At 41.8% G+C, this 144,179-nt stretch overlaps 3 protein-coding genes and 1 pseudogene across 4 annotated transcripts; 1 reads left to right on the top strand and 3 right to left on the bottom strand.

Moving 5' to 3' along the window:
• Positions 1 to 14,269: 14,269 nt before the first annotated feature.
• LOC129148548 (peptidyl-prolyl cis-trans isomerase A-like) lies at positions 14,270 to 17,241 on the bottom strand (annotated as a pseudogene).
• An 18,346-nt stretch (positions 17,242 to 35,587) lies between these two features.
• Positions 35,588 to 55,505, top strand: BTG3 (BTG anti-proliferation factor 3). The gene is made up of 5 exons (XM_008145605.3): positions 35,588 to 35,812; positions 40,379 to 40,556; positions 45,264 to 45,401; positions 50,717 to 50,924; positions 54,831 to 55,505. Exons 2-5 carry the CDS (start codon positions 40,384 to 40,386, stop codon positions 55,071 to 55,073), a joined length of 762 nt encoding a protein of 253 aa, XP_008143827.1. The 5' UTR covers positions 35,588 to 35,812; positions 40,379 to 40,383; the 3' UTR covers positions 55,074 to 55,505.
• LOC129148249 (basic salivary proline-rich protein 2-like) lies at positions 35,621 to 36,829 on the bottom strand. Its single transcript, XM_054712875.1, has one exon. It carries the CDS (start codon positions 36,827 to 36,829, stop codon positions 35,621 to 35,623), a length of 1,209 nt encoding a protein of 402 aa, XP_054568850.1.
• Positions 55,506 to 55,550: 45 nt separating the features above from the next.
• CXADR (CXADR Ig-like cell adhesion molecule) lies at positions 55,551 to 112,560 on the bottom strand. Of its 2 annotated transcripts, XM_028151689.2 has the most exons (8): positions 112,363 to 112,555; positions 87,551 to 87,717; positions 82,401 to 82,605; positions 76,104 to 76,259; positions 74,897 to 75,019; positions 73,599 to 73,737; positions 71,634 to 71,817; positions 55,551 to 56,228 (listed from the first exon to the last, which is right to left on the bottom strand). In XM_028151689.2, the coding sequence occupies exons 1-8, from the start codon at positions 112,403 to 112,405 to the stop codon at positions 56,187 to 56,189; spliced, it is 1,059 nt and encodes a 352-aa protein (XP_028007490.1). In that variant the 5' UTR covers positions 112,406 to 112,555; the 3' UTR covers positions 55,551 to 56,186. The 2 variants fall into 2 exon arrangements, with proteins under 2 accessions (XP_028007490.1, XP_008143823.1); XM_008145601.3 differs by lacking the exon at positions 55,551 to 56,228 and having other exon boundaries at positions 67,527 to 71,817; positions 112,363 to 112,560.
• Between the last annotated feature and the right edge of the window lie 31,619 nt (positions 112,561 to 144,179).

Raw genomic sequence — 144,179 nt, forward strand, 5'->3', positions numbered from 1 at the left:
AAGGGAAACAGCTCTTCTAGTAACTAGTCCAGACCCACAAGGAATCCAGAGGCTGTCCAGAGGTGAAATATTCATTTTCCAATGAGTTGCCAGGAATCCCTTTTCTCTGCAGGCTCCTTTCACTCCTTCCTTCCCCAATGATGCCTAATCCCCTTCCCGGGGTGCTGGCTCTATCTTGGATGTGGAGAAGGCAGTAAGATTCCTTGAACTCATGATGACCATTTCTCCTACACAACTCAAACTTGGTTATACTTACATTCTCCCTCATAAGAAGAGCCTTGGTGCTTCAGAATCTTCTGATTGGAGCATTTAAAACAAAAACAAACCCTTTTCTTATAATATTGGCTATTGCTCATAGCATCATGTTCAATGTGCTTACAACTTCTTTCACTTATATAATAAGTCTATATTACAAACCCCCCTCCTCCATCAGAGGTAAAGAAAGAAGAAAAGATTTAAAATATATATATATATATACACACACACACACACACAAAATATATATATATATATATATATATATATATATATATATATATATATCCACTCAAGAAGTTTAAGCATGAATCAATGCCTTCTTTGAACCAGGAATTGTAGTAGGGGCTGGAAGTACGGGATGAATAATTCATAGGCATAATCTCAGTATCCAAAAATTAACAGGGGGTGGGGTAGGAGTGGTAAACAGACATATAAAAAATTAATGGCGGTGCAGTCCTGTAACAACTTGCATCTAGGTATGAACTAAGTGTTGTGTTAGCTCGGAGGAAGACGCTCGTCTCTGGGAAAGCCTGGATGTGTGGGAGGCAGGCACAAGAGCACAAAGGAAAGCGCGTACCTTGATTCATTTTCCTGGACTTAGCCTCCCCAGAGCCTTTTCCAAGGTGGACACATGTGGGTTCACATTCCACACTGCTGCTGAACTCCAGGGAAACAGCCACAGCCACAGACTGCCGAGTGGAGATGCCAGGAGGGAATGGTGACAGGGGTTTGAATACACTTTCGAGGCTCAGACCACTGTAAGGTATATTTGTTTGCTAGAGCTGCCATAACAAAGTACCACTGACTCGAGGGCTTAAACAACAGGAATTTATTTCCTCCCAGTTCTCAAGACTAGAGGTTTAAGATTGAGGTGTTGTCAGGGGTGGTACCTTCTAAAGGCCTCTCTCCTTGGCTTGTAGATGACTGTCTTCCTCTGGTGTCTTGACATGGTCATCCCTCTGTGTCTTAACCTCCTTTCTTATAAGGAAGGACACCCGTCATAATGAATTAGAGTCCAACCACAGGACCTCATTTTACCTTAATCACCTCTTTAAAGGCCCTATCTCCAATACAATCACATTTTTAGGCATTGGGAGCTTAGACTTGACAAAGATTCTTTCTTTGGTCCAGCTCTTCTGAGCTCTCTTTTGACTAGGCCTGACCTTGGGCTCTCATGCTCTTCCTAGTAAAGCCCGTTTCTAGCAAGAATCCTGTTAGGTCAGTTTAACCAGAATCACCCGTCATCATCCAGGTGAAACGATCAACCGGGCCTGCCTTTAGCAAGAGTCCTGTTGGCTCCATTTGGGCAGAATCCTCCCTTACCCATGATGTTTCCTCTTACTAGTTTTCCATCCATTGACTCCCCCCTCCTACTTCTTGGCTACAAATTCCCATATTTCCTTGTATTTGGGGTTGAGGCAATCTCTCTCCCCTAATACAAAATCCCATCATAGTGGTCCTTATACCTATTGTGATAGTCCCCCCTGAATAAAGTCTACCTTACTGTTGTTTAACAAGTGTCATGAATAATTTCTCTTCAATAGACTTCAACATAGGTATTTGGGGGAGGGGACAGAATTCAGACCATAATGTAAGATCTTAAAACTTAAGGGAAGGTATGGTAAGGAAGCTCCAGCCATAAGCTTCTCCTTCAGAAAACAGAGAGAGAGAGAGCGAGAGAAAGATTCCTGATTTTCTTAGAGCTCTGTAGGAGAACATCGATTGGTTGGACAACCTGGAGCTCTGCATTGAGGAGTAAGGAGGGAAGAAGAAAACCAAAGTATTTGTTTGTCATCCTATAGGATGACATTTTTGTTTAGATTAGGAAAAATAAACCTAAAGTAAAAACAAAATCAACAAATGTTATGGCATTATGCCATATGTATTTCATAGCAATTGAAACTCCTACTACCATTTCACTACCAAAGAATCATTTTTGTAATTATTATTAGTTATTGATTGCCTACTCGTTCAGCCCAGCAGAGAAGTTAAGGGCAAGGACCCTAGAGTCAGAGATCACTTACCATGTGACCTTAAACAATTCAATTTCTCTGCACCTTAATTTCTCATCTGAAAATTTTGAATGACTGTGTCTTCCTTAGAGGGCTGTAGTGAGGGGTATATGAGATCGTAAAGATTATTGTTATTAATCTTTTTCAGGGACTTGATATAGTAGGTGTTTTATATGTTTTATCTGTTTTAATATCCTAAAAAAGTCCTATGGGGAGACAATAGGACTATCACCAGCCCCATAGCCTCCCTGCATCCCACCTACTCCTACTATCAGTGACGACAATTTCCATGAGGAGATTCATGAGAGCTTTGCTCCCCCAAACTAATGAAAAGAGTAGCTTCACGATGATTGCCTTCCTTTCTTCTTTGGATGGTGCGTTCTATCCTGTGCGTAGCTGCTCTCCTGGCACAGTTTCTATGACAACCTGTCTCTGGGATATTTTTCTGCTCATCCATAGTACTCATGGCTCTTCTTGTTACAAAAATAAATAAATAAATCCATCAAATAAAGCCTTATATCGAGGTTTTGCTCCTGGGGAATCTCAGAAAGGATCCATGATGCTACATCAATCAAGGAAGTAATTGCTTTCAATTGTTCTTGTGTAAATGTTATAAAGCCCCATATACTCTCACTCTCTCCAGACAATAACTGGAAACATACAATTAGATCTCATAGTTACTAGTACAACACAAAGCAGAGGTACAGTTTCATTCTGATGTTGGAGCTTTCTTAAAATCTTTTTCTGGATGTTTCTTTTGGTTTTATTGTTTGTTGTAATATATTTTACAATACCACAGAATGTAAACACTGGGAACTCTGTGCCTACAATTTCACTCTAACCTACACCCTAGGAATCAATAAGCATATGAAGTGGCTTAATAGAGTTAACACCCTAAGAATTGGCCAGGTGGCATTCAAAAGTATTCTTGTCAAAATCAATACCAGAAGTTCATTATTAATCATGTTTCAGGACAGTAATTCATACCACAGGGACAGCTCCTAAGACCCTGTACCTCTCCCCATCAGTGGAAATCTTGTGATCTGGTCTGACTAAAAGGCCTGATGCTCCCTCTATCAGCACATGCCTGTCTTCATCTTGGACAGAGCCTTTCATAAAGGGCTGGTCATTGTGTCAAGTTTTGAGACTGAAAATATTCCAAGTATACACAGCAGGATGATTGTTTTGTGCCTGGTTGCTAACAAATATTTGTCTGCTTAGAACATTATGGTCTGAAATGTGCTTTTGCTACAACTGCCTGATAGAAAGATGGTAGGTTGGAAACACAGAGTTGTCACCCCCTCTAAGTGCTGGAGTGTTCTGATGAAGTCCCAAATGATGTCACATTCATGGAATGGCAAACTGGGTTAAGTTGGTTCAAATTCTCATCCTCTGTTCTTTGATATATACCTCATAATAATCCTGTGTACTTGAATTGCCTCCTGCCACACTAGCATTTTCTTCATTAACAGGCTCATTGACCTTTATACAAATACAGTCTACTGGTTAGAATACCATGTTCAGGCAATGCGGAAATGCTCCGGTTTCCATAACCACCACTCAGGTACTGAGTCATAAATCCTCATGCTGGCTCCCAGATTCATCCCCCCCCCCCCAACTTTAAATAGACTTTGTTTTTTAGAGCAGTTTTAGGTTCATAGCAAAATTGAGTGCAAGGTCCTAAGATTTCTCACTACCCTCTGTCCTCGCATATACATGCAACCTCCCCCACTATCAACATCCCCCACCAGAGTGGTTTGTTGCAGTTGGTGAACTTACATTGACACATCATTATCATCCAAAGTACACAGTGACATTAGGGTTCAGCCTTGGGGTCATATAGTCTATGGGTTTTGATAAATGTATAATGACACATCCATCATTACAGTAACGTACAGAATAGATTAGATTCAATGGCCAAAAATCTTCTGTGTTTCACCTATTTATCCTTCAATATATGAATTGGGACAGGGGATGACCTCCCCCTCCCCCTCCCCCCAGCAACCACTAATTTTGTTGTCTCTATAGTTTTCCCTTTTCCAGAATGTCATGTAGTTGGAATCACACAGTGTTTAGCCTTCTCAGATTGACTTTTTCCACTTAGTAATATGCATTTAAGGTCCCTCCATGTCTTTTTATGGCTTGATAGCTCATTTTATTTTAGTGCTGAAAAATATTCCATTGTCTGGATGAACCATAGTTTGTTTTTCCATTCACCTACTGAAGGACATTTTGGTTGCTTCCATTTGTTGGCAATTATGAATAATGCTGCTACAAACATTCATGTGCATAATTTTGTGTGGACAGGGTTTTCAGTTCCTTTAGGTAAATAAATTCTAAGGAATTTGATTGCTGGATCATATAGTAAGATTATTATTTAGTTTTATAAGAGAACTAGAGGCCCAGTGCATGAAATTCGTGCACGGGGGGGGGGGAGGGTCCCCTCAGCTCAGCCAGCACCCTCTCCAATCTGGGATCCCTCTCACAATCCTGGACCACTGGCTTCTAATCGCTCACCTGCCTGCTGGCCTGATCACCCCTAACGGCCCCCTCCGCCCCCGCCAGCCTGGTCGCCCCTCACAACCCCCTGCTGGCCTGGTCGCCCCATGCAGCCTGCTTGTTCACTCGTTTGGTTGTCCCTCACTAACCCCCTTTGCCAGCCTGGTGGTAGGCAGCCAAATTGTGAGGGCGTGAGGGCTAATTTGCATATTACCTCTTTATTATATAGGATGCCAAACTGTCTTCCAAAGTGTCTTACCCTTTTGCATTCTGACCAGTAATGAATGAGAATTCTTGTTGCTCCACATCCTCGCCAGCATTTGATGTTGTCAGTTTTATGGATTTTGGCCATTCTCATAGATAGGTCGTGATATTTCCTTGTTTAAATTTACATTTTCCTAATAACATATAAAATAGAGAATCCTTTCTTATGCTTTTTTGCTATTTGTATATCTTCTTTGGTGAGGTGTCTACAAGGTCTTTTGCAATTTTATTTTTCAATCATGATGTTTGTTTTCTTATTGTTCAGTTTTAAGAGTATATTTTGAATAACAATCCTTTATCAAATGTGTCTTTTGCAAAGATTTTTCTCCCAGCCTGTGGCTTTTGTTGTCACTCTCTTGACAAGACTAATTTTTAATGTAGTGAAAATGCACATATTTGCTTGTGCATGGAACTTACATACATTTATTCGCTCTTTTATTCATTCAGCATGTATTTGTTAAGCACCTGCTAAGAATGAGCACTGTGCCTGGCATGAGGTAACCAACATGGATATGGGGTTGCATGTGCCTCTAAGACATAACAGCTCATATTTAAATCTTCAAACTTGTATTCATGTCCTTTGTAATTTAGCCTCTGAAATACTGTGGAGCCTGTCCTCTCCTCTTTATTCCCAGAGACTATCCTGATTACTCTCCTTATCATGGCAGATGATCACACCTAACTGGTTGCATTTTTCAACCAGGTCTCCCCCTTCCAGTTCCTCCTCTACATAGTCGATAGTTAGCCTTCTAAAATTTAGATACAATGAGATTATATTTCTGGTTAAAAATTGTATATGACCCACAGTTGTAGTGGGTATCAGTTTTATTCTGCAACAATAGAGTGCAGGATATATCACTTCTCGTAACTTCTCTAAAATAGTTAAATTATACTGAGTCCTCTTCTATTTAGTCAATGAAAAGCCCAATTTCAGTCTTTTTATTGGGCTCCTTCCATCCACCAAGGATCTTCTGAAATTTAAAGGAATCTTCTTCAGGATATTAAAGAATGGGCTCTCTGGTCTTAGTTTACAATGCTTACCTCTGATCTTCACCTTGACTGTTATCCAGGTGGTCCTATGAAAGTAGGTAATGCCAAGCCTGCCTCTAGAAATATTTGGTTTCTGGCCACCAAAGCAAAAAAAAAAAAAAAAAAAAAAAAGTCTGAGACAAGGAAAAGCAAAAGTTAGGCACCTTCTATAGTGGTAGAAGTTTAGGTAATATTTCAAATTATCCTGCTTCATGGAGAGAGTCTAATTCCTTAGCATGGCTACAGGACATAGCTACACTTCGCACTTTCACCTTCATCCCATGATGTGCTGCAGCCAATGCACACCAGCTCATAAGAGCCAACTGCTAGATTTTTAGGAATGTCGTGAGCCAGTTGTTAAGCATAGCTCTTACTAAAAATTAAATAATATAAATATCACTTCCCATCTCCCTAGAGAGCCTCGCCATCCCCATTCAAGCTCCCAAAGCACTTTGTAAGTACTTGTATTACAACACATCTGACATTGTTTCGAATTCTTGTTTTTACTAAAATATCCCCAGACTATGAGCTTGTCAGTAAGACATTTCATTAGGAATTCAATAATTGTTTGGTGAATGAATGAGAGAATGACTCTTGGAGGTTAAAACCTAGTTCCTTCCTGATATCTTGGGATTACCCTTCTACCTAGCATCGCTCACAGTTTCCCAACTCAGGCTTTACATACCTAGGACTCAGAGTCCTTCCAGTTTTTGATCACTCATCCCAGGAAAACTTGGTTTCCCTCCACGAGAGATGTGGCTTTCATTCTCCAAGGCTTTTACTCTGGGGGAGGGTCAAAATGTGATAAACTTTATATATATATATAGTAAAGAAACAAAGAATGTTTAACAACTCACTAATGTACAGAAAGCAAATTACAAGTCTCAACATGCACATATTAATGCCCCGTGGTATATGAGTCTAAAATGAAATGTCCACGTGGCTGGTTGGTGAGCCAGCACAGGGCTCTCTGCAGCCCAATTGGTATTTCGGAGGCACAGAGCGGATATGCTGAAAACTGTGGGACTGGCTGACAGGAGGGTGGCTGGGCAGGGGGGTAGATGGACAAAATGGCCAGAAGCGCTGCTGGTCACATAGACATACCAGGAAAACATCCTTTAGAAAAGAATGTCATGAACATTCTGGAAAGTTCAGGTCAGAAAAGTGTCAGAGACTGGACAAAACAAAGGTTGAGAACCATTGCTTTTGATTTCAGGCTACACCACCTCGAGTATGGAACCTCTTAACCTAATTTCTGATTCCACAAACAGCTTTGGGGAAATCGTCGTTGCTTTGCCCTAGTCTTCCCAGAACAAGAACCAAACGTCCCTGAGGACACCAAATGACACCGGCACCCCACCGCCACGCTGGCACCGGCAAAGATGAAGACTATTTGCAGAGAGCACACCGCCTCTGCTGTGAGTGGGCAATAAACTACCAGGGAGATGCGTGCTGCCTGCCTGGAGACAGGGTTGCTAGGTGCCTCTGAAGTAGTGAGACCGAGAGGTGTGCATTATTTCCCCCACACTTCTTATTTTACACAGTGACAGTGGTAGCCTGGAAACAAGAGCGAGCAACAGCATCTGTGGTATTAGAAATAATGGCCAGCCAAGGGCCCTATGGGGCAGAAGGAGCAGGGTTGAGGCTTTTAGCAAGAGCAGGAGAAAAAAAAGTAATGTGATTTGGTTTCACCATAATTGCTTAAGCAGCCTGGGTGAGAACTAATTATGAGTTCATCTGGCTCCGGAGAAACCCCCCTCTTCCCTTCTCCAGGATGGTACTAAAATATCAGCATTGCGTCACCAGAAATCACTCCCATTGGTGGCCTTTCTTAAGGAGAGCGGCGGCTCGGTGTCTCTGAAAGTCACTGGAATCTGAGTAGACCTGGGAATTTATAGCTTCCCAAGGCAAAGAAAATAGTCCTGGCACTCACTTGTCACTTGGAAACTCGGAGTGCTTACCCATTATTATATCATAGAGGAAGTTTTGCTTTAAAAATGTGGGAGCGATGAAATGCAGAGAAGAAAAGGAAGGGACAAGTTCCAGGCCCTACGTCACTACAACAGCCCTGCCAGCATTAGACTAGGGGGGAAGTACTGGGTTTCAGAACCAGGCTGTTCATTGATGATATCTTGACACGCCAGGGCTCTCGCCAGGCTCCAATGGCCCTAAAGAGACAAGTACGTCTGCTCAGAAAGTTGGTCGCCTAATTCTCAAAAGTGCAGAGCTAACCTTGGAAGTCAGCAGGATAGAACTTGAATTCCACCTAGGTTAGTAGTCCAATGAAAACCTAGATGAAAGCTAAGTAATGATGCTCTAATATGTTCATCTGGACTCCATGTGAGTTCTGAGAATAAGGCAGGTTGAATTGGGGTAGCAGGAAGAGCATGGGTTTAAACGCGGGTTTAAGCTGGGTTCAGATGCTTAATAGCTGTATGTAAGTTACTTGCCTTCTCTGAGTGTCAGATTCGACTGAGAAATAAGGTAAAAATATCAGTACTTTTGCAGTATCTATGTAAGGATGAGAAATATTATGTAAAGTGTCTACATGGCACTTGGGACAGAGGCTGTACAAGATAAATGGTAGCATATGTCCCAATTCTCTCTCAATGAGAAAGCTAACCTGAGTGTCTCTACAAGAGTGGCCCTGTGCAGGTTACAAAGACATACCAGCCCTGGTTGGTTTTGCTCAGTGCTTAGAGCATCACTCCCCGTGGACCAAAGGATCTTCGGTTTGATTCCCGGTCAAGGGCACGTACCTCGGTTGCAGGCTCCATTCCCAGCCCCTGAGTAGGGGTGCATGCGGAGGCAACCAATTGATATGTCTTTCTCACATCGATGTTTCTCTCCCTCTCTCCTCCCACCCCCCTCCACTCTCTCTAAAAATCAATGGGAAAAAATATCCTCGGGTGAGGATTAAAAAAAGGAAAAGACATACCAAACATGACTTTTGTCTTCGGAACCATCACAATTTAGTTAGATGAGGAGGGCAGTGGAGGTGGAGGGGAATTAAAAACTGTCTGAAGCAAGCAGCAGCAAAACAACACTATAGAATTAGATTCTAAATCATGCGGTGCAAATTCCACGTGGGGTAGGAGTTCGGGGAAAAGGAAGAACAATGTGGGTGGAGCAATAACTTCAACCAGAACTTGAACAGAAAAATAGACACAAATGGGATTTCCCAGCCGCTAAGATTTACACACAAATCAAACTGTTGATTTAATAAAAACAGAAAACCAATCCACTGAGAAGAGACTCATTTTAGCATCCAAAAGACTGTCTAGGCTCACCTGAGGAGCCGTCTTTATTTTGCAAGAAAAATCAGCTACCTACTGTGAGGAAATGAGGAGCAGAAATAAACCATCCAACTCCATAAAAAGTCCAAACTGTAATACAAGTTTAAAATGTATGGCTTTATAAATAAGTTAAATGGCTTACTCTACCCATGACTGTGTTGATCTCCTTTGTCATAGATTCCTTTAAATACATATTGGGCTTATGCCCAATTCCATCTAAACATGGATGAACAATAAATAGCACCTCATTTTCTGTAATTCATAGTAATTTGAATTTGCACCTCCAGGAAAATCCAACCTTCATAGTTTGAGAAAAGGAGGGAAAATACAATAGCACTGATTATGTATTTAAGTTACACCCATGCTTTATATTTTGTACAGATTTGCCTAAATACCATCTGAACTTGAATATAAATGATATTTTCTCCAAAAGTTATGCCATAGAAATAAAAATAATTGCCCTATATTTGAGTCTTTATAAAGTCTCTCTTATAGGAGGTCTATTCAATTATTTTGAAAGCTAACTGCATATATCTAAATAAAAGGTATAATTGTTCTCCAATTTTTTTCTTAGAGCTAAAAAGGCTCACCTTATATTTGAACCTGTACGTCGTCTCTCCTGTTGAAAGGCCTATTCAATTATCCACATTCAGTCTCAATAAGTGCAAGTTCAAATGCTTGTAGAAGTCAGCTAAAAAAAAAAAAGGCAAAAATATTTTAAATAGATTTGAAATTATTGCTAGAGGTATGAATTCTAAATTATAACAGTTGGGTGACACTGTAAATAATTCTTTTGAAGATCAACTTAAAAAGTAGCATAGTAGCCCTAACCGGTTTGGCTCAGTGGATAGAGCCTCGGCCTGAGGACTGAAGGGTCCCGGTTCGATTCTGGTCAAGGACATGTACCTTGGTTGTGGGTTCGATCCCCAGTAGGGGGCATGCAGAAGGCAGCTGATCAATATTCCTAACTCTCTATTCCTCTCCCTTCCTCTTTGTAAAATGAATGTTTAAAAAAAGCAGTGTAGTAAGTGATTAGATTGGAAAGATTATAAATGTAAACCCATGGTATGGACTGAATGTTTGGGTCTCCCCAAAATTCATATTTTAAAATCCTAACCCCAAACATGATGGTATAAGGAGGTACAGCCTTTGGAAGGTAATTAGGTCATTAGAGTGGAGTCCTCATGAACAGGATTAGTGTCCCATCAAACACCAAATCTGCCAGCACCTTGTTACTGAACTTCCTAGCCTCCAGAACTGTGAGAAATAAATGTTGGTTGTTAAGCCATTCAGTCTAAGATATTTTTGTTATAGTGGCCTGAACAAACTAAGACAACACACATATGAAATAAACTAACTGTGAAGTAAAGGTGACTGAAAAATAGTCATTTGTTTTTATACTTTTCTGAAACCCCATAAAAACATGGTAAAGAATTTTTGCCCCCAGGACACCAAATAATGACAAAGAAAGAGGAAAGACAAGACAGGCTCAACATTTGAAAATTGGGAAGATTAATGAAAGGTAACTGATGTGCCAGATCCCAGAGTGATGTGTCCCAAGGTGGCAGAGAAGCTGAGAAGCATTTGATTACACACAAGTCTTGAGAGCTGGATGCACTAGGCAGCTCAGGAAGTGGACCGTAGAATAGAAACCAAGAAGCAGTTAGAGCCTCAGATCTCCTCTCTACTCCCAGCAAAAGCCTAGAAGTTTATTTTTTGAAAAAGCTAAAACAAAGAGCTCTAGGAGAGCTGAGGGGTGGCAATACAGGACAGAAAATTAAGATTAGGTGGGTGTTGGCATATTGAAAACAAAACTTATCCCTGCCCCCTTCTCCTCTTCCTCTACCTGGTTCTCAGAATGCTAGCAATTTGGCCAGAAAGCAGCTCAAAGCTATTTCTCTAATGAATCCAACCAAATTCTCTCTCTCTCTCTCTCTCTCTCTCTCTCTCTCTCTCTCTCTCTCTCTCACACACACACACACACACACACACACACACACACACTTCAAAAAGAAAGCCTGGACTTGCATTGTTCAATATAATAGTGAAAGGAATTTTAGAGATAGGACAGGCAGTATCAGGAGATAAGGGAGGTCAATGGGAGAGGAATGCATATGTGAAAGTCAAAAATAGCTCTAAGATGCCAGAATATTTTCACAGAGGATAAAGAAAAGTCATAGGATACCGGGAAGAGGGAAACATATTTTCACAGAGGATAGAGGAATGTTGCAAGATAAGGGGGAGAGAAAGAGGAGGGCACCACATGGGCTTTGAGCTTTGAAACTGATGCTATGTAGCAGAGTGACCAATGAGGAAAGCATGGGGATCCTAAATTAAGGAAGGGTCCAATTAGAAAGGGTCATGTTCAGACAAAGAGCTACAGCCTTTATAAACCTGGAGACAAAGAGACAAAGAAAAAATTTTGGATTTAGATTTTTTCCCATTAGAGAGAGAGAGAGAGAGAGTAGGTTTTTCCCATTTGGGGACCCCTCCCTAGAGAGAGTTTGTATACACTTACAATAAACTTCCACATTTTTATTAAAGAAGCCTTTAGTCCACGAATTTATTCTTCAACTTTGTCGGACAAGGACCCACAAGAAGAATCTGCACCCCAAACCCTATGTTTCAGTAGCCACTAGCTACCTGTAGTGATTTACATTAAATTTTGGATTAATTAAATTAACTAAAATTGAAGCATCAGTTCCTCAGTAGCACTAGCCACATTTCAAATTATCAACAGACACATGTGCTAGTGGTTATGGTATTGGACAGTGTCAATATATAACATGCCCATCATTGCATACAGTTATATTAACACTGACCTAGACAGATCTCCCTACGTATAGCCAAGTCAACAATATCCACTCTCACACTCTAAGCATGCCACACTCTTAAATATGTGCAAACACAGAGGATCACCAGATATCTTAGATATTGTTTAATACAAAAAACAAAGAACTGAGTTACAGTTTAAGCAAACTAGAAGAACCAGAGACAATACAGAGAGAAGAAAATATATTATCATTGGTATATTTATGGAGGTATGAGAAGATACTGTTTCTATGAAACAAGTATAGCCTGTTGTAAAAAAAATCAATCAATAGAACTGTTAAAAATGCAATGGCATAAATGAAAATGTCAATAGAAGTGTTAGAAGATAAAACTGGAGAAATTTCTCAGAAAGCAGAGCAAAAAAAGGGGGGGGGATTCAAAAAATGGAAAAGAGGAGAGAAAAATCAGAAAATTAGAGGACAAGTTCACAAGTTCAACATTCAATATAAGAACTCCCCAAGAAACACAACAGAGAAAATGAGAGAAAATTATTTTAAAAACATTTAAAGTAATTTCCCAGAACAAAAATGACCTAATATCCAGTGTGATATCGTGTCCCAGGTAATGTTTGAGAATGAACCACACCAAAGTCACATCATTGTGAAATCTTAAAACACTGGGACAAAGGCAAGGTTGAGAGTAAGGATGCAGAAGCGGGGTGGGGAGATGGTCACCTGAAAAGATAATCTGAATAGCTTTGGATTTTTCAACAGCACACTGGGAATAGAAAAAGCAATACCTTAAAGATTATGAAGAAAGTATTTCTCAACATATATGTCTATATTCAGCCAACCTATCAAATAAGTATGAGGGAAGAATAAGGACATTTTCACACTTTCAAATTTTGTGTAGCAAAATTTTTACATCACCTGCAGCCTCTCAGATAGCCACTTAGAAATTGTGCTTCACAGTGGTTAAACCAAGAAAGAGGAAGACAAGACCTTGGAGACAGGAACTCCACAGGGGAGACAGGTGGAGAGAACCGCAAAACTCTGGTTAAGGGCAAGTCTATGGTCACAGCCGTGTGGGGACCCTGAGGATAGCCTTTCTGGAGTAGGGCAGTTTAGCGTGCTTCAGGAAACGCCAGAATGCCTTATGTGTCTGGACACAGCAATAAGAGATTTATGCAAATGGCAAAATGTTTCAATTAGGAATGTGTAGAAAACTAATCAAAAAAAAATTTTAAGACAATTATTTAATCCAAGAAAAACACATTTGAGAATGAGAGGAATAATCTTATTGTATAAATCACTGCATTCTGCAAGGCATAGCTATGAATAGTATATACTGTATTTTTCCATGTATAAGATGCCCCCATGTATAAGATGCCCCCCACTTTTCCAACCCAAAATTAAGAAATCAATATTTTAAACATTTTGCTAGTTTTCCTCTTAAGGCCTTCTTTTTTGGCATCTTAAAAAGTTTTTTTTTCCTGTTTTCTCCACTGTCTGATCATACACTCAGTGGAAGGAGGTCCAAATTGTCTCTCTGCAGCTCTATTCCCATGCTCTTTTGCATAGCTGATTGCATTCAGTTTGAATTTTGCAGAGTAAGACAATCGCTTACCGGTATTTATCTTTTTATTTTTTGACATCTTTATGGGCTCCGAACGCTCCGGTCTCTGTTGTATCTGTGCACTCTCCACCTCCACTTCCAATTACGGCATCAGCTGACGTCAGTAACAATAAGGCTCATGATTGGAGGAAGCCTGTTTAACAAGGTATGGGCAGCTATGCACCCGCAAGGCTCCCTCTCGGCTGACTTCCGACTTCCATGTATAAGACGCCCCTCGATTTTCAGTCTAAAGATTATAGAAAAAAATTGTGTCTTATACATGGAAAAATAGGGTACGTCATCATAGTAACACAACAATTTTTCTCTAACCTAAATTATAAAATAACTATACTAGAAAGATGGGGAGCAAAAAAGGATGCATGTGATGGGGTGTGGTGTAAGTATGAGGACTAAAGAAAAATCATATTCCAAAATGGAATGACTGAAACCAAAAAATCAAGAATGAAAATTTCACCATATAAGAAAAATCACATTTCTTTATTTTGTTTAAAACAATTGAGCTCTTAGAGCAGAAATTGCCTGGCAGGAAATTCCATTTCAGTCATTTCTGGACTGCCCTCCTCCCCTCTCATTTCCAGGTGATACAAAGGTTGGGGATGGGGATGTCTTCTGCATTCTAAAATATTGAAAGGAAGGCTGTGGTCTCCACCATGCCTACTGCCTTGTTCATTGTCCAGGCCACATGATCTGGTCCCTGTGGGAAACTGTACTCACAGCTAAACTTGAACAAGGGTCTCTGTCATCTCAATTCCTGAGACCATGGCTCCTCAACGTCCTGTAGGAATCTACTCAACTGAAAGGTAACAAGCACTTCCTTCTTTGGAAACCACCCAAACTCCCCACCTTCTGCTCATCTGAAGAAATTGATTGCCAATAGACAGTTTTATTTCCACCTCCACCCTCCAAAAGCCCTCATCTATCTTTTTTTATTTCTTTTTTATTTTAATAGACAACTGTTTAGTTTTTATTTCATAATCATAAACTTAACTCTGCAATCCAGCTAGACTGGGAAGGGGTAAGGAAATTATGGAACCCAGTGAACCATGGCAAGAGCACAAAGATTATAGAACACTAGAGGCCAGGTGCACAAATTTGTGCACAGGTGGGGTCCAGCTAACCCGTCCCAATTGGGACCAAACCAGTCGGGGGGAGCGGCCGAGGGCAGTTGGCCAGCAGGCCCCTCCCCCTGGTTGAACTCCCAGTTGAACTCCTGGTCAAGGGGACAATTTGCATATTAGCCTTTTATTATATAGGATTCCAAGCAAATCGGAGTGAAGGGGTGCTCTCCTGAGCTACAGAAGGAATGGTCTGGTGATCAAGATAAAAACACAAGTCAAATTGATTAGAGTTGTCCACAGTCAGCAATGGTGATCTTCTTGCTGGTCTTGCCATTCCTGGACCCAAAGCGCTCCATGGCTGTCACAATATCCATGCCTTCTTTCACCTGGCTGAAGACCACATGCTTGCCATCCAACCACTCAGTCTTGGCAGCGCAGATGAAAAACTGGGAACCAGTTTGTGTTAGGCCCAGCATTTGCCATGGACAAGATGCCAGGACCTGTATGTTTCAGGATGAAGTTCTCATCCTCAAAGTTCTCCCCATGGATGGACTTGCCGCCTGTGCCATTATGGCGTGTGAAGTCACCGCCCTGGCACATAAATCCTGGAATAATTCTGTGAAAGCGGGAACCTTTACAACCAAATCCTTTCTCCCCAGAGCTCAGAGCACTGAAGTTTTCTGCTGTCATTGGAACTTTGTCTGCAAACAGCTCGAAGGAGACACGGTCCAAGGGCTCGCTGTCCAGGGAGATGTCGAAGAACACGGCGAGGTTCACCGTAGCTGGTCACGGGCGGCTCTGGAACCGTGGGGGCTGCAAAGCCAGCCCTCATCTTTCTTCTCCTCCACTCTGGGTGATGTGGCATAATCCCCACAATGGGCTAGCTCGTGTTCCAAAACAGAACCTACAAAAAGGAATGACGCTGTCCTCTGGTGATATCTGCTTTGCATTCAAGCAACCTAAAGTCCCTGGGACAAAGAAACATAATGGCTTGGCTACTTTCTTGGAATGGAAAAGGGGAAATACCTTTAACAGAGAAAACCAAGTGCTTTTTTTTTTTTTTCATTATAGAGCAATAAAAATTAAAAAGCCTGCCTTCAATATAAATACATATATACATATGTAGTATAAAGAAGCAGGTGTTTATATAATGATATTTATAACATACACAGTTGAATGAATGCCTGTGTGAAAAGAAGACTTTTACTGTAAAAGCAGTAACTTTTATTACAACGACTTATCTCATCTAGTCTTCTACTATTGCCTTTGAACCACATTCCAAACTCAGGAAAAAAACATGTTTATAAAACTGCAAAGGTCAAGGCCAGTAATGGAAATTGATTTTACATGCTCAGTGGAGTGTTTTTAAAACCATGGAACAGTCTAAGGAAAAAGAAATCTATTTAATTACTCGACAGTCTTTTGTAGTCCATTAAAAAGGCTCCACAATTGTCTACCTCTCCTGAACCAACTTAACATAAATCCCTCCCATTAAAGAAGCACTTCTTAGAAATTGCCCAGAATGGGCCCTGCTGAAGAGGTGAAAACTCCAGAGGATGAACTCAAACTGAGAATAATGATTCCTACATGAAGACAAGCTGCTTCTTTTAAATGTTTTTAATGAGCCAGAAATTTTCACTCAAAGCTCCTGTCCAATACCTGAGCAGCTAGTCCCTCTGAACTTGTATTTTCCTCTCTTCACTTTCTGTTTGATGAGATGATGGGGAAGAAATCAATAATAGACTGTACTTCAGGAGCAATTATGGTACATTTTGGGCTTTTTCTCTTTTTGAACTTCAGTCTATCATGGTCAGCACTAAAAATCTTTTCCCCACATTTCAAAGCAAATTCATGATACGTAATATGAAATATGATTTTACTGTTATTAACAATTGATTGCTTTTTAAATTTTTATCTTTTTAGATGAGAACTAAAGAAGAAAAAGGTATATAAATTAGATTTATGGAGCTGCATATCTGAATGACTACTTGGTTACACAAGCAAGTGTGCTTATCTTGATAGGTCAGTGGTCAAATGAGTCTCCTAAGACAACTTTTCTCTGGCTAGGGGAAATCAAACTGCAAGTCTTTCTTAAGATTATTTCCTTCATTAGATCATTAATTCAATTGATTCTATTTAATTAAAGTTCCTGAATAAGGGCATAGTCAAGCACTAGTGTCTGGAATTTTAGTAGTCTTTTAATTAATTAATGAGGCATTAACTATACAGTATCTATTCTAAGATAGTGATTTGAAAACCATGAGAAATGATTTGTGCAATCACTGTTAGTTTAAACAAGTTATGTTTAAGATTGATTTATAGTGCTTACTAACAAGACTTCACTATAATTGCTATGTCAATGTAGGTACTCATCTAACGCCACTTCAACTTTCTTGTCTTACCTGAAATTTAGCTTTTTCCTGATTCCTTCCATTGCAGCCCATTCCATGACAGCTTCTTCCTTCTACTAGTCCTCAGTCTGCAAGAGTTGCCATTTTTATTCTTCTGAACTGGGTTTTCCAGCCTTTAAAAAGTTAAAAACAAAAAACAAATTATTAACTACCTTAATAATTTCCATTGCTGTCCTGGCCAGACTAGTTCAGTTTTCGTTAGAACATTGTCCCAATATGTCAAGATTGTGTGTTCAATCTCCAGTCAGGGCATGTATAAGAATCAACCAATGAATGCATAAGTAAGTGAAATAACAAATTGACCTCAATAATAATAATAATAATAATAATAATAATTTCCATTGTTTGTTTGAAATTCATGTTTTAGCTTATATTAGCTATACTCATCTCAACCAGTTATCCATGACCTTCCATAACATTTTGAATTATGAGGTTAGTTTTCTTCTTCATTTACGCTAAGCTAAGAAATGGGACCCCAAAACACACCCATGCCCTAATCCCTGGGACCTGTAAATGTTACCCTATTTGGAAAAGGATTTGGTGTGATTAAATTAAGGATTTTGAGATGAGGAGATTGCCCTGGATTATCTGTGTGGGCCCTAAATGCTGTGACATATGTCTTTATAAGAAAAAGGTGCTGGGGGGAGGTTTGACATATATATCAAGAAGAAGGCAACATGAAGACTAAACAGATTTGCAGATTCCGAACTTGAAAATTGAAGTGATCCCAAGGTAAGGAATGCCAGTAGCAATCAGAAGCTGAAAGAGAAAGAGAATTTATTCTCCCTTAGAACCTCTGAAGGGAGCACAGCCTTGTGGATACCTTGATTTCAGCCCAGTGCCACTGATTTTAGATTCTGGCCTCTGTAACTGAGAAAGAATAAATAATTCCTATTGTTTTAAACCACCAAGTGTGTGGTATTACAGAGCCATAGGGAACTAACATACTATCCTATTCTTTCCTTTCATTCTCTAAGACTTTACTATCTAATATAAAGCCAAGAAGTCATATAGAAAATCAGTAGTGGATTCATAAAAGCCTATACATCGTCTCAAGTACAAGGTAGTAACCAACATCTTTAAATATTACCAAAAGGTTGAGATAAAGATTTTAAAGTACCTGCTGGATCAGGGAATTTTGAAGTCTTCAGTAATATGGTGTAAGGGATGGCAGTCCGTATCTAGTATGCAGTAGATTGAGTAGTGAATGGGAAGTCAGAAAGATAAAATCAATGACAGACCCAATTTTCAAAAATCATGTTTGTACACAGAGAAATATAAGGCAATTATTTAGAGTGGAATATGAGACAATGATAAATTTCTTATTCTTAAAGGTGAGACTTGAGGATATTCATAAAAAAATAGCCAGTAGAGGAAAAAGACTGAACACATAAGAGGAGAGATGTTTGATAAAATGAGGTATATAAAAGGCTAAGCACAAGCTAGTGATTATGTTAAAAATCAGCTATGAACAGCTAGATACCACTTCCTCAGAGATGGGAATGAAGAAAGTAAAAATGGGTATAAAAGCAACCAATTTTACATATGGCAGATTGTATTTTCCATCCATATGCTCTTCAGTAATGTAACTGTACCACTCCTCCATCAAAAGATGGAGTCTTTCTCTTACCCTTGAATGTAGGTTTTTCTTAGTGATTTTCTTGACCAATAGAATGCAGTAGAATTGACATATTGGGATTTCCATGGCTTATGACCCAGATTGGAATGCTTGCTCTTGGGCCTCTCCCTTTCAGACCCAGCCACCATGGAGGCACATAGAGAGGGTGGCCCCATGTAGGTACTCTGGTTGACAGCCCCACCCCAGCTCCTAGCTTACAGCTAACAGCAATTGCCAGCCATGTGGGAATGACATCTTGAGTATTCAACTCAAATCTTCAATTGTCTATATGTCAAACTGACTGTAGGTTAAGCTGCAATCACACGAGAGACCCAAAATGAGAACTGCCCAACTGTGCCTGTCAATCGACAGAACTTAAGAGAAGAATAATTTTTGTTTTAAGCCACTGAATCTTGGAATGTTTTGTTACCCAGCCAAGGCTAATCAGAATATGGAAGAATGGAGAGTTAAAAGAGTGCATGCTTTATTTTCTCTTAGTTGAATAGAATGCTAAATGATTTGGAATAGCAAACATGAGGAATGAACAGATAAGTGATCAGGAACATGTATAAAAATAGTTAAACATATTGAGGGCCCAGTTCATGTCATGGACCCCTTAAACTGTGATGGCACCAATCTCCTTTATAATTTTTCTCTAGTAGGGCTCAGAAGATTAATATAGGTTTGAGGTTTGGCAGTACAAAGACACAGAAAAACAAGGGGCCAAAGAGCAGAGGATGGTGATGATTTACTGCTTTGACCATTGAGAAAGTGGTCAAAGCAGTAAATCAGTGCCTAGGAGCAGGGCTGAATGATGTTTAAGCTACAGAGCTTTAGAGCACCACAAAAATGTTTTAATTTTCTTTTAGAAACAGAAGAAAAATAAACTTTAAGGCAAAGAAAAGGTTAAATATATAGGTAAATATAGTTATCTTTATATAAGTGCAATTGTAAAATATAACTTAATTTTTTATTGAGCAAGAAGCCAATGGAGGCAAAAATGTTTAGGGCTCATGAATATCATTATGTGGTCGTACCTAGGAGGGGCAGACAATATAAAAAAAAAGGGAGATATTAAGGGCCAGAGATCTTGATAAAACTATTATAAATTTGCAATCAAATTAAGGGAGCAAGGATCCTTGAAGGATAAGAGATCATAATGAGGAAGTGGAATGTGAGAGTTTTAAGTTTTTGGAAAAGGAGAAGGGTCTCATAGGTGATGAGAAGTTCTGAGATATGCTCAAGAGAGGTCTGAAGGGAGGTGACTATCTGAGCAAAGGAGATCAAAGACGGTAGTGGGTAGAAAGTTGAGAAGGTCCTTTACACTGAAGTGATTCCCCCATAGTGGCAAGAGTTAGAAAGACTAGGATTATATATGGACCAAAGATTTGTGTCTATAACTAAACACATAAAAATTGAAGTAATAGATGAAAATTTTTTTCTTAGTTGACATTTACTGACAAAATTCACATTAAGTGGAATTTTGAGAAGCTCCTTAATCAAGTTTTACAAAAATGAAATATATATTTTTAAAATATATTTTATTGATTTTTTTTTTTTTTTTACAGAGAGGAAGAGAGAGGGATAGAGAGTTAGAAACATCGATGAGAGAAACATCGATCAGCTGCCTCTTGCACACCCCCTACTGGGGATGTGCCCGCAGCCAAGGTACATGTCCCTGACCGGAATCAAACCTGGGACCCTTGAGTCCGAAGGCCGACGCTCTATCCACTGAGCCAAACCGGTCTTGGCAAAATATATTTTAAGTATTTCTTTTCTACCAAAATTAATGTGAAGTTCTTTTAATTGAAATATAATTGACATATTGTAAGGACAGGAAAAAGGCCTTTCTTTTTCTTTGCTGTGGCCTTCCACAATTTATGAAAAGGCCACCTGGTAATTAAACCCCAAGATTGAACCTCCCCTGGTTCAATCAGCCTCTCTGTTCAAACTGAGGGACAAGATAGACTATTCTCAAGGCTACATTCTTACATCCACCTCCTCCCTGCTATTTTCAGAACTCAGGGATAATTCACAACAAAGAGTCTATAGTTAGTATAAAGTTCCCTTCCCTACTACCCCTTCAAACAAGCCTGTTTTGAATTCTTCATAACTTTTGCTCTAAGCATGTTTTACAGGCTTGGGAAAATACTGATAAAACACCTCCCTAGGGCATCCTCAAGACTGTCTCCTGAAAAACAAACAACTCAACTTCAGCACCCAATACTCCTCCCTAGAAACAGCAGTCAAGACTCTTTAAAAAGGGAATCCGCTTTTTGTTCCTTGCCCTGTATTGATTAGCAGTACTTAGCCCTTTCCCTTTGTGGAAAGGACAGTAAACTTCCTCTCCGCATCTCTTCTTATAGTTGTGAATTCTTTCACAGTCCCCGTCACCGGTCAAACCCTAACACATATAACATTACTCTAATTTATGGTATAAAACATAATAATTCAATATTTATATATGTTGCAAAATGATCACCACAAGTCCAGTTAATGTCCATCACTATACATAGTTACAAATTCTTTTCTTGTGATTCAAACTTTTAAGATCTACTCTCTTAGTAACTTTCAAATATGCAATACAGTATTATTAACTACTAGAGGCCTGGTGCATGGATTCATGCACTGGTGGGGGGTCCCTTGGCCTGGCCTGTGGGGATTGGGACAAAACTGGCTCTCTGACATCCCCCAAGGGGTCCCGGATTGCGAGAGGGCGCAGGCCAGGCCGAGGGAACCCACTGGTGCACCATTGGGGATGAGGAGGGACCGCGGAAGGGCTCCAGGGCTCTGTCTGGTCCGTCTCACCCAGTCCCGATTGGCCAGACCCCAGGAGCAAGCTAACCTACTGATTGGAGCATTTGCCTCCTGGTGGTCAGTGTGCGTCATAGCGACTGGTCAAACGGTCGAACTAATGGTCGGACACTTAGCATATTAGGCTTTTATTATATAGGATAGTCACCATGGAGTACAGAAGTTGTTTAAATCATCTCAAAATAGGGGAAGTATTGGTATAATATAAAATAGAGATGGCAAAATGGAAAGATTGATCAACGAAACAATATCTAAATAAAATTGTTCTACACAAGAAACACCAAAACCAAACAGTGATTCAACAAACTAGGAAAAAATATATTGCACCTCACATTTCTGTAAAGGTCTAGTTTCCTTATTATATAAAGACCTGCAATAAAATCAGGAAATAGGTTAGGGTTCTGCTGTGAATTCTAACATGTGACACACCACACCACCAAGCAGTTCTCTGACATCTGCTGTGTGTCCCATAGTCCAACTAATTCTGACATTATCTACTCAGATAGAGCATCAAATTCCACAGGTTAAGGGCTCAGTCCCACAAAACAGCCCTCAACTTCAGATGCCAATCACAAGCTTAGCTTTTATTCATGCTTCTGACCAAAAAGCTATAAAATCATGTTCCCACAACCTCCTTCTTGGGTTCAATTAATTTGCTACAGCAGCTCACAGAACTTGGAAAACCTGTTTACTCACTAGATTATGGGTTTATTACAAAGGATATTAAAGGATACAATTAGCATCCAGATGAAGAGATACATAGGGCAAAGGAGCTTTTTCTGTCTTGGTGGAGTTTGTGGCCCAGCACTGTGGCACCGGGAAGAGTTCTGGTTCAGCAACCCAGAAACTCTTCAAACCTTGTCCTTTTGGGTTTTTAATGGAGGCTTCCATAGGCATAATTGATTAAATCACTGGTAAGTGCTGATTGATTCAATCTCCAGTCCTTTTCCTTGGCCCTCCCTGGAGGCCTGGAGGGGGTGAAACGGAAAGTGTTTGGTTCTCCAGGCAACCAGCCTCCAATCTTAAGTGCCAAAAGTCTCCATTAACATAATAAAAACACATATGTTGCTCTTATTGCTTAGGAAATTCCAAAGGTTTTAGGAGCTCAGTGACAAAAACAGGAACCAAGACCAAAGTATATATTTCTTATTATAAATCACATATCACAATAAGCAAAGGAGATGGCTAAGAATTCACAGAAAAGGGAATACAGTGTTAAACATTTGAAAAGATGAGCATCCTCACTCAAAGTAGGAAAATCACAAATTAAAACTTTTATGAAACATTTTTCAATTATCAAATTGGCAAAGGTGAAAGAAATGAATAAAATATGGTGTTGGCAAGGATAATTGGAAACTGACTCAAACATTGCTGATGGGTGTAAATAAGCACACAGCCTACCAAGAGCAATTTTGTCAATATCTACTACAATGTAAAAAATGTAAATATCTTTTGACCCAGCAATCTCACTTCTAAGAACTGATGCCACAAATAACTTGTAAATATAAAGGATGACATAGATAAAATGTTATTTTAGGCAGCCTTATTTACAATGGCAGAGACTTTTTTTAAAAAAGAAAAATTTGAGCCTCGTCAGTGTGGCTCAATTGGTTTAACATCATCCTATGCACCAGGAGGTCACCTGTTTGATTCTCAGTCAGGGCACATGCCCGGGTTGCGGGCTCAATCCCCAGTAGGAGACATGCAGGAGGTAGGTGATCAAAGATTCTCTCTCATCATTGATGTTCCTATTTCTCTGTCCATCTCCCTTCCTCTTTCTGAAATCAATAAAAAACATATTTTAAAAATAGGAAGATTTGTATGTACTGATAAGAAAAATTATTCTAGCCCTGACTGCTTTGGCTCAGTGGATAGAGCGTCGGCCTGTGGACTCAAGGGTCCCGGGTTCGATTCCGGTCAAGGGCATGTACCTTGGTTGCAGGCACATCCCCGGTGGGGGGTGTACAGGAGGCAGCTGATTGGTGTTTCTCTCTCATCGATGTTTCTGACTCTCTATTCCTCTCCCTTCCCCTCTGTAAAAAAAAAAAATCAATAAAATATATATTTTAAAAAAAATTATTCTAAGTATTTTGTTAAGCAAAAAGAAAAAAAGAAAGGATTCAGAATAGTGTATAGAATATTCTACCATTTGTGTATATGAATAAATTATATGCTCATGATTATATTTGCATAAGATATCTCCGGAAGAAATTTTAAAAAATGGTGATTATAGTTGTTTCCAGAAAGAGGTACTGAGAGACTGGAAGACATGGGGGATCATTTTCAACTCACATTCTTCTTGTCATCATACTCAGTGATAGTGAAAGTGACCAGGTTAGTTAAGGCAGAGTTGTGGGTGTTAGAGTTGGGTATCATACAACTCAAAGAAAGAGATTTTTTTATATGATTGAAAAGTCAAGGCTTGGAAGTGACAATGAAGGTCTAAGTGAATATCATCTCTTGGCCAAGAGATACAGATGAAGAAAGAATGGTGGGCATCTTCTAAAAAAAGCTGCCTGAGAAGTAATGATGTCAAGAAAAAGCCAAGTTTACATTGAGACAAGAACATAATGAGTTCTGAAAAGAGGCTGAGAATGCTGTAGAGATTAGAATTAGAGCAGTTTTTTGTGTTTTTGTTTTGTTTTGTTTTATATTTTTTTTATTGATTTTTAGAGAGAGAGGAAGGGAGGTGGATAGAGAAATAGGAACATCGATGAGAGAGGAAGATCATCGACAGGCTGCCTCCTGCACGACCCCTACAGGGATTGAGCCTGCAACCTGGGCAAGTGCCCTGACCAGAAATCAAACCGTGACCTCCTGGTTCATATGTTGATGCTCAACCACTGAGCCACATTGGCAGGGCACCACAAAACTTTTGCTGAGACTTCCAGGACAGAGACACTCTTTTCTGGTGTCCTTTCATGTGAGAAGTCATAAGATCTGGAGCTGCTGGCTATTTTTACCATAACAAGAAGAGATGATGTCTAAGAATGTGCCAGAAGCTATAGGTCAGAGATCCTGGGAGACAGAAACTGGGCCCTGATGGCATCACAAGTCCCTGAGCACAACTTTCAGTTCCATGATCAAATAACCCCCCTTTTTACCTTAGCCAATGTGGTTTCTTTCTGTCCAAAACTAGAAGGGACTCGGGTATTACTGAACATTTTATTAAAAAGATAATACATCAAGACTGAAGAATATAATTGATATAATATTTTAATTATTCAATTTGTGCCGAGCAATTACTTTTGTAGTTTTCATATTACCTCAGAAAATACAACTAGACAGGAACTTCCTCAATCAGATAAAAAGCATGTATGAAAATAATATAGTTAGAAGCTCTGATCAAGATGGTAGCATAGGTAAATATGTTACTTGCATCCTCCCACAACCACATCAAAACTACAATTAAACTACAGAATAACCATCACTCAGAACTTCCTGAAGTCTAGCTGAACAGAAGTCGTATAACTAAGGAGATACAGAAGAAGCTTCATACACCAGGAGGGGCAAAGATGTAGAATGGGCTAGTCCCACACCTACATGTGGTAGATTAATTTCAGGAGGGATATATCAGCTGGGGGGGGGGCCCTGAGGAGTAAGGGGTCCTGGACCCCCCACTAGGCCCTCAGCCCAGGGTTCCAGTGCCAGGAAGAGAAGTCCCCATAATTTCTGTCTATAAAAATCAGCGAGGATTGTGACTGAGTGAGAAGAAGGGCTGGTGGAGTCTCAGAACTTCCTCTTAAAGGGCCCATGCACAGACTTACTTGAACTCACTCGCTCTGAGGTCCAGTGCAGGGGCAGCAGGTCAGAAGGTGCCAGGAATATACGGGAAGGAGCAGAATTGTTTGGTTTTGGGGTGAGACTTGAAGGGCAGCTTTCTCCCAAACAGAGTGATGGCAAAGGCCATTGTTCCTTTGCTGAGCCCTCCCCACACAGAGCCAGCAGGTGTGCCCCATATCTAAGTCTTCCATCAACCTGGCTCACACTGTTTGCCCCATCCTGGTGACAAAAACTATAACAACAACAACAACAAAAAACTCCAACATGTCCCAAATGAAAGGACAGAGCAAAACTCCAGAAAAAGAACTAAATAAAATGGAGTCAAACAATCTACCAGATGCAGAGTTCAAAACACTGGTTATAAGGATGGTCAATGAACTTTGGGGAAGAACAGATGAACTCAGTGAGAACTTCAACAAAGAGACAGGAAACATAAAAATGAAGATAGGAAACAGAATCTTTGCAGGCCAGAAGGGGTTGACACAAAATATTCAAAGTGATGAAAAACAAGGACCTATAACCAAGATTACTCTACCCAGCAGAGCTATCATTTGGAATTGAAGGACAGATAGAAATAAAAATTTCTTTTATTTCCCAGACAAGAAAAAGCTGAAGGAGTTCATCAACAAACCAGTATTATAAGAAATGTTAAAGAGTATTCTTTAAGAAGAAGAACAAAAAAAGATAAAAAAAATATGAATAATAAAATGACAATAAATATATATCCATCAACAGTAAGTTTAAAAAGCAAATGGATTAATGCTCCAATTAAAAGACATATGATGGCTGAGTGGATAACAAAACAAGACCCTCACATATGCTATCTACAGGAGAGTCACTTCAGCTCCAAAGACACATGGAAAAGATATTGCATAAAAATGAAAAAAAAAAAAAAAAGCTGGGGTACCAATACTTATACCAGACAAAACAGACTTTGCATGCATATTAGCATAACCAATGGATATAGACACTGGGGCGGTGTGGGTTTGCTGGGGGTGGGAATGGCTGGGAGGGAGGAGGTCAAGTGGGGGAAAAAGGAGACACATGTAAAACTTTAGTTTAGACAATAAATAATTTTTTTTTAAAAAGGCTATAACAAGAGATCACAAAGGAACCAGCAATTCCACTTCTGGGTATTTATCTGAAGAAATCAAAAACACTAAATCAAAAAAATATATGCATCCAAATGTTCATTGCAGCATTATTTACAATAGCCAAGATATGGAAGCAACCTAAATGTCCATCAATAGGTGAATGGATAAAGAAGTGGTACCTACATATCGTGAAATATGACTTAGTGATTTTAAAAAAAAAGAAATCTTGCCATTTACAACAATATAAAGGACATAGAGGGTATTATGCTGAGTGAAATAAGTCAGAGAGAGAAAGACAAATACCATTATCACAAATTTAGCTATGACAGAATGCGGTACCCCTACCTTATTCTGCCCCAGGCAGGTCCCAAATGGCAGATCCTCCTTATAGGGCTCCACTCTTATGTCCAGTTTAAGAGAGATAAAATCTATTCTCTGAAGATAATACTCTTGGATTCATGAACTTTTGACATTTTCCTCCTCTTCTGTTCACTTTATTGCAGAACATACCATCAGTCCAAAAGACCCACTAATCTTTACTAGTGTGTGTGAGGACATTTTAAAATATAAGCTTCATAGAGTTAAAGAAAATTCCAGGTGTAGTCTCATAGTATACAAATACCTTAGCCTAGGTCTAAAAAATTAGATTTAAAACTTGCAGCCATCTTGACCATTGTTCAAGCCAGAATTTAAGCTCCCTTCTTCAAACCCTTCATACCTATAGACACAGGCTCTGACCCAAATCTGTTCCCTTTAGTTTTAAGTAGACGTTATACTACTAATGACCACCTGAATTGCCAACTTGGTTTGTGTCCCTTAAATGTTGCCCTTGGGAAACCTTGACCAGTTTGTCCTAAGCCCTTTTTAGCTGAGCCTCCAACACCAATATGCAACTCTGTAATTCTGCATTCTTTCCTTATCTGTTGTTTTTTTTTTAAAAAATAGTTCTTTTCATGGTTCTTCCTATTGTTGAACTTTCCTAAGGCTGTTAATTCACATTGTATTCTCTTAAGTTTCCCTCCAAACCCTTAAACTTTATATTTCATAGATTTATTAACTCAGGCCCCAACCTTAACCCACAGACACTTTACTCTTGGAGAGATGTGTGCATTTTATTAACTTCAAATAGCCCACTCTGAATCTGGAAATACGTGAGTTATTTTTACCCAAATTCAGACATTTTTGAAATAGTGTACAATAAATCTCATCTTCCCTTTGTTGTTAGCATAATCAGTGTGTCTAGTCTATTGTACTTGGGGTGGCTGGGCAACACAAACAAATGTCTTTAATTTATTGTGTGTCATAGATGGCAGTAAGGTGGAGAAATATGTACAATGATAATCTGTAGAGAACTGTATAAAATAAAAACAATACCAACCATGAATTTTTTAAAAAAGCTAAAATTGTTAATACTATCATGTTGATCCCCTAAGCTCTTTGAGAATGGATATTTGATATACTTGAACTGCTGCTGGCGTCTGCATTTATTGATGTACACTAACTTTTTCAAGGTAATTCTGGCAATATTTCAGTGTATTTGGAATTCGTAGAAATTATTTCATTAAAAAAGAATACAAGTTGACATCTGTGAAGCTAACTCATACTCAAGTAAAAACAAAGGCAGCTGCCACCTGGCTGCAGCAGTACTTTCATTTGACACTTTCAAATACTTGGCTTAAAATGAAGTAGTGTGCTGGCCAACAAAAAGAAAAGAGCGTGGAAAGCAGTGGGGCAATGAAATTGGGTAAGCGCATGACATTTTCAGTTCAACTCTTTTCTTTTATAACCTAAGATTATAAAAGCAACAAGCTATAAAACTATACTAAACCATTTACCACTGAATTCTGCATGATTCTCCATGTCATAATCTTCCTTTCCTTAAGAAAAAATTGTCAGTTCTATATTTCAGCTCAATAACCTACAATGCCAATGTAAATCTACTTAGTGGATTAATACATTTTACTTTTCATGTTCATATTATGCTCTTAATATAGTATTAGTTTTTCAGCAAATGTCTTAATGTCTACACGTGATGTCTCCCTTTTCTCAAATTCAGTTCACTTCACATTCAGCAGAAGGGAAAATCAGGGATTCCAAGTGTGAGAAGAATACCATGCACTGTTGCTGATTCTGAAATGTAAGGTCCCATAAGCAAATCCCAGGGAGAGGGCTCTGGGGCTAAGGACAGCCCCTTGTTGACAGCCAGCAAGGAAACAGGGACCTCAGTCCTACAAAAATCAGGCACAGGATTTTGCCAAAAACCCGAGAAAACAGCCAAGCCAACCCAAATTCTGACCTTCAGAATTGTGGGATAATAAATTTGTATTGTTTTAAGCTGCTTAATTTGTGACAATTTCCGGTCATTTTTTTTATGTAGCTATAGAAAACTAATGTAGATCATGACACCGGATTGAAATGAGAGGAGAGTGTAATAGGAGACTATGACAGGAGGTGAGGAGGATGGATTGGAAGAAGGAAAATTAGGTGGCAACTACTGCGTGGCCTTGCAGAACATCATATGGCCATTTGAGTGGGCCAAAAACAGTTGAAAATCAAAAGACGAGTCAAAAAGATTTGCTCATCGATGGCCTGTTGGGTGTTGGCAAAGAGAGGAAGGAGCTTGTTGATTCCAAAATCATTGGCCTGAGCCAAGGGTAGAAGAGTTGTACTGAGATGAGATAACAAACAATTAAGGAGGAGTACTAGTACATGTAGTGCAGGTTGGGAGGCGGGGGCAAACAAGGGTTCATCTTGGGACATGTTATGAATGAAATGCCTATCAGACATCTAAGTGAAGTTGTGTATTAAGCTGTTAGATGCACAAGTCTGGAGTTCAGAGAATTATCTGGAGCTGGAACTATTAATTAGGAAGTCCGCTCACATCAAGTGTTCAAAGGCAGAAGATGATTAGTTCAAACCCTGAGGAAATGAGTGTGACAAGAGAAGACCAGTGCTTTGTGGCTTACTCCTTTTTGAAAGTTTCTCTTAGATTGTTTATTTTTCTGATTTGTAAATACAAATATATGAAGGATCTCATTAACCAAATATTTTTAAAATATTTATTTATGACCTTAATGAGTTACCTGTCTTAAAAATAACAAAATTGAATGAAATCCATGCTATCACCGAAATCCAAAATAAAGTTATCACTAATGTAAGGTTTTCCAAATTAAACACAGATCATATAGTTGAAAAAGCCCATTGAAATTTGCATAAGTTATGCACCCATATCAAAAGACTAATGAATTCTATTCTTCCAATAGTAGTTGCTCTGAGATATTTTAACATCCTAGAATTATAAATATATATGTATATATAACATTTATGCTGAACATCTGATGGAGTATTATTCTTCCAATTCACCTTGGTTCCTCGACACTATGAAAATTCACTATTTATGTGTCTGCAATCTAAAACAAAGGCAAAACAAAACAGAAAAATACGAACACAAGAACTTTATTCTACTCTGTTTCCTTCCACACATACTGCCCCATTGTGTTTCATTTGTTGCTACTGATATGAGCCATAGCTAGTTTATTATTCTTACCAACTTTCCGTCTGAAAAGAAAGAAGTACTTGTGACTGACGCTAGTTAAAAAAAAAAAAAAAAACTAAGAAAAAAACTCACCTCTCTGTCATAAATCTCTCTATATATATGCTTTTGTATCACACAAAAAAGTAAGAGTTGTTGAAACCTTCCTACAAGGTGGAGAAAAACTTGACCTGCTGCAATCATCTGCTTAAAGTGAGTACTCCTATAAACACAATGACAAACTATTTTTGCCAACCACATCACAAATAATTATTAATGTGGTAACTTTAGCTCCATGTTTTGAGTTTCTCTTGGGCCAGGTGTGGGGTGGGAACATGCTCTTTATGGCAACACTTCTTTGGATCATCTGCTGACAAAGGAGATTTTTTAAACCTTATCCATAATCACCCTAATTAGGCCATCCAGTGTCAAAACTTGCTGTGTGAATTTGATTAATTCTAGCCATCTCTGTGGTGCAACTGACATTGCCCACATAAAAAGGAGTGACTCTGCCTTGGAAGCAATGTCCTTATGCTTATGTCCTCTCCCCCTCTACCTGCTTGTATTGAAAAAGTTCTAAGGAAGGTTTGCAATGCTGCACTCACAACTTTAGGAAACTTCCTTTCAGCTGAAAGAAAGTTTTTTATATAACTACTAGAGGCCTGGTGCACAAAATTCATGCACGGGTAGGGTCTTTAGGCCTGGCTGGTGATCAGGGCTAATCTGTGGGGCAACTGGTGGGATGATCTGGGGACCCCTGCTGGCACCCGCCTTGGCCAGCCTGGGGCCTGCAGGCTGGGGGCAGCTCCTTTGTGTGAACGTCTGCCCCCTGGTGGTCAGTGCATGTCATAGCAACCGTTCGTTCCACCATTCGTTCTGCTGTTCGGTCGATTTGCAATTTAGGCTTTTATTATATAGGACAACACTATTGCCTTTATATCTTTTTGTGGCACTTAATTTATAATACAACTTACAATATGCAAGTCGTTCACATCTCTACCTTCCAAAGATTGTGAGCAATATTTGATCATTGTTTGATTCTAATAGATGCACTGTTCTCAATGCTGTTGCACAAATATTTGACATGGTTATGCAGAAGAGGGTCCCTGAAAACTGACATATAGTCCTATCTCCCCATCCCCACCCTTCCCACCACCACACACCTGAAGAAAAGTAAAAACAAGGGGACTTGTTTTCTTAATGAAAGCATGCTTTATGTTGTTCACTAGGGGATTTATATATTTAAACCTACTTATTTTGTGCCTCTGAGGAAATACTATAGCATGAAGGTTGTTGTGATGGTTAATTTTATGTGTCAACTTGGGCTAGAGCATGGTGCCCAGTTGTTTGGTCAAACACTAGACTAGATGTTGCAGTAATGGGTATTTTGTAGATGTGATTGACATTTATAATCAACTAGAGGCCCAGTGCATGAAATTCGTGCATGGGGGGCGGGGTTGACATTCAGCCCAGCCTGCACCCTCTCCAATCTGGGACCCTTCAAGGAATGTCCGACTGCCCTCTCACAATCCAGGACTACTGGCTCCCAACCGCTTGCCTGCCTGCCAGCCTGATCACCTCCTAACCACTCCCCTGCCAGCCTGATCGATGCCTAACTGCCCTCCCCTGCTGGCCCAATTGACCCTAACTGCCCTCCCCTGCTGGTCTGGTCACCCCTAACTGCCCTCCCCTTCTGGCCTGGTCGCCCCCAACTGCCCTCCCCTTCAGGCCTGGTCACCCCTAACTGCCCTCTCCTGCTGGCCTGGTCACCCCTAACTGCCCTCCTCTGCCAGCCTGGTTGTCCCAACTGCCCTCCCCTGCAGGCCTGGTCCCCCCCAATTGCCCTCCCCTGCAGGCCTCGTCCTCCCCCCCCAACTGCCCTCCTCTGCCGACCTGATCACCCCCAACTGCCCTCCCTTGCAGGCCTGGTCACCCCTAACTGCCCTCCCTTGCAGGCCTGGTCATCCCTAACTGCCCTCCTCTGCCAGCCTGGTCACCCCCAACTGCCCTCCTCTACCAGCCTGGTCACCCCCAACTTCCCTCCTCTGCAGGCCTGGTCTCCCCTAACTGCCCTCCCCTGCTGGCCATCTTGTGGTGGCCATCTTTGACCACATGGGGGCAGCCATCTTCACATGGGAGCGGCCATCTTGTGTATTGGAGTGATGGTCAATTTGCATATTACTCTTTTATTAGATAGGATAGGCTTTATATAAAGGAGATTACCCTCATTAATGAGGGTAGGCTTCAATCTGTCGAAGGCCTTAAAAGCAAAAACTGAGGTTTTCTGGAGTAGAATGAATATTACTTCATTAAGATAGTAAGCAAAATCCTGCCTATGGATTTTGGACTCAAGACTGCAACTTCAACTCTTGCCTGGGTTTTCAGCCTGCCAGCCTCCCCTACAGATTTCGGACTTGCCAGGTCCCATAATTTCATGAGCCAATTCCTTAAAATAAAGCTCTCTCTCCATATATGCATCCTATTGGTTTTGTTTCTCTGGAGAGCCCTAACAGTTATATTTCAAAACAGTTCTTTCTGTTATAATATTTGTGAAACTTTTGCTAATTGAATACAATTCTATTCCCAATTTTGTTACATGGAATACGGGTAGAAATTAGTACACTACTTGCTAATAGAATTCAGTTTCTCTGCTGGTTTGGAGTACAAGAGAGTAATATCAAAGGAACAACAATGGTACCTCTCCTAATCAGCAGGGACATTTTATACCCGTTTTTAATATGAAGCTCTACTTGAGTGTTCAGCCCATCTATACATTTTCCCAATCTAGTTCACACAAATGATCAAATCCTAACCAACTACAAACAAAAAATCTGAGAAGTTGGATCAACACATTTTCAGAAAAACATGGGACATGTTTGGGGTACAGTTGGAGCAGGAAGGAGTTTCACCGGTTAATACAACTTAAAATAGGAAGTTAGTGTGCCCAATTTCCATTGCCTCATTCATCAAGAGAGTTTGTGTTTTGACTTTTGGAAGTCATTTCATTGCATGATGTAATGGAGAAAATAATGAAGATTTCAAATTTTCTTTATGCTTTTTTTTTTTTTTTAACCACTGCCAGTTTATGGGTATTTAAGAAATTAAAACAAAGAAAATAGATTCAATTTATTTTCACTTAGACAATTGGTTAAGTTCTAGAAAACTTTGAAGAAATATAGTGTAATGTTTTTAGAATGAAAAGGTTTCAAATCCCACCGTCCCCAAAGGCTGCACACTTTTCCCTGATGTTACATAACAGAACTCTGTCCAGATTCCAACTTGACATGTGGATGAAGAAGATGGTACCTGAGATTATTGTTTTTAATATTGAACTTCTCTAAACTTAAAGGAATGACAGATTTTAAAGAGTTATAGAAAGCTATTCTTAGTTTTGGAGATGGTGTGTGAATCGTGACTTTGGGATACAACCACAAGATGTGTGTGATTGTAAAGCCCCTGCCCTATTTAAGGTGGCTCATTTTCTAAAGAAATCACTTATGCTAAAAAGCAAACTAGACCTATTAACACAGGATCTTAGTGAACATTTAGAAGGAATCAGCTGTGAAAGGAAAAGTACATATTATTATGTAATTGTTTGTATCAAATCTGCTTCTCTCTTCCAGCTTCCTAAAGAGGAGGGTCCGGCCTTGATAGAACAATTCTTTGGGGCTTTTGTGATTCCGACTCAGAAGGAAAGCGAGCTGGGGGAAAAGATCTGAAGCACTCAGCCAGGGCTAGAGAACTGGCCACATTTTGAAAGCACACAAGCAGTGACCTTGTGTGAGAACAGTGGAGGAGAAAAAAGAGAAGTGTTTAAGATGTGTTGTTATTTATCTGCTTCACAGTGTTCAGGATGAGAACCTTAAGAAGTTATTTTAAATTAGATTTCAGGTACTTGCCTATATTTTTTTTTGTGGGGGGTAAGCAATACCTGGGGGGACATGGTATTGCTCTAAGTCTGGACCACGTGGGTCACAGATTTCTAAACTTTACACAAAATAGCAATCTTGAGCTATAGGAATTTCAGAACAAATTTTGAGTAATATTTATGACTTCCTAGGTATTTGATGACATTGGAGTGTTAAAAGGCTTCATCAGTAAAATAACCTCAATCAGATTGTTATGAGTTTAGAATGAAAACACCCTCACATCTCCTAGTATATTCCAGGGTATAAATATCAGTACTCTCTTAAAATTGACCAGTCCAGTACCCCTAGGTACTAGAGTATACTTAGAGATTTCAAGAGGAAGGGAGAGGGATAGATAGAAACATCAATGATGAGAGAGAACCATTGATTGGCTGACTCATGCACGCCCCCTACTGGGGATCAAGCCCACAACCCAGGCATGTTTGCGGGAATCGAACCTGGGATCCTTCAGTCTGCAAGCTGACACTCTATCCACTGAGCCAAACCGGCTAGGGCTAGAGTATACTTTTAAAAAAGTAAAGTTTATTGTACTGGTCTTGGGATTGCCTATTTATGTTTGCTTAAAAAATATTGTTTTGAATTGCTAATAGGCTATAATCACTAATATTGGTATTAAAAAATTTAAATATTCATAAAAACTGGGTTGAAAACATGCTCTGAAGCCTCCTGTGTCTTGAGGAACCTGGTCAATGTAAAACTTGAACAATCAGTTCTTGAGTAATTTACATGTTTTAGTCAGAAGGAGTGAAAACTGGCCTTCTTGTAATAGTAATTTTTAGAAAGTAGAAATATCTTGCATTTGGAGGGGGCCTGTTTGACAGACTAAAGTTCTTCCACAAAACGAATACCATGCTGCCAATTCAATATACAAGGTTGAAAAGATGTTCCTCCTTTTCTTCAGCAAGTTACCGTACCTTTTTCCACATTTGTGCTTGCTCAGAGATTAAGCTTTGCCTCTGCGAAGTCCTTGAGTGGAAGCCTCTTGTTAGCCAAAAGCCTGGACTCTCAAGGATCCATTCTTTCCGTCAACATCCCAGCAGCCCCTCCTTTAAGCAAGACACCGGGTTCAGGGCCAGGGCGGGAGGGACACACCGGTCAGCAAGAGGTAGTCCCTGCTCCGAGGGGGCCACCTGTCCAGCCAACCAGAGCCCATCACCGCAGCCTCCCTTCCGTCAGGTCCCCGTGGCCCGTCCGCCCCCCCCCCCAGCAAGCCCTGGATCTAGAGAGATGGAGCCCTGCAGAGCTGGATGCAGAACTCGCACTCCCAACACAGCAGATGTCAGGGCGCAGGGGGGCCGGAAGGGAGCAAAGAGGGAAGCCGATGCCCAGGCAGCCCAGGCACGAGGCCCCACGACCCCTGTAGGGTCTGCAGCAAATAGGAAGGCGGCGGGGATGAGCTCGGCCCCGAGAACAGGTCTCACCGGGGGCGCGGGGCGGTCCTCGCCGTCGGACTAGGTCCGCGCGGGGCGGTCGAGCCCGGGCTTCGGGGGGCGTGGCCTCTGCGAAGCCCCGCCCACAGGCCCCGCCCCCCTCAGGCGCGCGAGCCCGTCCCGCGCGGCGCCAACCCTTTCCCGGGTCATCGCCCCTCCCCTCTTCCGGCCCGCGAGCCCCCGGCGCTACCTCAGGCTGCGCTCGCCGCTCGCGCCCGTCTGCCCGCCCGACGACGCGGGAGCCGCGCGAGCCGGACCGGGCTTGCTGCGCTTCTGGCCGCCGAGAAGCGGCCCCCCCCGTGAGGCGGAGCCCGTGGTTCCCCGCCCGGAGTTGGTCGGGGCCGCCGAATCTACGGCCCCAGAGCGGCGGCGGCGGCGGTGAGGAGACCGGGCCGGGGGAGGCGGGCATGTTGGGGCTGAGGGCTTCAGGGTGAGGGGGGCCCGGGCGCCCCCCGCCCCCGCCGCCACGTCGATGGCTCCTTTGGGAGGCGCGCCGGGGAGCCGGGAAGGAGTGCGGGATCGAGCCAGGTTGCATCGGCTCCGGCTCGGCGCGAAGCAAGGGTTGGGGGCGGCCGGCGAGGTTTCCGGGGGTGGGGGTGGCCCTCGGCGGGGTCGGGGTCGGGAGATCGGGACGGAGGAGACGCCGCCTCCCGGCTGCTGCCACGTTTCCACCGCGCGGCGCCTGCCTCCTCGGGGCGAGCGGCCGCCCTGCCCCTTGCCGCCCCCTCCCGCGCCCGCCAGCGTTCTGGAGCCCGAGACCCTTGCTGTCCGAAGGGTCGCGCCTGAGGGGGGGAGCCCGGCCCTCGAACCAGGCCCCGCAGAGACCGGACCCGGCGTGGGGGCGGCCAGGCCGGTGGGGGGCGCCCCCTGCCAGGCTGTTTGAGGGATGGGGCCCTGCCCCCTGAACTCGGGGAAAGCCCGGTTGCAGAAGTTGGACGCGCCAGCAGGCCGGTCCCTGAGGAGCGGGAGGAGGTGTTGGATGCCTCGGCACCTCGCACCCAGGGGACTCGGCGGAGGGGGGGCGGGGGGGGCGGGGCTCAGCCGCGGGTTCCGAGGGGTTCGCCAGCCCCGTCCTCCCGGCCCGAGGGGGGTCCCGTGCCGCCGCCGCCGCCGCCGCCTCCTCCGCTCCCGGAGTCTCCGGGCGCCTCCCCCCCACCCCCCGCCGCGGCCGCTTCCTCCACCTTGGGGACGTCCAGCGGGAAAGATACCGTTTCCAGAAACGGTCGCGATTAGCCCTTCGTTACAACGGAGGGAAAAGGACGGAGGGAGCCACTCCGGGAGGCCCGGGCGGGGCTTCCCTCGGGGGGCCGCGCCGCCCCTGCGAGCCGAGGACCCCGCGGAACAAAGTGCAACTTGCGGAGCGGCCGCCGCGGTGACGACGTCCCGGGGTGACATCACCGGGCGGTCTTGGAAATGGAGCTTTGCGTTCGCGTGTGGGAGGAGGCCTTGGCCGCCACGCCACCTCCTCCAGGTGCCCGGGGTCGGAGGGGGCCCCCCGCCGGCTGCTGGCTTCTCGCGCTCCCTGACTGACGGGGTGACCCTCCCTGGTTTACCTCCTGGGACTCCCCGAGGAATACGGACTGGTGGGGAGGTTCATGTTGTTTCAGCTCTTCCAGGCATCGCTCCTTCCAACTGAACCCGAAAAAAAAGTAATCCCATATGACTCATCCTGTGTTACCACCAACGGCAAACCACTAAGTGGTTGTTTCCTTCCTTTTATTTTTGATATGGAACAGGGCAAAAATAAAAGGGGAAAACAAAAAAAAAAATCCCAAGCCCAGATATGTAGAACCCCGTTGGGCAATTTGATGAATGAGGAGAAGGATCTCGTGACCAATCCTGTACATTTCCCCGAGTGTGGTTCCTTGTTTTGTTTGGTGGGACCAGAGGCTAAGGTGGTTCCATCAGCAACTTTTATCCCAAACCATGTATTAAATTGCATTGGGTTTTCCCTTCCATCATAACGTGGGTTGTGTATAAGTAGAGCTTTATAAAGTGGAAATGGCTCCCATTTATATTTTTCAGGAGGAGGCTGCCCAGCAGTGGTGGAGGGCTGGATGGATGTGTGTGCCTGCACCTGGGGCCTGGTGGCTGGCCACAGAGAGTGGATTTGGCATTCTAGGATTCCAGGGCTTGGGTGTCTTCCCATCCAGGATCAGGGTGGCTAAGGCGCCAGCACACCTCTCAGATAACTATATAGCATTTATTTCACAGTGAGATCCCTTGTTTGAATGTGCACAAGAAGTAAAGGACTCATATCATGAAGAGGGACTTTTAAGAGCAGGTTTAAGAAAAGAAAAAAGGAAGCTAACAGAATCACCTTTACTTTTTGAATGTGTGAGAACACAAACTATCAGGTTAGTCAGGTTTTATATGAAACATAGCAGAGGCTGTAAGTCTTTAATAATTGGCTACTTAGTAAATGCAGAATCTGAATAACTCCACGTTACTTACAGCAGCCAAATGAATGAGCTCATCGCATAAAGACAGAATATACATTGAAACAACCCCAGGACAAGGTTGTTTTTGCCTTTATGGATTAATCAATGATAAATCAGATCTGCCATTTAAAGACTCCTCCTTGAGGCACTTCCTAAATGCAGCTAAATTTCTGATTATTTTAGTTTGGTTTTCTATAGATGACCCAGAGTTTTCATCCTCTTAAATATGTTCTGATAGACCCACTCTTTTTTTGTTTTGCATATCATTTAGATTCCTAAAAGAATGCTTACAGACACTCCATACTGAATTTTTTTTCTTTAGTATAGTAGCTTTATGGAAATATAATTCACATACAATTCTTATATTTAAAATGTACAGTTTGTTGGTTTTAGTATATTCAGAGAGTTGTACAGCCGTTACCACAGTCGATTTTAGGATCCTATATAATAAACAGGTAATATGCAAATTGACCCTTGTGCCCTCACAAGATGGCTGCCTACGACCAGGCTGGCAGGGGGGTTAGTGAGGGACAATCAAATGACTGAACAGCAGACTGTGTGGGGTGACCAGGCCGGCAGGGGGGACAGTTGGGGCGACGAGGCCAGCGGGGGGGCGGGGGGGGCAGTTAGGGGTGACCAGGCCGGCAGAGGAGGGTTGGGGGTGACCACGCCAGCAGGGGGGGCAGTTAGGAGTGACCAGGCTGGCCAGGAGGGGGCAGTTGGTGACCTGGCCGTCAGCCGGGGGGGGCAGTTAGGGGAGATCAGGCTGGCACACAGAGGCACTTAGGGGCAACCAGGCAGGTGAGCGATTAGGAAACAGTGGTTCAGGATTGTGAGAGGGATGTCCAACTGCCGGTTTAGGCCCGATCCTGGGGTTCGGGCCTAAACTGGCAGTTGGACATCCCCCAAGGGTTCCCGGGTTGGAGAGGGTGCAGGCTGGGCTGAGGGGACCCCCCCTACCCCCCGCGTGCACGAATTTTGTGCCCTGGGCCTCTAGTATTCTCATAACCTCAAAAAGAAACCCTGTACTCATTGACATCACTTTTCTCCCTCAGTCCCTCATGCCCCTAAGCCACTAATCTACCTTATTTCTATATAGATTTGCCTGTTCTGGACATTCTCTTAAATAATAAAGAGGTAATATGCAAATTGACCATCACTCCAACACACAGGATGGCCACCCTCATCTGGTCAAAGATGGCCGCCCTATGTGGACACAAGATGGCCGCCACAAGATGGCCGGCAGGAGAGGGCAGTTGGGAGGCACCAGGCCTGCAGGGCATGACAGTTGCAGCGGACCAGGCCTGCAGGGGAGGGCAGTTAGGGGGGCCAGGCCCGCAGGGGAGGGCAGTTGGGGGGAACCAGGCCTGCAGGAGAGGACAGTTGTGGGTGACCAAGCCTGCAAGGGAGGGCAGTTGGGGAGTCCAGGCCAGCAGGGTAGGGCAGTTAGAGGCGACCAGGCCTATAGGGGAGGACAGTTAGGGGGTGATCAGGCTGGCAGGCAGAAGCAGTTAGGGGCAATCAGGCAGGCAGGCAGGCAAGCGGTTGGGAGCCAGCAGCCCTGGATTGTGAGAGGGATGTCCGAGTGCCTGTTTAGGCCCGATCTCTGTGGGATGGGGCCTAAACCGGCAGTTGGACATCCCCCAAGATGTCCCAGATTGGAGAGGGTGCAGGCTGGGCTGTGGGACCCCCTGCCCCCCAACCACGTGCACAAATTTCATGCACCGGGCCTCTAGTTTCATATAAATGGAATTATACAATTTTGTTCTTTTTGACTTGCTTCTTTCTCTTAGCATAATGTATTCAAGGTTCACCTGTGTTGTAATGTATATCAGTACGTCATTCTTTTTATTGCCAAATAACATTCCATTACATATACTAGTATATTCCACACTTTGTCCATTCATCAGTTGATGGACGTTTGGGTTATTTCTATTTTTTGGCTGTTATGAATGATGCTATGGGCATTTGTGTATGAGTTTTTGTGGACATATGTTTTCATTTCTCTTGGGTTTGTAGCTAGGAGTAGAATTGCTGGGTCATATGGTAGCCCTATGTGTAACCTTTTAGGAATGCCAAACTGTTTTCTATAATGGCTCTACAATACCGAATTTTAAAGTAGTGTATTTCAAAATTCAGATTATTTCACAGACTTTCAAACTTAAGTTATTGCAACTAAATATTGACACATTGAGTAAAAATTATATAGTTGTCTTATTATAGTACCTCTCTTTGATATCTCTGATTTTATTTTAACCAATAGGAATAATTTGGTATGTTCTCTTTACTGAGTTTTTTCAAAGAGCTAAGTGATAAGATTTTTAACAGTATTTTATAAGGTCTTTATGGCATAAAGTAGTGATTGTTCTCTACTCCAGATATGAGCCAATGAAACAAGATAAAATTGGAAGGAGGAAGGGGAGCTGCAAGAAGGGATATTTTGCAGAGCTTTATCTTCCAGTGTTTATGTTTTGTTCTGAGAAAAACTATTTTATCTTTGCAGGAAAGATGAAGAACGAAATTGCTGCCGTTGTCTTCTTTTTCACAAGGCTAGTTCGAAAACATGATAAGTTGAAAAAAGAAGCAGTTGAGAGGTTTGCTGAGAAATTGACTCTGATACTTCAAGAAAAATATAAAAATCACTGGTATCCTGAAAAACCATCAAAAGGACAGGCCTACAGGTAAAGGATTAGACTGGACTAAGTGAAGAAGCTGATCAGCTCCTGAAATGAGTGCAAAGCCCAAGGACTGCAGGGTGTTCAGTACATGCCTTTCATAGTTTATCTGCAAAATACAGAACTCTGAGGTGTCTTGGTATTTTTTTCTTTACTTATTTGAAAATATATGTATTTGCTGTTAGGAGTCCCCCTGCCTAGACTTGGGAGCTCCCAAAAGTTAGTCTACCAGGAGTTAGTCTTCTTATAGTTATAGTTTGCTCCTGATTGAGTGTGTCCTCTATGTCACAGGTACTTGGGGGTTTTCACAATTCTGGGGACCACCAAAACTGTCATCCATAAAGGTACATGGTAGGAGTTGAGGGAAATGAGTCTTCTTGAATCTAAAAGTAAATTATATGGTACATGTTTTTTCAAAAAATAAGTTTTATAGCAAACGGGAACTAAGCTTATTAGACACCTAATTTGTTCTAGACACAGGAAGAATTGCACTTAAACTACACATAATTTTTATTTTCAAATATATTTTATTGATCTTTTACTGGGCGAAGGACAGGGAGAGGGACAGAGAGTTAGAAACATCGATGAGAGAAACATCGATCAGCTGCCTCCTACACACTCCCCACTGGGTATGTGCCTGCAACCAAGGTACATGCCCTTGACCGGAATCGAACATGGGACCCTTGAGTCCGCAGGCCGACGCTCCATCCACTGAGCCAAACTGGTTAGGGCACTACATATAATTCTTTATTGTAGAAGCCAGTGTAACTATTTTATAGATGAAGGTAACTTACCTAAGATCCATAACTGTTAAATATTAGCTCTGAGACTTGAACTCAGGTCTAACTGACCCTAAATCCTTATGGGCTTTCTGTATACCACAGTGTGACCACTACCTGGGCTCTGAGGGAGAAGGTAATTTTCACTTGAAGCTGTTCTTTGTACTTTGGTTTGATGTTACATTTACAGCTTAAAGTAAAGAAGAACAGACTCCTACAGAACATGTCCTAGCATGCTCACTCCCTAGTATTGATGTGACCGCTCGGGAACCTAGGTTGAGAATGTCCTGCTAAACTTGTCTGTCAAAACATGCCCCATTTGTGGATGTGGCCACAAAAAAGAAAAGTGGAACAGTTGTGGCTATCATGATTTCAGAAATTCTTTTACTTATGCATATTGCTGCCCCCAAAGTTTCTTCCACAAATCAGCACTTCTTTGATGTAAAAATTGAGTTCTTGTAAGTACAAGACTATTGAAGCAACAAGGGAAGTGAAAATATGATTTGTTTATTTCTCATTTGCTAAAAGCCAGATGAGCCTGTGTTCTATCGAAAAGAAAAGAATCAAAGTAGCCGAAACCTGTTTGGCTCAGTGGATAGAGCGTCGGCCTGTGGAATCAAGGGTCCCAGGTTCGATTCCGGTCAAGGGCATGTCCTTGGTTGCAGGCACATCCCCAGTAGGGGGTGTGCAAGAGGCAGCTGATCGATGTTTCTCTCTCATCGATGTTTCTAACTCTATCCCTCTCTCTTCCTCTCTGTAAAAAATCAATAAAATATATTTAAAAAAAAAAAAAGAATCAAAGTGATATATTTTCTCTTTCAATTTTACCCAAAGAGGTTTCCTAGTAAATTGGAAAATGTGTTCAGTTAAAGTACAAATGTGGATGTTCTATATAAGGTAGACTCAAGTTATTTTTTATCTTGTCACTTGATTCTCTTAGTTGTTTTTTGCACATCTTCATTATTGATAGAGTGTACAGCTTTTGTGTGTTAGAGCTATTGAGGCTTACACTGGTGTAATTGACATTGGATGAAGGCATATGGAAGTGCCAAGCTACCATACTATTACTGAAAAAGGAGATACTGTCAAGTAAATGCTTAAAGGTCAGACAGTATATAATTTCATTTCCATTACTTCTAAAAACTTGAGGAGAAAAAGTTAGCCAAACAGGATTAAATTGGCATGTGATCAGAAGTGTCATTATTAAGTCATTTTTAAGCCATCTTTGAAGTAGAAAACTATTAGACTTAATGGTGGGTCGTTACTATTATAAAAATGAATAGATTATAGGATTAAACCAGAGTTTGTATACTATTCGATCCATAGAGTAGGTTGGACATGTTCTTTTTCTTCTAAAGTGCTTATAAATTAAAATTGTTTCTCTGCAATATATACAAGTAAGATGCTTTTGGAGGACAATTTGGCATCAAGATCTGGAAAAATATTCATACTCTTGAACAGTGTCTCCTGAAAATGTATTCTAGAAACATAATCAGAAATGCATACAAATATGGATGAATATGGATATTTCTTACACTTTATAATTGGAAACTAAATTGGTAACAATGAGTAATTGATAGACTATTTTTATGCAACTTTAAAAAGAAATCCTGTATTTGAAGAGTGGTTAATGGATATGTAGTCACAGTATATAGAGAGTGAAAAACAGCAAAAAATATGTAAGATATGTAAATTTTGTTGAAGCAGAATCTCTAAACTATATTTACATATATGTTTTTTTAAGCTTAGAACCTACATCACTCTACTTGTACATAACAAAAGCATGTAATTATCTAAGATCTCTCCTTACCCTTAACTCCCTTTGATTCTAGGGCACATGGGACTTTTGAATCAATCTAAGCATTAGAATGTATAACGGACCATCTTACAGAAAGGAACAAAGAGCATCTTACATGCTGTAAAATAATTTTTTTCACTTTAAATTTGCTAAATTGTTAATGATGTTAAGATAGGTACAGACAGTATAGGGTGCTATTTAATAAAAATGAACTTTGGAGTCTGGTGGTCTGGATTAACCATTTTTTAGCTGTGATGTTGGGCAAGTTACTCAAATTCTCTTTGCCTTCTTTCTTAAAATGGGAAAATAGCATCTAACTCAAGAAAATTATGAAAATTAAGAGTTAATATGTGCAAAGGATTTAGGAAATTGTTGCACAGTAAACCTTCAGAAAGAGTTAATTACAGTTGACCCTTGAATATCAGGCGGGGTTAGGAGTGTTGACCTATGCAAAGTCAAAAAATCTGTGTATATTTTTTTACTTCCCAAAAATTTTAAGTTGCCCCTGAGTGTCCCTGGGGGTTCCAGGACTCTGCTCAGATACCAAAATCTGCAGTTTCTCAAGTTTTTTATGTGAAATGGCATAGATCATAGCATACAGTTGGCCTGCTTATCCATTGACTCCCAACCACAGATCGAAAATAGTGTACAGGTACTTACTGAAAAAAATTTGCATGTAAGTGGACATGAGCAATTTCAACCCTTTTTGTTCTAGGGTCGGTCTACACTGTATTATTATTTAAATATGCATATTAGCTGTTATCAACTGAGAATTTTTTCACTGTTTAAAAGGAAATACAAATAAACTAATAATTTCTTTTAAAAACTTTAAATGGCACATTATTCTATTGATGTCATTGCATTTATGGTATAATTACTATTTGTCATTTACATTGTATTGTCCATATTGATTTATTTTTGGTTAGTCCTCACCCGAGGATATTTTTTCCATTGCTTTTCAGAGAGAGTGGAAAGGAGGGAGGAAAAGAGGGAGAGAGGGACAAAGGAGAGAGAGAAACATTGATGTGAGACACAGTGATTGACTGCCTCCCACATGAATCCTGGGGTGGTGATCGAGCCTGCAATCCAGATATGGGGAATAGACCAGGAATTGAACCGTGACCCTTTGGTGCCCAGGCCGGCGCTCTATCTACTGAGCAACACCAGCCAGGTGTATTTTCCATATTTAGAGCTTTGGGTCCGAGGAAGAGGTGAAAGGACTTAATTTAAATTCACCCAATAAATAAGTTACTAGCACTAATACTAAAACCTAGGTTATCTTAATTGATTTCTTAGTTGGCAATAAATACTTTCATTGTAGCTACCTTTTTTCTGTAAGCAGAATATTTATTTTAACATGTATTTTTGCATTTGTACTAGGAGCCATCTTTGAACATTCTGTTCAGTAGATATATTTGTTAGGTTAAAAAATAATGGAACAGAGACTCTATTGTTTTAGAAATCTTTTCACTTATTTTGACAGCTATTAAAAATAAAGAAAACCCTTGCATAACAGCAGTTAAATGAAATAAGCCAATAACACTTTTGTGTTACATTTTAATCTTAAGTATGTGATATGAATGGTTCAGTGTCCTTGACTGATTCTATTTTTATAAAAAAGTTATAGGTAAGGCAAAGGACATAATTTTTAACACTTATTATTTGAGATGTACAAGTAAGATCATGACAGATCAAAATTTGTCATAAGGATTTCTAAATATTATTTGAAATACTGGTTGAGGTCTTTTGTTGTGAGAGGTTTCGCTAACATGTAAACTTGGCCTATTAAAACTTTTACCTTCAGAGCTCTAAATAATTCCATGCAACTTTAATACTCCTTACTCATTTAATGTACATGTTAGATTAGTGGTTTCTAGGTAAAATGAAGTAGAGCCAGTTCTAATGATTTCCCTGGGCTCACATAGATGCCCTTTTCTTTTTACCAGGCTGGGTAGTCTTGTTGATGCTGCTCTTTGCCTTTAGTTCATATTTATTATCTGTGTAAGATACACACACTACGGAGTTCTCTGTCAGGGTATTTTTTTTTTTATTCATGTTGGCAAATACTAAAGGATATAACAAGGCTTATGATTATGATTCAAGTAAAGCTATTAACATTATTCCACTTTGTTGTAGGTGCATTCGTGTCAATAAGTTTCAGAGAGTTGATCCTGACGTCTTGAAAGCCTGTGAGAATAGCTGCATTTTGTACAGTGACCTGGGCTTGCCAAAGGAACTCACTCTGTGGGTGGACCCATGTGAGGTGTGCTGTCGGTGAGTTTTTTAATTTGGTGGCTGAACTGATTACCATGCTGGAATTGACATCATGAAATTCTTTCAGATACTGCCTGCTTGTGTATTTTTATAGCCAGAAGTTGGTTGCTTGCCTTTTCAGATGTGGATTTTGTAAAGTACTTTTCTGGAGGTGATAGTGAAGGACTGGTTACATTCTTGTTTTGTAGCTAAAGAAACTGATAAACTGATTAGACAGGGTTTTTCTAAAGCTTTGCCAAGAAGTTTATTATAGATCAAGAAATAAAATTTAGAGACCTAGATTCCTGAAGGTCAATTATTGTCTTCTTTCATTGGTGGTGCCCTTGTCTTTCCCCTCTTCAAATTAGGAAAGAAGCTAATCCCAAATAATACTGGATAACTTTTGGTTGGTCTCTGTTTTTGTTTGTTTCTACTCTTACCTCCCTTTTTGATTTTTAAGTGATATTTTCATAATGGAAATTATTTTTTGTACCCTAATGAGCAGAATTGTAAAAGGTGAGTGTTAGGTATGAAATTTAATTGTACTTTGTTCATTCTAAAAACATTCATTGTGAGCCAGGCATTCTTAGTGTTAGTTTTTTAAAAATGAAAGTGCCATTTGTCTTTCAGGTAGTTCAGAGTGTAATAAATTAGAAGAATAAGCAGCTTATAACAGTATGGTTTGTGCTAAAATGAAATATGTACAAAATGCAGTCAGTTGATGGCACAATGGAGAAAATTACTGCTCTGCTGAGTGCTGAAAAGACTATTGAGTAGTTGATACTTGAGCTGATTGAGGAAGGATGAGTTGCAGTTGACTAGATGACAAGGTGGGAAGGACATTTCCAGGCAGGAGGAACAGGATGAACAGATGCTTGGAACCCTCTGAATAATTTCCTACAGTTGTTCCTTTAGGATATTTCTCTTTAATTTTGAGGTACAGTTCACCAGTTGACTGTAGTAGAGATGCTTTATGATGCAGTCCTAATAAAGTTCAAAGATACATATTAATAACTAGAGGCCCAGTGCACGAATTTGTGCACGGGTAGGGTCCAGCTGGCCTGCCCTGATCAGGCCGGGCCAGCTGTGGGGAGGGGCCGTGGGCAGTTGGCTGACCGGCCCTGCCCCCTGGTTGAACTCCCAGTTGAGAGGACAATCTGCATATTAGCCTTTTATTACATAGAATAGGATACCTTTGACCTGATCTCCAACAGTGAAAGTGGAGATAAAGACATGTTATGCCAAAAAATACTTGGTTTTTCTTTCACTGAATTGTCTGGACTGCCCTGGAGCTGCCTGTTTATAAGCTACTGTTTTGGGAAACCAGGCATAGGTAGTAGATTCTCTGATACTCCCTTCTCAGTTAGGAAAAGAAAGAGCAAGACATCTCAAATTTTGATCCAAGAAGGTCAAACAATATAGATTTAGGGACTAAATCAGGACTCAAGTGAGACCAGGGTCCGACTTTAAAGACTGGCCACTGGACCTTACAGAAGAGCTCAGTATACAAGAAATAACTCTCACAAAGTTACTATATTGAATTGCTTGCATTTTTATTAGCCCCACATTTAGATCCTTATTGACTCTTAATTTAATACAGTTCTTTAAGTAGTGTAGTTTTCAACTAATAAAAAATTATAAGCATCATTTGAAATGTTGTTCATACTATTCAAGCTACAAAATAAAAAAGGTCATATAGTTTAACATAGAGGTGGAAGCGAAAAAGCTGAAGTTAGTTCAAATGTATTAAATGAATGTTTAATACAATGATCTTAAATCATAAGGGGAAAGTTTCTATGTCCAAAGATGTTTAAGAAGTTCTGTAATTATATAAACGTTTTGGACATAATTATTTGAAATGTTTAAACTAAATCTTGGCACCTCAAGATAAAAGCTTTAGTTATGTGAACATTCTGCTTAAGTGGGTACCTCATTACTTGGCCAGATAATGAAAAATTACTGTGCTTTCATCTGGTTAATATAAGAGAATCTTTACATTTAGTAGCCTTCTAATTTATATGTGATTAAAATTTTGCCAAATGTTGGCTGTGATATGATTTTTTTTTCTTCACATCATCTTCAGAATGTGGTGATTCAATGATAATAAAACTCCCAAAACGAAAGATTGTTAGCGATTGAGTAGAAGTTATACTGTAAATTAATAGAGAAGATTGAGATAGTGATTAGTGCTTTTGGACCAAAACTGGAAAGAAATATTCTGAAAATTAAAACACATGTGATCTAGCAGTTAGTTATATAATTGAATAAATATATGAGTCATTAAAAATAATTACTCAATAACTAATAATAACTAGAGACTAGCTAAGGTTATGAAAAAATTGAAATGCACTGAAAGAGAACATTCTTCATAGTCTGAATTACTCCATCAGGATAAAGTGTTGGAAGGGTGCCAAGTGTTATATACTTAAAAAGGTTATTACTTAGTGAAATATTTGGGAGGATACAGAATACATAACAGTTCTTTCCAATAAGGAAAATCTGGTAGCTTTATTATCTACTCAGTATATTTCTATACCTTTAAAAAAAATAACAGAGTGCAGAATCTCAGAGGGAAGACTGGGGAGGGGGCGGGGGAGGAGGAAGGGAGAGGTAATCAACCAAAGACCTTGAATGCATATATGCATAACCCCCCTGGGTCCTGAAGGCTGGTGGGGGAGGGATGAAGGGGTCAATGGGGGGGGGGAGGGACATATGTAATACTTTCAACAATAAATAATTATTTAAATAAATAAATTGGTGATGAGATAGGGGTAGAAGCAAAAAAATGATAATTTCTATGATCCTTTCTTTTCCTGATAAAGAGCATTGGATACTATTGATTTGTTTCAAATTAACTAAATTGGCCTTATTGTTTTAGTAGTGTGTCATTGAAAAATGGCAAGTTTAAAAATTTTTCACTACTAATTGTAAGGAATTAACTACACATTCGAACGTTACTGAAGAGACCACTCATACCAAAATACTACAAAGGGAAAGTTGCAGAACCTAATTGAAGTTTCATGTCAAAGAAATCTGAGTTGATACAGCTGATCCTTCAATCATTAGATGTCTGCCCTTGGTTTAGGTTTCTGCTTCTACAAAGATGGATTTTTCTCCAATTTCCTGCCTTTCTGTTTTGCTTGAATTTTGACTCCATTAATGGGCAAAACTGAAGGTAGGCCTAAGCCCATTGTTAATACTGACATTAACATATGAATTAACCTTTGATTATATCAAGATTTACTTAAACTTTAAATGCTGTAGAGGACAGAAGGGTAAATTTCTATTGCTAAAAACCCTATGCTAAGTAAACTTGTGAAATTATAATACATGAATTCTGTATTATGAGGAACTTGGCCCAGCTGTTCAGGCATATTTATCCTAAGAATCACCAGCCCAAGACTAACCAGTATCCAGCCAGCTCCAGTTTCCTGACCCAGCAGATAGGAAACTGAGGCCTAGAGAGACTAAATGACTTGCCCCTAGCCACAGAGCTAGTTCATGGCAGAGCCAGAACCAGAACATCTCCAATGCTTTTTCTGCCATCCTGTAGCAGCTCCTTTTATGAGGTAAACTGAAAAAGAATAGAAGAGGGAGTTATCCACCATAGTTAGGTAGCATTTATGGCTCAACTCAGACTGTGTGAATAGAAGATAGAACAGTTATAGAGACACAGAACTCACCTATAAGACTACTTAATTTCTATACAGACTTTCAAAGACTTTATTGCATTTAGGCCTTTTACCTTATTATAGACTAGAGGCCCGGTGCATGAAAATTCATGCACTGGAGGGGGAGTCCCTCAGCCCAGCCTTCCCCCTCTTACAGTCTGGGAGCCCTCAGGGTCGGGAGGCGACCCAGCAATCAGGAAGGCCACACCCCATCACACTTCTGCTGCTGCCACTGCTGGCAGTGCAAGCCTCAGCCAGCCCTGGTTACCTGAGCCTTGGGCAGCTGGGCAACCACCATCCTAGGCTTGCCTGCGCCTCGGTCCAGCCCTGGGGGGCTGAGGGTACTGGGGGACTCCGGAGGCAGGTGCGCAGGGCGGACCCGGCCATGCTGTGCGCCTGCCACCCCAGTGGGGCTGAGGGGACTGGGTGCCACCATCTTGTGGCTGTGGGCGCTGCCATCATTGAGGGCATGGCAGTCAATTAGCATATTCCCTCCTTATTGGCTGTGGGTGCCACCATCTTTGTGAGGGCATGATGGTCAATTAGCATATTCCCTCTTTATTAGATAGGACTAGAGGCCCAGTGCATGAAATTCCCTTGGACTGGTTACTATAGTAACACCTGGGCTCAAAGGTTGAACCTCACATGGGACATGTAAGGTTCTCTTCCCCCCCGCCCCCATTCCTTATTGTTTTCCTATTCCCTTTGGGCTTTCTTCTTCTCCTTCTGGATGAGGGGCTTCCTTTCTCTTTATTTTGTAAATATAGACCTTTTGCTGTTCCCAGCTCCCTCATTCTAGGGAAATGTACCTGTTCCCCCTGTTCTATGGAAATAGACCTTCTGCTGCTCTGCAGCCCTGTGCTCCTTCCATGGTCCCCTCGATTTCTAACATTTCCTAAAACCTGTCTTTTAACCCCTAAAAATTCCTGTTTTAGCTGGAACAAGAAATTGATATTTCTCCCTTGCCCTCTCTCTAAAACCAGTCAATAAAGTAAATTTTTTTTTAATCATGCTTTGGAAGGATAAAAAGACTTGTTTTACTTTTTAAAAAACATGAAAATGAGTGGTGAGCAATTATAGGAATCTGTATGAGGTAAGTAGTATAATTCAAGCAAAAACCTTTTATTTCCTCAACAATAGGTGCGTTGTTTTTTGTTGTGTTTTGTGTGTGTGTTTTTTTTTAACTTCAACAGTTGCCTCAGTTCTTATTTTTGTCAGTATAGATATAGGAAATACAGGCCCCTTTTCTATTAATCATGGTAAAATTAAATCTCATAGGAAATGTCTAATTGATTTCTGACTTGAATAATTGGGAACTACATTACCAGGGGTCAGTTAAAAGTACATTGGAAGATTTTACTGTATTGCCACTTTAATGGTACATACAAAATGTAATCAAAACAATGAATTTTTCTTAACTATTTTTATTCGGAGGCAATAGAAAAGAAAATTGGGAAAGAGAGTAGACCAGGAACAGAATTGTGGCATGCCTGTTGGCACAGAGCTGGGTTAGGATACTATATTTAGAATGAAGTTCTTAGAGGGTTCCTTTTTTGCATTGGACCACTGACATGTCCAGACTAGTTTAATTGTTTTTATGGATATTTCTTGCTTTGTTGCTATGACTTCAAGCTTTTGTAAGATTTTTATTTTTTTAATTCTTAGGTATGGAGAAAAAAACAATGCATTTATTGTTGCCAGCTTTGAAAATGAGGATGAGAACAAGGATGAGATCTCTAAGAAAGTTACCAGGGCCCTTGATAAGGTTACCTCTGATTATCATTCAGGATCCTCTTCTTCAGATGAAGAAACAAGTAAGGAAGTAGAGGTGAAATCCAGTTCGGTGACTGCAACTCCAAGCCCCATGTACCAGGTAATCATGAAATAGCATATTGAAGGTCCCTGAGCAGGGCATGCCAAATCAATCCATGTTGCTCTGGTTTCTCTAATTTGAGATTCTGAGTTCTTGCCTTTCCACATGAAGTGGCTCCTCTGAGATATAAATAGGCATCCTGAGACACTTTATCAAAGGTCTGCTTTACTATTCAATAAGTCAGATAAACATGTTTCAAAGAGTGTGGCAAAGAAGAGAAAAAAAGGACGTGGTGATAAAACATTCTGATATTTTAAAAAATTCTTATATTAAAAAATAACCACTCATTTTTTGTAGTCTTTAACACTTCCAACTTGTATCTTTGGGTTTAACTTTCTTGTTCTCTACTTTTCCATAATTTAAATTATATTTCAGTTAATTTTTCATTCAAGCCAAAACAATATCTCCTTCGCTTTAAGTTGAAGGGTTACATGCACTTATAACATGTTTAACTATTTACTACTTATACCCTACATGCCAAAGAACATTTAATGTATTTATAAAAATTATTATTTTTTTTTTAAATATACTTTATTGATTTTTTACAGAGAGGAAGAGAGAGGGATAGAGAATTAGAAACATCGATTAGAGAGAAACATCGATCAGCTGCCTCTTGCACACCCCCCACTGGGGATGTGCCTGCAACCAAGGTACATGCCCTTGATCGGAATCGAACCTGGGACCCTTGAGTCCGCAGGCCGATGCTCTATCCACTGAGCCAAACCGGTTTCGGCCTATTTATAAAAATTATTAACGACATAAAATAAAATAAAAAAAAATTATTAACGACAGTACTTTTCAACAGAAAAAAATATTTTTAAGTAAAAAAATGTATCATTTGAGTTGAGCCTTATTATGTACATGAACATTTTCTAATTTTCAGCACAGTTGACCCTTGAACAACATGTAGATTTTTTTCAATAAATGCCCGTACTATTTTCAATCTGAGATTGGGAGTTAGAGGATGTGGAGGGCTCACTATGCATTAATCTGCACTATATTAGATAGAGGACTTGAGCACCTGCAGATTTTGGTATCTCTTGGGGTCCTGGAACCAATCCCCTGCAGATACCAAGGGCAACCAATGTAGTTAAGCTTTTGGGGAAATCAAAAGTTAATTAATCGATTTTTGAGTGGTTGGTGCACCTAACCCCTGTTGTTCAAGGGCTAACTATATGCTTTTATTTTATTATTATTCTTTAATATATTTTTATTGATTTCAGAAATGAAGGGGGAGAGAGAGAGAGAGAAATATCAATGATGAGAGGGAATCATTGATTGGCTGCCTCCTGCATGCCCCTACTGGGATCAAGCCCATAACCCAGGCATGTGCCCTTGACCAGAATTGAACTCAGGACCCTTCAGTCCACAGGCCGACACTCAAGCCACTGAGCCAAACCAGCTAGGCAATTGTTTGCTTTTAAATACACATAATTTTATTAATTTGGTGTTAATTAGACTTAATGAAACATACCACGTTCACAGTAGAGTCAGATTTGGATTGAAATGAAAATTTAGACCTTAAAGAGTAAGAAATCAGAGTTTTGAGTTTGAAAAACTAAACCTTTAAATTCAGCATACATTTATATAATGAACATTCTTTCAGTATAACTTAATTTTTTATTTCTTATTTTGTTTTTCAGTTGAAATATCCTTCCTAGGTTTGAGAGGAAGAATAGTTCTGAAGATTATTACATTTTAGGGACATATGTATACATGTGTATTATAAGATAACATGTGCGTCTGCTTTTAAAAACAACAAACAGTATAAGAGTATAATAGTCACAATCTTCCTTCAACCACTAGTCCTGTGCCCTCCCATGGAGATACTCATTACCAGTTATTTTTGTATTTTTTCTGAGAGATTTCCTATATAGATAAGTAAATGAAATAGCTGTATTTCAGGGATCATTTCTAAGACCTTTGCCTTAAATATGTTGGGCATTTTTTTCTCTGCATGATATATATTATATACTGTAAATTACTGTTGTTAAATTACTTGGGATTTATTCAAATATGTGGCAATTTTATATCAGAATTTTGTTGGTTGTTACTCAAAGTCGCAAATTGAAATGATTGCTTCTAATATTTTACAAGTAAGTTGACTTTTAAATTTTATTTTAAAATTGTATTTATTTCCCCCCATGTTGAGAGACTGTTAGGATAAAATTATATCAGGATATGAAAGACTCTTGCATTTTAAGTAAAACATTTCTCTTTGACATTGTATCCACTAACAAAAAATTTCATGAACAGAGAAGCCTGTTTGTACACCATTGTGTAGGCAGCTGGTGCAAGTGGCCAATTTTAATCTTTCCTTCCTATCTACTTTTTTTTTTAATTTAACTTTTTTTTTTAATTGATTTGAGAGAGAGAGAGAAGAAGGGGGAGAAAGAGAGAAGAGAGACAGACATCGATTTGTTGTTCTACTTACTCTTATGCATTCATTGGTTGAGTCTTGTATGTGCCCTGACGGGAGTTCAACCTGCAACCATGGAGCATTGGTACACTCCTCCAAACAACTGAGCCTTACCTTATGTGCCCTGACGGGGTCGAACCCTCAGCCTTGGTGTATTGGGATATGATGCTCTAACCAACTGAGCTACCTGCCCAGGTCCCTATCTACTTTTTCATCTTGAACCTGGCATTGCCAAGAACTTTAAAAAGGGATTTATCAAAGTAAGGACAATAATTTTTAGCTTGGGGTCTTTGTTTCTGAGGAGTCTGTATTTCCTGAAAGGTACCTTCAGTGATAACTCTCCACTAATTAAGAAGTGAAGATTATGTCATTTCTCCCCAAATTGATCTATAGATTCAACTCAATATCAAACTGAATCCCAAAAGACAAATAGATTCTAAAACTTACAAGAGAATCAACTTGGATAGCCTCACATAAAGCCATTGTGTTTATCAATAAAGTGTGGTAATGGTTTAAAGATACACAAATATATTCATGTAATATAGAGAGTACAGAAATGACCAACAGATGTAGTCTTTTTTAAAATAAAAGTGCCAAAGTAATTCAATAGGAAAAGTATTTAAGAACTTAATACTGAAATAATTGGATAATGTATATATTTTCTTAAAAAAAGAACCTAACTGCTACCTGACTCCATACATTAAAAAATTAATTTGAGCCGAAACCGGTTTGGCTCAGTGGATAAAGCGTCGGCTTGCGGACTGAAAGGTCCCAGGTTTGATTCCAGTCAAGGGCATGTACCTTGGTTGCAGGCACATCCCAGTGGGGGGTGTGCAGGAGGCAGCTGATCAATGTTTCTAACTCTCTATCCCTCTCTCTTCCTCTCTGTAAAAAAATCAATAAAATATATTTTTTTAAAAAATTAATTTGAGATGGATCATAGACCTAAACATAAAAGCTAAATAAATGTCTTCTGTTTTTAGAAGAAAATATAGGGAGATTTTAAATTTTAATGAAGTAAAATTTATCATAATTTTTTCTTATGTTTTTTGTGTCCCCTGGAAGAAGTCTTTGCCTACCCCAAATAATAAAGCTACCTCCTTACAAGCTTCCATTCATTCTGTGTTTTGATTTTTTCTGGTTGCCTCAGAGTGTTGTGTTTATTAATTAATTCTCATTTAATCACTTATCATATATAAGGTTTTTAATATATAGGGTTGGGCCAAAATAGGTTTACAGGTGTTCATACTGGAAATAATGCAATAATTAATAAATAATACAAGAATAAACTCAGTTGCATACTCACAACTGTGAATCTACATTTGGCCCACCCTTTATTTAGACTTGACCATGGGAATATCATTCTTAGGGTTGTGGGTGAGTGATTTTGTTTTTCTTTAATGAGGAATCTGGAAACTCATTTAGTTTTACATAATACATGACTAATTTTTCCTTTGAATTAACTTAGTGTTTTTTCTTTCCTGCAGATTTCAGAATTGATATTCCCGCCTCTTCCAATGTGGCACCCTTTGCCCAGAAAAAAGCCAGGGATGTACCGAGGGAATAGCCATCAGTGTCACTACCCTCCGCCTGTTCCATTTGGTTATCCACATCAGGGAAGGAAGAATAATAAACCATATCGCCCAATTCCAGTAACATGGGTACCTCCTCCTGGAATGCATTGTGACCGGAATCACTGGATTAATCCTCACATGTTAGCACCTCACTAGCTGCTTTTGATTCTATTAGTGTTGAGAGAAGGTAGAATAAGCCTGACTGCATATTAAAAGTTCATACTCATAGTAGTAAAGTTAGATGGGTTAAACCATCAAACTTATTTTTATAGAAGTTATTGAGAATAATCTTTCTAAAAAATATATGCACTTTAGATATGTTGGTATAGTTTGAGAAATTTTATTAAAGTTAGTCAAGTGCCTGAGTTTTTAATATTGGATTTGAGTATTTATATATTGTGCATCAACTCTGTTGCATACGAGAACACTGTAGGAGTGGGCGATCTGTTATAATAGCACCTTTGAGCATTTACTTTATGGAGAGTATGTAAGTTATTTATACGCAGGGAAATATATTTTATGTTATTGTTTAGAAGAATTGTGTGAAATCATGTAGTTGCAAATAAAAAGTAGTTTGAGGCATGACAATGTGTGCTTCTGTTCTGTGCATAAAAAAGGGAGAAAGAGTAAAGGTCATGTCTCACTTTACTGTTTAATTCAATATTTAGCAAAGAAAAAACTAAAATTTTTAATTTTCCTTTAAAAAATCAACTTTTAAAAACCGTACTTTTCCCAAAGTCTACAGTGGCAAAATATGCATATAAAAGAATAAAATTTGTTAATAGTAGCTCATTGAAAATATAAACATAATAAAACATCTTTCAAATTATTAAAGTCACTATACATAGGACTTTCCTACCCAAAGATTTGGCCTGTACTAACGTTCCCCCCCCTTTTTTTGGGGGGGGAGGGGGGAGGAGGAGGAGGAGATGGGGTGGAGAAAGGAATATTCATCAGTTGCCTCCTGTACCCTGACCCAGGATTGAACCTGCAACCTGTGTATGCACCCTTACCAGGAATAGAACCCGCCACATCTTGGTGCTCGGGACAATGCTCCAACTGAGTGACATTGGTCAGGACCGGCCTGTACTAATTTTGATAAGACATTTGACTTATGTTCGTAATGCCAGTGCATAAAGCAGAAATGTCTTTTCAGCCACTCTTAATTTCTGTGCCCATTTGCTTTTTTACAACATGTTAGCCTTTACTAGAGGTCCAAAATAAAGCCAAATAGAACAGTACTTCAGATTCTTCAGCAGTCCTTCATATTTACACCACTGTAATGCCATCAGTCTTGTAAGTGTACTTGAACTACAAAAAGAGAAAAGGAGAAATAAGAATTTGGATTTTTCTCCCCCATGATACATTTTAAAGAATTAAGATCAATAATTTTTCCCGTTTTCCACATCTTTAAATTATTTAACATCAGAAAAAGTCGTAACTTGCTAATAAATCATTGGATAGCCTTGGCTATTCTAAATTCCTGTAGTCATTTTTACTGATAAATTCTGTTGACATAATATCAGAGAAGTGCACAAACATTAAGTCATGATCATAACTCAGATTTGAAAGTATGGAAATTGAAGTGCGATCTCAACATAAAACTTATTTTTAAACCTTAGATACTTTTCTAGTTTTAATGTTATTGTATTCTTTGATAAACCATATTCAAACAACTTTTAACATACTTCCAAACTTTATACTTTTTCCTCTGAAAAGACGGATTGGCAAAAATAGGTTTACAATTGTGGGTACACAAAAAATTTATTCTTGTATTATTGTACAACTGTAAACCTACTTTTGCCTACCCCTGTATATAGTGAATGCCTATTCAAACTTCACTTTATTTTTCTAGGGGTAACTGGCATGACAAGGGAGAGTAGTTTTACTTAAGTCTGAAATTTTTAAAAACTTGCTATTATGGATAAGAGTTTTATGTGACAAAGGGAGATTTGTGGTCAATTGTAAAGATGACAGGTAGGTTTTAGGTATTTTTATCAGGGAGTTAGCATTTGTTCTGTTAATTTGCTCACATCCTATATAATAATAGAGGGATATGCTAATTAGCCTGGACACCATAACAGTCACGACCTGTCATGCACAGCCTGGGAGCGGCACCCGGGGAAAGCGGACACCAGTGGAGGTGTGCACAGGCCCACAGCACCGCCCAGCTTGGAGGCCGCCTGGCTAGGGGTCGCAAGCAGGCATGCCACGCCATCTGGCCTAGGAGTGACCACTGGCGGGGGTGCGCACAGGCCTGCGGCGCCACCCAGCCAAAAGGCCGCCCGGCCGGGGGTCCAGCGTCCCGGATTGTAAGAGGGATGTCTGAGATTGGAGGGGGTGCACGCTGGGCTAAGGGACATCCTCCCCCTCACCCCCCATGAACAAATTTTGTGCACCAGGCCACTAGTCTATATATATAAAAGCCTAAGTGACTGGAACGACTGGTTGTTATGATATGCACTGAACACCAGGGGGCAGATGCTCAACACAGGAGCTGTTCCCTGGTGGTCAGTGCGCTCTCACGGCCAACTTCCCCCGGCCCTGGCTGGGATGGGGAATTGGGGTGAGTGGTAGTGAATGTGGCCCCAGTCCCAGTGGGGCCAAGGGCCGGCTCCCTCCTTGGGGCTGGCGGCCAACCTGTGCCCCTCCCTCCCCCTGGCTGGCAGGCCCCAACCGGCCTGCCACTGGCCCGCCCAGGGGCAGTGCGGCAGCGAGAGAAGTGGTGGATGGGAAGGCAGGGAACTGCGCAGTGGCAGAATGCCGACGATGGTGGCATCAGCGTCCAGCGTCTATTCCTTCTGCACCCGTCCCGGCAACTGTCGCCTCCTCTCTGGCCTGGCCCTGATTGACCTGGCCCCAATCAGCCCTGATCGCAGGCCAGCCCTAGGGACCCCACCTGTGCATGGATTTCATGCACCTGGCCTCTAGTTGTAGTTATACGCTTGTTGGGAAAATCCAGAAGTATACTAGCCATACTGACAAGGAAGTATTTTTGGCATCCCCCTGGTAATTGGACCTTTCTTTCCACATTAGGTTACTATAAAATCATCTAAATTTCTTACTCATTCCTGCTGACAACAAAATGGCAGAGTGCCTTGGGGAAAATGCTAATTTTGAATTTGTATATTAGATGAACTACCTGTAGAAGATTTGTGACTTGATATCCACCTCCCATCTTGTTCTAAAATACACTTAAAGCAGTGGTTCCCAACATTATTTTGGCCATGCCCCACCTAAGCATCTCTAAAATCCTGATGCCCCCTTCCCCCCTGACATAATTCTTATTATTCAAAAAGTAAACTATTCACATGAAGGAAGCCTAAAAGGCCATTAATGGTCTAAACAAGCTTCCACAGAACATGGCATCCATGAAAGAGAAAAATAAAAGAATGAAAGGACAGTTGAAGTACTGAAGAAGAAATCACTAAGAAATTAATTTAAAAATAATATGAAGTGATATGAATAGCAAATAAAGTTTCAAAACATAATAGAGAACTGAAATACATAAATATATCACAATATATTTTTATATACTCTTCTAGAGGCCCAGTGCACAAAATTCGTGCATGGGTGGGGGGTCCCTCAGCCCGGCATGCACCCTCTCGCAATCCGGGACCTCTGGCTCCTAACCGCTCGCCTGCCTGCCTGATTGCCCCTAACTGCCTCTGCCTCGGCCCCTGGAATGACGTCTGGAAGGTTGTTTGGCTGTTGGATTTAATTAGCATATTATGCTTTTATTATTATAGATATGAGGCCCCTAGAATCATAAATGCAAAAAATTCAGTTAATAACTCGAATTGCCCCCCCCCCCAACAATCGAATTGCCCTCCTATGGGGTGTGTACCCCATGTTGGGAACCACTGATTTAAAGGAAAAGAAAGCTGCCTGGCTGATGTGGCTCAGTAGTTAAATGTCGACCTATGAACCCGGAGATCAAGGTTCAATTCCGGGTCACGGCACATGTCCGGGTTGCAGGCTCAATCCCCAGTGCAGGAGGCAGCTGATCGATGATTATTTCTCATCATTGATGTTTCTATCCCTCTCCTCTCTGAAATCAATAAAAATATATTTAAAAAACAAACATCTAGTTTTTTAAAAAATAGAAAATACCATGTAGCCACAAAAGATGGATTTGTAGTGACATGGAATAAAATGCTGCAAGTCGGGGCAATATTGCCTATGGTGTCAATATTGTCCAGAAAAGAAATACCAAATTGTTAATAGTATTCTCAGAGGCAGCAGAAAGAGGGCAGATACAGAGAACTTAATATTTCTACATTGTACATTTCAGTCTAGATTTTTATACTGAGCATTATTACTTTGTAACTAGAGGGGTAAAAACACAAATATTTTTTAAAGCACTTAAGACAAGTTCAGAGGGCTTATTTCTATTAAATACAAATACTATACATTACTGATAATCAAATTCCATGTAGAGGATATCTGTTACATTTCTGAATTTAATGATTAAAATGTGGTTACAAAATTTTATTGCTGATCATACTGTGTCTAGAAGGAAATATTCCAAAATAATAAATGCTTGTGATACAGCGGTAGTGTTCCCAATTATATATCTCATAATTTTGTGATGAAAAAATTAAATAGTACTTTGTAGGGAAAAAAATTCCTATTAAGAAAGAGTATTGAATACTTAAAATTAAACTTTAACAACAACAGAAAAGTGTGAGTCCTATAGAGGAGAAAAATTTATAAAAAATTGCCAAAAGACAAAAAGAACTGAATAGAAGAAACACCATATTTCTAAATTGCCTCAATATTCCTAGATTGTATAACCTAATAAGTACCTAGGCCATATGATATCCCACTGTCGTATATGTGGTCTGTCATTGATGGAAATGTTAGGCAGTGAATGACTATACAGAAGTTTAATGTATGGTGAATGTGGCTTTACAAATTGGAAATGAGTTACTAATAAAATATTAATAGTGAACTATTTGGCTACACAATTTTTAAAGTTAAATTCCTACCTCAAACCATAAAAATTCTGGATAAAGATAAAATGTAAATTATAAAACTATAAAAGCACTGAGGAAATAAGTGAGATATTTACAAGCCTTAGCATAGGAAAATCTTCCCCACTGGACAGAAAGATTTGGTGATTTGTAATTGAAGAAAAAGACAAGCTGTATATTAAAAGACAAACTTCAAAGAGGGGAAAATTTCCACAAAGTATTTAAAAGAAAATGAACTAACATTCTTTATACAAAAACTCCTACATATAATTAAATTATTTAGCAGAGCCAAATATAAAGAAATACAAATGGCTAAAAACAGAAGATGTGCTAATGGCACACTAATGACATAGGAAATAAAAGCTAACACCATGAAATATAACCACTTTTCACCTAACACAGTGACAAACATTGAAAAGACTGTGGTTTGCATTCATTGTGGAAGGCAATTTGACAATGTCAAAAAACGCAAATTCTACTAGTATATATCTAGAAGATAATTGGAAATACTTTTGCAAATTTATAAATCAATGTGCAATTGACGCATTACTTGCCATGATAAACATAATTCATACTACGTAAGAGTAAGGCCAATGCAAGAATAATCTGTGACTACTGATACGCAAAGCTGTCCACCATATTGCGTGAGGGGTGAAGATAGGTGCAAAAAATGAGGCTAATAGAACTTAACAGGGTTATCATTTAAACAGTCTCAGAGTATTCAAGTTGCCCCAGGTGATCTAAACGTCTTCAAACCCAGGAAGCGTGCTTTTAGGAGCAAGAGAGATAATAGTGGTTACCCTTAATAGTGGTTACCCTTAAAGTGTTAGCAATAGTGTGTGAGCATTATTTATTTGTCATTTGGAAAGCAATAGAATATTTTGTTCTTTTCTTGGTTTAGACAAGATTTCAATGAAAAGAAACAAATCACCTTTGAAAAAATTTTGGCCACAAGAGGGCATCAGATAATCTTCCAACTTCCAGCTACAAGTTGTATTTGAAAAATTTCCCTTCTCCATGAAAAGTATTAGCGGTTAGTTTAAATCACTGCTTTTCCTATGGATCTACATGTAGAAATTATCATAGGTAACGAAGAACTTTAACCAAGTATGCCATAATTATTATACACAAGATATTTATTAGAATTAATTTTGTTATTAAAACGAATGCCAATTTAGGAAACAAATAGCTAAAAGCAGAGGAAAGATCATTAAAATCACCTGTAATCCCTCTAGCAAAGATAACCACTGTTAATATTTCAGTGGATGGGGAATGTTTAAAAGAGGGAGCTTTTAATTTATATTCTCCCATACTGCTGTGTTATGACATGAAATATATTCATTTTATGGTTATGCAACTGGAAAATGTGGAACATTTTATTATGTCACTGATTAAACATGGGTTTTAATAGTTTCATGGTATTCGTACGTATGTGCCTTGATTTAACCCATCTTTATCATTAGATATTAAGCTACAGATCTCTTTTGGAAATGTCTTCAATCATATGTCGAAATATAACTACCTTTGTTGAGGGTGGGGTGGGAGAAGGATAATTTTCCTTTCAAGTTCAGAAATAAAAGAGACAAACACAACTGCCAACTTTTAAAAATCATACACAGAAAATTATAGATACATTTTTTAGAGTCAAATTGATAAGTAAAGCTGTAAAGTTCAACAGAAAACAGCCAGCATCATTGACTATTTGTTTCACTAAATTCAATGGGAAAAATTTTTTTGTATCTTGTAGATCATTCATCAAATGCTTTTTCTAAAGAAATGAAATAAAATTTACTGATTAAAAATGAAAGTATATTTAAAAATTTTGAACTTTGTCTAAAGGGACTAACATGAAAAATGTAAAACTCACTTTTGTCATCTGAGTTATTACTAAGTAAAACCTCACTCTTTAATGTTTCCTAATATTGCCCAATGATAAGACTGACCACATTTAAAATCTGATATTGATAGCTAATAAGATCCTTTGGTAAATAATTTTTAAAAAATACCAGTTGTGTCCGGCCAGTGTAGCTTAGTGGTTGAGTGTCGACCTATGAACCAGGTCATGGTTCGATTCCTGGTCAGGGCACATGACTGGGTTGCAGACTCAATCCCCAGTGTGGGACGTGCAGGAGGCAGCCAATCAATGATTCTCTCTCATCATTGATGTTTCTATCTCTCCCTCTCCCTTCCTCTCTGAAATCAATAAGATATATATATATTTTAAAATACCAGTTGTGATGCTTGATACTCACTGTGAAATGTGGAGAGGAACACACATACACACACACACACACACACACACACACACACAAATACAGGATCTTAAATAGGGATTTGGTATGCAAATTTACAGTAAAACTCCTCTTCCCTGACATAATTAGGAATGCCAATCAAACAAGTTTAAATGGAAAATCATTAAAAATTATATATCCCTTAAACATTTTTAAGCGTTTAACATGGATCAATATACATTCAGTCACCAAATTTTTGATGTGGGATTAAGAATTTTTCTTAGAATATGGGTCTATTGCTAGAAGTGTCTGTTTTCCTCATAACATACATCCATAGTATATCCATCTTGATTTAAACTGTGCTTTCTTTGCAATTTCTTGCATAAATAGGCTTGGAACCGAACAAAGCAGACTCTTGTCCAAAATACACCCTCCACCCTCCGGGGCCACCACGGGCATCCCTAAGAAGAGTACAGCTAGCGATGCTGTGTGCCCTGGGTACTGGTGAGCACTTTGCAGAAGGAGCAGAGGGCACTGGTGAGGCCAGTCTGCTCTGCTTTCACTGGCCTTCTCCCAGGCTGGTGTTGCTGGGACGGAGTGAGGTGAGAGCTGTGCACTCTAACTCTTCCCTTCTTTCCTTTCATACAGTTCACTCAGGGCCGGGACTGCCAAGGACTCAAGGTTCCTAGAAAAATATTGGACCAGGAACCAGGAGACCCAGATTCTGTTTCTAACGGTGGCCTTGGGAAATCAAAACCTTTCTGGATCTTGATGTTTTTCATAAAATGACATTGAACTAGATCACATAGCCTATGGATATTTCGTTGGTTTTGTTTTTACAGAATTTGAACTGCTTTTTCACTTAACAATATCACAAATCTTTTGCCCATAATATCATTACAAAAAGTTTAAATCAAGCCCACATAAACATACTCATAAAGTCCTACTGGGCTACTGTATAGTGAGTGCATCTTTATCTTGTCCTGGACATAGCAATAGTTATCTTTTATTTATATTTTTATTGATTTCAGAGAGGAAGGGAGAGGGTGAGACAAAAACATCAATGATGATGACTTGCTGCCTCGTGCACTCCCCACACTGGGGATTGAGTCCACAACCCAGGCATGTGCCCTGACCAGGAATCGAACTGTGATCTCCTGGTTCATAGGTCTACACGCAACCACTGAGCCATGCCGGCTGGGCGCAGATAGTATCTTTTAGTTGGAAGGGCAGAGATTATGTTTCCTTTCACAGAATTATTTCACTTTGTGCTGCTTCTATGAGCGAATAAAATGTCCCCTCCTTGTCACTAGATGAAAAGACTGGTGGAGGTTGATGTTGGAGGACTATGATTTCCCAACAGGTTGCAAATTATTGGCATGTGCTGTTATCATACTCTCTCCTCTCAGAATTGCAAGGTCATCCTACTGTTCCCTGGAAATGTTCTCACTGTTGACAGTTCTGGGCCTACATGAGAGGGGAAATGTCCTACTTAGCAACATTCCAACAGCACACTGCCGACAGCCAACCTTCAACTTGGAATAGTGTGTGACAGCTGACCTAACACATGACCTAGACACATCTTGTTTTCAAGTGCAAGATAACTAATTGTCTTCATTACTTTAGTTTGTGCTGATTCCATAAAACTGCTTTGGGCAAAAACTCCAGAAACTTGAGGAAAACCAAGATAAAAGAAACACACTGTGATGGGAACACATGTGGTGATGGCTGGACTGGAACGCAGCCAGAGCTGCTGCAATTACCAGCAAAGATTACTGAGAATCTATTGTAGCCAACATTGAGATGTAAAGATGCTCCTCTGCCTTGGAGAAATCACATCTGCGTAGGAGAGGAGACAAGCACAGGAAGAGACAGGCGATCCTCAGGGCCCCTTGGGGAACAGTTTAGGAGGGATTAGGATTGCATGGTCAGCAGGGAAAGACCATAAACAGAGTCAAAGAAAAAGGATAACCTGGCCGCCAAAAAACCAAACCTTTTATTTTATTATATCACAAAAGGCTAATTTTATTATATTTAAGAGCTCCAAATTAGCAGAATCTATAATAATAAAAGAGTAATATGCTAATTAGACCGGACATCCTTCCGGATGACCTTCCAGACGAAGCTGGGCTGCGAGGGAAGCCCGGGTCCCGGGTGCCAGAGGGAAGCTGGTGTCGGCAGCCGGGGGGAAGGAAGGCCTACTCTTGCACAAATTTCGTGCACCGGGCCTCTAGTAGTAATAAAAAAGAAAAATGGGCAAAGCACACAAACACAGTTCTCAAATAGTTTTTAAACGTAAGATGCTCATCTGGACAAATAACAAGAGAATTTTAAACCATTAAGTAATTTTCTTCCCAGAGACCAAAAAGTTGGATAAGAGTATTGGTGAGGATTGGGGGTGAGATAAGCACTCATCCATTGCAGCACAGGCTGCTACAACATGTACAAAGCTATTCTAATAAAAGCTATCACAATACTCTACAGTCAGCACCTCCCTTTCTAGTAAAGATACATATACACATATACATCGTGAAGTATATAGGAACACACCTCTTGTCATTTTACTCATTATATCTAAAAAGATGGGATCAATTTAAATGGGCATCAATTGGAGACTGTTTAAATAAATTAGAGTATCACTTTGATGTAAATATTAGTTTTGAAAACAAGTAAGAGTTAGATAGATGTATAGATGACAGAAAATAGATAACATAGATAGATACAGAATAATCTAAGAGGATTTGTTAAATGAGAAAAAAACATGTAGCCTGGCTGGTGTAGCTCATTGGTTGAGCATCGACCCATGAATCAGAGGAGGTCACTGGTTCAATTCCCAGCCAGGGCCCAGGCCCAGATGGTGGGCTCGATCCCCAGTAGAGGGTGTGCAGGAGGCAGCCAATCCTCATCGATGTTTCTCTCTCCTTTTCCTTCCTCTCTAAAATCAATAAAAACATATTTAAAAAAAACCTGTATGTATACCCCAGTGTGGAGGGCTAGTTGTGAAAGTCTGAAACCTAAGAGAGAAACCGTCACTGACTTCACTCCAGACCTACTCAGAACCTGTGGGTTTTAGAAATTTCTTTTACTCCTCCAGGTTTTTCTAAGTAGGAGATGGTGATTTTTAAGTTGGCTCCTATGGAGCCAGGTCACCCCATCCTGTACTTATGCAAATTAACTTTTCAAGTCACGTGCAGACTTGCCCACCACACACGCCCACTCACTTTTTCTCTTTTGGGAAGAAACCGGACAAGTTGTCTTGCAGAACATATGACGTGAACTTACTGAATGCATACTTGCCCCTAGTGCCATTTCTTCCCTAAAAATTCATTCAGTATGTACTGAGCAACATGCCAGAGTTAGGAACTGGGAATATTGGGGGACTAAACGAGGTTTAAACTCACAAAGGGGATCTAGTAAGCGTGTTAAGTAATTAGAACACAAAAGGTTTTGTGCCATAAAAGACATGCACTGGCAATACTGAGGACCCAGACACGCCTCTCAATTAGCATGTGAGGGAGGGGCAGGGGTGCGGATCAGGAAAAATGACTCAAAGGACAAGTGTTTGGATTTATACGTTCTAGGGCAAATATGCGCTGGGCAAGTAGACAAGGAGGGGCTGTTCTCGGGCTGGAGAAACTGCATGTTCACAAAGGTATGAAACCCCAGGCTGGGGAGCAGGTGTGTAGAGGTGCACCTAAAGGTGTGGAGAAAACAAACCAGGGAGGAATGGGATGGACCACGAGATGATGATGGGCTGGATTTTAATATGGTCACAGTTACATTTTAAGGACCAATCCACTAGGACCGGGGCCAGTGACTCAGGGCAAGACAAGATCACGCTGGCTTCTAGCACTTTGGTGGGGACTGACATCAGGTTTTACGTCTGTGATTTCCTGCACCTTCTCCCACCCTCTCGTTCTCCACCCGAGTTAGAATTTTCACAGCTCAGCAGTGAAACGAGAAGCAAACTGATCAAGGAGCTAGTTAGTTCTTGGTTCACTAGACCAAAATTTATTTCTTGGTTCTTTTGTTAACTCCAGGAATTCTTCTTTTTCTGTAGTTACTTTAGGATAATTTCCCCTCCAAAGTTATCAAAGTTAGAAAAGTCATTTTAATAACAAAACAAATCACATTTGACTTATACTTCAGAAATACCAGCAAAGAAAAATGGAGCTGAGTTGGGACTGCCTTCCTAATCTCTCACGGTTGCCTTCACTGCATTTAGAGCTTACATTTGTTTATGCCTTAGACTTTAAACCACTTTTATTTAATAACAATGGACTTATATTCGATTTTGTGTCATCAGTTTTGCCATTTGGTATTTAATTAACCTAGAAACATGATGCGGCCCTTAGAGCTGCAAGATTAAAATATGGTCTAAACGAAAGGCATTAAATTATACTCGGTAGTGTCACTTAGCGTATTTTATTGTAATCTTGGGTCCTTGAAAATCTGTGGATCACGATCAGCATCCCAGCTACCAGGGACAAGTGCAAAGCCTTTTTCATTGGATCAATTCTAGTTCTTTAAAAGCTTCCAACGTGCCCTGGGACGTAGGAATGTGTATCCCCATTCTAAAGCACGAGCAAACTGAAGCCCAGTTAAAGCATCTGGTAACGAGTGGTGTTCTAACACGTCTGACTCCTACGCTCTTCTCCTTTAAACCTCCCAGTAGAAAACTTCATGTTAGTATAAACCAGTTGTTCTCAACCTGGGTAGGGGGTGTTGCGCTGCCCCCTGCCCGCCCCCCCCCCACCCCCCCGTGGACATTTGGAAACACATTGGGAGACAGTTTTTGGTTGTCACATCTGGGGGAGGGAGAAGTGCTGCTGGTACCCAGTAGGTAGAGACCAGGGATGATACTAAACAGCCTACAATGCATAGGGCGCTCCCCCACAACAAAGAGTTACCCAGCCCAAAGTGTTAAAAGTGCCGAGACTGAGAAACTAGAGGGTAAACAATATTCCTCAAAAAGTCTTACAAACCTATTACTAACCCCATCCTGTTTTTTGTTTTGTTTTCTGAAGTCAATGTTTAGGGTCAATGAAAATAGCTTTAAACCAGAACCAGATGTGTTCAATACAGACATGCATGCACATTTTTAATGCAGCTGAGAAGTGCTTTGAGTTTATACTGTAAAACACTGTGATCACAGAACTTTGGAGGTTTCAACCCCAAATATTATGTTATATAGTGCATATAGACGTAGGGTGGGGAAACATACATGTATGTTTCATGTTTCCATTGATGTGTGATTGTCCTGATCTTTATTCTGTTTTAATAAAGGATGCAAGAGGTGTGGGGAAAGAAATCTTGACTCAGAAAGCAGGGAGAAACATCATATTGAAGCTTTATAGACTTTTTTTTTTAAAAGCACAATGAAGCCACACGAGGCAGAAAACTACTTTCTTAATTTTATTTGAAAAGTACACAAGGTCACAACGCTAGAGCAAGTTCTTGCTTTTTTAACCAAATTTGTTCTTACAAAGTTCAAAATCTGCACCATTGGATATTTAAGCCAGAAACTTTAAATACAAAAATCATCTTTGAAACTGACACTATCAATTCTCTACTTGCATATGTGAAGTGTCAAAATATTTTTTCTCAGTAGTACAAGTTTATTTATAACAAATGTTCACAGTAAGGGAGGAGAATAAGTGAGTCAGTGAATTGTGGTTCGCTTGACACTTGTGTCATTAAATACGTCAGTGCAAAAATGCAAAGTTCTTCCTTGATTGGAGCTTTTAGTGTTCATGACCCAAACCAATCCCAGCAGGTACTTTCCACACTCAAATTACAAAACAGTGCACTTTGTAAAACTTGATTAACAGTAAGAAGCCAGATACAGAAAATATTTGCTGGTGTTACTATCCATAAGGTAAGATATTTGCTGGTGTTACCCATAAGATAACATATTTGCTGGTGTTACTATCTGTAAGATAAGCAGAACTGCAATTCACACGTTCATTATTCTTCCCTGCTTCCATAACATGAATAAGTAGAATCTGTGCTCAGTTATGGACCATATTTTAGTGTCAAAATAGGCAAACAAGTAAAAAAAATCCAACTGCAGAACACGTTGCCTTTATTGCAAGTTTATCCAAAGGCATTTGAAATATTAAAACTTGCCCAGAACATTTACACTACTAAACACAGAATATTACAAAGATTTATGTACATATATATATAATATATAGTGTCACAAGCCACTAAGAAGTTAAAATGGTGTCAACGTTTTCTACAAACTACTCCTTGCATGACACATCAAAGCATTAAGCACATAATATGGACCTTTTCTGTTCACACTGGAATAAGGGGTCTGAAAGCCCTAAACACTGTGGAGGTGAAGAGATTAGGAAAAACTTGAAACATTTACATAACTTCAAATTCACATGCTGCACGCACACAGAAAGACAGAATGGTTATTTTAAAAAGCCATCCATTATAGAATTTGATGTCTAACTTCATGCAACGAGTTCTTTTTATATTTAATAAAAATGTTTATTTGCCCCTTTACTTGCTCCTTATTTATGAAGCTCGATCTTGGAAATTATCTTTTTAATAAAAATCAGATATTAATTCATACCAATAATCTAATTGTGTTTCTTGAATTAACCTCCCCCTACGACACACTCTGGCTGTATTTCCATTGTAACAACTCCAGGGCAGATTTCTTTTCTTTCTTTCTTTTTTTTTTTTTTTTTGGCCTTCTAACGGGGGAATATTAGAATAAAAGAACACCCATAAAGCACAGAACTACATCCTCTAAGGTACCACTACTTCTCAAGTTATCCTGTGTAACTCAACTGGTGTTGACTCTCTTAGGTGTGAAGTGGAATCGATTGCTTTTGCCTCGAAGATGCAGTGCTGTCCTTGACTTACGTAAGCTCCAATGGAAATGCTCGAATAGCAAGTTTTATTGAATTGCTTGATGATTACCAATAATTCCAGAACAAATATATGATCTCTGGTTTAAATGAAATTATAAGTGAGAATCCCTTAATGGGTCAATCAGAACTGTCTGACTTTTAGGTTAACTGAAATTTACAATGAGAGTAGCTGAAGACATAGTCTAAAACTGAATTCTGTCCTCTAAATTTCATCATACCCAATAGGTCTGTACAGGATACACAACTGATTTTTTTGTGAGCTCGTTTCTTAGGGTACAGGTGCTTCTGGAAGAGATTCTGACTTATTTGTAGCTAAATTCTAGACCAACTACTAAGTCTAAGGCAAGGAAAGCCTTACATGGATCCATAGTAATTTCTACTTGGATTGATAGCATAATCTTCAGTGCATGGAAAACTAGTAAAGACCAAAAGTTGTTTCTCAGAGTTTGTGCTGGTATTTCTTAGTACTATTGTATATAAATGTATTCATATAAAACAGACCAGACATCTGGAGTTCAAAAATAGTTACTATTATAAAATCAGGAACACAGCCAAAGAGTGTTGGGGATGTTGAAATTTTAGTCTGTTAATTTGCATACAAAAAGAACAGAAAAGAGGCAAGACTGAAGTCTGAGGATAGAAAGGTGTCACAGTGATGCGTTTTTAGGAACAGTACCTTCACCTCTAAGCACCTTTCAGGTGATAGCTAGCTCATAGGCACCAGAAATTCATAATAAAAATTAAATTACCCAAAAGGCACAAATGAAACTGTTAACACAAGTATAAATGCAATATTGTGTAAGGTTAAAACCCTATTTAAAAAAGGCTTCCGAATATGTAAAACTATACACTAATCCATCACACAGACATTCCGCTTAAATTTACCATTAAAAAGTGTACACAATACTCTTACTAATCAGAAAGTCATGCCAACATTAATTTCTAATGCAGCATGAACCACCACAGCACCCAAAGAGATGAACAGAAACCAACTCCCTACAAAATCGAGGGAACAGGTTTTAGAGCTAGTGAAATAATTTATTGCAGACCTTACTTACTATAAAGAAACGGCTGGCTCATTCTACTATATCCACACTCCCTCGCAATCTTAAGGGAAATACAATAAATTTACTTTCTTCTACTAAAACAGTATTTAACACATTTGGCAGCTGGGAGTATTCCGTTTACCCCCTTTCCTTTCTATTTTTTTTTTTTTTTTAAGAATAAATCACTTTCACAAAACTAGGACTCAAACTTTTCAAAACTCAACTGGATTTTCTGCAACTGCACAGACACGTTGGCAGTAGAATAGCAACTGTGCACCCTCCCAAGTCTGGAAGACAGAACCGTGGAGGACACTGACTAGCTTACAATGCGCTCCGTCATTCTGAGCCTATGAAGAAACATCCTCCAAGAACTGCATTCAGGAAGGTAGACTTAGGATTCCATGTTTCCAGAACATATAACATGCAACACCATCCAAAACCGACAACAACAAAACGCTGAACTGGGGAAAAACTTTTTAAAATTTGGAACCAATAATTAGGGAATTTCAATCTGTATCTGTCAAATAAGAAATATCATAATTTTTTCTTATTAGAAAAATATCACCTAACGCAGAGAGCCAGTATGTGGTTGGGAACTGCAGGATTCTCCATCCTTGCTCTGGCGGGTCACCGTTCTGGAGATCACCCCAGATTGCTCATCGCTGAAATCCACTCGCACTACTGTACCTAGTGTCATCGCTCTATGTAGTGAGAGCAAACTTGCTAAATAAATCCATAGGTGCTCCTTTACTTTAGCACATAAAAAGAGCTTACTATGCCTCTGTTGCCTATAACGGTCTATCAATCAAATACTTAAGCAATCATTCCATAGACAAGGCTTATGCATGACCTGAAAGTAGAACTAGTAATTTCTAGAACCCTGTAGAGTGTTTTTATGTTACTAGAGCTATTCTAAACACATTTAGAGTTTTCAAAGAACAAACATAAAGGACTATAAGAATTTTTGCCATGAATGCTTCTTTGCCAATTTTGGGTCATAAATTAATTGAGAAAGGCATCCTAAAAATAATGGCAGGAATGAAAAAATACTACTTTTTAAGATGATTCAAGTATCAGCTTGGTGTGCATGTAAGTTCACCAATATCTATCTTCTCCTATGATTTCATATCCAAAGTGCTACATATTACTAAGTATTGGTAGTTAGAAACTTACAAAATCCACTTCTTTAACACTTTGCACTCGCTTGCTTTTTTCTCGAGCTGCTACCGATGCTAACCGTGTCGAGTCACACTCAACATCCGAGTGCAAAAGGTTAAGAAATCTTTTTCAGATGGCAAATTTGTCTTTAGTAACTTTAATGCCTTTACTAGTCCGATATAAACAAACACAACTTTTTAAAGTATGTTTCTTACAGTTTTTGGTTCACTTTTTGATCTATTGAGGCTGGCAGCAAAATTTAGAACAAAATAAGTTTTCCTATTTCAAAAGAAGAAGAGAAGTGTGGAGCACGGAGGTGAGAGGTTTGGAGGCCCTATACTATAGACCCGTCCTTGCTCTGGGCTGGAATCATCACTGGCACCGCTCCCATCCTACTGAGATTAGGGGCAGCTACCTTGGCGGGTGGGAGAGTTGGACTCTGAGGAGCGCGTTCAAAATCTTCGCTTGGTACTTGGTTATACTGAGTCTTGGAATAGCCCTCCATGTTGGAAGGAGACATGGACCCCAGAGATGAGTGATTGCTGCCGATGTAGCTTCTGGCCGTGGACGTCCGGCTCTTGGGGGGAGGCACGTCTTCCCTGGAAAGCAAAGATCCCAATATAATCGAAAGAATGAGTTTCTAGAAACCTACAATTGTGTAGCCTATGACTCATGGGTGGGGGCTATTTAAGCACTAAGTATATAAAAGTGTGTGTGACATACAAAAAAGCAGGCACAATCTATATATATAAAAGCCTAAGCGACCGTTTCGATTGGTTGCTATGACGACACACTGACCACCAGGGGGCAGACGCTCAACACAGGAGCTACCCCCTGATGGTTAGTGAGCTCCCACAGCCAACCTCCTGCGGCTGGCCAACCTCCCGTGGTCCCTTCCCTTGGCTGGCCCCAATCGGCCCCGATCGCTGGCCAGGCCAAGGGACTCCAACTGTGCATGAATTCAAGCACCAGGTCTCTAGTACAGTATAATGTCACAAACTGTATTTGTTTCTTAGTTATCATTTACAGAATATAGATCTTCTCATATAGTAAAAGGCAGTGTTTACAAAAATTTATGATTTTATAAGGTCTTACAAGGAACAAACCTCAAATATGTTCATATTCCAGTACAACTAATCAAGATAATCTCATTACAGTCATGTAACACTTTATCCTATGTAATAAAATGCTAATATGCAAATTGTCCCCTTGACCAGTTCGACTGTGAGTTCGACCAGGGGGTGGGGCCGGCCGGCCAACCACCTGTGGCCCCTCCCCCCATCGGGGGCAGGGCTGGCTGGCCAACCGCCCGTGTCCCCTCTCCTTGGCCGGCCTGGCAGCCTGGCCCAATCACCCCAATCGGAGCGGGCCAGCCAGACTCCACCCATGCATGAATTCGTGCACTGGGCCTCTAGTAGTTACTAAAGCTCTAACACCTACAGATATATTTCTACAAAAAAAAAAAAAAAAAAAAAAAAAATCCTTTTTGCTATTAAAGTTACTGATCTAAGACCTTAGCTGAAAACAGCAGCTTCCAGTCTGCAAAAAACAGGAATCCAGGCAGAAGAATTTTCACACCAAGGACTGAGTTACATCTGGTGCATTTTAAAAATGCAAGTGCCCAGACCCTACCTCATACCTACCAAATGTCAATTTCCTGGGCAGTATTTAGTCAAATGTTATTATTTCTTCAAGTTCAATAATCGAACGTACACTTCCAGTTAAGATCTCCTGGTTTAGAATATTTTGTTAAAAATCATATTACCAATAGTTCTGTCACTTGATGTAATTAGGTCTTTTTTCTTCCTTTTTTAAATTTTTTTTATTTTTTATTTTTTTAAAATATATTTTATTGATTTTTTACAGAGAGGAAGGGAGAGGGATAGAGAGTTAGAAACATCGATGAGAGAGAAACATCGATCAGCTGCCTCTTGCACACCCCCCCACTGGGGATGTGCCCACAACCAAGGTACATGCCCTTGACCGGAATCAAACCTGGGACCCTTGAGTCCGCAGGCTGATGCTCTATCCACTGAGCCAAACCGGTTTCGGCTTTTCTTCCTTTTTTGGGGGGCGGGAATATGCCATACCTGTACTTGATTTGGAGAGGGCGAACGGTTTTGAGATAAACTAATTTGTAGTGGTTCTTAAAATAGGATCCAGAACTGGAGAGGGATTGGGGCACAGCCTAATGGAGGTTGATTGAATCTGTACACTTGCCAGGGAAAGTAAGAGCTTTCAAATGTGTTGAAGGGAAGAGCTTTAGCTTTTATCCAGTTCTCACAGGGGCAAATGTTTTGGATGGTTAAGAGAAGTAATGCTTCAGACATAATAAATTTAGTACACGACACGTCAATCAACTCTGGTGTCATTGAATTACCTGATATCATGATGAACTTCTTTTTCATATTTTTCCTCTCTGCGCTTTTTATGGCAGCAAAAGATGATCACGCAGATGAGCATGAGAGCAAGCAGAGTTCCTATAATAGCTCCGGCAATTGTTCCAGCTCTGTTTGATGCTAGAATAAGATGTTCATAGGAAATAATGATAAACAACAACACCACTCTATCTAGTCATATTGAAGGTAAGGATACACAATGACAGATTGATCTCATTGTATACAATAACTATAAGAAACAAATTAGCTTTTTGGTCCAAGGGGAAAATTTACTAAAAGAACTTTCTTTTGAACTGTATAATCTATTTTATTTTACGTATTAATTTTATACATATCCTATATAATAAAAGGGTAATATGCAAATTGACCCTAAAGGCGGAACAACCGGTTGCTATGACACTCACTGATCACCAGGGGGCAGATGCTCAACACAGGAGCTGCCCCCTGGTGGTCAGTGCGCTTCCACAGGGGGAGCGCTGCTCAGCCAGAAGCCGGCTCATGGCTGGCCAGCTCAGTGGCGGTAGTGGGAGCCTCTCCTGCCTCCACAGCAGCGCTAAGGATGTCTGACTAATGGTCAGACTAAGCCAGCAGGTGGACATCCCCCAAGGGATCTCAGACTGTGAGAGGGTGCAGGCTGGGCTGAGGGACCCCGCTGAGTGCGTGAATTTTCGTGCACCAGGCCTCTAGTATGTATATATATTTATTGATTTCAGAGAAGAAGGGAGAGGGAGAGAGAGAAACACCAATGATGAAAGAGAATCATTGATCGACTGCCTCTGGCACACCCCACACTGGGGATCAAGCCCATAACCCAGGCACGTGCCCTGACCAGGAATCGAACTGTGACCTCCTGGTTCATAGGTCAATGCTCAACCACTGAACCACGCCAGCTGGGCTGTATAATATATATTAAGCATGAATGTGATCAAACCAGATTAAAAGATTTTAATGTTCCCAGCTTTCTGAGTTGGCATATTAAGAATGTTCCAAATAGCTTATCCTTACAATGGCTAAATATGGTGTAAGAGGTGTAAGAGTTGACTCGACAACTCTCATGTTCTTCATGTTGCTACAATAATGAAGGTTTTTCTAATAAAATGTAGCTTTTTCTTTCGGTGACTCAGGAAAGCTACTAACCAAGCCAGAGTGCCCTGCTCAGTTTGCATCCACTTACCCTCAGTACACCCTTGCTGACTGAATTGGGGGGGGGGGGGGGGGGGGGCGCTTCTGTATAAAGACAAGGGGAGCAAACGTTATCACCCTGAGGGAAGGTACTTACGAGGAACAACATCCAGGCGCAGCTGGCACTGGTCAGAGCCCACCCTGTTGCTGACTGTGCACTTGTACGTCCCAGAGTACTCAGTGGTGGCATTTTTTACATTGATCACAGAGGAAGTCATTTCTATGGAGAGAGAGACGGGGCAGAGGGAAACCCATTTTTACAGGATTGCTGAGATTTCAGTAAAGGCAAACTCTGCGAGGCTTGACAGTCCAGGCAAAAGCGAGAGAGGCTGAAGCTGGGTGCGGAACCAACGCTAGGCAGATAAGACACGTGCCGGTCTCCAGAAGGCAAACCACTGCGCCTCCGGTTCATTTGAGCAGTAAGATTTGCAAAACCCATTCCATCCACCCCGCCCCCCAGATGGAAGAAACAGACAAAAGAAAGTCAGAAGGGGCCATACCGTTTACTTCTTTTTTTTTTTTTTTAAATATATTTTATTGATTTTTTACAGAGAGGAAGGGAGAGGGATAGAGAGCTAGAAACATCGATGAGAGAGAAACATCGACCAGCTGCCTCCTGCACACCCCCCACCGGGGATGTGCCCACAACCAATGTACATGCCCTTGACCGGAATCGAACCTGGGACCTTTCAGTCCCCAGGCCAATGCTCTATCCACTGAGCCAAACCGGTTTCGGCCCGTTTACTTCTTACTTGGAAAAAAGAAACAGAGGCTCAGAGAAATCCTACTTGGAAGGTGGAGACCAGTTTGAATAACAGGTCAGTTATAACAAAGTGAGCAACTGGATTTAACCAGTTTGTAACTTTCCAGTTAGTGCCACAGAGGTGCTTTTGATTTGTTTTGTAATAGACACATCATGGGTAAACAGCAGTATCTTCAACACTAATGTAGGCTCATGAAACCTTCAAGATCCAACTCCTTATAACTTATTCATTTAAGATCATGAATGTTTTCTGATAGTATTATCATCAATTAAAAAACATACCAAAGAAAACAATTATAATATCTCAAACAGTTAAACTGTTATAGAAATATATCTATTTATACTACATGACAGTAAGCTGTCTTCCTAAAACACTGAATAAGTCCCATGGAATCCTGATTGTTCTGTACAGAAAAGGGAGGGTGTCTGGGGATATAGCGCGAGTGCACGCGCACACACACACACACACACACACACACACACACACACGAGTTAAGTCCACATCTATGGCACACGGTACAAACTGTCTAATCCGCGGTACCTGTTATCAGTGCCGTGGGCAGTTTCTGTGAGTTGGACATTTTCTGCCATTCATATTGTAACGGAAGTGAACCTTCCTTTGGTTCACATTTCAGTTTAAAGTCATTCCCAATTTCTTCTGATCCATCCACATAACATCTTGTACCCGAAGGCTTAACTGAGAAGAGAAAATAAATTATAACTTTATACAGAAACACAGACTTTCTGTTTACAATGATTCTTAAGCACAGAGCATGCTGCACAACCACTGACGACGATCACAAGGTTCTGGTTCAGAGCGGACGAGACTGAGTAACTGCAATCTGTTATGCAACACGAAACCGGCAAGGCCGGGGCTCGGGGAGCAGCCGCTGCCCAGGGAGGCCCGGCAGCATCTCAGGCCGGGCTCTGTGTCCCTTACTCCACGGGGCACCCCGTGGGCTGCACCTCTTCAGACTCAAGGAAGCGCCCTCCTCCATTCCTAAGCTCCTCCTCTACCCCACGCCGGGCGCGGGAGTACGTGTCACGTCACATCCTTCTGGTGCCATTACGTGCCCCTCGGGGGATTATAATAAAAAATGCTGGCAACAGGGTCAATTCACTTGGTACATTACATTACCCCCAAAGCACCCAGGGAGCACTGTTCTGGATAAAAAGGTAAATCTGAGGCTGTATTCCAGGTCTCCCTGGGTAACCGTTAAGAGAAGCTGCTAACCCCATTTCCTGAAATTCACCCCAACACCGAATTAACACCTTGGTGTTTCACATTCTCTTGGTGAACTTTACTAAAGCATGATACACACACAATAAAAGTAACACATTTTAATAGTGTGAGTTGATCATGTTCAACAAATGTGTGTGCACACGAACACACACATACCCTCCCCCACACCCACCCCCACACACACACACACATGCACACACCCTGTTGGGCGCCACCCCAATCCGCTCCCAAGCCAGTTCCCTTGTGCTGGGTGCAGTCCTCTCACTCTCAACCCTGGCCCCACGGGTCGGACTTCATCAGTACAGGTTAGTTCTGCTGCTTCTAGGGTCATGTAAATGGAGTAATACAGTACGTGCTTCAGTCTAACTTCTTTATTCATTGTAAGGCTTCCGACATTGACCCATGTTTTAAAAATCCATTCTTTTTCACTGCTGAGTTGTATTCCACTGACTACAACAAACGGAGTGATCCATTCCTCTAGCGGTGAACGTGGATTCCAGCTTTTGGGCTCCTGTGAAAGCCTAACTCCCTAAGCTCACCAGGAGCAGGGTGTCATCTGTCAAAATCAGACTGACTGGCCAGTGAGGAAGGCACTGGGAGGAGCTGTGGGAGGCCACTGGACGAGAGAGGAGGGCTTCTGAAGGATTCCAGGGGAGTCTCCAAGAAGAGACATCGGTTCTGAATCCAATGCCTTTTCTTTTTTTTTAAATATATTTTACTGATTTTTTACAGAGAGGAAGACAGAGGAATAGAGAGTTAGAAACATCAGATGAGAAGAGAAACATCGATCAGCTGCCTCCTGCACACCCCCTACTGGGGATGTGCCCGCAACCAAGGTACATGCCCTTGACCGGAATCGAACCTGGGACCCTTCAGTCCGCAGGCCGACGCTCTATCCACTGAGCCAAACCGGTTAGGGCTCCACTGCCTTTTCTGAGGCAGGTTAGGAGAACCAGGAATTAAACTGGTGACAAGGGCCCTTTAGCAACTGTGTGCCCTGCTCAGTAAGGATGGGTACAGGGGCTGGGGGCGACACTGGGGAGGCAGTGGTAGCCTCTAGTCACTGCAGCTCCACGGCCTTGGGAGGAACAACGACCCCTCTAGGCTCTGCAGCTGGCTGTCGGGACCTGTCCTCCCAGCCTGATAGATGATGGCAGGTCTGCTTTTTTCTTTCTTTTTTCTTAGTCTGAGCCGGCTTTCACTCTCCCACTGCTATGAATAAACATGAACGGGTTTTACAGTGGTACACAACGATGAACAGCACTGCTTGCACACTCCTGTAAATGCTGGTATGCTTTCCTTCTCTCAGTCATTGCTGGATCATCTACGGTATGCATATCTTTAACTCTAACTGAAACCGTTTCTCAAATTTGGCCAACAAGATCTATCCCTTCTTGATAATTTGATGGTATTTCTCTCCTTCATCTGTTACTACTTGTACTGTTTCCTAAGGATCAACAGATGCATTTGATGGCATTGCTGATTTCCTAAGCAAATCTGTCTCCTTTTCAGATTGATCAGTTGCCCTGGAGACTGCATGAATTGGACACTGAAAGAGGTTTTGCAAATTATTTCATCCCGTGAGTCTTAAACAAGATGAGCTTTGTTCCTCATTTCTTCAAACTACCAATAAATCCTTTATTACATAAACTCGCAGTGGGACATGAAAGCAATGCTTTGTACACCAGATATCTACTGGTAATACAGCATACTAACCCCAACCTTCATCTGTCTTACTAACGATGGCCCTTTCCCGTGTACCAAACATACCCAATAATGAACAGTTATTTAAAGTGACTGCTCAGGACATCCCAGGTCCCAGTGGGTTTGAGATCTCAACATCCTCCATCCACAAGAGAACAAGATTTTACCAACAATGGTTTTTTTGAGTGTCGCCTAGGAGTGGCCCACCTACTTTCTGTCCCCAGTCATGACACCACAGGGAAGATTAACTCTTCACCCATGGCAGCTGGCTGGATCGAAAGGAAGAGAACCACACAGGGACACAGATGAAGTTTTATCCCCTAATGTTTCTTTGGTCTGGGATTCCAGGATACCTGGCCATTTTCTTCAGAGTATTTGCAACCACGATCATTGGCAGAGCTAGTTCTTCTCAGGTAAGGGTACATGATCATCATCAATTTGTAGGTGGCCAGTGTCCCACCAACTTAGTATTGCTGTGCTCCATATGTTTTGCATCATTATCCCTCCATGCTAGTGGCCTACCTCAGTCTATGGGAAACACACACTAAATCCCCGTAAGGAATAGGATATACAGGGGGTGGCAAAAGGGTTACAGCTGTGAGTATGTGGAACAGAGTTTATTCTTATATAACTTATTAATTATCGCATTTTCCATATGAACAACTGTAAACCTACTTTTGCCTCACCCTGTATACTTTCATCACTATGTCATCCATCCAAAAATGCTCATTTTGCTTGGTTCAAAACACCAATTTCAGGCAAAATCCACGCAAAGTTGCTAAAAATCATTGGCCAAAATTTGAGAAGAAACGAGATATTTGTATACTCTAAAAGTGGCTCCCCAAGATTTTTTTTTTTTCAATTACAGAAGGAAAAATTGTAAGCTTTCAGTGGAGAAACTCATCAGATAAAACTTAAACCTAGTGATCATGACTGTCAATGAGACATGACATCACATGCCCTTACACGACTGAAGGGAACTCAGAGGAGACATACACACATGTGAATCTTAGGCTTGATCCTAGCACAAAGGGACTTTAGTAGAAAACTGTGAGGTTCAACTTAGGTCTGTAGATTAGTTAATGGTATTGTCCCAACATTAATTTCTTGGTTTTGATAACGGTACTATGATTTTGTGAAATGTTAATATCAGGAGAAATTAGATGATGGGTACACTCTTAGGAACTCCTTAGTATATTTGAAATTTTCCATAAAACTAAAAGTTATTTCAGAGTAAAAAATGAAAAGAAAGAGTCCTGCCCTCTACTAATGGCTTCCACATCCCAGTGCTGACTGAGCCACCACATGCCCAGGAAACTGTTCACGGTGAATGCTCTGCTCTTCACAGCCCAGCCTGTTGGTTCCAAAGGTCTCAGGGACAGGCCCTTTTGGGGAAAGGCTGTGGGGAAAGGCTGTGGTGTGGCCACAGTACTGGTTCATGCTGTGGGTTCTCCATCCATTCCCCTTTCAGCTTCACGACTGAGCTGCATCCACACGCACAGCTGGTGCATCTGCCGGAGCAGGGCGGGCCCTCAACACAGCACGGCGCCCCTCACCCCCAGGCAACCGACAGTCATCCCGGCTCAGGTCCACGCAGCCAGCGCCTGGAGCTCCCCGAGGCAGCTCTGGTTACTCAGCAAACAGCACAGGGCACCTCCAGGTTTCCCACAAACGTGTCAATGTTTACACAGGGCCTCTCACAGGGAACCAAGCAAGAGCCCCACTGGGTTGCCACCTGGTCTGGTCCCTCGAGAGAGCACGTCCCTTTGTCCTTCCTCCACAGATTGTCTCAGCAGGACTTCAGGAAAAACTAACAGACGAGCATCTGTCCAACTTTTACTTTCAAAGAAAATCCTAGTGGTTTCTCCCACAGCGTGACTCATCTGACAACAGGGAAGGGAGCCCCGCAAGGAGCTGTCCTCTGACTCTGAGACACACTCACGGGATCAGAGCACTCGCTTCCTGCTTCCCCCTCTCACCCTGCATTGAACCCGGGCTCCCTCCCTAGCTTGCTTTCAGGGTCTAACTTGGCCCGGGTGACGCCTCACAGAGCCAAGGAGAGAGGTTACTGAGTCAGTGCCTCCCGCTGATCCATTCCGAGGAATTCAATGTCCAGGTTATGACTTTTAATGAAAAAAGTGTCATTCCTCCTTCCCCACAGCCATGGCTGCTGTCCTCGGTGTGCTTGACCATACTGTTGTCCAACCCAGGACCTGGTCCTACAGAATCAACCTCAACCTCTCTCTCTCTCTCTCTCTCTCTCTCTCTCTCTCTCTCTCTCACACACACACACACACACACACACACACACACACACCGGGAATACATGCCGATCACATCCCTCCCAGTGTACCTGCCCCATCAAACAGGGACTTCACAACAAAAAATTCCAACAGTCTGATTAACTGGTATACTCTGCTTGGGACACCAGGAACCAGTTAAAATTCCATATATATATCTTAACTCAATGTTTTCTGGAGAGTAGGGCTAAAAGAAGATATACAGTCAGGGTTATAATCCCAGGTACGCCTGGGTCTGAGACACGAGTTCAGATTTCCTCAACTTTTACCTGCGTTCACATTTATAAAAAAGAAAGGTGACTCCATGTTTGCTGAATGTAGACACAGAAAGCTAGAATTTCCAACGCTACGAGGGTCCTTTTCCAGGTTCCTCATTCAGGTTCACTTGCTTTCGTACCATAGGAAACATCTCGAATGGGTGCCATTTAGAACCAAGTGCCTTTACCACCCCCCTGTGTGCCCACTCAATGACGCTGCCAGCAGACAGCCCCTACGTGGCCAGCGAGTGCACGGAAACCTGCCTGAAAAGAGTGATGTTCAAAATGAGTCTGGAACCAAAACACTTACCCCCTTACTAGTTCTGTAAAACAGAGGGGATTTTGTTTCTCATGGGAAGGGTTAAAAGTGCTGATGCATGATCACATAATCTAGAGAAGGATGGTAAACTTGGCAGTCTTGAGCAGCTTGCAAAAAGTTTACACTTACCTCCTTCTTAACTATCGAAGAGAGAGCGACAAGACATCCAAGTGACCATGTGGCTAATCCCTTCCTTTTGAGGATGAAAAAACTGAGAGGCTCAAGGAGTTACATGGCTCTGATGTCTAATGGTCTAATCCCAACTCAATATTCCTTCTACCACACTCCATCTCCTCCATTCTAAATACTCCAATTCATCATCATAGAAACTTCATTTATTTGCTGGGTAATGTAGTTTGAGAAAGCTTACAGTACCCATAACAATTTTGAACTGAATGAGATCAAATAGAGGTTTAATGACAATTGCAACTCGTAATGTTTCACCAAGGTAGGCTAGAGCCCAGGAAATAAAGATGTTCTTTAGTTCTCAGGACAAATCTGAGGACAACACCAAAACCAAAACAAACCTGGATCCCCTAACTCCTGGCTCAGGGCTCTTTTCCTATATCACAGAACATCTTTACTTACTTTCAAACCCTTTTATGAATTTCACCAGGAAACTAGTCACTTATTTTTTCTATCTAAAAAAGAAGGCTACTTTTATGTTATTTGAGGGTAGAATTACTTCAAATGTTTCAAATTATTACTCTAAAAAACTAAGCTTTGTCTCACATAAATGCTACTCTCCTACCGTGACAACTCACCCTGTTAACAAGTAACATTTTTAAAAATATATATTTTATTGATTTTTTTACAGAGAGGAAGGGAGAAGGATACAGAGTTAGAAACATCGATCAGCAGCCTCCTGCACACCCCCTACTGGGGATGTGCCCGCAACCAAGGTACATGCCCCTGACCGGAATCGAACCTGGGCCCCTTCAGTCCACAGGCCCATGCTCTATCCACTAAGCCAAACCGGTTAGGGCAACAAGTAACATTAATAAAAAGAACTTACCAAGAACTTTCAGCTGAATCTTCTTATTTCCAACGCCAGGGGCTTTTTTTACTTTGCACTGATAGGTGCCAATATCTGACAGCTGTAAATTGGTCACATTGATTGACGCATCCCCTGCTTTGAGGTCACTACTTGTGAAATGTACTCGTCCTTTTAGATCTGGATAGTAGTCATCGTAAATTTTGTCTCCAGAATATAAAATAATCTAAAAGAAAACCAAAATAAGATAGGAACACAACAACAAGGCAAAAGCTGTGTCATTAAAGGGGCTCTAGATACACCAGGCCACTGCAGGACCCCAAAAGACAGTAAGAACACATATACGAGGAAACCACAGCGATCCAAAGCACAGATTAAGAAAATGGAGAGCGATCAATATGATCCTGAGTGTGGTCATACTCTCTCATTTTAATGTGGAAAGGAAGACCGAGCATGATTAACACAGCCCTGTATTAGGGTTATGAGTTAGTGAAACTGGACAAGAACACAGAATTGTGAATTTCTGTAACTATTTCTCAGCTGCCTCCGAGGCTGCAGTAGGTATGCCAATCAAGTGTATAAAATCAAGCACCATCACCATTCCCAAAAAAGGGCTTATGATCATTTACCTGTGAAATCTAACAAAAAAACAAAAAAGACATTTCTGTCTTAATACTAAGTTGGAGCATTAATCTATACTAATAAAGGGGTAATATGCTAATTAGGATATCTTCCAGACAAAGCCACAGCGGCTGTGAGGGCCTAGGGCCAGTGGCACAGGCGGGCAGCGCACACCCAGGAGAGGCGGGCCAGCACCGCGGGCCAGTCCAGCACCTCGACCCCTTTTGCAGAGGCCCGGGGCTCAGGCACCCGCAGTGGCCGGCAGTGGCAGCAGCATTGGGGTGATGGGGGTGGCGCCTTCCCCTGATTGGCCTGGTTGCCACCCCCACGGGGAGTGGGCCTAAGCCTTCAGTAGGACATCCCTGAGGGCTCCCAGACTGTGAGAGGGGGCAGGCCAGGCTGAGGGAACCCCCCCACCCCAGTTTTGTGCACCGGGCCTCTAGTATTTAATAATTGAGGGTTCTAGACTCTAATAGATTAAAGTCATAAAATAAACCTCTTAAGATGTGTGCCCAGGGTAACAGGATCTTTCAATCTTCTGTCAGAAGAGCAAAGACCCTTTCCTAATTCCACTGAGTTTTCTGAGTTTAACGGAAATACCTGAAGGCTAAGTTATTTTCCCACCGGGTTTCAGTGGAAGAGAATTATAATAGTCACCTCTAAGTATAACTAAAATTAATTCAACACACTTTATAATTTTTCACATGTGCCAAGAAATCCTTCATTCGGGTCATCTGAGACCCAAGGGCCAAAAAGCAGTGGTGCCAAACTCAAATAATAACCAGAAACATGACTATGGTCTATATTCTGCAAATAATTTTTTATCTCAGATGTTAATTATGTGAAAAGAGTACAATCAAAAGAAATGTCCTCTGTAGGACTGTCTTGAGGGCAGAGACGTGGGTTCCTTTCTGTATTATCACCTTCCTACCATGTTGACCCCCATCCTAACTCACTAAAGATCTCTTATTTATATATTCAGTGTCTGCTTCGAGGAAGCACTCAATCACAGTAGACAGCTGAAGGTGCACAGCCGACTTACTCTGTAAACACGGCCATTACTTTATTTGCTCCATCTTCTCGCCACACCCACGTGTCAACAGCATTACTAACTCCTCCAACGAGGCTGCCCTATGTTCCTTTGGATTTAACCATGGACTCCCCAGAAAGTGCAATCTACAGTACTTTCAATCCCACATTTTGCTACTCACACACTTTAGTAGTCTTTTGAAGCGGGACTGACAAATAAGATGTGTCCCCAGTGGTAGCGACTTTGTAAACTATCGTAGTCTTCCCACGGGGACAAGGTTATGCACGGCAGTTAAGAAATGGGGAACTAACTGACATTTACCAGGCAATGTTGGTTTCTCTTCACAACCCTGCCGGATGGTGGTCTTACCCACATTTATCCTTTAGCTGCAGGAAAGCTGTGACCCTCCCAGATCAGCTTTTACAAAGTCACACAGCTAAGATGCACACCAGATCCCTTTGGGCTGGCACAGTATTTTATTAACATTTCCATATGACGGCTAGGCTTGCAACACTATGCATACAGTATTTCAGAAAACTCTCATTACAATCTTGAGAGGTAGGTATCTTCGTTCCCATGTTACACTTGAGGAAACAGAGGCTTCTGGGACATGGAGGCAGTACAGGATGGTGCAAAGGGGGACAAGTCAGAGACCTGGCTTCAAACCCCAGCGGCAATGTTGCCAGCTATGTGACCCTGGGGGTGTTCATTCCAATCTCCGGGCCTCCGTTTTCTCCTCCTCATGTGTACAACAACAATTCTCATTTTAGAGGGTTGTTTTTAAGGCTTAAATACATATAATTAAAGTGTATGAAATACCACAGAGCACAGAGTAAGTACACAGTCCACGGCATACTGTCTACTGCCTAAAGAGATCACACCAGGAGTAGGATGGAAATTTCTCCAGCCCAATTTCTGCCTGCTAATATGAATAGATGAAAAGGGCACAGCTAACATATAATGTAGCTAAATTCTACGTAAGCACCCTCTTCTGCACCAATCTCCCCCTAACCCTTCCAGCTCTCTTTGGGCCTGACGGTACTGCGTTACACTCCGAGGCTAGTTTTTGTAACCCACAGGTGGATGCTTAAACCCTGGTTTCCTGCTATCTCACAAGTCCTGCAGGAAGCAAGGCTGTGCCTCCCACCCCTCCCAGGAACAGACACACACCGGGCTTCTTGGTCTCTAGAAGCACCTTGTTATGGCTTCACTTACACGTCTGAAGCCAAAAGCACTGAAGTCAGACCCGCACTCCCCATCCATTCATCCTAACCACGAGGGCGTGAAAGGGAGATGGGCACTGTGCTGCCAGGGCCGTGAGGGTACGCAGGACCTCAGGCAGAAAGAAGCCTGTGTTCAGCGGTGCTGGCCCTCCATGGAAAGGGGGTGGGGGTGGGGTGAGAAGGGCAAGGCAAGGAGGGAGGACACAGGGCATCTGGGCTGAGCAGACAGAATGAGTCCATTTCAATTTACTTTGCTCAGGGAGACAGAAGGAATTTCCAGTGGCAGAACCAGGGCAGAGGTGTGTCCTTGGAGGGAGTGGCCTTAGTCATTGTCAACTTGGGAAAGTACCTTAATTATTTCCTTCACAAATACATCACGGGCAAACTGCCTGGATTTGCTAGAAATAGTAATTACCTTACTGCCCTGATTCAGCCATTAATTGGCTGAATAACCTACCCCTTCCTTTTACATGGATCGTAAGTAAAAATGAAATTTCTCTTCTAAATATGTACATAGTTGACCCTCAAACAATGCAGGGTTTAGGAATACCAGCACCCACCCCACTCTGAGTAGAAAATTTGCATATAACTTTTTAAATATTTTTTTTTAATCCTCACTTGAGGATATGTTTTTATTTATTTCAGAGAGAGAGGAAGGGGGAGAGAGAAACATCTATCGGTTGCCTCCCTTTACGCGTCCCAACCGGGAACTGAACCTGCAACCTTTTGGTGTACGGGACAACGCTCCAAACAAATGAGCCACCCAGCCAGGGCTGCACATACAACTTTTGACTGCCCCAAAAGTTAACCGCTAACAGTCTCCCATTGACTGAAAGCCTTCCCAAGAACATAATTAGTCAATCAGGACATATTTTATATGTTATATGCATTCAATACTCTATTTTTACCAAAAAAAAGTAAACTAGAGAAAAGAAAATGTTATTAAGAAATTCATAAAGAAAATACATTTAGAGCATTTATTAGAATAACCCATGTATAATGGAACTGCACGGTTCAAACTTGTGTTGTTCAAGGGTTAAATGTATTACCATATTCCTCCAAATATGTGGACTTATTTCCCTCTCCCTGGTCTAATATAACTTATTAACATTGACTTTATTTTTTACTACGTGTCAGATGAAGCTAATATGCAATATTCTAAATTAAGTGAAACATTTTGGTACCATTAAAAGGCAAAGCTTGATACACATATATATTTATTTAGAGATGAGATTGTAACAATATTTTGATATCTAATTTTTTAAGTTTAATGTTAAATATTTTATAAGTTGCTGTTTTGCTAGGAAGATTTAGCTTTGCTTTTAAAGAAATTCATTATATGGGATATTTACCTTGGAGAAATATGGAGAACAGCCCTGGCCAGTTTGGCTCAGTGGTTGGAGCACTGGCTCACAGACTAAAGGGTCTCAGGTTCGATTCCCAATCAAGGGCACATGCCTCAGTTGTGGGCTCAATCCCTGGCCTGGGTCAGGGCACCTGTGGGAGGTATTAATCGATGTCTCTCTCACATGAATGTTTCTCTCTCTCGATCCCTGGCCTGGGTCAGGGCACCTGTGGGAGGTTTTAATCGATGTATCTCTCACATGAATGTTTCTTTCTCTTTCTCTCTCTCTCTCTCTCTCTCTTCCCCCCACCGCCACACACACACTCTCTAAAAACCAATGGAATGCCGAAACTGGTGTGGCTCAGTGGATAGAGCGTCGGCCTGCGGACTCAAGGGTCCCAGGTTCGATTCCAGTCAAGGGCATGTACCTTGGTTGCGGGCACATCCCCAGTAGGGGGTGTGCAAGAGGCAGCTGATAGATGTTTCTCTCTCATCAATGTTTCTAACTCTCTATCCCTCTCTCTTCCTCTCTGTAAAAAAATCAATAAAATATATTAAATAAAAAAAAAAACAATGGAAAAATATCCTCCGGTGAGGATTTAAAAATAAAGAAATATGGAGAACAGATTCTGTAATAATATGTAACTGTGTTATACCCTGCTACACTTGATGACCCTTATACTGGTATCAGAACTCTTGTGTTAAAGTTAGAAACTCAATCCTATCAACTTTTCACAAAGTCTAACTTGCTTGCCGACCCTTAACACACACTATGCACATTTCTGTCGCGCTATCATGCCTGCTCCACTACTTCCCGACTCATCCACACTTTACACCAGACTTTCAGAGGTTCCCGTGCCCCCTAACCTATGTGGTCAGCGCAGTGATGGGCACCGAAGACAAGTTCCACAGACAGCTGCTGAGCGAGCGAGCGAGCACTCGGCAAACTTACCACTTGATCCACCTTCTGATTATCGGCCGGGGACAGCAGCCACTCGATGTCCAGCGGTCCCTGGTCTTCCGGACCTTGCGTAAATTTGCAGGGCAAATAGGCAGTTTCCCCTTTGGCCTTTTCAATCATGTGGTCAGGACTGGTGATACTCAAACTTCTGGTGACATCTGGAGAAGGAAACACACACGCGGACTAAGCACCTGAACCCTCGGCCCACCCAGCCGTTCAGAAGGGACACAGGATGCGGTGGGAACAAGATGCGATTTGGGACCAGAGGGAGAGAGTTCAAACTCAGCGGTGCCCGGTTTTCAGTTGGTGCCTTTGTAAAATGAGAATGACAATATAAGGTCTTATTCAATATAATTTCCTTTAAGAGCTCGGTGAACTTCCCAACTGTACAGAGGGTGTTCACATCCAAGCAGATGTTTAAAACTGAATTTAGCTGCCATCTCTGCAAGGCCAGCTGTGCCATGTCAATTCAAGGCCACATTAGCCATGCTCGCCTTGGTGCCACCAACACAATGGGCATTCCTTACCGCTGGGACGCATGCTGATGAATTCTGACACCTTTTTTTCTTTTTTAATTCTAAGTTTTGTTTTTGTTTTGTTTTTTTTTTTTTTATTTTGATTCCATAACTTTTATTGAATGCTTGAAAATATTTCTAAGCTAAGTGGGTAGATCCCAAGAGTTCTCATCACAAGGAAAAAAACATATTTTTTTCTTTTGCTTTCTTTTTGTGTGTATCTCTATGAGCCGATGGATCTTGACTAAATTTACTGTAGTAATTATTTCACACTACATGTAAGTCAAATCATGCTGTACATCTTAAACTTATGCCGTGCTGTATGTCAATTATATCTCAACAAAACTGGAAAAGAAGCCACCAAAATAAGATGCCCTGAGCCCCAAACAAATGTCCAAGAGATTCTGCTGATTGAGTTTGTCAAAAAGAGATGGCTTCACCCCACTGACACATTGTAAGTACAAAAAAAGTATACTTCTTCTTGAGTTGGGGTTGTGAACACAATACAATATACAGCTGATGTATTACAGAATTGCATCCCTGAAATCTATAATTTTATTAGCCAATGTCACCCCAATAAATTCAATAAAGATAAAGTATCCTTCTTGCTGCTAATGGTTTACAACAATCTTTTACATGCATAAAAGGTAGAAATAACCTCTGAGCAAAATGGCACCACTTCCTAATCTATATAAGAGTAAAAATACCAAGTTCAATCAATTCACATTTTTTTTTTAAAAAAAAGCAATTTTGTTCATATCAATTTCACACAAAAATAGGTCTGTTCACTACTCATGTCTTATGAAAGATCAGAGTTTGAACAACCTAACAATTTGGTATAAATGCAGATTTAGTCTGTAAATGAACTATCACACAAAACTTAATTTTTTATTATTTACACTGTAAAAGATTGCATAGCACTAGTTTGTCAATCTATGTTTCCCTTATGATGACATTTCCTCACAAATAAATTTAAACATCGAATGTATGCAGAGCCAAAGTTTCAACTGAACAGCAGATTTCAGCAGCTCTCCCATTTAGGCCTCTCCATCACCCATACTAACTTCCGTGGCTGGATTATGACCCGGAAGAGGCCCGAGGCACTAAAATCATGCATGGTCCATGGGTCCTGGCTTCCTCCCCTTCTCTTCCCTTGCTCCCGCCATAAAAACAAACACATGAGAGAAAAATTAGAGTAAATCCAAATCCTAATTTTCCATAATGAGAACAAACCAAAAATGAGGAATTGGTCCTTTCCATTAGCTATCACTTGTAATAAGATGCTAACAAAGTTGAAGCCAAAAGATTGAGAATGAAAGAAAAGCCAGATTACAGTCAAGACCATTTATATTCAGGAACCATCCTAAGCGTTTTATCACATTTAAGTGCACTCCTTAAATAGCAGATTAAAACTGGACACAGACTCTCTGCTCCCTTAAATCAGAGGCCGGCCTAATACTGGCCAGTAGGAAACGGCATGAGTGCGGCTACTCTGAGGTGAGGCCTCAAAAGGCCTTGCTGCTCCCCCTCTCGCCCTCTCAAACCCCTGCCACCTGCCACCGAATGAACAAATCACACAGAAGAGAACTGAGGTGTCTGACCAATAGCTGCAGCTGCCCACCATGCAGGCCCCCTAGAATACTGGGCCGCAGTCCAGACCAGCTGTCGGCAGCCGCCGTGAGCCCAGAGCTTCCTTCCCCTCCGAGCCTAGCCTAAACTGGCAACCCATAGGATGAGGAACAGACATATTTTTGTTTTTTAAGTCTCTAGAGTTTGGGCAAAGATTGATGATGATACACCATCCAAATCCACTAATTCAGCCCAAATAGACTACTTGATATTGCCTCCAAGAAGTCCATACTACTCCAATCTGCATTTCATATCTAACATTTCTATTTAAAACTATGTGATTTGATATTTATGTGTGATCTCAAGGGTCTCTCCTGAATTAAGATGCAATCCCCAAATACACACTTTCTATCATCTATATATATAAAAGCCTAAGTGACCATTATGACCGAACAACCGGAACGACCAGTCGCTATGATGCGCACTGACCACCAAGGGGTAGACGCTCAATGCAGGAGCTGCCCCCTGGTGGTCAGTGCGCTCCCACATCCCACAGGGGGAGTGCCGCTAAGTCAGAAGCTGGGCTCATGGCTCACAGCTCGTGAGCTGGTGAGCGCTGCTGCAGTGGCGGGAGCCTCTCCGGGATGAGTGCGAGCAGTGTGGCGCTGGCTCAGGCTCCTCCCTGGCCACACTGCTACATCCCCCAAGGGGTCCTGGATTGTGAGAGGGTGCAGGCCAGGCTAAGGCCGCCCTCCCCCCACGCTCCCACCCCCGTGCACTGGGTCTCTAGTTTCTAATAAACCCTGTTCCATTCCTACCTCATTCACCAAGGTAGCACTCTACCTCTTAGCCTAGAATGATTTTTTCTCTGTTTCTCTACAAGTGCTCACAGTACTTTACTTTCTGCTATCTGTATCACCCTTTTGGCCTTAGCATATGATATCCTGGAGATTTTTCACTGATGAACTCTATTGTGAAGTTGACTAAAGTAGGCTCCATGGTTTTGTCACATCTTCTAGATGAGCTTATGTTCTGCCCATACTTCCTAGTGCTTTTAACTGATTCTTTATAATACTGACTTACCATTAAATCATTAGTTCCATTAGGGTTGGGAGAAATTATGGACACCTCTATGTCCCGTTGTAGTTCCTTGTTCATTAGTAGAAAAGAATTGGTGACTAGGTTATAAAGTTGATCAACTTTAGAAACGGTGAAAGAGCATTAATCTGCCAGTTGAAGATGAATCCTGCTACTTGAAGATCTCCTTTCTATAGCCACTACAATTTGTTGCCTGTATTTATCTTGGTAGTAATACTTTAAGAACTGAGTAAGATAAAAACAATCTGAGTACAGCCCAGAATGAAACTTCCACTCCAAAACGAATCAAGACACAGCGCCAAAATATAGAGGTAAGACTATGAGAATGAAAATTTGCTAAAAACAACAACAACCAATAAAACTTCCTGATTACTCTATGCTTTTAGGGTTTTTATCTTATTAAAATAAAATTAAAAAGTTAAATGACATCAGCCACACAAATTTTTCTAAATTCAAATTAGAATAAAATACAACTTAGTTTTTGTAATAGTAACTTTTATTCTTGTTTGATACATAAAAGTCACTTTTATCTTTCCAGAGTACCTTAGAAAACAGTTAACGAGAGGAAGGAAGCACTGGGAGAAGCGTGAAGTCCCCATCTCCGGAGACGTGTGTTTGTGGATGCTTTCCCATCTGAAATGCCCACTTTCTCCCACTGAGAGCACCTCCAGCCACTTATCAGAGGACCGCCACCTTTCACTTCCTCTCCAAGGCTCTCCCCATCCCCACAGGCAGGCAGAGGAAACCACTTCCTCCTATTACACAACACGCTCTCAGAGGTAGCTGTTTACGTGCCCTGCCCTTACTAGTAAGCAAACAGGTTCACTCACTGAACAGATTTTCTTTGGAGGGTATGTCCCCAAGCCTTATTTAGTAAGCCCTTTGGACCTGTGGTTACACAAAACTGTAAAACTGAGAGTGGAGGGCGGAGCTCAGAGCAGAGGGAAGGAGAAGGAGTGATGATGGTAGAGAGGACCACCAGACCTTGTGGGGAAAGCAGGAAGGCCATGGGAAGACCCGTATCCAGGGAAGCAAAGGGGTGGAGCAATGAAGTCCCGACAGGAGACAGCGCTCAGAGGGAGCTGAGCAAGCCTGTCCCGTGCCGATGGGAGCAGTCCATTGCTTATTACTTTACTACCCATATTACAGTAAATGTTAGCAAATCTGGTTAAAAAAACACACAAACGAACACAATCAGCCCTAGCTAGTTTGGCTCAGTGGATAGAGCAGTGGTCCTCGAACTGAAGGGTCTCGGGTTCGATTCTGGTCAAGGGCACTTTCTCTCATAACGATGTCTCTGTCTTTGCCCCTCTCTACCACTCTATCTAAAAATCAATGGAAAAAATATCCTCAGGTAAGCATTAACTAAAAATAAATAAAAAGCGAGTATGATTTCAGCTTTATATGCAACTTTATGTACAATTATATACAATTATGAGGGAAATACAACAGTAAGAAAAATGTTTAATTGTGACTATTCTAAAATCACAACTATGGATGAAAAGCTGCCTATCTCTGAGCTATCTCTAGAACAACATCAAGCAGAAAACTATTACCATTGATAAGTGGTTTCTCAGAATTTCTGGAGTCATTCCAAAGATAGTAACAAAAAAAGAAAAATCAGAAATGAAAATAAAAATGTAAGTTTAATTCCTAAAGTCCTGTATATTTCTTTAGTTTCTTGGGAAGGGATATATTATGATGACCTTAATATCCGCTGTGATAAAGAATTTATTTGACATTGAGATTTTTTTGAGAAATGTCAAAGAATGTCATAATGGTTTACTGTTTTAAACAGACAGGACACATTCATCCCATTAGATTGTTGAGTTCAGATCACAAAAGTTAGAAACCTTACATGGGAACACTAGTTAAGCCCTAGCTGGGTTGCTCAGTCGGTTGGAGCATCATCCCATACACCAAAGGTTGTGGGTTCGATTCCCAGTCAGGGTGTTACAGGCAGTCAGACATGAGCAGAGCCAAGATGATGGGCCAGTGACAGAAACTCACCAGATGCCTAGGTGCAAGGGGCAAAACTGAAAGACAAGACCCTCGCCCCCAGGGTAACCTATCCTTCCCTATCATATTACTGGTCATGTGGTTTGTAACCTCTGGTTTTTCATATCCACATTCATGCAGTTTAGTCCCCCTGACCTTTTCCTCTCGAAAGATAAGAGATAGGCCTCAGTTGTATTTCAGCTCCAGGCTCAGAAAAGCAGCAAAATCAGACAAGTGATGCCTTGGCTGCCTCCAGACCAGCTGCACTGACTGATGACCCTTGCCTGGTGCTGACCAGCTGACTAATCATCAGAGACCATGACCCTCAAAGGACACACCTGAAAAGCTGATGGATAATCTATTGGGATCCTCCTCTGGGGCCTCCCCTAATATTTCCACCCTTAAAAGCCCTTAGGCCAGAGGACCCTGTGCTCTCCCTCCCAGGAGCACCCACTTGCTTTTCCCTTCCCCTCATCTGCCTCCCTGGGGCATTACCTGTACCTTCCTCTCTCTTTCCCCTGCCCCTCCCTGGGGCATTACCTGTACCTTCCCCTCTCCTTCCCCTTCCCCTCCCAGGGGCATTAATTACCTTTACCTTCCTTATTCCTAACCTCCAAGGACACCTGTTTCCTGAGCCCATTTCTCCTACCACTCACTTCTTTGATCTCTGTGATTTTCTAAATAAAACTAGAGGCCCGGTGCACGAAATTCGTGCATGGGGTGGGGGTGTCCCACAGCCCAGCCTGCACCCTGTCCAATCTGGGATCCTTCTCACAATCAGGATTGCTTGCCTGCCTTCCTGGGTGTCCCTAACCGCTTCTGCCTGCCAGCCTGATTACCCCCTAACCACTCCCCTGCCAGCCTGATTGATGCCTAACTGCTCCCCTGCAGGCCTGGTCACCCTTAACTGCCCTCCCCTGCAGGCCTGGTCCCCCCCACACTGCTCTCCCCTGCTGGCCTGATCGCCCACAACTGCCCTCCCAACTGCCCTCCCCTGCTGGCCATCTTGTGTCCACACGGGGGCAGCCATCTTGTATGTTGGAGTGATGGTCAATTTGCATATTACTCTTTTATTAGACAGGATGTCTCTTATAGTTTGGGTCTTGGCTCTGAATTCTTTCTTAGCCAGAACTCAAGTACCGAGGCTGCGGGAACCCAGGTCTGGTCTGACCTCCCTGGTCTAACACCGTGTGCCGTACCAGTCTAGCACCTGGTGCCGCTCTGGCCTCCGCCAGCACAGCCACCATGTGACCTGGATCACTTCCCTTCCCTCTTTACCAGACGTTAATTCCAACCTGTGCTAGTTTCCCCCTTCCTTCTCGCCAGGAAGCAGCCTTGGAATTAGCGATATTTAAAAAGTCATCTAAATAGTGTTTCTAGAAAGCAAAAAGAAAAACGCTTTACGTAAGTTAGTTCTAGTTCCCTACTCCAGCTAGGCTTTTAACATTGCTGGGGGATTAAAGAAGACACTTAAGGAAGCTAGAAATTACGCGCTTTGCTACCCAGTAGGAGTTTTGGTTGTTTAACTCTCATGTGTGCTACTCAGCACAGTATGTTAATATGTATATAGAACTAAGAATAGTCAGATGTGTTGAAAACGAGAAATGACATTGTGGATGAAAGGGGCCACATGCTGACCTGACAAGCTCAGGGGAGGCCTGCATGGTGGTCTTGCCAACACAGAGACCTAAAGTAACCACAAAGGATGGTCTGAAATTAAACTTTAACTAAACGCAGTTACAGTGGGTGGTGACATCCTAGGCCGGTATCTTCACTGACAAGGTCAACCTTTACCTTAACTGAGCCTATCTGTCTTTTTGCATCTATGATAACATATCCTTTGAAATGTCTGGGTAACTTGTAACTTCCCTTTTTCTGGACCCCTTGGGGCACAACCTAATATGCTGGGCGCCAGGACAGATACCACAAATTCCTTCATTATCATGTTAATTGTTCCTGTACCCACCTAAGTATGTCCATCATTTTACTTTTTATCCAATCCCATGGGGGTCCCGCCCACCCCCCCCCCCCGCTTTGCTTTATCCCACCTCCTTAATCTATCACTAGTGGATTTCATGTAACTCACCTATGTCCTTTTTCTTTGATTGCAATGTATAAATACAGATGTAACCTGCCATTCTCCGGAGCATAATCTCAATTCGTTGAGGTTCTGCTTCCTGGCATATGCCGACAGTTTGGCTCAAATAAACTCACAAAAATTCTTTACAGGCTTCAATGGCTTTTTATGTTAACATTACTAAGTATACTTATTTGCTTTTCTATGCAGTTTTTTAAAAAAATATAAATACCTAGCTCTCCATCCACAAGGAGAAATGGAAAAGCAGGCACCCAGGAAATATCTAAACAGAAATGGAAATCATCATCTTGACAATAAATAGTAACCAAGAGTGACTGAGGCCAGGCACTTTTCAAAATACTTCAGCCTGGCTCCCAAACCGCACTCACTGGGTAAGCAGCAGTCCACCAGTGAACACCCCGGACACAGAGGATTCCTTTTTAAAGTCACTATAAACACAGGGTGTTATCAGACCCATTGCAATTACCCTGGTAGGTGAGGGCCTGGGTTTATACTATTCTTCTCCTTTACACATTTCTAAAGAGAGAGCATTTTAGGTAGTACATAGCTCAGGAGTTTGGGTGAACCTTTTTTTAAATAGAGAAATAAATACTAGACTAGGAATCCATTGTCAAAGCTTGATCATTTTGGACATGTTGCTTCTCTGGGGCTCAGACATAAATTAAGGGTGTTGAACTCAATTATCAGTTGCAGGTCTAAATACGTCGTGATTTTAGACCATCCATCAATCAACCAACAAGAAGCCTTCCCCTGACATCCACCACCCCCTCCCCCAACCACAACTCAAAAAGGCCGGGGCAGCAGTTCCGAGTTCACCGCACCAGTGCTGACATTTCTGAACCAGTAGCATACTGAATTAGGGAAGCAGTCCTGCCCATTAATAGTGTGGGCTCTAAAGTCAGATCTGGCCCAGCTGGTGTGGCTCAGTGGTCCAGCATCGACCCATGACCAAAGGTCCCTGGTTCCATTTCCGGTCAGGGTACATGCCCAGCTGCAGGCTCGATCCCCGGTGGGGGTGTGCAGGAGGCAGCCGATCAATGTATCTCTCTCATGGATGTTTCTATCTCTCTATCCCTCTCCATTTCTCTCTCTCTAGAAATCAATAAAAACATATTTAAAAAAAAAAAGTCAGATCTGGGTTCAAATTCCAACTGAGATTTCTAACTGCTTGACTGCATGCAAGTTTCTAGTCTTTTTTAAGTCTTAATGTTTTCTTTAGAATGGGAATTAATGCCTGGCCAGTGTGGCTCAATGGTTGAGCATCGACCTATGAACCAGGAGGTCATGGTTTGATTCCCAGTCAGTGCACATGCCGTGTTGTGGGCTTGATCCCCAGTAGGGGATTTGCAGGAGGCAGCCGATCAATGATTCTCTCTTATCACTGATGTTTCTGTCTCTCTCTCCCTCTCCCTGAAATCAATAAAAATATATTTTTAAAAAATAAAATGGGAATTAATAGTAATAATGCCTACTTCATTGTAGGGGTTAAATAAAATAATGCATGTAAAGCATTAGAACAGTTTCAGCATGACCTGGTATGATCTTTTCAATAAACAGTGTCTAGTATGACAGTTCACTGACATCTTATAACCCTGTCACTTCTACTAGGAAATAAACTCCTGTAGTATTGGGAAGGTAACTTACAATTATTTATCCCTCACACTTAGTCCATAGAGGAAGAACTCTGAATCTGTTAGGGAATAAATGACACTGAAATGTATCGACTAGGTTTGGCAATCAGAACATCATTGGTGACCTAGGCCTGAGCTGCTTTACTGAAGCCTTTGTGAGGTGTTGCAAAGGGATATATCTAACTACAGAGGCTGAGGTTTATGAGTGAAAACAGAAGTGGTCGGCGGAACTTTCAAGGCTCTCAAGGACGGGCGAATACAGTGAAGTGTGATGATCAAAGGAAGTTTGTTTTGAAATGAGAAATGTAGAGCATGATTATAAGTCAAAAGGAGAGAGCAATAAAATGACAGCAGAACACTATAGTAGAACAGAGACTTAAGGATCAAGATCCCAGAAAAGGAAGATACTTAGAAAATGGGAGGTTAGACACCTTTAAATTAGAATGGAGGGGTCCTGGCCGGGTAGCTCATTTGGTTAGAGCAGTGGTCAGCAAACTCATTAGTCAACAGAGCCAAATATCAACAGTACAACGATTGAAATTTCTTTTGAGAGCCAAATTTTGTAAACTTAAACTTCTTCTAACACCACTTCTTCAAAATAGACGTGCCCAGGCCATGGTATTTTGTGGAAGAGCCACACTCAGGGGCCAAAGAGCCGCATGTGGCTCGCGAGCCGCAGTTTGCCAACCCCTGGGTTAGAGTGTCATCCTAGTACACCAAGGTTGTGGGTTTGAGCTCTGGTGAGGGCACATACTAGAAGCAACCAAGGAATGCATAAGTGGAACAAGAAAACCAGATGTTTCTCTCTCTCTTCTCCTCCCTCCCTCCCTTCCTCTCTCAAAAATCAACAAATTAAATTAGATAATAAAATAAATAAATAATTAGAATAGAGGGACGGACATAAAATATTAATATTGAGGATGTGGAGCAACTGGAACTGTCATAGCCTACTGGTGGAAGTGTCATCTGGAATGATTAACTTTGGGAAACTGGCAGTATCAACCACAGCTAAATGTATAACCTACGGGACCCCAGAAACTCAACTCATAGGTAGAGAAATATGTGCACATGTGCACTAAAACCCATGCCTGAGAATGTCATAGCAGCATTTTCACAATAGCAAAACACTGAGGGGGAAAATGTCAATCAACAGTAGAATGTGTAAATCAATTGTGGTATGATCAAACAATAGAACCCCACATAGCAATGAAAATGAATAAACCAGAGGTACACAATGTGAATAATCTTGCAAGCATGATAGTGAATGTCACACAAAAAATACACTGTACGATTCCACTTCTATAAGGCATCTGCACTAATCTATGCTGTTGAGGAGTGAAGGAAGTAACCTGGGGGAGTATGAGGGGACTTCTGAAAGCGGGGTATTTCTATTTCTCGATCTGGGTGATAACTACATAGATGTGTCAGTCTAGGATAATGCTTTCACCTGTACACGTATAAAGAATGCTCTAGACTGCCTACTTTCTTATGTATGAATGTCATACTTCAACTAAAAGGTTTATCAAAAGTAAGTTTTAAAAGAGCTAAAAGAGTAAGTTATTTTTATTTGTTAAAAACATACTGTTCTGGTGCTTCATACAATGAAATTTGTACTTCAAATTACAATGAAACCAGTCTCCCCAGTGTACACAGCTGTGCCTTAGCTCTTTCTCTCCAGTTTGGCCACGGGACCCTGGGATTGGTGAAGAAATTCTGGTTTTAAAGTGACCAGAGACCAGAGCTGGTGGAAAGGGGTAAGGGCCCAGAGATCTCACTGAAGCAAAAAGTGGCAAAAGCTCAAGCTAGCTGGGAGACAGTGACAACAGAGTTCAAGATTTCAGAGGAAGATGAAGTATAAGGAGAGAGTTGCCTAAGCGAAATGGGTAGAAAATCGCTGTATTTTAAAGGTCACGGAACTGTATTGTAAGGGTGTTAGAAAAATGAATTGTAAAAAAGTGTAAATCTGAAAATGCCAAGATAATGCTTTGATGGAGAGTTGCGAGAGGGGACGGGAGTATGAGGTATAGGGGTTCAAAACAAGTCACCCCAAGATGTGCCTCTGTAGTATGCAAATTATCTTGAGCTAAGGAAACCAAGACCTTTTGGACTCAAGAGGAATAGAAGAATCTGCATTAAGGGCCTTGCCCATACTAAGCTATGGGACAGCAAACTACTCATTACTGAGTATCTGCTCTTCTTGTCAGCCTGCAATGACCGTCTGAAGCCACAAGGCACCTTATGTCATCCTTAGCTCAGACTGCCATCTATACATCATTTTAACTCTCTGTCCCTGAGACTCTCACGTATGTGGGGTTCTCATGCACACATATGTATTAAATTTGGTTTTCTCTTGATGTAATTGTTAGACCAGCCGAAAAAAAATCTTTGAGGACAGAGGAAAGTTTCCTGCTCCCCCACGGTGGCAAGACATTTCTTGGTCAATGTGGAGAAGCAACCGGAAGTCCGATATAATAAGCAGGAGACTCAAGGCTGAAGGGCTGGTACACAAGGGGGAGGGGGAGATGGTCTGGAGGAGAGAACGGTCAGAACACCACACCTCTTTACACTGCATAGCACATCTGATCTTGTTGGCACGGTTAGCTAGTTATAATGAAGGAAGGGAGCAAAGGGAATCAGACATTAAGCCTAATGTACTAGGGAGCTGAACTGTCTACATTAAGCCTACTTCACTAGGAAGTTGCAGCACCCACAGGCTCCTCAGGAGACCACCCCATCCTCCACCCTCGGGACCTAGTCTGAGAAGGGGACAGAAAAAAAAATCTCCCCGGAGAACAGCTGGCCTGGAACCTGGACTGTTGGTGAGGGAGGGGGGAAATCAGGGAGGGAAATTCTTTTGCTGGGCAAATGTGCAGTAGAGACCAAGAGCACAGGGGGAAGGGCCTTCTACCTGGAGGCCTGTGCAGTAGGTACCAAAAGTAGCAGCCAAAATGGCAACAAACAGGGGTGAAGCCTGGCCTTTGAAAAGGATCGGATTGGATGAGGGCATGGCACCCTGAAGGTCTACGAAAGGGATTGGTTAAGGGGAGGGCCCAGCACAAGCCTGGGAAAACCCCAGGAAGTAGACTGGATAAGTTGAAAGAGAGCTCACTCATTCGGAAAACCAAGAAAATACACGGATGATTCTTGGGATTCTCAGGGCTGTGCTGCAAGAGCCTGTCTGCCCTCTCCATCCCTGAGGGTGTATTATTTCCCTTCACCCCAGTAAATCTTACCGCTATGTTTAAACTTCTCCCAGCCATGTGCCCTTTGACATTAATTTCTCGTGACACCCAAGGACCCATTTTCACCAGCAACCATCTGACCGCCAGCCCGCTCTGCTGTCTCCTTCCTCCAGGTACAAGCCTGCTGAGAGTATCACAACGGTGTCTTCCTCATATCTCTCAAAGCACTTACTTCAACTCCTCGCCCATAGGTACACATTATTTATTTAGCTGCAAACTTCACCCACAGAGATTGAGGTGTTCTATAAGAAATATTTAACATATAATTTATAAATCAGGACCAGGGAAAATATCCTATCCTATATAATAAAAGCCTAATATGTAAATTGTCTCCTCGGGCAGTTGTTCAACCAGGAGTTCGACTGCTTGCTATGACGTGTGCTGACCACCAGGGGGTGGCACGGAACATGGCAGGTGCTGGCAGCAGGTGGCAGTGGAGGCGATGGGCCCCGATGAGAGCGGGACCAGTGGGATGGTGGAGCAGGTGAGCGGGCGGTGCCAGGCCAAGGTAGGTGCGAGCATGGGCCCAACTGCCCTGAGACCAGCAGCGGCAGCAGGGGGCGGAGCCACCACCCAGCTCCCAGATCGCCCCGCAGGCAGGATGGTGGAGCAGGTGAGGGGGCAGTGCCAGGTGGAGCTGGGAGGTTGGGGGTGTGAGCTGCGGCCCCGATCTTCACAGGCCACCCCGGAGCCCCACCCATGCACGAATTCATGCACTGGGCCTCTAGAAAATTATAATTGAAAGCCAGACAAGGGGAGTTCAGAATGTAGACATGCAGACAGATTTTAAGTATCTGTTGTCCTGGATTGGGATCCACCCCTTCCCATTCCCTTCACCCACACACACTCATCTCAGAAAATCATTAAAAATTTTTTGTTATTTATTTTTTATTTTCTTTTTTTAGCATTCAGATTTTAATTCTGATCAAAATTAAGCCTCAGCCCTTTTTCAACTGTGTAGCATAGTACCTTCCCCGTGTTCTCTAATACAGAGATACTAGTTTCAGAATTCTCTGACAAAACAAATGCAAATAGAGTATTTTGCATTATGGGTAAAGCAGATCCGTTGCCATGGTGAATATTTTCACTACCTTCATAGAATAATCTGTATCGCTCCATTTTAAGCAATCTGCCTTTGCTTCCTTGCTCATAAAAACCTCAGGCTCTCTTCCTTTAATTAGCATGAGACAGGAATAACTGAGTACTTGGTGCAAAAAAAGAAAAACTCGGGTGAAGTGTCTTATAAAGATGAGATCACAGAAAATAAAAAAAAGCAAAGACATAGACATAATACCAAAATGAGTAAATAATGTTATCTCTGGAAAATCCCAAAGTTAATAAAGAAAGGGTTAATTACAAGAAGAAAATCACCCCTGTTATAAGCATGTCTAACTTGATTGCCTCAATCTTGGCATTAATTCTTTTCTAATATCCCAAAATGAATTCCAATTTCCCTAGCAACATCACCAGGGACCATTCTATTCTTATTCTCTCCATAAATGCATTTATTCCCCCATAGGCAAGCTAAAAATGTGACTTTTGTGAATATATTTGTTTCTTTATGCCTTATACCTAAAATATAAATGCATATAACTATTGAAAATGGACAGCTGATATAAGTTTGTGTGTAACAAATGCTCTAATGTTATAAGAAACTAAATAAAAAACAAGGGATTTTATTTAACTAGTTGCCAACAGGAATACCCTGTAATACAAATAATTATTTTCTAGTTAAAATCTCTCGAAAGCAATTCCAAAGGCATGTTCCATCTGACAAAGCTATTTTGATGGCACGCCACATCCATGCTTTTTTTAGTTAGTAGATGTTCCGAGACTAGATATGGTGGAATGTAACTGGAGCTAAAGCTCCAAGTTCTAGACCCTTGCTGACCAATAAATAGAGTAGGTGCTAGCCACATATGGCTACTGAGCACTTGAGATGAAGGTCAAATATTGACCAGGTCTCTAAAGAGTTTACCTCATTAATGTTTAATTAGATCACATATGAAAATATTTTTTGTATTTTGGGTTAAACAAAATATATTCTCCTTCCTTCCATCCATCTTTATTGTTGAAAGTATTACATATGTCCCCCTCATTTCTTCCCATTGACTCATCCTAGTCCACCCTTGCCCCAAGCCTTCCCCACACAATTGTCTGTATCCATTGGTTATACATATAACCAATGGTTGATCTCTTCCCACCCACCCCCACCTTCTGAGATTCTATAGCCTGTTCCATGCTTCTGTGTCTCTAGATCTATTCTGTTCATCAGTTTATTTTGTTTATTAGATTCCACATATGAGGGAGATCATGTGATACTTGTCTTTTTCTCTAACTAGCTTATTTGGGTTAAACAAATAGAATGTTTCACAACTCTGGCCTCAATATTCCTACCAGGTATAACCTGTTGGGGCTGAGGAGGAGCCCGAGAGCTCCAATTCCATCTGAATCCCACTGCTCACATAACATCTGCAGATGTGCTTAAGGAAGACCAGAAAAAAACACCTATCTAATAAAAAGAGTAATATGCAAACTGACCATCACTCCAACACACAGATGGCTGCCCCCATGTGGACACAAGATGGTCACCACAAGATGGCCAGCAGGGGAGGGCAGTTGGGAGGGACCAGGCCTGCAAGGGAGGGCAGTTGGGGGCGATAAAGCCTGCAGGAGAGGGAAGTTGGGGGGTGACTGGGCCTGCAGGGAAGGGAAGTTGGGAGGGACCCAGGCCTGCAGGGGAGAGCAGTTGGGGGGGACCAGGCCTGCAGGGGAGAGCAGTTGGGGGCGATTAAGCCTGCAGTTAGGGGTGACCAGGCTGGCAGAGGAGGGAAGTTAGGGGTGACCAGGCCTGCAAGGAAGGGCAGTTGGGGGGGGACCCAGGCCTGCAGGGGAGAGTATTTGGGGGGGGGGGGCACCAGGCCTGCAGGGGAGGGTAGTTGGGGCGGGGACCAGACGAGCAGGGCAGAGCAGTTAGGGGCGATGAGCCTGGCAGGGGAGGGCAGTTAGGGGTAACTGGGTCAGCAGGGGAGGGCAGCTGGAGGGGGGGACCAGGCCTGCAGGGGAGGGCAGTTAGGGGTGACCAGGCTGGCAGGGAGGGCAGTTAGGGGCAATCAGGCTGGCAGGGGAGTGGTTAGGGCAGTGATGGGCAACCTTTTGAGCTTGGTGTGTCAAACTTCGCCAAAAAAACTGAGCATAACTCGGGTAGTGTGTCACTTTGAGGAAAAAACATTATTTCACAAATGTTTCATCCTCAGGAGCAGGAAATATTTCATCCTCGGCATGCGGCCACCTCAGCGGCCACGTGTCATCAGAAATGGCTACGCCTGTCAGTGCTGACACGCGTGTCAGTGCTGACACGCGTGTCATAGGTTTGCCATTACTGGGTTAGGGGGTGATCAGGCTGGCAGGCAGAAGTGGTTAGGGAAATCAGGAAGGCAAGCAGGCAAGCAGTTGGGAGCCAGCAGTCCTGGGTTGTGAGAGGGATGTCCGACTGGGATTGGGCCTAAACGGGCAGTCAGACATCTCTCGAGGGGTCCCAGATTGGAGAGGGTGCAGGCTGAGCTGAGGGACAAACCCCCCCCCCATGCATGAATTTCGTGCACTGGGCCTCTGGTTTTTTAATAAAAAAAAGTAGTATGAAGTGTTCTTTCTACCACAAGGTTGTCAGGAGAGTGGATTCAAAGGACATATGTGTGACATTGTCTTAAAAACTAAAGTAGAGTCACTTTTCTAGCCCAGAGTTACCGTAAGAATCAGGTTTCACATTGTACAACCAAGTAGGTTAAAAAGGCTTCTCAATTCTTACTGTAGAAGTGCCCCAAAACAAAGCACTAGAGAGTTTTTGTCTGGTCTATTGGAGAAAACACCCAGGGGAATCCTCTGGTATTCAGGAGTTCAAAGCTCTCTTCACTGGGGAATCGGAGACTGAGGGGGGTCAGGTAGAGTCACTGTAACAACTTAACAAAGACACGGCTCAGCACATTGGGTTCAGTGTATCTGAATGTTCCTTGAGAGCAGTTCACCTGTGCAGCCAAAGCACCCTTCCTTTGGAGGAACCTCTAAAACTCACAAAGAACATACATCGACCCCAGTGATTTTCAACCTTTCTCATCTCATGGCACACAAACTAATTGCTAAAATTCTGCAGCACACCCAAAAATATATATTTTTTTGCCAATCTGACAAAAAGAAAAGGTATAATTTTGATTCATTCATTCATAGTGTTGTGTTGTCTGTTGCCGTTTTTTGGGTTTTTTTTTTAATTGACAATCTAAGGGAAAAGACACTGTGTGTGGCCCTGACTAGAGTCAGGTATACTGCATGTTTTAAAGATTCTTGCAGCACACGGTTACAAATCTCTCATCTACCCTATTGGAAGGTGAAAAGTAACCACCATTAGTTATGTTGTTTCTACTCAAAATCTATACACATTTTTATCTCTTAGAAGTAAATGGGGCCTGGCTGGTGTGGTTCAGTGGTTGAGTATCCACCTATGAACTAGAAGGTCCCATGGTTCCATTCCCAGTGCAGGCACATGCGGGGCTAGACCCCCGTGGGAGGTGTGCCGGAGGTAGCCAATCAATGATTGTCTCTCATCATTGATGTTTTTCTCTCCCTCTCCTTCCCCCTCTCCCTTCCTCTCTGAAGTCAATAAAAATATTTTAAAAATAAATGGAAACATTTAAATATCTTCAAAAGGCTCTAGCCGTTTTAGCTCAGTGGACAGAGTACTAGCCCTCAGACTGAAGGGTCCCGGGTTTGATTCTGGTCAAGGGCACGTACCTCGGTTGTATGTTCGATCCTGGCCCTGGCTGGGGCACGAGCAGAAGGCAACCAATCAATGTGTCTCTCTCACATTGATGCTTCTCTCTGTCTCTCCCCCTCCTTTCCACTCTCTCTCAAAATCAATGGGGAAAAAAACTTCCAAAGAATGAAAGTGATTTCACAGTTTCCAAAGAAATTTGCACTGTCTCAGTATGTAAACACACTGGTTAATTTGACCTTTAATCCTTTTTCTCAGCAACTATCAAAGGGCAAACTAAACCAGGCCACTGATCTCACACCTACCCTAAAAATAGACTTGTTATTATCTCCTTCCCTCAGTCTTTTGTTCTAAGAGCTTCCTAACAGTGAAAATAAATTTCGAATAATGCTGAGTCAAGTTAAGGCCTTTAAGGCTTAAACGCTAGCTGGCTAACTCTTTATTAGAAGCCAGGGGTGAGTCAAGAAAGTCAATGAGATGGGAAAGCATAAGAGAGATAAAATGTCTCTTTAAGTTACAAGTTTGCCACTGAATGTGGAAACATTTTCAACTTCCTTCCCACTTTCTTTTACATGGAGATAGGGATGGATTCAACAAATGGGTATAAATTACAAAGAAATGCCACTAACAGAGCCCCAAGAGAACAGCAAAGTCGATCCTGAACTCTGCTGGCTTCCTGCGTAGACCGCTTCGCCATGCCCAGGTGGCCTTCTCCATCCCCTCACACTCCTCCACTCTGCTTTCAGGACCACGGAAGAGACCACGTAGACAATGAGGGAGGGAGCCAGTCCTGGAAAAGTTTACTGCTTTTTACTTCCACTTAGCACCACACTCATTAACAGAAATCAATGTAATTCTAAGACCAATCTAACGATTATTCTAGAATATTTAGATTTGTTTTCTTAAACTATACCAGATAGGTGAAAGACAGGAAAATAAAGGCATAAGCTCATTTTAGTTAGGTAAATTCTAATTACTTTCTGGATTACTTTAATAACTTAATTTTTAAACATAAGATGTTTTTAAAAAATATATATTTATTGATTTCAGAGAGAAAAGGGAAAGGGAGAGAGAGAAACATCAATGAGAGAAATCATTGATCAGTTGCCTCCAGCACACCCCACACTGGGGATTGAGCCCACAACATAGGCAGGAATTGATGAACCATGACCTCCTGGTTCATAGGTCAACGCTCAACCACTGAGCCAGACTGGCCGGCCATTAGTAACTACTTTAAAGTTCACATACATTACTTGCTGGCTACCAATCGAACCAAATAAAAAATTCGCAGTTTCACCCTGGTTGGGTGGCTCAGCTGGTTGGAGTGTCCCGTACACCAAAAGGTTGTGGAGTTCGATTCCCAGTCAGGGCACATACCTACCTGGCCTGCTGGTTCAGTCCCCAGTTGGGGCATGTATGGGAGGCAACATCAACGTTTCTCTCTCTCTCTCTCTCTCAAATCAAAGAGAACATATCCTCAGGTGAGGATTAAAAAAAGAATCCACAGTCTCTATTCTCAACTTTACTTAGGTGTGGCTCGTGGCAAAGCTGGCGCACCACGCTGGCCTGGGCAGGACACTGGGCCCAGCCCTGCTCACCTCCTCCACGACGTACCTATTCTTGATCTTCAAATGCTCCCTCCCCTCTAGGTGTTTTTCTCAAGTCAACAAACAGGAACTCCTAGTACACCTTTCCCGGTTTATTCAATTCACATGCACTGTGCCATATACTGGGAATGCCAGGGAGAATAAACAATCCCTGGCCTCATAAAATGTACAGCCTGGCGAAGGAAAACCATCGCGATAAAGGCACACCTGGTAGGTGTACACATGCCCGGCAGCGGGAAGTGCCCGGAGCACAGGGTAAGCTCACGTAGGAGCACGCCAATGACGAAGCTATTTCAACAGCCATCTTAAGAGATACTGAGATAACCGGGAACAGTGGCTGGAGAGATGCACGTGACTTGGAAACTGACTGTAAGCAAGTGAAGCAGAGGAAGAGTCAAGGAAGACACCCAGATTTCTGCCTGGCCATCTTGGTGGCTGAAAATGCCATGGAATGTGAGAGGCCACCGTGGTAGGTAGACAGGTTCAACCGGAGGTGCCTGCGGGGAGTCAACAGTGGGTGGATGGAAATGATGGGCAGAGCTTGGGAACAGACTAGAAACAGGCTGGAGACTCACATGGTAGCTGAAGCCATACACTGAGAAACCCCAACACTGACGGTACAAGGAGGAAACTGGGCCCCCAGAGGGGAAGGAGGAACCAGGTTCTGGGTCTGGGTGGCTGGAAGTTAAAGGAGTCCTCATGGCTTCTCTCTTCTCCCCTGGGTCTGCTACTGACTTGTGAAACTACGGCCATGAGTCACGGCCGTACACTGTCAACAAAACTGCAAGTGCACAGAGATTTCTCATTCCACTCGCCTGAGGCCACTCCTACTAGTACATCGACTACAATCTGGCTTTACTCTCACCCCTTCCAGACACTGTCCTCCCTGTGGAACCGATTAATTTCCTGGAGTGTTCTTAATAACCTCCTAATGGTAAGACCCACTGGCCTTATTTCCGTTTCAGTGTCTGAGACCCCCGCACCCTCTAGTTCTCCTACATTCCCCGTCACTCCTCCTCGTTCACCTGGTGTCTACTTGCTAGATGTTGGTATTCCCCAGTGTCCCATTTCACCTCCTCCTCTAGTCAGTCCTTCCTGCCTTTCCTGATGAACCTCACACTGGTGCCACCTATCAGCGGTGATTCCTGCCTCTCTCACTAATCCTCGCCTCTCTCCTAAGATCCAGACCTTGGTTTTCATCTCCTTACTGGATATTTTCCCCCTTCATCCCCTCAGGCACCTCAAATACAACCTGTTCAAACTTAAGCTCACTGTCACCTCCCTAAAACTTGTTCCTCTTTTCTTTATAGGCTAGCGACCTCACCATTCCCTCAAGCCAAAAATCTTACTGCTTCTCTCCAACCTCTTCCTGCCACTCATTCAACCAGTTCCACTGCAATTCCTCAAAACAACTTTCCAGATCAAAGAGGAAGCCCGGCGCTGTGCACTCTGCTGTGTTTCAACAGAGATTGCTTATGTCGGGGCCATCCCAGATGGAGTCCTGCGTTGGCTCTATCAGGTCTGCCTGCCCTGGAACTGCTGCAGAGTTCTGCATCATTCAAGGGAATGATGTCAGTATATAACCTCATAATGCCTCCACCGGCTTCTTGGTGCCGCTGTGGGAGGTCAGGGTGAGGGGTGCACTTTATCTTGACAGATGTCTAGCATTTCTCATCTCCTAATAAGCTCTTGGAAAAGCCTTTAGATCTTTGTCCACCCAAAGTGTGGTCAGCAGTGACATCATGGGGACCTTGTTAAAATGCAGAATCTCTTATAAGAATGACTCAAGTGCACATCAAAAGTTTGAGAAGTGCAGGCTAGATGCTTTATATCAGTGGTCGGCAAACCGTGGCTCGAGAGCCACATGCCGCCACTCTTTGGCCCCTTGAGTGTGGCTCGGCGTTAGAACCACTTCTTCAAAATAGACTCGCCCAGGCCGAAAACCAGCTTCTGCGCATGGGCCACGAAGTTTCAATCGCACTGTATGTGCGCGCCTGCACGTGGTATTTTGTGGAAGAGCCACACTCAAGGGGCCAAAGAGCCGAATGTGGCTCTCGAGCCGCGGTTTGCCGACCACTGCTTTACATGAACTGAATTTCTCAACTCCCAAGACACACTGTACCATTTCAGATCTATGTCTTTCAAAAGCTGTACCATCTGCTGGGAAGGTCCTATCAAACCTTCTACACCTTGCAGGCCTACACTAATGTAAGAGCCCCTAGCGCAAGACGGTACACAGTAGGCCAGAAACAAGTCATTGATTGGATCATTTAATCAGTTAACAGATGAGCCTCAGGTTCTGAAGTGCATCCAGGTGGAAGTTGAATGTTAGGCAGTTGGAAATAGAGGCCCAGAGTTCAAAGGAGAGGTGAGCTGAGCTGGCAATCCTTTTAAGTCAGTAGCAAACTATTTCAGAGGTTACAGTAATGAATAGGTAAGGTCACCCAGGTTTAAGATGGAGACTGAGAAGACGACTATGAGCCAAATCATGGGAAGGCTGACATTGAAGGGACCTACATTGAAGGGACCTAATGTAGAAGGCAGTGTAAGTAAATCAGGTTAGCAGGGTGGGAAAGGACCACAATAGGTTTCAAGGAGCTCCCCCAAAAATAAATGGACCTGGCACCCGTTATTGTTACCTTTGGCAATTGAAGCTGGGGATGGGGTGGGGAAGCGGAACAGAACAACGAGGGCAGAGAGAAAGCAGATGCTTAACTTCTTTAGCCGAATAACTGAATGGGTCAGGGCTAGTGAAATGATCACTACAAGGACCACTGGATGAGAAGGGAGAGAAAGAGAAATGCTACTGACGAGAGCTACATCATATACATGAGCCTCGTGGCAAAAAGAGGTTAAAAACTTAGTCACGCAACATTTGCTGAACACTGGCTATCTGCCACGAGCCACAGGCTAACCCTGGGACTGTAACAACAAACAACACAGGGAATGCCCCTGCCCTCTGACCCGGCGCAGTGAGATAAACGGAGTCACTGATGGAGATCCCATCACACATAGGTTAAGGAGCCAGGGTAGGGTGGCTCCCCTTGAAGAAGAGGCAACTTCTGCTCTGGTGGTTGGGATAATGGCAGGAATGCAAATGTTGCGAGGTCCATGGAGGGATAAAGTTCACATCTAATAATCCTTTTTATTAAAAGACGCCAGGAAAACAAAAAAGAAATGTTTCACTTTGCTCCTCAACAACTCTGAGATAGTAGGACCCCCATTCTTGACACATAAAGTGAGTGAGGCACACAGGAGGACAGAGGCCTGCTCCATCAAGCGGCTAACGAGTGAGTGGGAGACCAGAATCACCGACCCGTGCACTTTCAGTTCCACTCACGCTGACAGGGTGGGACACAGCAGCGCCCACGCTTTAACAAGGTGCCCAGGCGCTGCCGCTCTGCAGGGACCTGAGCCACATTAGTCTGCAACACAGTCCGAGCCCTGGATCCTCAGGTTTTCAACAAAGATAAAGGACTTAAAGGGCTAATGATAAAAACCTCCAGACTTGGCACACAGCCAAGACAATAGCAGGTTCTTAATAAATGACTAACAACAAGTAAATTGGAATTTAGGATGTGGATTAGAGTAATCAAAGAAGAAAGTATGCCCTGGCCGGAAGCGCAGTTAGTTAGAGCGTTGTACCAATACAGGGTTGTGGATTCGATTTCCAGCCAGGGCACATACAAAGAATCAACCAATGAATGCATAACCAGGTGGAACAACAAATCCACGTTTCTCTCCCTCTCTCAAATCAATCAATACAAAAATTTTTAAAAGGGCAAAGTAGCTGCTTTTAGAGGCAGAATGGCATGGTTATAAGAGCAAGAATGAAGAAGGAAATTTGTGATCTTGGCAAGTCACAGAACCACCCCGGGCCTCAGTTTCCACACCTGTACAACAGGAATCATCATAATATATCCCCTCTAAGGTTGCTAGATAGAGTATATGGGAAGCCCTAGATTCTAGGGCCTAGCACAATGCCTGGTATTTAGTAACTGCTCAATCGAGGCTTTAATTTTACTAACATTGCTACTGCTCTACTACTACTGCCACCACCAGTGCTGTGGGATGACTTGTTGCTAGTTTGGCAATTAAAATGCATCCAAAGGAGTTCTACCAGCAACCAGAGTATGGCACCAAACTCCTTACAACCCATACAGAGACAGCTAGCTCCAGAGGAAGCTCTACCCCTCACAGCACCGCCATTTTTAAAACCTATTAAGTCCCCACCTTGTTTTGCCAACTGCAGGGTTATGCTACCCCTCAACTGGAGTTCTTCATAAATTTCTGAAGTGGCAAGTAGTAGCTGAAGAAAGACGCAAAACCATACATCAATTACATAGTTTTTGAGTTGTCTCCTAGGCTGGAAAATTAAAATTAAAAATAGTTGTCTGGCCCTAGTTGGTTTGGTTCAGTGGATAAGAGCATCCGCCCCCCAGACTGAAGGGTCCTGAGTTCAATTCCAGTCAAGGGCACATACTGTGCTTGCAGACTCCTCCCCCGCCTGGCAACCAATCGATGTGTTTCTCTCACATAGATGTTCCTCTGTCTTTCCCTCTCTCTTCCACTCTCTCTAAAAAAAAAAATCAATGGAAAAATACCCTCCAGTGAGGATTAAAAAAAAAAAAAAATTAGCTGTCCAGTTTAGCTAGATGTTCGCTGTACCCTCCTGTACACTTGATGAGCAGAATGGCCTGTGTGTCAAAATACGCTTGTTTGTGATTGTGCCTACCGAAGTGAGGCATCCAGAAAAATCCAATTATCCAAATACCCCTGAAAAGATCTTCTCCCGCATGGGGTTTGTTCTTCTACTTTTCTGGTTTAGATGCAGCCTAAAATATCTTTTCCCCCACAGAGAACACCAACACCGTGTGCTCAGCTTCAACTTCAGTTCGGCCCTTGACAGAACAAAAATGGGGATGGGCCATGTACACTGGTTACTGACCCTTCCTCTTTTCCAGAAAGCTCTACTTTGGAAATTGCAGCCAAGGCTAAATGATATGTATCAAAAAGGTGGAGGCAGTGCTCTAGACTCTCCACGAAGATTAGACTTGTTAATAGAAGGTGGATCCCATGAGTAATGCTCACAGCTGTGGCCTCCAACAATGGAATTAACATTTCAACAGGAAGTAGAGAGCCATCCCAACAGAAAAGGCCACCTGATCCTGCTTTCGAGCACTTACAAAAATTACCCTTCCGGAGGCTACACAACGTGTCTCCTAGGGTCCCACCCATGATATATATATATATTTTTTAATGAATCATTTGGTTACAAAATGAGACAAATGCTTATTTGGACAAGATCAGTTGGTTAAAACCCTGACAAGGAAATAGACCCGCGTTTTCCAGGACCAAATAATGATGCTTCCTAATGGCACACCATTTGTAAAACGCCCTCTTCTCTTTTCCGTCCCGAGAAAGGCACAGCTGAAAAACACACTTGGCAAATCCTTTAGGAACTGCCTGGACTAGTCATCACCCCATCTTATCCTCAAGGTTGGTCACGAGGTTATGAATTTCCCTACGCACTTTGCCCCGAGACTGCGGAGAGCAGGGCTGCCTTTTTGCAGGAACCCACTTTTGATTTCCCACCGTCCGCTCCGTGGAGTGACCGCCCAGGGCACAGCGCGCGCCGGGCTCGCCTCGGGGGACCAGCCCGGGGACGCGGGGGTCCCGGGCACTCAGCGCCTCTTTCCTCGAGGAACCGCACCTTGGACGATCCCGGGCTCGGTGTCCATTGAATCATGGCGCTTGTAATTCGGTCTGCCCGCTCGGACGCTTCCACACCTGAACACTCGCCGCCCTGGGCTTCTGAAATCGGGCAACCCTGGACGGACACGGCGCGGCCGCCAACCAGGGAAGGGCACGAGCAAATAAAAGCAGAGCCCGCACCGGCCACAAAGAACGGAGCGGGAGCCACGCCGGGCGCAGACCCAGCGCGCCGCGCCGCGCCCACCCACCCGCGGCGCGCCCCGGGAGCCCCTCCACCGAGCCCCTCATCCTGGGGCTCGGATCCCCACTCCGCCAACGCCGGACACCCCACGCCCCCGCGTGGCTCCCTCCGGAGCCCCTCCACCTTCTCGGCTCGCGCACCCAGCCCGGCAAAACCACCCGGTGCGGTTCCACTCGCACGGCCACCCGTGCCGCAGCGCCCCCAAATCGCGCCCGCCCCCTCCCCCCACGCCTCATTGTTCCCGGGTGGCCGCAGGCACGAGCGCCCCGGGGCTGGCCGGGCAATGGGGGGGGGAACAGCAGGCACCGCACCGCCTCCACTCACCAGCGACTCCGCACAGGAGCAGGAAGCACCGCAGAAGCGCCATGGTGGCGGCCCGGCCGTGCGCGGCGACTGCGGGGGTAGGGGCTGCGGCCGGGGCTGCGCGTCTCCCGGCGCCTCGCGCGCTCCCGACTGGCTGCCAGCTGCGGCACCTCTGCACCTCCGCGCCACCCCGCCCTCGCTCCGCAGGTGAAACGCGTCACTTCCGGCCGCGGCCGAGTCCCGCGGCGCCGGCGAGCTCCGCCGGGCGCGTGGGGTTGCCATGGCAACCGGGGGCTGCGTGCGGCGCGCGGCGCGCGGCGGGCTGCACCCGATCGGCTCCGACGGGGAACTCCCGGGTCGGCGGCGCTGGGCGTCCAGGGGCGCTGGCAGCCACGCGCCCCAGCCTGAGCCGCGCGGCACCCGCCTCCGTCCCTGCGGTGACAGCGGGATCCTCGGGATTTGTGCACCGGGGTGGGGCCGGCCCCTGTCCCCAGGCAGCTACACGGTGGTCACGCCCTTGCTGCAGAGGCGACCGCGCGCCACACTCGCCCGCCCGTCCGCCCGTGGATCTAAAGCGCCGCTCCTGCCTTCCCTCTTCCCCGCCCCCTCGGGCTGGAGCGGCTAGGGCGCCTCGGGCCACGCGCCCCACCTCTGGCGCTTCGCTGCAGGGGCGGGAGCTCCCGCCGGAGGCTCTGGGAAGCGAACTGGGCAGCCCCCGCATTGGTTCCCGGCTCCGGGGGTTGGGTGGGTTGAGAGGGAAGGCTCGAGAAGGCTTTTTGCCCGTTTCCTGCAATGACTGAGCCGCTCGACTTCAGCTCTACCCAGATTGGCTTTCCCCGCCTAGCATTTCAAGGCGGTTCGAGCCCTGAAATTGGCCAACAAAGACCAGTGAGCTTGAGAAGTGGGGCTCAGGAGAGGTGGTGAAAAGGCTTGGGGGCGGAGGGTTGGAGGGCCCGGGAGCTGGGCATGTGGAGTTGCCAGGTCCACCCTGCACCGTCGCTTCTAGCTCCTGGCGTCCTCCCTACCTGCTCCTCTGTCATGTTGCCACCAGTTCTCAGTTGCTATTTTCAGATAACGTTTATTTATAGCTGCTGAGACATTGGTGTTCCCAGCAGTTCCATATCGGGACTGAATTACAGGAGAGGAGCAGCGTTGCGCGGTGGGTAATTTCCTGGGCTCCGAGATGGTGCAGTCACTGGGCAAGTTACTTAGAAAGTTAGCTCCTACCATAGTGGTAGCTAGGAAAATTAGATGAGATCATGAAAAAAATAAAAAAGAAGAAGAAGAAGAATGCTTGGCACTGTGCCTGGCATAATAGTAAATACTTAGTAAAGTGGAAGCTAATAAAAATAATATTGGAACATTCTTATTTATTGAACCAGAAAAGAGAAGTCAGCTATCAGACCAACATTGCCTAACTGCACTTTAGCCTGGTGGGTTGCAACCCTGACTGCACATTAAAATTATCTGGAGGACGTTCACAAAAATAGCAATGCCCGAGCCCCACTCTGGAGATCCTGATTTAATGTCTCTCCAGTGGAATCCTGGCTGATGTGAGGCGAGAGAGTCCAGGGTAACCACTAGGGACTTCCTATTAGTTGAGGAAATAGGAATTCTACTGGATATAATCGAAGGTATAAAATATATGAAACTTGAAATTTTATGACATTATGCTTTATGAAATTAGAGATTAAGTATTGAAGTTGTTCATATCTATTTCAGACTGTTTTATGGAAACTTTTCTAGTATTAATTTACTTCAAAGAAGCACACATTTGCTATAAAGTTACTACTCTGAGTGTCTCCTCCTTAAACTCATCCTTCAGGGATCATCTCAACCATTTATTAGAGGAAATATTTACAGATCACCTAAGAGGATTCTCATCTTAATCTCTCTGCTCTGGTACTTTAAAAAACACACAATCCTATCTTTGGGCTCCTTTTGTGGTAAGCATTCTCAGCTTTCAATAACTTCTCTTACTCTTAATATTTCTAGGAGGCCAAAAAGGCACATTATTTATCTTTGTCATTCTTGGAAGCACAGCCCATTATAGTAGGTTCCCTAGTGTTTGTTGAATTGAATATATTCAATTCATATAGAGGGTGGGCAACAGTAGATTTATGCTGTTCTTATGGAAAATACAATAATGAATAAAATAATACAATAATAAACTGTTTGCCGGGCTGGCGTGGCTCAGTGGTTGAGTATCAACCTATGAACCAGGAGGTCACGGTTTGATTCCTGGTCAGGGCATATGCCCAGGTTGCCGGCTCCCTCCTGTGTGAAGCATGCAGGAGGCAACTGATCAATGATTCTCTCTCATAATTGATGTCTCTCTCTCTCTCTCTCTCTCTCTCTCTCTCTCTCTCTCTCTCTCTCTCTCCTCCACCTCCCCCTCTCTCTCCCTCTCCTTTCCTCTCTGAAATCAATAAAATACATATACTTTTGAAAAAATAATAATCTGTTTCACGTACCATTCACACTGTAAACCTACTTTTGCCAACCCTTGTATTAGTATATCGAAAAAAATATCCATGCAATAACTCACAAATTATTACATCTTAATTTATCTTTTTAGAATGTACTGAAAATGTATATTTTGCAAAATTACTGTATTATACTTCAGATTAATGAACACATCTTTGGTTTGTGACTACATTAGTTCATGTAAGCAGTGGCTAAAATTATGCAGTTATCTGAAACTTCTTCAATGCTACCTTTAAAAGCCTTTGTAAGCTATTATCAGCTTAGAAATGATGTCTCTTGGAAATTGTAATGAAATGATTTCATTAATTCTGGAAGATACATTATTGATTGTTTGATATCCTCAAACCAAGCTAAGAAATAGCACACAGAGCCCTGGCCAGTGTTGCTCAATGGTTAGATTGTTAGTCTGAGCATGGAAGGGTCTTGGGTTCAATTCCAGGTCTAGGGCATGTACCTAGGTTGCACGTTCCATCCCTGGCCCCAGTCAGGGCACTTACGGCAGGCAACTGCTCTCACATTTATGTTTTTCTCTCTTTCTCCCCCTTCCTCCTTCCCTTCCACTCTAAAAATCAATGGAAAAAAATGTCCTCTGGTGAGGATTAACATCAAAAACAAAACAAAAGAAATAGCACTCATTAACTGAATTACCCTGTCTTAGTAAAACACCAAGCACTGCACATTGTATAGCCTCTAAACCAGGCGTCCTCAAACTACGGCCCGCGGGCCACATGCGGGTGTTTTTGCCGTTTTGTTTTTTTACTTCAAAATAAGATGTGTGCAGTGTGCATAGGAATTTGTTCATAGTTTTTTTTAAACTATAGTCCGGCCCTCCAACGGTCTGAGGGATAGTGAACTGGCCCCCTGTTTAAAAAGTTTGAGGACCCCTGCTCTAAACCAACAGAAAGCTGATTCCTGGCCCATCGGAAGGTGATAATTACAGAGACGTAAATAACTCTGTCCTTCTAAAGATTTCTCAGCAGTAACGGATTTTTCAACACAACCACAGGTGATTCAAATTCTGATTACATTCAGAAGTTGGCTTGCACTTAAGAATGAAAGGAGTTTTCACCTCTTCTCAGCCTGGAATATGAAGGTATGTGAAGCGAGAAACTTTCTTTCATACCTGACACTGACGATTTTCATGTTTTCTAGAAAATGATAGTGCTGTTCTTCACAAGAAATGAAGGTTTCTCACAAGTGTGTTCTACTTATATTACCAAGAACATTGCTTTTATGGGTTAATACCATCCAAGTCCTCTTTTTACTCCTAAGCAAATAAACTTGTGAATACATACATTTTTAGTTTATGGCAGGTATATTATATTTATAAATCAACCCTTAGCCAGTGACCCAGAATTTTTTTAGTTCTTTAATAATGTAGATTCCAAAATGAATATGCAAAAGTGATGTTTATATAGACCAAAACTGAGGATTTTATTGATGGCCTTTTAAAATGCTCTTATCTGCCCTAGCTGGTGTGGCTCAGTGGATAGAGCATCCGCCTGTGGACTGAAGGATCCCGAGTTCTATTCCTGTCAAGGGCACATGCCTGGGTTGCATGTTAGATCCCCATGGGGGGTATGCAGGGATAGCCGATCAATAATTCCCTCTCATCATTGATGTTTCTATCTCTCTTCTTCTTTGAAATAAAATATATATACATAAATAAAATGCTCTTATCCAAGAATAATGTTCCTTCTAGTTGCTTCTTTGTTTTGATCTTTTGTCACTTCATACCAGTTGCTTTCCTCCAATGTCTGCTAATTCATGATTTTCTGATTAAAGATTAAAATAGAACAGAAAATAAGAAGCATATTGGAAGCATGTCGAAAGTTCTGAATTGTGGAGGTGATACTTTCAATCGTGGTCTCAGGTTGGGTCAGTTTGGGGAGATGCCAAGTAAAATTACTTTTATAAAAGTCCAGCATTCGGGCTTAAACCTAGGTAGCCAGCTTTCTAGAAGAAGGGCTGGAAAAGAATTGTAGTAGATAAATCCCTGTGTATACAATGGTATCCCCCCCCTAGGCCTGCTGGATAGCTCCTGTCCAAAGACCTTTGTTTAGCTCCAGTCTTATGCCATCTTGCAGAGGGGGGTAAATGTGGGATCTCAGTGTTTAACTTCTTTTTAAACTAACTTTGAACCAATCACCCTGTTTTTAGCCCCACTGTGATTCCACTCTCAAATGGGCCTGATGCCGCCAAATCCTGAAAATCTTTGAAGGTTCATTTGGACCACTCAGGGCTTAGAACTCAGCTTTCTTAAGTACAGTCAGTAAACTTTCATCCATCTGCTTTCCAGTTTCCAAAAATCTGGTATTGTTATCTCCTGTCCTGTGATCATTGTCCTTGTATCAGAAGGCCTTTAAAAAATTCATTTACTGTTATTTTAATGTGGTTTTTGGGAGGAGTAGAGGCATGCGTTTAATTCCCCATCTTTATTTTTAAAATCTGCCCTCCACGAGGATACAATGTCCCCATGCATATAAAAGTTTAGAAATCTGAAGAAAACTAACATCTTTACTTCGCTCTTGATTAATACAAGGATCCTAGACTGGTTTAACTCCTATGAAATCCCTCTCCTAATTGTAATTCTGTGTTTTTATTCTGATCTTCTTATAAGTTATACATTTTAAAAATATATACCAATGTTTAATTAGGTTTGTCTACATATCTTTGTTCACCATTTTCTCTTGCATCTCAAACTACTTCTGGGATGATTTTCCTTCTTCCAGAAGTGTGTTCTTTACAAATTCCCTTACTAAGTATCTCTTTAAAGTAAACTTGATTTCTGTGTATAAAAAAGTATCTATTTTTAATTTGCCCCTCATTCTTAAAAGGTAGAGTTCTTGGTATAGCATTTGGGGCTTACTGGTCTTTTCTATCAATGCTTTCAAAATACTATTCCAGTCTATAATGGCTTCATTTGCTGCCCCAAAGAAGGCAGTCTAATAATCCTTGTATCTGGCTGTTTTTAAAAGATGTCTTTGATTTGTTGTTCAATTTCAATACAATGTGTCTAGGTTGAAATGTATTTTTATTTTTCTAGCCAAGGATTTCTTGAGCCTGAAAGAATTCCTATCATCCCTCAATTCTGGAAAAAAATGTTAGTATTCAAATTCTTGTTCAATATTGCTTTTCCCATATTTTATTAACACCTCTGAGGTGCTAATTAGATGTATGTTATACCTTCTCATTTTGTCCTTCACATCTTATTCTCATATTTTTCATGTACCTGTATTTGATATTCTGGTCATATTTTTTAGTTTTATCTGTCAGTTAATAACTTTGCTCTTCAGTTGTGTTATCTACTACTTAGTTCTCCAAATAGTTTTGTGGGTTTTTTAAAAATATATTTTTATTGATTTCAGAAAGGAAAGGAGAGGGAGAGAGAGATAGAAACATCTTCTATATATATATATATATAAGGCTAATATGCAAAGTGTCCCCTTGGGAGTTTGACCTGGAGAACGGTAGTTTGATCGCTCGCTATGATGTGCACTGACCACCAGGGGGGCAGCGTGGAATGAAGGAAGGCCCCATGGCCAGCAGCCAGAAGGCCTCAATCAGCCAGGCCAGGCCTAGGGACCCTACCTGTGCATGAATTTCATGCACCAGGCCTCTAATCAATGATGAGAGAGAATCATTGATCGGCTGCCTTCTGCACACCCCATACTGGGGATAGAGCCTGAAACCCTGGCATGTGCCCTGACCAGGGAATCGAACCATGACCTCCTTGGTTCATAGGTCAATGCTCAACCACTGAGCCATGCTGGCCCAGCTCCAAGTGGTTTTTAATTACAATTATTTTTCTCCTTTATACATTTTTTAATTTAAAAAACACTTTATTGAGGTATGATTGGCATACAGAGAGCTGTACATATTTAATGTATACAACCATTTCACTATGTTAAGTGAAATAAGCCAGACAGAGAAGGTAATATTACATGTTACCTCTTACATATATGAAAAATCTAAAATAATCAAAGTTACCCTGGCTGGGCCTGGCTCAATTCTCTCTCATCATTGATGTTTCTATCTCTCTTTCTCTCCCTCCCCCTTCCTCTCTGAAATTAATAAGAATATATAAAAAATAAAGTAATCAAAGTTAAAGAAGCAGTGTGTGGAATGGTAATTGACAAGGACAGTGGTGAGAGTGAGGGGGTGAGGAATAGGGGAGTCAAAGTTATACGAAGTGAATAAATCCTAAAGATCTACTGTACAACATAGTGCCCATAGTTAACAATACTATATAGCATAGTTAAAACTTTTCTGAGAATAGGTCTTATGTTTGTGTTCATAACACAAATAACAACAACAACAACAATAAAATAATGAGGTTGGGAGGAAAGTTTTGGAAGCAATGGATATGATTATGGCATATCCATATCTATGTGTAGATATTTAATCATTTTCTTACATCTGCTTGGTTTCTTCTTATAATTCCAATTATCTTTTATATTTCTGTAAGTATAATAAACACACAATATATATTATGTGTGCAGTAATTACATAGTTTGAAATCTTTGTGTCTGATTTTATTTTTTGTTTTTTTAATGCAGATTCTTGCTTATTTTAGGCTTCCTTTCTCTTGTGTTTTATTTTTTCTCATAAAAAAGCTCATATTTGTGGAACTGTATCTTTGTGAATTATTTAAGGGTTTTAAGTGCTTTTCTTGTGGGAGAATGTGTATTACCTTCTGCCAGGGTCCTAGGGGTCGCTACCAATTCAGGAAAAATTGAAAGTAATTCTTGACATTAAGTTTCTCAGATTACACAATTAATGTAAATTTGGATCTGAAACCAGCATGAGGGAGGGCATTATAAATTCTCATATGAGGTTCATCACTCTCCTCTCTTCAACAGCTCTCTTATGTAAAAGCGTACTCCCGTGCTCTGTAGATGCACTGTCTAGAGAAGTCAAACGTCTCCCTTACTTGCCCGACCCCGCTCCAGGTTTTTTCACTTAGCTTGCTCCATTCAGTTTGTTAATCACTTATATTATATTTAGTTGCTTTTGTGAGATTCCATAATAGCTAGATAGAAAAATCAATTTGTCAAGGATTTTCTCAACAAGTTCTCCTACCAATATCTAAATCAAGGCATTTTCAGAGCCACATTCTGACTTTTGCATTTGTGGATCTCTGTCATCTCAAAAAAATATTTAAAATTGCCTTTTACTGGTATGTTAGTATAAAGACACATTTAATCCACGCTGGATCATATTGTTTCTTTTGATTTTAAAAGAAGTGAAAACATTTTTACAGGCTCTGGATACGTTGGCTCTGAGCATTGCTTGTCTCCCTCCCTCTCTCCACCTAGTATAAGTTGTTGCAGTGATACTAGTAATATTAAAGGTTACCTTTAAAAGGGAAGGAAAGAAGTGAACTTACAAATTTCCCTCTCATCTCTGTCTCTATTTCACCTCTTTTGCCAAAAGTTCCTATCCTTAGGGTATCTTCATCTCTAGTATCTTTGCTGTACTTTTCTTCTTGGACCAAAACAACCTACAAAATACCAAATTTGCCCTGTAATAAAGACGAGAAAGAGACAGATGTTTACCTAGGAATACAAGTTTGTTGCTTATAAAATGTAAGCTCTTCCTTCATCTCCACAGTTCCATAGCTTGTATTTGGCTTTGAGGTTTTTGTTTCCTTGTTTGAATGAAAAGAAATAGGACTGGAGAATCAACCCTGAGAGTGTATCCTCTTTCTGGGATTTTACACTAACTTTGGTGGTAACCTTTAGAAAGAAAATTCAACTCTGAACTCTATCATAGTCCTCAGAAGGAAGAATTATCATGGCTGGTGTTTGTGATGTGCACAGAGGGTGCTCTGAGAATAGATGACAATGTTTGCATCGTGCTCTGGGCGTTTTAGATCAAAGATACTGTGCATACCCAGCATTAAACCCATTTAACTTACACCCAGGTTACAAGTTTAAATATTACAGAAGTGGGTGGAGCCTCCATATACTTTACATCTTGCTCGTTTCTTTTTGGCTGGAGTCAGCTTTCTGTCCGATAGGTAATAACAATGCTTTACATTTACAGACCGCACAACATCTTTCATCCAAGGAGTTGAAAGGACTTGGCAATTATGACTCACTGTTCCTTAAAATAGCTCTACAAAACTCAAGATGACGTGCATTGAGGTAAATGGGTTAAGAAACTACAGTCATGGAGGTGTTAAGGTGTTAACAAGGCATTTCAGGAATCAGAGATGGAATTCAGAATAAGTCCTCCTTTCTTTGGATTAGACTATAATGGGTAGCATATATTCCCTCCCATGGAGATATGCTCTTCAGGGCCTTCAGTTGTGTTCACCATAAGGATAGTACTTCTTGACTATGAAGAATTTAGCTCCTATGCACCTCTCCAAGCACATTTCATACTCCCTAACCCCTTCTGTAGCTACAGCCACTTTACAGATGCTGTCTCCTCTGCCTGGAATACTTGACCTTCTCAAGTGAGTCTCTCCTAGCGATCCTTCCCATTTCAGATTGAATGTCCCTTCCTAAAAGAACCCTGATTAGATCAAATCCCAGAATTACAGTGTCTCAAAGTACCAGGCACCCACCTCAGGCCACTTGCCACAGCTGCAATTTTATACCTGAATGTGTTATTTGATTGTTTGACTAATGCCTATCCCACTCACCCAATTGTAGGCTCCCTGGAGGCAGGGAACATATATGTTTTTCCTTACTATGGTAGCCCCAGCATCTAGTGTAGTGTGTGATGCTGGATATGGGCTCAAAATGTATTTGTTGACTGAGCTAATTCAGATTTTAGGAAAGGTGTTCTTTTAGTATGTGAACCCAAATCCTGAGCTTCAACTTGGAATTATAATCAGAAAGAAAATGGTTGGCATTTTACATGATTATTCTAACATGTTTGAATTGGAAAGTATATAAAATGCCTTAATAATTTAATGAAAACCCCAACGCTTAAAATTCTAGTATGATGAAAAGAGACAAATTAGGAAAATAGTGAAAGGAATAGAGCTCAGAAAAACTGTAGTTAAGGGGAGCTACTGCAACTTACTACAAAATGTATGTCTGGTCTTTGGAAATGTGAGATTAGACAGGGAAGCCAGTGGTTATTTCTATAACAGGAGTTCCTACTTGAAAAAAAAAAAAGGGCTTCTCTCTTTATATTTGGCTTCTAGGCACTTTCACGTTAACTTGAATAGTCAGGAGGGATTTTTCTAGGGCACCTGAGGAAGCCTGAGAGAAGACTATGCATTTGACTTGTCTATTTCCTGGCCTTATTAGATGTTTCACAGCTGAGACTCCTAGAGAGTTGCTGCCAGCAAAAGCCTCAGATGTGCCGACTGGTTGGCCAAGTATAACATACACTGGGCAAGATTCCTTCTTCTTCAAAGTCAGGCCTTTTGATTTAACAGAATAGGGCAACCAAGGCGTGTGTGTGTGTGTGTGTATGTTGTTGTTGTTGTTTTTTTGTTTTAAACAGGATCTGTCATAATCCTATCTGTGTTTTTTTGGGGAAAAAGCCTCTAGAGCAGTGGTTCTCAACCTTTCTAATGCCTCGACCCTTTAATACAGTTCCTCATGTTGTGGTGACCCACAACCATAAAATTATTTTCGTTGCTACTTCATGTTAATGAATCGTAATGTAAATATCTGTGTTTTCCCATGGTCTTAGGCTCTACAGCAGCGGTTCTCAGCCTGTAGAGCCTAAGACCATCGGAAAACACAGATATTTACATTACGATTCATTAACAGTAGAAAAATTACAGTTATGAAGTAGCAACGAAAATAATTTTATGGTTGGGGGTCACCACAACATGAGGAACTGTATTAAAGGGTCGCGGCATTAGAAGGTTGAGAACCACTGCTCTAGAGGCAGTAACAAGGATGGATCTGACGAGAGAAGGACAAAACAAAAGGAAGGAGATCATTGAAGAAATTATTGTCACAGTTATAGTAAAAGCGGATGGGTTCTGAACTCAAGTTGTGGCGGTGAGAGAGGTTTGGGCGATATTTCGGAGGAAGAACTAGCAGGATTTGAGTCCAGTTGGATGTAGACAAAGAGGAACAGAAAACAATCAAAGCCTTCTCAGGTTTCTAGGTTTGGGCAATCAGTGGATAAGGGCGCTATTAACTAAGTAGGGAATAGAGGACAAGCAGGTTTGGTGGAGTGTAAATGTTAGGTTTCTGGCACCTGAGGGACATCCACATGGAGATGCCAGAAAGAGAGACGACCTGGCTGGAGATCCAGATTTCCGAACCTAGATTACGCTCCTTTGAGGAATTAGTTTGCTTTTTAGATTGGTGGCAAATCTCACTGCGGCCATGCTTGTAAATGTGGCTAATTTTCCAAGGACATCCATAAACACCCATTTAGGCTTTAGTGTTCCTGATGGGGCAGGGTGAAATGTCAGTCATGAGAAGGCCTCTTTGGGGATTTGCTTTACAGCAGCTTTTCTCGCTCAGACATCCAATTGGGAGCCAAGACATCTTTGCCAAACCTGATTCTCTTCCCAGGAACAATGGAGCCTAGAAAGTTTAAGGGCAAGCTGCATACCTTAGGAAGTGGAACTAGTTTTGTTTGTAGCTTTAGGGAAATGGGACTGTCTTTGCTTTTAAAGAAGTGAGAGGGAGAATTGGCAGATCTTTCGGGCAAGGAAGAGGGACGTGGATGGGGGCACAGTGGAAAGTAGCAGTGAAGGACCCTGGTTAGAGCTGAAAGAGTGAGTGGCAGGAGTGGTGAATCAGCAAGGATGGAGAGCCTGAGACCACAGATCCCCGGCGGCTTTGGTGACCTTATGAATAGTTTGGGAAATTATCAGCTGTGATACTGTAACTTATGAGAAATGTATATGTATACATATTTGGTTAATTCAGATGACCAAAATTTCTTTCTTTTTTTTTTAAAAAATATATTTTATTGATTTTTTACAGAGAGGAAGTGAGAGGGAGAGAGAGTTAGAAACATCAATCAGCTGCCTCCTGCACACTCCCTACTGGGGATGTGCCCGCAACCAAGGTACATGCCCTTGACTGGAATCGAACCTGGGACCCTTGAGTCCGCAGGCCGATGCTCTATCCACTGAGCCAAACCGGTTAGGGCCAAAATTTTTTTCTTATGTATGTATTTGGTCTGCATCCATGGTTCCTGGCTCACAGCTCTCAAGACTCTTTGAATTTTTTCAGTTGTAAGAGCAATGGGAACATCTTTTGTTATACTATCTGGTCTCTTGTTTTAAGTGTCAGAAAAGCTTTAGAGCCATAAATATAAAATGGGTATCTTATTATTTATAACAAGCTTCTTTTTCACCACCCCTGGGCTTATAATAATGAGGTGACTTTTGGAAATCCACTAAAGATGGGGGCTGGTTGCCAGGGGGAACTAACCATGAATAGAAGGGTGGGCCTTCCGGTCCCCCCCCCCCCCTCTGATTTCCAGAGAAGGGAGTGGGGCCGGAAGTTAAATAAATCACCAATGACCAATGGTTTAACCAATCATGCCTATGTAATGAGGCCTCCGCAGAAGTCCAAAAGAAGGGGATTCAGAGAGCCCCCAGGTTAGTGAGCCAGAACTCTTCCACGTGCCATGGTGCTGGGCCCCAAACTCCATGAAGACAGAGCTCCTTTATTTGGGACCTTGCTCTGTGTATCTCTTCCTCTGATCGTTGATTCATAGCCTTTTATATTCTTTGCAATAAGCCCATAATCTAGTGAGTAAATGGGTTTCCCGAGTTCTGTGAGCCACTCTAGCAAATTAATTGAACTCAAGGAACCTCTGATTCATAGCCAGTGGGGCAGAAGTAACAGAAATACAGGTAACAACCTGGACTTGCCACTGGCGTCGAAGTCTGCTCTAACAAATTTAAACCCAGGAAAAGGGTCATCGGAACCTCCCAATCTATAGCCAGTTTGTCAGAAGCATGGGCAGCGGTGATAGATAATCTGGTCTTTCTACTGGCCTCTGAAGTGGTTTGGCGGGTGTTGGGGGGTGTCTTGTAGGACTAAGCCTTGAACCTGTGGAATCTGATATAATCTCTGGGTAGATAGTGTCAGAATTGAGTTGAATTATGGGACACCCAGCTGTATTGTCAGAGAATTGCTTGGCGCTGTGAAGAAACACCCTCCACCCCCACCCCAACACATACATTGCAATTGGGGAGCAGAACCTTTATCAGCCATGCATTTTGCTAATCAGTAGTAAAGAAGAGAAGGAAGGTGAAGTATGTGTGGTGGGGGGGGGGGGCGGGGGGGGGAATTGGGGGGAGGGAGGGCGGGACAGGCACAAAAAGGCTTTCCTTGGACCACAAGGTGACTCCTTGGCTAGTTCAGCCATTCATGGGGATATTGGATATTTCTAATTTTAGATTACTAATAGTGAGAACATATTATCCCAATTTACAGTGCAAGCTTTAAAGGACTAGGAAACTTGTAAATCACTGGTAGAGGAGAAACTTTCTATTGTGTAGATGGACATGTTATCAAGGTGATCTTATCTGTTCCTACATGTATAGCTTTAAGTCAACTAAGCATTCCTGATTCAAAAGCACTGGGAAGATTGAAGAAGTTGCCCTTTATTAAAAGGCATTCTTACCCTGGCTGGTTTGGCTCAGTGGTTGGAGTGTAGGCCCATGGACTGAAGGGTTGTGGGTTCACGGGTTCGATTCCTGGTCAAGGGCACCTATGTAGGTTGCAGGTTCTCCCTGGCCCCCTGTCGGGATGCGTGCCAGAGGCAACTAATTGATGTGTCCCTCTCACATCAATGTTTCTCTCTCTCTCTCTAACAAATTATAATGAAAACAATAGATAATTAAAACAATCCTCAATCTCTCTCTCTCTCTCTTTCCCTCTCTCTTCCACTCTCTCTAAAAATCAATGGGGAAAAATATCCTCGGGTAAGGATAAACAACAACAACAAAAAGCATTCTTGTCACTTCTGAGCATTCTAATTTCACTTTTATGTAAACCTTTTTGCATATAAAAATAAACTGTGGCTGATTTCATGAGTTTGGTGTTTTTTTTTTTATTTCTCTGGAGATGCTATCGCTAAGGAAGGAGGGAACATAGAAAGTGTCACTGACGGGATATTAATTTCTGTTGCATCAGTGAGTCAGACAAACTTCCATGGGGCAAGAGGTGCTGAGTGGAAGTGGGAGTGGGGTGGCAATGGACCCTTTGTAGAAACTTAAGAAAACTGAAGAAATAACACTTAAACATATCTAATGTGAATTTTTCTTTATTTTGCAAAAAAATATATTTTTATTGATTTCAGAGAGGAAGAGAGAGGGAGAGAGAGAAAAATCAGTGATGAGAGAGAATCATTGGTTCGGCTGCCTCCTGCACGCCCCCAGCTGGGGATCAAGCCTGCAACCCAGGCATGTGACCAGAGGCCTATGAGGGACCCCTCTGCGTCCCCCTGGTTCTGGATTCTGTCTGAGCATCCCCCCGAAACCACTAGGCAGACTTTCAGCCACCCTGGAGCCCCCTCCCATGTCTTGGACCAAATGGAAACAAGTTTTTTTGCAAGAAACAAAAGGTACTGCAGCTTCTGTGCCGGTTGCAATCCCATGCTCTTGGATCATTCATTCTGCGGTAAGCCAGCTGCTATGCAAGGAAGGCCCAAGGAGATGAGGTACTGAAGTCTTCTGCCACCAGCCAGGAGAAACAGCCTCTCACCAGCAACCACGTGAGTGAGCCATCTTGGAAGCAGATCTAGGCTCTGTCAGCCCTTGAGATGACTTCAGCCCTCGCCCATAAGTTGAACAGGTTATCATGAGATAACTGAGCAGAGCCTCACAGCTAAGCCGCTCTCAGATTCCTGACCCGAAGAAACCGAATGATAACAAAGGTTTGTTGTAAGTGGCAAAAATCTCTAGGGATTTGTTACACAGCAATAGATAATTAAAACAATCCTCAAAAAGGGAAATACTGTGGGGCCCAAAACTAACATCCAGTGTAACCCAAGAATAATTATTCAAATAAGATATTGTTCAAGAATAAAAGAAACAAGTAGATATTTTCATAAATTAAAAACATTAGGCAATGCAAGAGCCATTAAAAGAACTACTTGTTCAGAGTACACAACCAATGAAGAGATTAAAGCAAAGAATTCGGAAACAGAAATTGTGGTGAAAAAAAGTGAGTAATGACTGTTAAAATAAAGAAATGATATTAAGTTACTATAGAAATTTTGCTATTGACTGGAAAAATAAATGTGAAAAAATCATACAATGTGTAAACTGGAATAAAAATAATGTAAAAAACAACATTGAGAGGAACTGCAGGAGTGCTGACTGAGGTCCTACATCTTTTCTCAGCAGGATGTTAATTACTATCTGCTAAGCTGTAAAGATTTTATTTAAAAAATAAACATGACTCCAATCTCATTGTATTTTTCATAAATTGTTAACTTAAGAGGAATCTTTTAGAAACGATTGTCTCCTGTAATGAAGAACTATGTCCTGATTTTTAATTTCCATAATTTCTTTCATTTCACTTGTTTCTTATAGTGCATATTAAATTGTGTTTAGAGCCCTGACCAGTTTGGCTCAGTGGATAGAGCGTCGGCCTGCGGACTGAAGGGTCCCAGGTCAGGGGCGTGTACCTTGGTTGCGGGCGCGTCCTCAGTGGGGGGTGTGCAGGAGGCAGCTGATTGATGTTTCTCTCTCATCGATGTTTCTGGCTCTCTGTCCCTCTCCCTTCCTCTCTGTAAAAAGTCAATAAATATATTTAAAAAAAAATTGTGTTTAGAAATAAGATTTATATTATTATCACATTTATAGAGTTTATCTTTCACTCTTCTTCCTTTAACTGAAAAATGTCTTTTTTTAAAAATTTAAATTCTTTATTGTTTAAAGTATTACCTATGTCTCCTTTTCCCCCCATTGACCTCTCCCCGGCCACTCCACCCCCCAGCACATGCCCTCACCCTGCTACTGTCTGTGTCCATTGGTTATGCTTTATATGCATGCGTACAAGTCTGAAAAATGTCTTAAGTGAGGTTCACTACTGTGTTACTTATTAATGAAAGAATATGATTATGTTTTCACTTTCATTTTTGTACTTTTCTGCATTGCACACATTCTTTATAATCTACATATATTGATTTTATAATGATTTTTATGATAGTGAGTAATTTCATTTATTTTTAATATATTTTCATTTATTTCGGAGAGGAGCAGAGATGGAGAGAGATAGAAACGTCAGTGATGAGAGAGAATCATCGATCCGCTGCCTCCTACCTCAAGCCCGCAACCCAGGCATGTGATGTGCCCTGACTGGGAATCGAACCGTGACCTCCTGGTTGATAGGTTGCTGCCCAACCACTGAGCCACTGCAGCTGGGCAATAATGAGTAATTTTAAACAATAATTAAGATACACTAGAAGTAAATAAGACAATATGTTTCAAAATGTAAAATACAACAGGCTATTGTGATTCCTATAGGAATCTTAGATGGTCTTACTGGAATCAAATCAAGGTTCACAATTCACCCAATTTGGGAAGATACTTCTTAGTTTGTTTGAGATGCCACCACAAAAATAGCATAGACTGGGGGCTTATGTAACAAACCATTCTGGAGACTGGGAAGTCCATGATCAAGGCAGTGGCAGATTCAGTATCTGGTGAGGGCCTGCTTCTAGTTCACAGATGGCCTCCTTCGCACTGTGTTCTCACATGGTGGAAACAGCTAAGAAAGAGACTCTCTTGGGTCTCTTATTTTTTTTTATTACTATTTTTTTATTTTTCAATTACAGTTGACATTCAATATTAGTTTCAGGTGTACTCTGGGGTCTTTTAAAAATATTTTTAATTGATTTTTAAAGAGAGAGGAAGGGACAGGGAGGGACAGAGAGAGACATCAATGTGAGAGTGAAATAAGATTGGCTGCCTCCTGCATACCCACTACTGGGGATTGAGCCCACAACCCAGGCATGTGTCCTGACTGAGAATTGGACTGGCAACCTTTCAGTGCACTGGACAATGCCCAACCAAGCCACACTGGCCAGGGCTGGGGTCTCTTTTATAAAGGCACTAATTCTGTTCACGAGGGTTCAACCCCCATGACCTAATCATCTCCCAAAGGCCCCACCTCCAATACATTCACATTGGTGGTTAGGATTTCAACATGTAAATATTGGGAAGGACACAAACATTTAATTTCTAGCAACACTATAGTTCATTCTCTAGGTCTATCTCTGGCATAGCACTTTTATAATCATGTTTTACTTATACCACCTGCTAAAAGACACCTCCCTCCTTCACATCTCTGAGTTCTGCTAACAATGTCATCCATTCCTCCATTAAGAACATGGTGTTTCAATATAACTGTGGACTCTATCATTCAGATCTCACCATATTTTCTCCCCTACACTCTGTATTCACTTTCGAGCAAGTTAAGACACGGTAAACTTTTTTCTATAGATCAGTATAGATCCCCAAAGACAGGGATTCTTTGACACTTCAGGTAGAACTTTTAAATCCTAATAAGTCAAAGACAAAATCATTGATATATATGTAGTCTTTTTTTTTTTTTTCTAGTGAGAGGTTCCATAACTTTAATCAAATTCTCCATGTGGTTGATAACCAAAAAAACTTAAGAACCATGTAGCAGATGCTGTAGGTGCAGGGCCCATATTCACGCAGCATTTACTGTTCCTATGTTTTCTATGGGTAAGAACCAAGGACTGGCTGAGACTTTCTCCAACTGAAGGCGTGTGCTGAACCCCTAAAGAGCAGGAATGCTGGGGCGTTAATATCCCCAGGAACAGCCTTTAGCCATCAATACATAAACACCCGAGCTCCTCACACTTCACATGGGACAATACCAAGACCTACTCTACATAATCTTTTAGGATCTCCCACTGGGGTTGACCCATTGTTTATAGACTCAATCTGCTCATCAACATACCTTCTATTGGCTTTCCTCCATGGTTGTCTCACTTCCCCATTTCTCTACTTGAGCTGCCTGGGATCACCTTCTAAATAAAAACATGCACTCAAATCTATACCTCAGCGTTAGCCCAAGTCAAACCCCTACCTTTGGGTTCCCATGTAGGTCATCCATTCTGTGTCACTTAGGTCATCTACACTCTAATCAACCAATCTTAACGTCAGAATGCCTGTTAAATGGGCCCAATTAACATCCATCTTTGGAAACCACCTGGTTTCACTCATCCCTCCTGCAATAGTTACATTCAATCCTACTTTATACTCCATACCACACTACGGGTAGCTTATGGAGAAAATTCATTACTCTTCCTGGGATTTTAGGCTTCTGTGCTCAGCATCGTTACTTAAAAATTCTCAGCAGCCCTTTGGGGTCCGAAGGGGAAAATAAAAAGAGTGAAAAAGGATTAGACCTAGGCTATCAGGAGCTAAATGTGTATTTCCTTATTCTGTTGAAGATTACAACCTACTTTGGTTTACTTGTTTTTTGACTTGAATTGAGACCCTTCCTTCTTACTACCTTTACTTGACTCTCATCCTTTTTGAGAGTTGTTGGAGTCTTAGTAGTGTTCTAAGAAGTTGGTCCCTGGAACCTGCAGGCATGTCTTTAAGCAGATGGCTTTTGGCTGTTCTGCAGACCAAACCTCATTATCCACTTTGAGCCGCCATCTGAGTTTCTGTTTGAGTTGCCAATGTTTGTCTATTTGATTCTTCTCCCGTCCATTAAGCAATTTTTGTGCGTGAAGGAACATCTGCACAAAAGGAATGTCAGGAAGCCAGCAGCCGTTTGTTGAGAGCCATATGGGATATGTTGGGATTACTCACCCAAAGCCCATTTCTTTCTTTAATCAAGCAAGTAGGAAATGTATAACAATGAAATAAAAAAACGCAAAAAATATATGGCCTAACACATCTACAGGACACAGTGTGGAAAATTGCTATCATGTTAACAGAGTCCAATTACGCACTCAGTGCATTTCTGCTTGGTCAAGCCAGATTGTACTTCATTTCTGTTGAAATTACACACAAATTCAAATGCTACATTGGAGCTACCAAAATGCTGCTGCTGCTGCTTCTTCTTCTTCTTCTTCTTCTTCTTCTTCTTCTTCTTCTTCCTCTTCCTCTTCCTCTTCCTCTTCTTCTTCTTTGTTTTGTTAATTCTCACCTGAGGATAGTGTTCCATTGATTTTTAGAGTGGAAGAGAGAGGGAGAGACAAAGAGAAACATCGATGTGAGAGACTCACATCCATTGGTTGCTTCCTGCACGGGCCCTGACCAGGGCCCAGGCTGGGGAAGAGCCTGCAACCAAGGTATGTGCCCCTGACTGGAATGGAACCCGGGACCCTTTGGTCCACAGGCTGATGCTCTATCCACTGAGCCAAACTGGCTAGGGCCCTTCATGCTTTTTTAAAAGAAATTCACATTAGAGCCCTAGCTGGTTTGACTCAATGGGTAAAGCATTGGCCTTCGGAGTGAAGGGTCCCGGGTTCGATTCTAGTCAAGGGCACATGCCCGGATTGTGGCTCTCTCATTATTGATGTTTCTCTCTCTCCCTCTCCCTTCCTCTCTGTAATAAATAAAAATATGTTTTTTAAAATGGGCAGAGCTACTTATTGCATGGAATATGAAGAGTGACATCTTCACCATGCTTCTTGCCAATAATAGCAGTATTAGTTCCTTGCTTAGCTCCGGCTATAGACTGAATGCTTGTGTCCTCTCAGAATTCCTATGCTGAAATCCTAACATCCAATGTGATGGTATTAGAAGGTGGGCCCTCTGGGAAGAGATTAGATCATGAGGGTGGAGACCCCAGAGAGCTCCCACACCCCTCCTATCATTTGAAGACACAGTGAAAAGGTTGTCTTCCATGCATCAGGAAGGGGACTCCCACCTCACACAAGGGGCTCTGCCAGTACCTTGAACCTGGATTTTCTAGCCTCAAGAGCTATGAGAAATAAAATTGTGTTATTTATAAGCCACCCAGTCTATGCTATTCTGTTACAGCAGCCTGAATGGATTAAGACAGTGAACTAAGCACTCAATAAACGTTAACTAAATGTTTTATGTGCATTATATTGCTATTTAGTCATTACCACAATTCTATGAGGTGAGGGCTATTAAAATTCCCATCTAATGAATACTCGGATGTATGTCAATATTAATGTACCCAGTGGATGGCAAAGTTGGAATTTGAACTGAGGCCATCTGGCTATTCATAGATCAGACAAAGGAAGTGTGGCCTTCTACATTAGACATTGGCCCCAAGATGACACACCTCTGAGTGTTCCACAGCAGTGGCAGCAACTTCTGCACACACTGGTGTCACAGTTGCTGCTCAGCAGATTGGAAGTGACTAGAGTCATATTTAATAACCGCAACCGCAGTGAGCTGGAGTAGGAGAGGGAAAAAATGGTTTCAAGAATAGACCAAGTTGCTCGTGGAAAATAGTCTCTAGTCCCTCCTAGAACAACTCTGGAGGAATATGAGAAAATTGGGAGTTCCCACAGGATAAAAGGAGATCTGGGGAAATGCAAATTTGTGGTTGCCTTTGCCCATAGTTTTACCCTCGGCTTGGCTTACTTAAATGTAAATACATATGAGTTCCTGATATACTTGAGAACCAAGATATTTAGACTACATATGACCACAAAGGTTTGGGTAAGAAAGGGGTTCTACAGAATGAAATCTCACAGGGTGAGCTGATCATAACTCCCTAACTGGGCAGGTCTAGTGGGTAGTCACACCCCAGGCATATAACTTTTTTGGTAACAGGTTTATCTTTGCCTTAAGCAAGCCCTGTCCATTGTTCTTGTGCATCTAGGTTAATACACCTTTGAAATGCCAGAGCAATCCTCTTTTTCAGACTCCTTGGAAACAACCACCCTCAAGGGAGGACATACTCTTGTTAACTATTCTGTAGTCCAGTTCCCACCTTGCTTTCTCCCACCTTCATGTAATCTTCCTTACGTTCTCTTCTTCTTCTTCTTTTTTAAAATATATCTTATTGACTTTTTTACAGAGAGAAAGGGAGAGGGATAAAGAGTTAGAAACATCCATCAGCTGCCTCCTGCACACACCCGACTGGGGATGTGCCCGCAACCAAGGTGCATGTCCTTGACTGGAATCGAACCTGGGACCCTTCATTCCGCAGGCCGACGCTCTATCCACTGAGCCAAACCGGTTAGGGCATGTTCTCTTCTTAATTCCAAATGCAGGAGATAAATTGCAGCTGTCACTTTCCACAGCATTTGAGATCTTGCTTCCTGGCAATTGTCATCAGTTTGGCACAAATATACGCTTATAAAAATTTGCTACAGGTTTGGACATTTATTACGGTGACAAAGGTGTTAACGCTCAACACCTTCTCAGCAGGGTGTTAGAAAGATCTGTAGCTGGCCCTCACGGGGTGGCTCATCGCATCTGATCCTGATGTTAGCCATGACTTTTTTTGTGTGTGTGTCTGGTTTCACCACTTTTCTTGGTATGAAACTAAAACACAACTGAGGTCTAGATTTTATCTCTAGTTTGACCTGGACGCTGTCTCTGTGGTCAACAGACCCCAGGCTTTGTTCCTATGATTATCTGATGGCAGTCAGAACCTTATTGTCCTGAGTGATCATACGAGGGAGAAGCAGGCAGGTGAGTCAGGGTGCTGGATGAGGCCAGTTTGCATCAAAGGAAAGAAAGGAGAAAAGGTCATGAAAGAGTGTCTTTCCCCCCACTCCCATATGCCAAGGTTTTGGGTTGATCTCCAGTCAGGGCACATACAAGAAGCAAAATGCATGAATAAGTGGAACAGCAAATTGAATCCACCCCCCCCCCCTTTCTCTCTCTCTCTCTCTCTCTCTCTCTCTCTCTCTCTCTCTCTCTTCATTCTTCTTTCTCTAAAAAACAAACAGAAAAATCCTGTAGCTGAAAGTAAGATAAACAGCTCTGACTTGTTCTCTTGATTGTTCTGGCTCTGAATCACCTGCTGATCCTTTCGAAACTCTCGTACCAGCCACTTCCTAGTTGTACCATACAGATGCATGCGCGACTGGGAACTTCCTGGTGTGGGGCTAAATATAGAAACTGTACAAAAGTCTCAGTCTACAACTGTTCAAGGTTCATTCTGAAACGCTCAGACTCTTCATCTGCACCAGGCTAATGGTTCTAGACGGCTGTTTCTTTTTTGCCTCCGTCAGCTCTGTGAACGTGGTATGATTCTCCCTTTTGTACTCTGAAAATTATGCCCGGGACCTGACTACTCACCATGACCTAATCAGTTAGAAATTTGTGTTCAGATCACCCTGTGAAGTTACTTTCCCTAGAACCCCTTTTTGGTCTACACCCCCAACCCCTGACAACCACCAGCCAGATATCTGTAATAGCAGGTGTTTTTTTAAGGAGAATGAAAACCGGATGGTACCTCCATAGCTTGTGGCAGTCATTCCATTTCTCCCCCACGTCTGTGTCATTTCTAAACTATCCTAATTGTAACAAGGTGAAATGTTCAGTCTCACTGACTGGATCTTAATTCTATATTTTTTTGCATGGACTTCAGGCAAATAGCTCCTGCTATAGATATGCTAACCATTACAGGAATTCTGCTTGAGGCTTGAGTTTTTGGTAAGAACAGCCTCTTGCTAGGGGGTGCCTCTCCAGAGAGGGTGGGGAAATATGTACAAAATAATGATTGTTTATAAAAGATTTGCAGGAGCTTCAAGACCAGACTCAATCAGCAGGGGTCAAGGGCCGACCAGGAATGAAGAGATTTAGAAATGTGCTTTTCCCTGGATCCCTGTTGGCACCCAGATGTCTGTGATAGTCAATCACTGCTTGCCCTGCCCTTTCTCCCTTCTCTTTACATAAAAGAAGCCTGAATTCTAGGCTCTCTTAAGATGGATTTGAGGAACCGCTAAGGCCACTATCTTTTCAGCCTGGTGCCTTTTAAATCGATAAACCTTTCCTTACTCCGAACTCTGACATCTTGAGTATTGGCCTTTTGAAGCATTGGGCACATGAACTCTTGAACTGGTAGGTAACATGCTGAGATTTTAATTTTTCTTTCTTCCTTTTTTTTTTGTTTGTTTGTTAGTTAATCCTCACCCGAGTATTTTTTCCCATTGATTTTTAGAGAGTGGAAGGGAGGAGGAGGAGACAAAGAGAGAGGAACATCAATGTGAGAGAGACACATTGATTGGTTGCCTCCCACACGTGCCTCAGCTAGAGCCAGGGATTGAGCCTGCAACCAAGGTACGTGCCCTTGACCAGAACCGAACCGGGACCCTTCAGTCCTCGAACCGATGCTCTATCCACTGAGCTAAACCAGCTAGGGCACACTGAGATTTTAATATGGCTTCTCTGTATAAAAGTCACAAGGGAATGTCCAGTGTGGCCAGAGCACCTGGCTCTACAGGGGCCAGGCAGTGTCCAGCAGCCGAGTCCTTGGTGTGTGTTGCCTGGGCTGGGCGCCTGACAGCAGCCCCATCTCCTCCTGTTGCTTAATATCCTGTTGTAGGGTCTGCTCAGCCTCTGACTTTTCCTTTCAAGCCTTGAATTTCAGCTCAGGGACTCCAGCTGGTTTGACACCTACTTGCCAATGTCAGCTCAGTTTTCACCCGGCCAGGAATTTACTATTCAGCAACCCAACCCTGCTTCCTGCAGCCCAAATACTGACCTAGTAAAGGCATGCTAGACCTCAGTGCTTATCTGTAAACTGAAGAGGGTGAATTAGGTAATCTCGAAAGTATTTTACAGCCCTAAAGTTGTTACTCTCAGTTTAAGACAAACAAACAGTGATCCTGTTGTAATAGGCTAGAGAAGTTTCTCTATAGAAAGAAATTTTTATACTGGTATTTGTTATATATACAGTGTGTCCTCCAAAAATGTATACACAGTTTAACAGCTGATAGCCCAATTTTGAAAATGAAATGTATTTTAATAAACACTGCCTTTATAATTATTCAAAGTGTATGTATATATTTTTTGGGACACCCTGTATATATTTTTTTAATCCTCACCTGAGGATTGTTTTTTTTTAAGTTGATATTAAAGCGAGAGGAAGGGAGAGGGAGAGAGAGAACCATCAATCAGTTGCTTCACCAATAGGGGTTTAAACCAACCACCTGGGTACGTGCCCTGAGTGGGAATCGAACCCGTGAATTATTAGTGTATGGTACAATGCTCCAACCAACTGAGCTACACTGACCAGGGCGTATTTGTCATATTTTGACATAAATACAAAAGCTAAAAGTTTTATGTTTGCTTTGAAAGTTCAGTTAATGATCAGCAAAAGGTTAAGGAATTTAGGGGGAAAAAATCGTCTGTTAGTCGGTACAAAGAATTTCATATCCTGAAAATTAATCCTGAAAAAATAGAAGGTCTCCTAGGGGCTTTTGGATGGACTGTGTTGTCTTTTCATAAAATGGTTTTGACTTACACTCTAATACAGTCTTAGTTCAGGTGAAGGCAAGTAGCTGGCTATTTGATAGGGCTATTTGCATTTCAAAGGTAATCAGTATTAAATAATCAGCTGGTAAAAGAAGAGTAAGAGGGTCATTGTGTGTATTTTATTATTGTGTAATCTCAGGAACACAAACTGGGAGGCTGAGAGAACTCACTCAAATTCCAGCAGATAAGAGAGGGGCTTATGTAAAAGGTCTCTTAATGCGTGAGTTACTCATTTCCTAGAGAGAGAGAGAGGGAGAGAGGGAGAGAGGGAGAGAGGGAGAGAGAGAGAGAGGGAGAGAGAGAGAGAGAGAGAGAGAGAGAGACACGCCCCCTTTCCCAGAGTCAAGTGACTGTTAATGGTTTATTAGGAAACAAAAACAAAATGTGGCGAGAATAACTGTATTTATTTCCAATACAGACCTGATACTTAAGGTAAAAGTATCTTTTAAATCTTTAGCTTTCATTCCTCTATAACCAGATGGTTACTTTTCAGGATCTTTAATAGTTTGAATTAATTAATAATTATAATGTTTCATTGACCAATTCAGATCCAGGTTGATTGTAGCTCTAATTCAGTGGCTCTTCACCCCACCTAGCACGTGCCTCGATTAGAATCATCAAGGGAAAAGAAAAATATTGATGCTGGTTCCCACCCCAGAGAATTGATATAATTGGTTTGGGATAGGACCTGGTCATCAATATTTTTCAAAAGTTCTCAGGTGATTGTCTTGGGTTGAAGGTTGTGGATGAAAAGGGGGCTTCTATGGAAAGACAGCTCACAGGGTGATCTGATCATAAATTTCTAACCAGGAAGGTTATATTCGGTAGCCAAGCCCCGGGGATATAACTTCTTTAGTAAAAGGTTTATTTTTGCTTTACCTAAGCCCTTCCATCGTTTCTGTGCATCTGGATTATTACACTTATGAAATGCCCCCTTTCAGACCCTACCCTTAAAAGAGCACATACTGCCCAGCTGGCGTGGCTCAGTGGTTGAGTGTTGACCTATGAACCAGGAGGTCATGGTTTGATTCCCTGTCAGGGCACATGCCCAGGTTGTGGGCTTGATCCGAAATAGGGGGCGTGCAGGAGGCAGACGATCGATGATTCTCTCTCATCATTAATGGAGTCCTCAGACAGGAATGGAATGGGCAAGAGGATCAGCAAGAAGGTAGGTTAGGGCAGGTTTTTGTAGACCTGAACTAATACATTCCAGATTGCACCCTGTATGAAACAGGAGGAATGCATGAAACCATGCTCAGGAAACACCACTCGGAGCATATTACCTCCAAATCCCAGGATTTACATTCCGCAACCAGACTTCCACTCTTAAATTTCTCAAGTCTCTCTTCATTTCTTAATCTCCTCGTTTTCCCATTCCTCTGACATCCCCACGTGGTCACTATACACACTTGCAAATCCCCCAGTTGGAGTTAATCTTCTCATATTCTTGAAGCTCTCCCTTTAATCCTGGGTGATAGCCCTTGTGAGTTTGCCTTTTGAGTAGACCTGGGTCCCAGGCACCAGATTGCAGAGAGAGCTCAGAGAATGGCATGTCCATCTTTGTACCTCCTTCCAGCACGCAGCACAGCCTAGTTATCGAATGAAGGTTATTTGAAATAGGGATTTCTTATGACAAACCAGCAAAAATGCCGACTGTGGTTTTCCTCTTACAAGCTGACATTAATACACATTACAAGTTGGCCCAACATAAAAAGCTGCTTAATGGATGGTAAAAGGCACTGTTATATAAATTCCTTTGCTTGAAGAATTTTTTTCTACCTGAATCACAAGGTGTTTTGATCCAGCTAACATAAGTAGTTATGTCAAGTCTTAGAAATGTTTGACAGAGGTGCAAAAGAATTATGACTAAGGTCAGTTACTTTTAGGAAACAAGTTTTTTGACGGAAAGAACATTTTTACAAATGATAATAAATAAACCTCTCACGGTCAGATTTTATGGCCTTCTTGGACAAGCAGTTTTTCTGTCATTGCTTGGTTAAAAAAAACTAGAGGGAATGGTCACGGTAGTCAAACCTGACTTTCTGTCATTTATGAAGGTCATGTCATCAGCTGCATTGGGTGTAGGGCTGGACTTTATCTCATTGGTTGATAAGAGTTAACATTTCAAAAGACAGGGACTTTATATGAAAGCGAGCATTTTTATTGCCTGGTTCACAGTTGGTTTCGAAACTCTGCCTGTTTTGGGCTTACGCTGATTACTAAGAGCACTTTCATGCAGGGATAGAGAGAATCTGGACATTGAGAAAGCCACCAGACAGAGGCCAAGACACATGAACCTAGGCCCGTGGTCGGCAAACTGCGGCTCGCGAGCCACATGCGGCTCTTTGGGCCCTTGAGTGTGGCTCTTCCACAAAATACCATGGCCTGGGCGAGTCTATTTTGAAGAAGTGGCGTTAGAAGAAGTTTAAGTTTAAAAAATTTGGCTCTCAAAAGAAATTTCAGTTGTTGTACTGTTGATATTTGGCTCTGTTGACTAATGAGTTTGCAGACCACTGACCTAGGCTATTCGTTAACGAATAACCAGCAGGTATGAGTGACTAACACCATGAATGCACAATGATCTACTTATTTTGAAAAGTGTTTATTGATTACTCCCAGAGGGCCTGGGCTAGGTGACAACTTTTTTTTATCTCCTTTGGTAAATATACAACTTCCGGGATATGCTTCCCCTGCCCCCCAACTTACTCCAGAGAAAATAATGGAGCTCGGGAACATGGCAGCCCTGCTCACCATAGAAGGTATTCCATACTCATTCATTCATTCATTCGTTTGTTTATTTAATCTTCACCGAGGATATTTTTTCCATTGATATTTAGACAGAGTGGAAGGAAGGGAGTGAGGGAGAGGGAGAGTGAAAGAGAGAGAGATAGAGAGATAGAGAGAGATCAATTGGTTTCCTCCTGCACATGCCTGGCCTGGAATTGCGCCTGCAACCCAGGTATGTGCCTGAGACCAAGAGTCAAACCTGAGACCCTTCCCTGTCTGGGTGGATACTCTAACCACTGAGCAACACCAGCCAGGGCCCCATAATGCTTCTTCCGTGAAGGAGTGAAGGTGTTAAAGGGGTCATTTCAGAATGCTAAGGCAGAAGACAGTTTGACTGAAACCATTTTTGAAAATAGGGTCATTATTATAATAATAGTCTAAACAGAGTGACCCGTAAATAAAAGTGACAGGGCCACATTAGCCATCCTGACAGTTAAGAAAATGTACCTTCCCAGGAAGATCAGTTAAAAAAGCAAAATTCCGCATAGAATCACTTGCAGGTATGTTTCCTGATGGACACAGCAGGGACAAATTCAACATCAATATGAAATTTAGGGACTTATTTCTGAATGTCGATGCTCTCCTTCCTATGCCACCCTTCTCCACTTTCCTAGCCCTGGGGCGCAGGAGCTGGCCTTTAGTTTGCTAAGTCCTATTAGCTATTTTTAATACGCAGACGTGAGAGAGCTGATGGGTAGACGATTTGCTTGCCAGCAGTTGGATTCGAGGAGGTCCAGGCATTGAGCCAGATTCTGGAGTGAGGCAGAAATGGAGACGAGACAGCAAAGCTCGCAGGCTTTTCAGACTAGAACAGAGAGAATGCAGATGTAAAGCTTGGGTTTAATTCGAATAGTAATTTAGAGTAAGTGTTGATTTAGGAAGATCTGAAAGATATAGAATTAATGGGAAGGTTAATGATGGGCCTGGTGAAGTGAGAGAATGAGGGCAGATTATGGAATAGGCTTAGCTCCTAATCATTATGTATTTTCATACTTAGGTGGGAAAAAGTGGTAGCTAAAAATAAATGGTGGTACATTTTTAAACAGTAGATGTCTTCCCTGGCCTGCATTTCTAACCTTATTTCATGAACATGAGTTTGAAAGTAAAGGAACTTACTAATAAACAGCAAGGCAGAAAGACTGTATTAATTCTTCGGTGTGTGAGTAGGGAAGTAATAATTGAGACTGGAGAATGTTATTATTTGTGATATTTACTTACATGTTTGGCTCTTTGTTCTACAGATAACTTAGGCAGAAATGACAGGCAACATAGGACAACATCACACTGATGCCACACTCCCACATCTAGCCGTCTCCCATCTCTAGAACCCAGATGGGAAAATAGAATAAACCCTCGTTTCTCTGCATATAAGTAGATGTTACAAGATTCATGTATTAAGTCATTTCAGTACTTTTCAACCATGAGGAAACTACTCAGGCTCTTACTCATTATTTACTTATGTTCATTTTAGACATGGTTATAATAAGCTGGGTTATCTGGGTTTATCTAGCCCACAGAAGACCAGAGCTACACATCTCCTTGGCATTAACAATTACAAAAGGGCTTTCACATCCATGATTAGCTGCTCGCAGCAGACACAGCAATAACATCAAGAAGTGGCAGTTGACTGCCTGACAGCCCCAAGAAGTCAGATGACTTCTAAATAGTACATACATAAACCACAAGAATATACGGTTCTACAGCGGTGGTTAGAGGGAGAAAGAAGGCATGTGTCGCTCTTCCCAGGAGGCAGTGCCACAGTTCAGACTCAGAATCCCAAATAAGCACAGAGGCCGTCCAGTCCAGCCTCCCAGTCAGCACCTCTACAGTTTTCCTCCGAGGCAGGTGGACAGCCTCTGCTTATGTGTTGTCAGTGATGGGATTCTATCCAGTTGACCAAAAAACTGTTCATGATGAATTTTATGAGTTCACGTGGATGGATCATGATGCTCAGATATGTGGTCAGACATTGTTCTGGATGTTTCTGTCAGGGTGTTTTAGAATTAACTAAAATTTATTTATTTATTTATTTATTTATTTATTTATTTATTTATTTAATTTGAATGAACTCACACTTAAATTGGTGAACTTCGAGCAAAGCAGATTGCCCTCTGTAATATGGGTGGGCTTCATCTAATCAGTTGAAAGTCTGAATAGAACAAAAGACTGACCTCCTCTAAACCAGAGAGAATTCTGCAGCAGGTGGCTTTCAGACTTGAACTGAAGACAGCCTTATCTTTTCTCTTAAGTCTGTAGCATACTGGCCTACCCAGTTGATTTTGGACTTGCCAGCCTCCATAACCGTACAAGCCAACTATTTAAAATACCTATCTATCGCCAAAACCGGTTTGGCTCAGTGTATAGAGCGTCGGCCTGCGGACTCAAGGGACCCAGGTTCGATTCCGGTCAAGGGCATGTACCTTGGTTGCGGGCACATCCCCAGTAGGGGGTGTGCAAGAGGCAGCTGATCGATGTTTCTCTCTCATCGATGTTTCTAACTCTCTATCCCTCTCTCTTCCTCTCTGTAGAAAATCAATGCAATTAAAAATAAAATAAAATATCTATCTATCTATCTATCTGTTTCTTATTGGTTCTACTTCTCTGAATAATTCTGAATCAGAATCTTTTTTAAAAAATTAGAATATAACACATTGCTTAACTCTGATTGTGTCATTACTTTGTTAAAAGTTCTTCCTGTTCCCGTGCTTCTCTGCCAATAAATATTAATTGACCTTCTCCATTGACCTTCCTCATTGTCATTCCCCACTTAACTTTTTAAACATTCCAAGTTTGCAAGATTAAATCCGAGTTTAGTAATTGCTAAGGGTCCCATAAGAGGACTTGCAACTCATTATTAGATACCGCTTTATCTTGTGAGAGTAGATGGTAGATATAGGGAGCTAGAAAGTCTTTTGGACTTGTATCTTCTCATGGACTTACCATTAAGATGATGGGAAGTCACATTTGGGTGAAGTATTTCTATGTGGCTGACATATAAATTATATCTAAAATGGGACTATAGCTCTGAGATCTGAGTTTGTGAAACACATGATTCAATAACATAAAATACAGTGGTTTGAGTATTTCAACCAACTCACAGTTTTCCACAATTAGAACCTGGATGAATAATATCTACAGGTAATTTCTGAGGCTCAAATCATTACTTGTCCTTCATCCAAATTGCCAGAATATCTACCAAAGCTACTAACAGGAAACAGTTGAGATGGGTTGAAGATTTACTTCCTCTTCCTGTCCACATCACTCGGGCTTGACTCCTGAAGGAGCTAGATATGGAAAGGGTCTTCACCGTCTAAACATGGACCAATCAGCCTTTGAAATAACTAGAAGTTACTCTAACCTGGTGAAAATGAAGGTTACAACTTGTCTGTGATGAGTGTAACCTGTTTGCTAATAGTAGTCCTTTACGGTATTTAGCATTTCATTTTTCTATTTGTGATACCTAGATGTCACTGTTAACACCAGTTTAGGGCACATGATAGGAACCCCATGGCAGTTCTGCCTTATTATTCTTCCTGCACTATAGCCACATTTTTAAAGAGTTTCCTGATAGTAACACTATTTGGGGCCTTTTATCATGTGTCCTTAGGCATAAAATTCAACTTGAAATGAAAAATGGAATTTTATGTGCATGTGTGTGTATAAAAGCTGGAAATTGAGATAAATATTCTAAAAATGTCTATGAAACTTTATTCAGAGAGTTGTGTTACTTGTTATTTGCGCAGGCTCATAAAGTGGGAGAAGATGAGTAAGGACTGAAAGATTATATATTTAAAGAAGTTGAGAAATAGTTTAAAATGTTGACTACATGAAAAAGTCAGATAATACAGCAAGCAGTTTTTATCCTGGATAAGACTATTTCTTTGAGTCTTGAATCTTAAAGACCATCTGGAAGGAGGATGAAGAGATTGGAGCTATTGTGGAAAAACAAAACAAAACAACAACAAATTCTTCCTTTTCCCGTGCTTCTCTGCCAATAAATATTAATTGACCTTCTCCATTGACCTTCCTCATTGTCATTCCCCACTTAACTTTTTAAACATTCTAAGTTTGCAAGATTAAATCCGAGAAAAATTTGACCTTTAGCACCAATGTAATTGGTATTTTCAATTCCTGTGAACTTGGGAGTCTCCTTTTATTTCTCTTTCTCAGGGATAAAACTTACAGAAAGCTGTAAATACATGCTTATTACCAGCATAAAATTTATGTACACATAGGCAATTACAAATAAATAGAGTTGCCATATAGTCCAGCTTTGTCGGATTTAGAAATAAATCTCATGTTTATGTAATCTTGCCTTAGCTTGTCTTGACTAGTCCTTCGTTCTGTTTATCCAGCCAAGTTGTTTCCTGTACAGATCCTGCCTTTGCCTGGCAATTGGGTTTTATTTTTATTTTTTTGCTTTACATCACTTCTCACTGCATCTGTTTTGAAGTGATGCCACACTCAGTTTGTGGTTGCTTTAGTGACTCTCACCCATAGTGGTCATTTACGTGAGGAGGTTCTTCCGGATCTACTGATTTCCTTGATCATTCCTTCTGTAATGAATCACAGTTTCTTTGGACTTTACAGGATTTGTCTCCTCAACTTGACAGAAGTAACTTGTTTTTAATGAAGTCTGACTTAACAGAAAGAGAACTACATTGAGTGTTGGGGAATCTTGGTTATTCTCAGTGTGTCCCCTGCAAACCCACCCAAGTGACTTTACCTCTCGTGTTAACTTCATCAGCAAAATGAAGGAGAAGGATTATATCAGTTGTTTTTGATTCTGAGTCCATAGTAAAAGCATCTGAGGAACTTAAAAAAAAATACTACCCCTTGGCCATAGCAGACAAGCGAAGTCAGCTTCCCTTCAGTTAAGACCTGGGCATTGGCATTTTTTCAAAAGCTCAACCAGGGTTAGAAACCACTGGATGAACCATTTACGTGGGCTTTTCCAAGTTTATGATTCCTTTATTTTTTTCCTTTATACTTTCTGACTTGAACTCCTTCTCCTATATAATCTTTATTTTTATTTTTTTTATTGATTTCAGAGAGGAAGAGAGAGATAGAGAGATAGAAATATCAATGATGAGAGAGAATCATTGGTTGCTTCCTGCACGCCCCACACTGGGGATTAAGCCCAAAACCTGGGCATGTGCCCTGACTGGGAATCGAACCATGACCTCCTGGTTCATAGGTCTAT

This window comes from Eptesicus fuscus, chromosome 3 (genome assembly GCF_027574615.1).
Source record: "Eptesicus fuscus isolate TK198812 chromosome 3, DD_ASM_mEF_20220401, whole genome shotgun sequence".
Classification (NCBI taxonomy): domain Eukaryota; kingdom Metazoa; phylum Chordata; class Mammalia; order Chiroptera; family Vespertilionidae; genus Eptesicus; species Eptesicus fuscus.

Excerpts from the sequence above, each read along its gene's own strand:
- BTG3 (XM_008145605.3), top strand. The coding sequence starts at position 40,384 with ATGAAGAACGAAATTGCTGCCGTTGTCTTCTTTTTCACAAGGCTAGTT. Across the intron at positions 40,557-45,263 it reads TCAAAAGGACAGGCCTACAG|GTGCATTCGTGTCAATAAGT; the intron begins GTAAAGGATTAG and ends ACTTTGTTGTAG. Across the intron at positions 50,925-54,830 it reads CTCCAAGCCCCATGTACCAG|ATTTCAGAATTGATATTCCC; the intron begins GTAATCATGAAA and ends TCTTTCCTGCAG.
- LOC129148249 (XM_054712875.1), bottom strand. The coding sequence starts at position 36,829 with ATGTCACCCCGGGACGTCGTCACCGCGGCGGCCGCTCCGCAAGTTGCA.
- CXADR (XM_008145601.3), bottom strand. The coding sequence starts at position 112,405 with ATGGCGCTTCTGCGGTGCTTCCTGCTCCTGTGCGGAGTCGCTG. Across the intron at positions 82,606-87,550 it reads ATCAGAAGGTGGATCAAGTG|ATTATTTTATATTCTGGAGA; the intron begins GTAAGTTTGCCG and ends GTTTTCTTTTAG. Across the intron at positions 73,738-74,896 it reads GCGCCTGGATGTTGTTCCTC|CATCAAACAGAGCTGGAACA; the intron begins GTAAGTACCTTC and ends ATCTTATTCTAG.